This window comes from Manacus candei, unplaced genomic scaffold (genome assembly GCF_025592945.1).
Source record: "Manacus candei isolate 608988 ecotype Guabito, Panama unplaced genomic scaffold, ASM2559294v1 h1tg000214l, whole genome shotgun sequence".
In the NCBI taxonomy this organism is placed as follows: Eukaryota; Metazoa; Chordata; class Aves; order Passeriformes; family Pipridae; genus Manacus; species Manacus candei.
The window spans coordinates 1-111,776 of NW_026138262.1; the positions used below are offsets into that span (position 1 = coordinate 1).

The 111,776-nt window shown below is 55.4% G+C and overlaps 4 protein-coding genes and 4 long non-coding RNA genes across 11 annotated transcripts; 5 read left to right on the forward strand and 3 right to left on the reverse strand.

The window, feature by feature from the left end:
* Window positions 1-114: 114 nt before the first annotated feature.
* On the forward strand, window positions 115-85,964 carry ARHGAP39 (Rho GTPase activating protein 39). The gene is made up of 11 exons (XM_051774665.1): window positions 115-301; window positions 47,254-47,724; window positions 56,314-56,394; window positions 63,927-65,340; window positions 67,806-68,367; window positions 69,658-69,750; window positions 75,061-75,134; window positions 77,613-77,812; window positions 79,411-79,502; window positions 83,164-83,333; window positions 85,332-85,964. Exons 1-11 carry the CDS (start codon window positions 291-293, stop codon window positions 85,524-85,526), a joined length of 3,363 nt encoding a protein of 1,120 aa, XP_051630625.1. The 5' UTR covers window positions 115-290; the 3' UTR covers window positions 85,527-85,964.
* On the forward strand, window positions 73,400-74,151 carry LOC127464375 (uncharacterized). The gene is made up of 4 exons (XR_007901329.1): window positions 73,400-73,489; window positions 73,608-73,814; window positions 73,895-73,933; window positions 74,131-74,151. It is a non-coding gene; the product is annotated as an uncharacterized LOC127464375 (long non-coding RNA).
* Window positions 85,965-87,975: 2,011 nt separating the features above from the next.
* LOC127464376 (uncharacterized) lies at window positions 87,976-88,469 on the reverse strand. Its single transcript, XR_007901330.1, has 3 exons — window positions 88,438-88,469; window positions 88,042-88,095; window positions 87,976-88,011 (listed from the first exon to the last, which is right to left on the reverse strand). It is a non-coding gene; the product is annotated as an uncharacterized LOC127464376 (long non-coding RNA).
* Window positions 88,470-93,808: 5,339 nt separating this feature from the next.
* LOC127464382 (leucine-rich repeat-containing protein 14-like) lies at window positions 93,809-102,660 on the forward strand. Its single transcript, XM_051774669.1, has 4 exons — window positions 93,809-93,903; window positions 96,144-96,455; window positions 98,566-99,243; window positions 101,835-102,660. The coding sequence occupies exons 2-4, from the start codon at window positions 96,157-96,159 to the stop codon at window positions 102,406-102,408; spliced, it is 1,551 nt and encodes a 516-aa protein (XP_051630629.1). The 5' UTR covers window positions 93,809-93,903; window positions 96,144-96,156; the 3' UTR covers window positions 102,409-102,660.
* Window positions 97,094-97,867, forward strand: LOC127464385 (uncharacterized). Its single transcript, XR_007901335.1, has 3 exons — window positions 97,094-97,124; window positions 97,164-97,204; window positions 97,244-97,867. It is a non-coding gene; the product is annotated as an uncharacterized LOC127464385 (long non-coding RNA).
* Window positions 102,519-104,108, reverse strand: LOC127464384 (uncharacterized). Its single transcript, XR_007901334.1, has 6 exons — window positions 103,997-104,108; window positions 103,808-103,954; window positions 103,576-103,638; window positions 103,071-103,260; window positions 102,714-102,797; window positions 102,519-102,670 (listed from the first exon to the last, which is right to left on the reverse strand). It is a non-coding gene; the product is annotated as an uncharacterized LOC127464384 (long non-coding RNA).
* LOC127464383 (splicing factor 3A subunit 2-like) lies at window positions 102,680-104,380 on the forward strand. 4 transcript variants are annotated; one of them, XM_051774673.1, is made up of 4 exons: window positions 102,680-103,281; window positions 103,576-103,638; window positions 103,808-103,843; window positions 104,012-104,380. In XM_051774673.1, the coding sequence occupies exons 1-4, from the start codon at window positions 102,744-102,746 to the stop codon at window positions 104,308-104,310; spliced, it is 936 nt and encodes a 311-aa protein (XP_051630633.1). In that variant the 5' UTR covers window positions 102,680-102,743; the 3' UTR covers window positions 104,311-104,380. The 4 variants fall into 4 exon arrangements, with proteins under 4 accessions (XP_051630633.1, XP_051630632.1, XP_051630630.1 ...); XM_051774672.1 differs by having other exon boundaries at window positions 103,808-104,380; XM_051774670.1 differs by having other exon boundaries at window positions 102,680-103,332; window positions 103,460-104,380.
* A 1,002-nt stretch (window positions 104,381-105,382) lies between these two features.
* LOC127464389 (erythroblast NAD(P)(+)--arginine ADP-ribosyltransferase-like) lies at window positions 105,383-106,429 on the reverse strand. The gene is made up of 2 exons (XM_051774678.1): window positions 106,207-106,429; window positions 105,383-105,997 (listed from the first exon to the last, which is right to left on the reverse strand). Exon 2 carries the CDS (start codon window positions 105,917-105,919, stop codon window positions 105,383-105,385), a length of 537 nt encoding a protein of 178 aa, XP_051630638.1. The 5' UTR covers window positions 105,920-105,997; window positions 106,207-106,429.
* Between the last annotated feature and the right edge of the window lie 5,347 nt (window positions 106,430-111,776).

A 111,776-nucleotide genomic window follows, 5' to 3' on the forward strand; every position in this document is an offset into this window, starting at 1 on the left:
AAAAACAAAAACGCCTCTCCCCGCCCCCCTCGTTTAAATAAGGGTGTGTTTTGCCCCAAAACCGGGGGGCGTGTCCCCGCGCCCTGCCCGCCCCCCCGGGCCGTCCCCATTGGCCGCGCCGCCGTTGTCGCGGGTGACGGGGACGCGGCGGGGCCGCCGCGCTCGGAGCGCGCCCGGGAGCGGCCGCGGGGGGGGGGGGGGGTGTCCATGGGAGCCATGGGAGCCACCGGGAACACCGGGAATACCGGGAATACCGGGAGCAGCGGGCAGCGGTAGAGCCGCCGCGGATCATGGCGGAGAGGTGAGAGCCGGCACCGCGCCCGGGGGGGGGGCTCGGGGGGATTTGGGGGGGGTCCGGGGTGGGGTGGGGTGGGGGGGGGGCTGCACCCGCCGCTCGAAGGGATCCGCACCCCCCAAACCCGCTCTGGGGGTGGGGGAGCGTCTTGTCCGCCCCCCTTTTCCCCTATAGAGGTTATGGGGGTTTCCCCCCCCCCCCCGCTTTGAGGTGCCCTTGGGGGGTCTTTGCCCCCCCCCCAACCCCCCATCAGCACTTTTGGGGGGTCTCTGCGCCCGTCCGGTGGTTCCTCCTGGCGGGAGGGCGCGTTCGGGGGGCTCCACCTGGATTTTTGGGGGGGTGGCGGAGGTGGGGGGGGAGGGGGCGTCCCCACCTGAGCCGCGCCGAGGTGCGGGTTTGGGCGGCGGATCCCAAACCCACCCCCCAGCTCCTTCTCCCGGATTTTGGCGCATGGGAGGGGGGGCTGGATGCGCCCACCTGGATCCCCGGGGCTGCGGGATGGAGCTGGGAATGGGAATGGGGGGGGAACGGAGCTCAACCCCACCCTGGCGTTGGGAAAAGGGGGGGGGGGAGGGCGGCTGGATCCCATCCTGCTCCTTGGGAAGGGGCTCGGGGAGGGGCTGGAGCCCACCCTGTTCCTCATGGAGGGGCTGGAGCCCACCTTGGTACCCTTGGAGGGGTCGGATCCCACCCTGTTCCCTTTGGAAGGGCTGGAGCCCACCCTGTTTCTCATGGAGGGGCTGGATCCCACCCTGTTACCCTTGGATCCCACCCTGTTCCCTTTGGAGGGGCTGGATCCCACCCTGTTACCCTTGGAGGGGTCAGATCCCAGCCTGTTCCTCATGGAGGGGTCGGATCCCACCCTATTCCTTCTGGAGGGGCTGGATCCCACCCTGTTACCCTTGGATCCCACCCTGTTCCCTTTGGAGGGGGTTCTGGGGGTGCTGGATCCCACTCTCTTCCCTGGGGGGGGGGTTGGATCCCCGTTCCCTGCTCCTTGTGGTGGGAGGTTGTCGAGAGGCTGGAGCCCACCCTGTTCCATTTGGAGGGGTCAGATCCCACCCTGTTCCCATGGAGGGGCTGGATCCCATCCTGCTCCCTTTGGAGTGAGGTTTGGAGGGGTCAGATCCCACCCTGCTCCCCATGAAAAGGCTGGATCCCACTCTGTTCCCCTTGGAAAGGTTGGATCCCCCCCTAATCCCCATGGAAAGGTTGGATCCCCCCCTAATCCCCATGGAAAGGTTGGATCCCCCCCTAATCCCCATGGAAAGGTTGGATCCCATCTTGTTCCCCATGGAAAGGCTGGATCCCATCTTGTTCCCCATGGAAAGGTTGGATCCCCCCCTAATCCCCATGGAAAGGTTGGATCCCCCCCTAATCCCCATGGAAAGGCTGGATCCCCCCCTGATTCCCATGGAAAGGCTGGATCCCCCCCTAATCCCCATGGAAAGGTTGGATCCCCCCCTGCTCCCCTTGGAAAGGTTGGATCCCCCCCTAATCCCCATGGAAGGGCTGGATCCCCCCCTAATCCCCATGGAAAGGTTGGATCCCCCCCTAATCCCCATGGAAAGGTTGGATCCCCCCCTAATTCCCATGGAAGGGCTGGATCCCCCCCTAATCCCCATGGAAAGGCTGGATCCCCCCCTAATCCCCATGGAAAGGTTGGATCCCCTCCTAATCCCCATGGAAGGACTGGATCCCCCCCTAATCCCTATGGAAAGGTTGGATCCCCTCCTAATCCCCATGGAAAGGTTGGATCCCCCCCTAATCCCCATGGAAGGGCTGGATCCCCCCCTGCTCCCCATGGAAAGGCTGGATCCCCCCCTAATCCCCTGGGGGGGTTTGGAAGGGCTGGATCCAGCCCCGACCTTCTCCCCGCGGATCCTCCGCGCGGGGGGGGTTTGGAAGGAGGGAGGGGGGGGCGGTTTCTCCCCGGGATGGATCCCGCGGGATCCGGGAGGTGTTTTCCTGGAGGTCCGAGGTGTGGCAGGGCCGGGGGGGAGGGGGAGGGGTGGGAATGGGTGTGGATGCGGGGCTGGAGCCGGGTGGGATCGGGGGGGGGGGGTGGGGGGATGTGGGGGGGCTGCAGCGGGGGATGCGCAGCGCTGGAATTCGGGGCGGGATTGGGAAGCGTGGGGGGGGGGATCCACCGGCCTTGGAATGATGGAGGAGGGGGGGGGGGAACCCTCCCGAGTTGTGCCGGGATCGATGGATCGATGGATCGATGGATGGATTGATGGATTGATGGATTGATGGATTGATTGATTCCACACGGACGGCGGGGTTTTTTCCCTCCTCCCTGCGCCGCTTCCCCCCCCCCTTCCCTCCCTTTCCCTCCCTTCCCTCCCTTCCCTTCCGATCCCGATCCCTGCCTTCTCCTGCCGGCCGGGAAAAAGCTGCAGGGTGGGAAATGGTCCCGATTTCTTTATTTATTTATCCCGAGCCCTCCTTCTCTCCCCTCCCTCCTTCTCGAGGAACCCCTTGAGTGACCTCTGCGGAATCCGCGGGGAATGCGCGGGGAATGCGCCGGGAATGCGCCGGGAATGCGCCGGGAATGCACCGGGAATGCTCCGGCTCCTCACCTGGAACGCGCAGCTGGGCGGGATTAAGGGGGGGGGGGTGGGGAATAAATATAATCCCGGTTTTCCATCGGGAATGGGGGGATTGGGGACGTCCGGGGGGAGCTGGGGGGGACCTGCTAGCAGCAGGTGGCCGGGGAAGGGTTGGGAAAAGCGGGATGGGAGGTTGGGAAAAGTGGGATAGGAGGTTTAGAAAAGTGGGATGGGAGGTTTGGAAAAGCGAGATGGGAGGTTGGGAAAAGTGGGATGTGAGGTTGGGAAAAGTGGGATGGGAGGTTGGGAAAAGCGGGATGTGAGGCTTGGAAAAGCGAGATGTGAGGTTTGGAAAAGTGGGATGGGAGGCCGAGCTCGGCACCGTCGGATCCGTGTCCGTCCCAGGATGGAGGTCGGTTGGTCTCCTTCCTCCATGGAATGTCTTGGGTTGGTCGGTCTCCTTCTTCCCTGGAATGCCTTTGCTTGGTTGGTCTCCTTCCTCCCTGGAATGTCTTGGGTTGGTCGGTCTCCTTCTTCCCTGGAATGCCTTTGCTTGGTTGGTCTCCTTCCTCCCTGGAATGTCTTGGGTTGGTCGGTCTCCCTCCTCCATGGAATGTCTTGGGTTGGTCTCCTTTCTCCATGGAATGTCTTGGGTTGATTGGTTGGTCTCCCTCCTCCATGGAACATCCTTGGTCGGTCTCCCTCCTCCCTGGAATGTCTTGGCTTGGTTGGTCTCCTTTCTCCATGGAGTGTCTTTGGCTGGTTGGTCTCCCTCCTCCCTGGAATGCCTTTGGTTGGTCTCCTTCCTCCCTGGAATGTCTTGGCTTGGTTGGTCTCCTTCCTCCATGAAATGTCTTGGATTGGTTGGTCTCCTTCTTCCCTGGAATGTCTTGGCTTGGTTGATCTCCTTTCTCCATGGAGTGTCTTTGGCTGGTTGGTCTCCCTCTTCCCTGGAATGTCTTGGGTTGGTTGGTCTCCCTCCTCCATGGAATGTCTTGGGTTGGTTGGTCTCCTTCTTCCCTGGAATGTATTTGGATGGTTGGTCTCCTTCCTCCATGAAATGTCTTGGCTTGGTTGGTTGGTCTCCCTCCTCCATGGAATGCCTTTGCTTGGTTGGTCTCCTTCCTCCCTGGAATGTCTTGGGTTGGTCGGTCTCCCTCCTCCATGGAATGTCTTTGGTTGGTCTCCTTCCTCCCTGGAATGTCTTGGGTTGATTGGTTGGTCTCCTTCCTCCATGGAGTGTCTTGGGTTGGTCTCCTTCTTCCATGGAATATCTTTGGTTGGTTGGTCTCCCTCCTCCCTGGAATGCCTTGGGTTGGTTGGTCTCCCTCCTCCCTGGAATGCCTCTCCCGGTGGGTGCTCTCCGATGCTCCACGATCCCTAAAAACCCATTGGGATTGCGCCTTCCCGCGGGCCTGGAGAGCCGGAGTTTTGTGGGGCCGGAGGGAAATTCCTGGTTTTTGGGGGGGAGGGAGGAACGTCGGGATTCGGTCACGGACGGGGATGGACACGGGGATGGGAGACCCGGGAATGTTTGTGCGGGATGTGGTTTTAGGGCGGCTGGAAAGGACGGGTTATTCCGTGTTATTCCGTGTTATTCCGTGTTATTCCGTGTTATTCCGTGTTATTCCGTGTTATTCCGTGTTATTCCGTGTTATTCCGTGTTGTTATTCTATGTTATTCCATGTATTCCGTGTTATTCCGTGTTATTCCCTGTTTTTGGGGGGAGAAGGGAGAAGGAAGAGGGAGAGCTCCAGGTGGGATTCCAGAGGGAAGCCCAACGGGACGGATCCCACGCGGTGTCCGTGGAATATCCCGGAATCCTGGAATGGTTTGGGGTGGGAGGGGCTGGAAAGGTCCCTTCATTCCTCCCCCTTCCCTGGGATCCCGCTGTCCCGGGCGGCTCCAAGGCCCGGCCGGCCCGGCCTGGAGCTGGAGGGATCCATGAGGATCATCCCAGTCCAGCACTTCCTTCAGCTGATCCCAGCCCTGATCCCGGGAATGCCGAGCGGGAGGAATTTTAGGCCTGGAAGCCTAAATTTGGACGGATTTAACCCCGGGCTGGACTTTGGAGTCGCCGATCCCGCCGGAACCCGGGCTGGGCTTCGGATCCGAGCCAATCCCGAGGGTTTGAGTTGGGAAAGAGCATTCCAGAGCTCTTCCTCTGGGAAGGGAGGGCCTGTGGCGAGGCCCTTGTTTTTTAGGGAAGTCTTTGCCCGGATCCGGGCGCGATTCCCGCCAAAACCTCCCGTGGTCGTTGTGGTGTTTTTCCCGCTGCAAATCCCGACGTTCCGAGGGCTGGGGCTACCCTTGGGAGCAGAGAGGGGTGGGGGAATCGTGGAATCATGGAATCGCTTGGGCTGGGAAAAGACCCTCCAGGTCATCCAGCCCGACCCTGAAAGGTGGGAAGGAGACCCTGGAAGGTCGTCCCAAGTCCTGGTTTTCCAGGAATCCGTGACGACGCAGGCGGGATCGGTCAGTTCATGCTTTCATTTTGGGATGGGGTTTTTTTTGGGATTTAATTTTTCCAGAACTCCACGATAACGAGGACGGGATCGATCAGTTCGCGCTTTCCTTTTGGGATGGGGTTTTTTTTGGGATTTAATTTTTCCAGGAATCCGTGACGATGCGGGCGGGATCGGTCAGTTCGCGCTTTCATTTTGGGGTGGGGTTTTTTTCTTGGGGATTGAATTTCTTCCTGCTGCTCCTCCCTTGGGAAAAGGAGCCGCTTTTTCCCCCCAAAAAGTGGATTTCCTGGATGGCCCTGGGTGGCTGGTGCAGCTCTTGGATTTGCTGGGAATTCTGGGAGGGCTCTGGACCAGCTTTGGGATAATTAGCGAGGATGTTTTCGCGCCGCTGACGACCCTGGAAATGTGGGATGGTGGGAGGGATCCCTGGGGATCATCCCGAGGACTCGGGGGGTGGGTGGGTGGCAAGGCCGACTTTTTAATTCCCGTTTCAAAATAAATCCCTTCTCCCTCCTTCCTCCCTCCCTTATTTTTGGGAATTTGAATAACCCCGTTTGGGGTGGTTTTACCCCTCCTTTGGGAATGTTCACCCCTTCTTTGGGAATGTTCACCCCTTCCTTGGGAATGTTCACCCCTTCCTTGGGAATGTTCACCCCTCCTTTAGGAATGTTCACCCCTCCTTTGGGAATGTTCACCCCTTCCTTGGGAATTTTCTCCCTCCTGTTGGGCATTTTGGACCCTGTTGCTCCAAACCCCCTCCAGCCCGGCCTTGGGCACTTCCAGGCTTGGAATGAGACGATCCTGGAGGTCCCTTCCCACCCAAACAATTCCATGAAAATCTGATCCCCCGGACCAGCAGACCCCCCTCTGGTGGGTTCCACGTTCCGTCGTGCGGGATGATCCCGGCGTTCCCGGACGCAGCTCCAGGGGAGGAATTAATTAATCCCAAATTTTGGGCTCCTCTGGAGCTTTTGGAGGAGCTTTTTCCCAGAGAATCGGGCGGATCCCACATTCCCGTGCCTGGATTCCGAGGTGACCCCCTTAGGCCTTGATCCCAAAGCTCCAGGCCCGTCGGCTCCTGGCACCACCCGGGAATTCCGGCCCGGGAAGGGCTCGGGGGGGTCGGAATCTTGAGCTGTGGGATTGTTGGGAACTCCCCTCCGGAGAGGAATTGCTTTGGCTGGGGAACAGAATTCCCAGATCCCTGCCCCGGGAATTCCTGCTCCTTGTTCAGGTGAACACCTCCCGGGTTGGTCTGGTTCCTAAATTGATGTTTAGGCCAGGAAAGGGGAAGATCCAGGCCCAGTTTCTATGGATAATTCCTCCTGGGTTGTTCTGGTTCCTAAATCAACGTTTAGGCCGGGAAAGGGGAAGATCCAGGCCCAGTTTTCCTGGATAATTCCTCCCAGGTTGTTCTGATTCCTAAATCCATGTGTAGGCCGGGAAAGAGGAAGATCCAGGCCCAGTTTTTATGGATAATTCCTCCCAGGTTGTTCTGGTTCCTAAATCAACGTTTAGGCCGGGAAAGGGGAAGATCCAGGCCCAGTTTCTATGGATAATTCCTCCCAGGTTGTTCTGACTCCTAAATCCACGTTTAGGCCGGGAAAGAGGAAGATCCAGGCCCAGTTTTCCTGGATAATTCCTCCTGGGTTGTTCTGGTTCCTAAATCAACGTTTAGGCCGGGAAAGGGGAAGATCCAGGCCCAGTTTCTATGGATAATTCCTCCCAGGTTGTTCTGACTCCTAAATCCATGTTTAGGCTGGGAAAGGGGAAGATCCAGGCCCAGTTTCTATGGATAATTCCTCCCAGGTTGTTCTGACTCCTAAATCCACGTTTAGGCTGGGGAAGGGTAAGATCCAGGCCCAGTTTTCCTGGATAATTCCTCCTGGGTTGTTCTGGTTCCTAAATCAACGTTTAGGGCGGGAAAGGGGAAGATCCAGGCCCAGTTTTCCTGGATAATTCCTCCCAGGTTGTTCTGGTTCCTAAATCCACGTTTAGGCTGGGGAAGGGGAAGATCCAGGGCCGGTTTTCCTGGATAATTCCTCCCTCTCCCGTGAGTTTAGTTCTGGTTTAGGGCTGGCTTAGGCCGGGTTTAACTCCCCCAACCACCCCTGCGAGGCCAAATCCTGGCGGAGCCTCCTTCCCCCGGGGAAAAAAAGGAAGGATTTGGGGATCCCACCTCTGGGAATTTGGGAAACCCCCCCCAAAAAAACCCCCTTGAAATGAAAACCCCCCAAAAAAAACCCTTGAAATGAAAACCCCCCGGACCCGAAGGAGGAATTCGGGAGGGATGGGGGTCCCAGGGGTCAAACCGATGGATGAGCCGATCCCTGGGGGGGCCACAAATCCATGGAGGGACCCGGAGCAGGGGGATGGATCCCAAATTGCTTTTTTTTTAGGGATTTTAGAGTTTTTTTAGGGATTTTAGGGGTTTTTTTTAGAGATTTAGGGGTTTTTTTTAGGGATTTTAGGGGTTTTTTTTAGGGATTTAGGGGGTTTTTTAGGGATTTTAGGGGGGTTTTTTTAGGCATTCTAGGAGGTTTTTTAGGGATTTTAGGGTTTTTTTAGGGATTTTAGGGTTTTTTAGGGATTTTAGGGGGATTTTTTTGGGATTTAGGGGGTTTTTAGGGATTTTAGGGTTTTTTTAGGGATTTTAGGTTTTTTTTAGGGATTTTAGGGGGGTTTTTTTAGGCATTTTAGGAGGTTTTTTAGGGATTTTAAGGTTTTCTTTAGGGATTTTAGGGTTTTTTGGGGGATTTTAGGGTTTTTTTTGGGATTTTAGGGGTTTTTAGGGATTTTAGGCTTTTTTAAGGGATTTTAGACTCTTTTTAGGGATTTAAAGGGTTTTTTGGGGAGTTTAGGCTTTTTAATGGGTTTTTAGGCTTTTTTAATGGATTTTAGGCTTTTTTAAGGGATTTTAGGCTTTTTAATGGGTTTTAGGCTTTCTTTAGGGATTTTAGGCCTTTTTTAGGGATTTTAGGCTTTTTTAAGGGATTTTAGACCTTTTTGGGGGATTTTAGGCTTTTTAGGGATTTTAGGCTGGTTTTTTTAGGGGTTTTAGGGGTTTTTTTAGGGATTTTAGACCTTTTTGGGGAGTTCAGAGTTTTTTAAGGGATTTTAGGCTTTTCATGGGTTTTAGGCCTTTTTAGGGGTTTTTAGACTTTTTTTTTAGGGATTTTAGGCTTTTTTTTAGGGATTGTAGACCTTTTTGGGGAGTTTAGGCTTTTTTTATGGGTTTTTAGGCTTTTTAAAGGGGGTTTAGGCCTTTTTGGGGGGTTTTAGGCTTTTTTTTTAGGGATTTTAGACCTTTTTTTTGATTTTAGACTTTTTTATGGTTTTTTAGTCTTTACTTTTTAGGGATTCTAGGCTCTTTTGGTATTTTATGGTTTTTTTAGGAATTCTAGGCTTTTTTTAGGAATTCTAGGCTTTTTAAAGGAATTTTAGGCTTTTGGGGGGATTTTAGGCTTTTTTGAGGGATTCTAGGGGGTTTTTTAGGGATTTTGGGCTTTCTGGGGGGATTTTAGGCTTTTGGGGGAGTTTAGGCTTTTTTTAGGGATTTTAGGCTTTTTTTAGGGGATTTTTAGGCTGTTTCCAGCTTTCTGTGGCCTGTTTTTTTTGGGAATATTTGCCCCAGCAGCCAAATATCCCAGAGAAGTTCCCCTTGGCATCCCATGAAGGTCCCTCCGAGTGTCCCCACGACCTTCTCCTTCCCAACCCCCCTTCCCTTGGGATCTAATTCCTCGCCCTTTCCTTCCCATCCCGGCTTTTCCCTCCCTCCCTTCTGCTCCAGAGGTGATTCCCTCCCAGAGAACTCGCTCAGCTCCGACCTTTCCTCGGCTCCCTCCGGCTCTTCCCAAAAATAACCCGCATCCCGCCGGCGACCTTTGGGTTTTTTCCCCCTCTCTCCCCCTCCACTTTCCCGACTCATCCGGGCTGGTTTGGAATTCCGGGAAGAGAGGGAGGGATAAACACACTCCAGGGGCTCGGGGGGGACGCTGGAATTCTCCTGGAATTCAGAATTCCCTGTTATCCCTCCGTTTGCTCCCGGGTTTTGGTTCAGTTTTCCAGCTCCCAGCCTGGTTTTCCCAAAGCTCCCGAAGGAGCCCCTTGGTGCCGTTCCCAGGGGAGGATCCCGGCCTTTGGAATTCCCGGTCCCTCTCTCTTCCCTGGAATTCCCAGTCCCTCGCTCTTCCCTGGAATTCCCGGTCCCTCGCTCTTCCCTGGAATTCCCAGTCCTTTGCTCTTCCCTGGAATTAATTCCTGGTCCCTCACTCTTCCCTGGAATTCCCAGTCCTTTGCTCTTCCCTGGAATTCCTGGTCCCTTGCTCTTCCCTGGAATTAATTCCTGGTCCCTCACTCTTCCCTGGAATTCCCGGTCCTTTGCTCTTCCCTGGAATTCCCGGTCCTTTGCTCTTCCTTCGACCTCCAAAGTCTCTCCCGGTTTTTATTCCTTTTTCCTCCTCCCCTTCCGACGTTTCCCCACAAACCCCGGGAGTGAATCCTGGGGGATGCCCAGTTTGGGGGAGGGTTTTTTCAGGGATCTGGATAAATCCCTCTGACTTTTCAGGGATCGGCCGCCGGATATCCCACTCTCCCCCCTAACCCTGGGAAGCCATTCCCTGGGTGCTGTCCCTCCAGCCCTTGTCCGCAGTCCCTCTCCAGCTCTCCTGGAGCCCCTCCAGGCCCTGCAAGGTGCTCCAAGGTCTCCCTGGATCCTTCCCTTCTCCAGGTGGACATTCCCAGCTCTCCCAGCCCGGCTCCAGAGGTTCTCCAGCCCTGGGAGCATCTCCGTGGCCTCCTCTGGACCTGCTCCAGCAGCTCCATGTCCTTCAGGAATGTTGGGAATCCCGGATTTGGGATCTGACCCGAGCAGGGCAGGGGTGTTCCTGGAAGGGCAGAGTTGTTCTGTGGAAAGAGGAGACTCGGAACAAATGGATTTATTGATTATGTTGTTTTAAAAACCCCCCAGTTTGGGAAAATTCCTCACAACACCGGATGGGCTTCCGGGCTGAGGCAAAACTCCTGGAAAAAAAAAAGGGGGATTTTCGGTGTCAAAAAGCAGGTTCTCGTGCTGGAGGATCAACCCTGATCCCAGCTGGGACTTCCCTCCTTGGAAGCAAAGCCCGGGATGAGGCCGAGGAGGGTTTTTCTGTGTGGAAGAGGCCCCGGGAGAGCCTCGGGATAACCCAGCAGGAAAAACAGGTCCCGCTTTATCACCCCCAAACAGCAGCTGGGGAGAAACCCGAGCTTGGAGCTCAGGAGGAACAGGTTTGGCCGTTCCTGGTGCTCCTGGTGCTCCTCCAGCCGGAGCAAACTCCCCATCCCGGCCCTGTCCCGGTCCCCGTGTCCGTGCGGCTCCTCCGGCCTTCCCCGGGCAGATCCAGGTGTCCTGTGGACGTGGGACTGAAGGGATCTGGGGGAGGTTTTTATCCCAGGGGTGCCCACCCCTGCAGCCACGGGGGTGATGGGAAAACGGGGACGCTCCCGGCTCGTGTTTTTCCGCCTGGAAAACGCGGCCGGAAAACGCCCGGTGGGAATTTTTCCCCCCTCTGGGGCGGAAAAATTGGGGCTCAGCTTGGGGGAAATGTGGTCTCTTTGGGGGCTGATTCTGTGGGAATGGCCGGGTTCTGTCTGCAGGGCGGCCAGGAGGAGCAGGAAAGGGGATTATCCCCCTCTGAGGAACCTCAAATCCTGGGATCGGTTCTGGGCTGATCCACGGAGGGGCTGGAGCGTGTCCGGGGAAGGAGCTGGGAATTCCCAGCCAGGAATTCCTTCCCAATATCCCACCCAACCCTGGGAAGCCATTCCCCGTGTGCTGTCCCTCCAACCCTTTTCCAAGTCCCTCTCCAGCTCTCCCGGAGCCCCCTCAGGCCCTGGAAGGGTCTCCAAGGTCTCCCTGGAGCCACCTGAGTTTGTGTCGTTTTTATTTGGGATAAATCACCTCGTTCCTGAAGGAAAATCCCTCTGGGATTTTGTCCATTGGAAAGGGGGAGGCGCTTAAATAGAGTTATTTTTCATTGCCTAATTAATATTAATTGATATAAAGCACGTTATCATAGACTTTATTAATAATGATTACTCCTTAATTATCGGATTAAAACCCCCTCGGCCGCCGTCCCTGGCTCTTCCTGGCTCCTGCTTTTCCTTCCCGCCTCGGAATCCTCCGGGAAAACCGTGGAAAATCTGCTTTGTGCTTCTCCCAACCCCCTGGAATGGTTTTGGGTCGGGAGGGATCTGAGGGCTCATCCATTCCCACCCCCTTTCCATGGGCAGCTCCCGCTGTCCCAGCTCGCTCCAGCCCGGCCTTGGACACTCCCCGGGATCCGGGGGCAGCCACGACTTCCCTGGGAATTCCATCCTTTTTTTTTTTCTTGAGGGGATCGAGTTCCATCGGGATAAAATAAAATCGGCATTTTTGGGACCTCTTTCATCCCGTTTCTCGGCTGGTTTTGGGAACTCAAACAACGCGAACCGGAATCGTCTCCCAGGTTTCTCCATCTCCGGGGCGGTTTCGGGACCCGGAGCTCGAACGTTCCCGAGGAACCTCGGTTCTCCCGCTTCCTGGGCAGCGCTTTAATCCCGGATTTCCCTGGAATCCGACTGCCAGGCTCTGCCGGGAGGAGGAACAGGGATGATCTTTATCCTGGAGCCGCGTCCGGGCTCCTCGTCTCCCGCTTTTTTAAGGATTTGCTTTGCGGGAAACGAAAGGAAGGAGGAAATTTTTCCCTTCCTCGGGCTCTTCCCAGCCTGGACACGACTGAACCTGAGGGAATTGTGGAGCAACAGCATCCCAGAGGATTTCCAGGGAGGGTTTCCCTGCTGTGGAGTGTCCCGGGCGTGTTTTAGAAGGAATGCTCTCGCCGGGAATGTGAGGAATTGGCAGCTGGATGGCGGGATCCGGTTCCCTGCAGGGGTCAGTTAAAAACGGCTCTCCCGGGAAATTCCAGGGAAATGTGTCCATCCCACCTGTGAGGTTTGAGTTTCCATCCCTGGAAGTGTCCGGGTCGGACAGGGCTTGGAACAACCTGGGATGGTGGGAGGTGTCCCTTTCCGTGGCAGGGCTGGAGCTGGATTATCTTTAATCCGACCTGAACAATCCCGGGATTCCACGGATTTAACTGGGTTTAGCTTAGTAAGAGCTTAAATCCATGGAATTTTTAAACCTGTTTCGGCTCGAGGGGGATCCAGGGCCGTGTCATCAGGTTTTCCTCCTGATGCATCCCTGAGGAATGTTTGGAGCGGGAATGGAAAGGCCCAAACGTCCAAGGGGGCTAAAAAAAAACCCCTCCCAGAATCCCTCAGAAAACAGGGATCGGCAGGGAGAAGGTAAGGGAGGAATGAGGGCTGAATTCCTCAAGACTTGGAGAGGTCCTCAGTGGAATCGTGGGATGGTTCAGGTTGGAGACTCGGGAATTCCAGGGGAATCTGCCCATCCTTCCTGTGGGGTTTGGGTTTCCGTCCCTGGGAGTGTCCGAGGCCGGGTTGGAACAACCTGGGATAGTGGGAAGTGTCCGGCTTGGAACCGGGTTGGCTTCAATCCAACCCCTTCCGAGAGGAACGAGGAACAAATTCCTGGAGACCTAGAGAGGTCCTGAGTAAAATCATGGAATTCTTGAGGTCGGAGAGGAGCTTTGGGATGAAATCCAACCGTTCCCCCAGGGCCACCACTGAGCTGGTCCCCAAGTGCCACATCCACAGGGATGTTAAATCCCCCCTGATCCACAGGGATGTCAAATCCCCCCTTATCCAAAGGGATGTTAAATCCCACTGGGATGGACACCCTGATCCAAAGGGATGTCAAATCCCCCCAGGATGGACACCCTGATCCACAGGGATGTCAAATCCCCCCTGATCCACAGGGATGTCAAATCCCTCCGGGATAGACGCCCTGACCAGCCCTTTCCATGAGGAATGTCCCCAAATATCCAAGCGAGGGCCGCAGCTCCGAGGCCGTCCCTCGGGAGCAGAGCCCGACTCCCGCCTGGGAAAAGAAAACCCGGGAGCAGAAACACGGGAAGGGGGGGAGGGGAGAGCCAGTAAGGGGGGATTTAATCCGAAGGGACAGGAATTCAGGGAGAGGAGAAGCGGATGTGAAGGGAGCGCCGGGATCGCGTGCGGGGAGAGGGACACGGCGGCTCTTTGACGGTGATCGGGAATGACGGGGCCGGCTCGGGAAACCTCGGGAATTCCGGAGGCGTCGGCGGCTCCTCCGTCCTTGAATCGCCTCCGGGTTCGATGTCACGGCGGAGAACGGGAAAAATATCCCCGTGGAACTTAAATGAGGGGGTGGGGGGGAACAAGGAGTTTTCGTGGCTCCGGGGGATTTGGGGGCCTGGAAGTTTGGATTTTGGGCCTGGAAGTTTGGGTTTTGGGCCTGGAAGTTTGGATCTCAGGCCTGGAAGTTTGGATTTCGGGCCTGGAAGTTTGGGTTTCGGGCCTGGAAGTTTGGTTTTCGGGCCTGGAAGTTTGGGTTTCGGGCCTGGAAGTTTGAGTTTTGGTCCTGAAAGTTTGGGTTTCGGGCCTGGAAGTTTGGATTTTGGGCCTGGAAGTTTGGATTTTGGGCATGGAAGTTTGGATTTCGGGCCTGGAAGTTTGGGTTTTGGTCCTGGAAGTTTGGGTTTCAGACATGGAAGTTTGGATTTCGGGCCTGGAAGTTTGGGTTTCGGGCCTGGAAGTTTGGATCTCAGGCCTGGAAGTTTGGATCTTGGGCCTGGAATTTTGGATTTTGGGCCTGGAAGTTTGGATTTCAGGCCTGGAAGTTTGGATCTTGGGCCTGGAAGTTTGGATTTCGGGCCTGGAAGTTTATATTTCAGACCTGGAAGTTTGGATCTCAGGCCTGGAAGTTTGGATCTTGGGCCTGGAAGTTTGGATCTTGGGCCTGGAAGTTTGGATTTCAGGCCTGGAAGTTTGGATCTCAGGCCTGGAAGTTTGGGTTTTGGGCCTGGAAGTTTGGGTTTTGGGCCTGGAAGTTTGGATTTCAGGCCTGGAAGTTTGGATCTTGGGCCTGGAAGTTTGGATTTCAGGCCTGGAAGTTTGGATCTCAGGCCTGGAAGTTTGGGTTTCGGGCCTGGAAGTTTGGGTTTCGGACATGGAAGTTTGGATTTCGGGCCTGGAAGTTTGGATTTTTGGGGCCTGGAAGTTTGGATTTCAGGCCTGGAAGTTTGGGTTTTGGGCCCGCAGGTTTGGATTTCGGGCCTGGAAGTTTGGATTTTGGGCCCGGAATTTTTGCTCCTGGTTGTCGTGGGTTTGGGAAAACCCTCGAGGTCTTTGCTTGGCGGGGCAAGGATGGAGGAGCTGATGGATTCCTGCCCTGGAATTTGAGGGGATCGGGCGAGGGAGAGGCTCCTGGAGTTGTGGGAAGTGTTGTAGGAGGATAAACGTGGAATATTCCCTGTTTTCCTCAGTAAAGTGGATGGGAGAAGCTGCTGGAGCGGGAAGGGCAAAGTCAGGACAAGGTTCAAATCATGGAATCCTGGAATGGTTTGGGTGGGAAGGGACCTTAAGGATTTATTTCTATTTAATTTTATGCATTTTATTCCATTCCACTTTGTTTCTTTATTTTAATTCTTAATATTTATTTCTCTTTAATTTTAGGCATTTCTCTCTTTAATTTTATTTCTTTATTTTAATTTTATATTATTTATATATCTTTAATAATTTCATTTCTATTTAATTTTATTCCATTTAATTTCATTTCTTTATTTGAATCCTTATTATTTATCACTATTTGATTTTATGCATTCTTTCCTCTTTGATTTTATTTCTTTATTTTAATTTTACACTCTTTATTTCTCTTTAATTGTATTTCTATTTATTTCATTTCTTTTTGTTTCGTTTCATATTATTTACTTCTATTTAATTTTAATTCCATTTAATTGTATGTATTTTATTCCATCCCATTTCATTTCTTAATTCAAGTTTGATCTGATTTATTTCAAACTTTATTTCTATTTAAAGCCACCAAGGGACTTATTTTGTCCCATTTCAAGCCCAAAGACAAAAACTGGGGAGTGGGCAGATCTTTGGCCCCGGATTTAGGAATTTTCTCTCTCTCCACCTCAAATTGGAGCATTTCCCGGGAAAAAAGAGCCCCGTTCTATCCTAAATTTATCTCCCACTGAATTGGCAATAAATTATAAATATCCCACAGGAAAAATCCAGGATTTTTAAGGAATTGTGTCCCTGGCAGCTCCTGTCAGTCCCTTGGAATGTGGTGCCTGCTCGGCTGGAAGGGCCTTTCCCTGGGTGGATTCCCAGGAATGTGTCTCCAGGCAGAGCTTTTCCATGGGCTGGGAGAGCTGTGCCAGCCGGGAATTCCGACCTCGGAGCAGCTTCTGGGGGACTTTCTGCTCTTTTGGGGTTTAAAGTGTCTCGGGAAGGGGGGGAAGGTTGGGATTGATTTTCCTTTCCCTCCAAACACCGGGTTGTGTTGGAAAACAGGCTGGGGGAGCTGGGAATGTTCCCCTGGAGAAGGGAAGGATCCAGGGAGACCTTGGAGCCCCTTCCAGGGCCTGAAGGGGCTCCAGGAGAGCTGGAGAGGGACTGGGGACAAGGGCTGGAGGGACAGACACAGGGAATGGCTTCCCAGGGTTAGGGGGGAGAGTGGGAAGGGATTCCTGGGATGGAATTCCCAGAGGAGCTGTGGCTGCCCCTGGATCCCTGGGAGCGTCCCAGGCCAGGTTGGATCCCCCCGGGGTGGTGGGAGGTGTCCCTGCCCGTGGCAGGGGGTTTGGAACTGGATGGGCTTTAATCCAATCCCTTCCCAACCCAAACCATTCCAGGGTTCTGTGGTGATTCCATGATTTCAGTGGCTCCAGTTGTATAAGGACTCTCCCTCCTCTCCCTCCTTCCCTCCTCTCTCTCCTCTACCTTCTCTCCCTCCTTTCCCTCCTCTCCCTCCTTTCCCTCCTGTCCTTCCATCCCTCCTCTCCCTCCTTCTCTCCTTCCCTCCTCTCCCTCTCCCTCCCTTCCCAGACATCCCAGGCAGGGCCTGGAGCCGCCGCCGCCCCGTCTGGGCCATCCCAAAATAACCTGGGTCCAACCCCAGGCTCCGGGGGTTTGTCCCCAGGGGGATCATTTGTCCCTAAGTGGTGGCTGGGGGAGGATCTGCCGGATTTTCCGGCTGCTCCGGGGACCTGAGCCGGGCCCAGATTGCAGGGCTGGCTCATCCCGAGCCCAGATTGCAGGGCTGGCTCATCCTGAGCCCAGGGCTGGCTCATCCCAAACCCAGATTGCAGGGCTGGCTCATCCCAAACCCATATTCCAAGGCTGGCTCATCCCAAACCCATATTCCAGGGCTGGCTCATCCCGAGCCCAGATTGCAGGGCTGGCTCATCCCAAACCCATTTTCCAGGGCTGGCTCATCCTGAGCCCAGGGCTGGCTCATCCCAAACCCAGATTCCAAGGCTGGCTCATCCCAAGCCCAGATTGCAGGCCTGGCTCATCCCAAACCCAGATTGCAGGCCTGGCTCATCCCACCTTATCTCCGGGTCCTGCCGGGCGGGTTCAAGGGACCTGCTTGGCTTTGTCATTCCAAAATTCTTGTAGGGCAGCATTTCTGGATTACAGGCTTTGCCACAAAGCCTGGGCACTGAAAAGCTGGGCTTGGGCACAGAAAAACTGAGTTTAGGCACAGAAGAGCTGGATTTAGGCACAGAAAAGCTGAGTTTAGGCACAGAAAAGCTGAGCTTGGGCACAGAAAAGCTGCTGGTTTAAGGAAGGGACCTCCTTGGCTTTGTCATTCCATGACAAGCTCCCAAAGTTCTTGTAAGGTGGCATTTCTGGATTAAAGGCTTTACCACAAAGTCTGGACACAGAAGAACTGGGCTTGGGCACAGAAAAGCTGAGCTTGGGCACAGAAGAGCTGGATTTAGGCACAGAAAAGCTGAGCTTGGGTACAGAAAAGCTGCTGGTTTAAGGAAGGGACCTGCTTGGCTTTGTCATTCCGTGATGAGCTCCCAAACTTCTTTCTGGATTAAAGGCTTTGCTGTAAACTTTGGGTGCAGGAAAACTGAGTTTGGGCACAGAAAAGCTGCTGGTTTAGGGAAGGGACCTGCTTGGCTTTGTCATTCCATGACGAGCTCCCAAACTCCTTGTAAGGTGGCATTTCTGGATTACAGGCTTTGCCACAAAACCTGGGCACTGAAAAGCTGGGCTTGGGCACAGAAAAGCTGAGCTTGGGCACAGAAAAACTGAGTTTAGGCACTGAAAAGCTGCTGGTTTAAGCGAGGGACCTGCTTGGCTTTGCCATTCCATGACGAGCTCCCAAAATTCTTGAAGGTGGCATTTCTGGATTAAAGGTTTTGCCACAAAGCTTGGGCACAGAAAAGCTGGGCTTGGGCATTGAAAAGCTGGGCTTGGGCACAGAAAAGCTGGGCTTGGGCACTGAAAAGCTGGGCTCGGGCATTGAAAAGCTGGGCTTGGGCATTGAAAAGCTGAGCTTGGACACTGAAAAGCTGCTGGTTTAAGCTTCTCCTCTGGGAAATTGGGACTTAATTGAGCCGCAGGGAGCGTTTTGGGCTCAGGTTCCTGCTCCGAGGAACCCCCTCAGCCGGTCCAAAGCTCAGCTTTGAGCCCCAAAGCCCGAGGACTGTCCCTTTAAATCCCCCCTCCTGCCCGGAGCAGTCCCTGCCCCGACTGGTCCTGCCGGAATTCCCGTGCCAAGCCCGCTTCATCCCACAGCTTCTCCCCCGGAATTCCCGTGCCAAGCCCGCTTCATCCCACAGCTTCTCCCCCAGAATTCCCGTGCCAAGCCCGCTTCATCCCACAGCTTCTCCCCGGGAATTCCCGTGCCAAGCCCGCTTCATCCCACAGCTTCTCCCCCGGAATTCCCGTGCCAAGCCCGCTTCATCCCACAGCTTCTCCCCCGGAATTCCCGTGCCAAGCCCGCTTCATCCCACAGCTTCTCCCCCGGCCCAGCTCCCAGGCTGCGGCTCCGACCGCAGATCCCAAAGTTTGGAGTCGGCTCCTCCAGCCCTGTCGGCTCCAGGGGGGTTTTATCTCCCTCCACCCCCCTCCATCCCTCAAATCCTCCTCACTCGGCTCTCCCACCTGCCGGCACAGGGATTGGGGGAAAACAGGGAGTGTTGCCGGCTCTGGAAGTGGGAAAAACAGGGATTGGAAGTGGGAAAAACAGGGATTGTTACCTGCTCTGGAAGTGGGAAAAACAGGGATTGTTTCTTGCTCTGGAAGTGGGAAAAACAGGGATTGTTGTCTGGTCTGGAAGTGGGAAAAACAGGGATTGTTGCCTGCTCTGGAAGGGGGAAAAACAGGGATTGGAAGTGGGAAAAACAGGGATTGTTACTTGCTCTGGAAGTGGGAAAAACAGGGATTGTTGCCAGCTCTGGAAGTGGGAAAAACAGGGATTGTTGCCTGCTCTGGAAGTGGGAAAAACAGGGAGTGTTACTTGCTCTGGAAGTGGGAAAAACAGGGATTGTTTCTTGCTCTGGAAGTGGGAAAAACAGGGAGTGTTGGTGGCTCTGGAAGTGGGAAAAACAGGGATTGTTGGTGGCTCTGGAAGTGGGAAAAACAGGGATTGTTTCTTGCTCTGGAAGGGGGAAAAACAGGGATTGTTTCTTGCTCTGGAAGTGGGAAAAACAGGGAGTGTTTCTTGCTCTGGAAGGGGGAAAAACAGGGATTGTTTCTTGCTCTGCAAGTGGGAAAAACAGGGATTGTTGGTGTCTCTGGAAGTGGGAAAAACAGGGATTGTTGGTGTCTCTGGAAGTGGGAAAAACAGGGATTGGAAGTGGGAAAACCAGGGATTGTTGGTGGCTCTGGAAGTGGGACAGTGGGAGGTTGGGGGGTGGAACTGGATGACCCCGAAGGCCCCTTCGACCTGAACCATTCCATGATTCCCTGGAAACTTTGTCCCATCCCTGGTTTTCCCTGTTGGTCTGGGACATCTGGGAGTCCTTGTGTGTGTGTCACTCCCCCACTATCCCCCCTAACCCTGGGAAGCCATTCCCTGTGTCCTGCCCCTCCATCCCTTGTCCCCAGTCCCTCTCCAGCTCTCCTGGAGCCCCTTCAGGCCCTGGAAGGGGTTCCAAGGTCTCCCTGGATCCTTCCCTTCCCCAGGGGAACATTCCCAGCTCTCCCAGTGAACGGCTCCACCATCCAGGGCCGGGGTTTGGAACTGGGTGACCTTTGAAGCCCCTTCCAACCCCAACCATTAAAAATCCCACCAGTTACCCAATTTCCTGAAGATCCTCGTCCTCCCTGGGCTCCAGCTCCCCCAAAACCTCCTTCTGCCTTATTTTTAGCGGATTTTGGAGGTTTGGGAGTTTTTTTTTCCCCCCTTCTCCTCCTCTTCCCCCTTCCCGAGGCTCCAACCCACGACCTCCCGCCCCAGGTTCTTCTCCCGCCCCGGGGGATCCGCCCGGGATTTTCCTGCTCATCCCGGGGTTTTCCAGGCTGTCCCCGATGTTCCAGCAGCCCGGAGGGAGGTCTGGGGGAGCATCCCGAGGAGCCTTTTTGTGGGATTGGCTGGGAAATGTCCCCCTTCCCCCTTCGTTCCTGGCGTTTTCCTCGGGCTCGGTTTTCCCTCCTCGGTTTTCCCTCCCGCCCCGTTCCCCCCGCGCTCCCCGGGAGGGTTTTGTCCTCCTCCCTCGCGGCTCCGGCAGAATTCCCGGCGGGGGGAGGCTCGGAATTCCGGCAGGGAGCTGCAGGAACCCCGAAATAGCCCCTTCTGGCTGCTTTTCCACCGCGGGGATGCGGGGATTGGACCCGCAGGTGTTCCCCTGGAGCCGCTCCCTCGGTTTTTATGTGAAACCCTCCGGATTTTCCCAGTCCCCCCCTCCCCTGGGATCAGCCTGGTGGGTTTTCCTTCTCCCCCCGCTGGTTTTTTCCCTCGTTGCCTGCACGGACTGTCCCATGTCCAGCCCTGGAATCACGGAATCCGGGCTGGAAAAGGTCTCCGACGTCGTCGGGTCCCGCCGTTCCCACAGTTCTCCCAAATCCCACGTCCCAAAGTGCCGCATCCACGGGGGTCTTAAATCCCTCCCGGGGTCCTGATCCCACCCTCTGGGGCTGGACGAGCCTTTCCAGGGGGAATTTCCCCGAAATGCCCCTAAACCTCCTTCGGGACCACTCGAGGCCGTTCCCTCTCATCCCGCCCCGTATTCCCTGGAAGCAGATCCCGACCCCCCCCCCGGCTCCAGCAGCCCCACCAGCGTCTTCCCGACTGTTCTCCTCGTGCCCAGCTCTCTCCTGTTCCCTTGGATTCCCTCCAAGCCTCCAGCTCCTGCTCCAGTCACACTTTTTGTCCCTTTTTTTTTCCCTTTCCCTCCCACTCCCGCCGTTCGTTCCTCCGGAATCTTTGCAGGGAAGAGACGTGGGGTTTGTATTTTTTCACGCCCCGGGATCTGCTGGAGCCTTTGATATTTTGCCTCCGCGGATCCATTTTGCATTTCCTTTGTGCTGCCTGTTCCTCCCGGAGCCTTTCCAGGTGGGAATGAACCCTCCTGGTGGGAATGAACCCTCCTGGTGGGAACGAGCCCTCCCAGCAAATCCCGGGGGAAAACCGCCTCAATTCCCGCCCGGTTTGGGGAAGGAGGGGAAGTTTTTCGGCCCCTCTGAGCCAAGAGGGAAAATTCGGGATTGGGAAAAACGTGGGGGTGACTTTTTGAGCCCAGGAGTCCTTTGGGATCTCTGTGATCCCGGAGGGAAGCGGATCCCGGTTGTGTCGGACCGTGAGGGAACGGCGGAACCTTCCGGAGCTCCCGGATGGGTTCCTGGGAAGGGGATTTGTGGGAGGGCAGCCCGAGGGAAGTGGGGGCTTGAGGGGGCTCTGTCTGGGCTGCAAGTCATGGAATTCTGGGCTGGATTGGGTGGGAAGGGACTTTCAGATGGTTTGATCCCACGGGATCACGGGCAGGGACACCTCCCGCTATCCCGGCTTTCTCCAAGCCCTGTCCAGCCCGGCCTGGGACACTCCCAGGGATCCAGGGGCAGCCACAGCTCCTCTGGGAATTCCATCCCAGTCCCTCCCCGCCCTCCCAGCCAGGAATTCCTTCCCAATATCCCACCTGACCCTCTGGCAGTGGGAAGCCATTCCCTGTGTGCTGTCATTCCACACTCTTGCAAACAGGGTGTTTGGTCCTGGATCCAGGATCCATCCCAGAGCTGGCAGGGCCGTGGAGCAGAGCCCTGGTTCCTGGCAGTGCCTCCCTGCCCGGGATGGATCCCCAGATCCAAGGATGGATCCAGGATCCATCCTGGAGCCAGCAGGGCCGTGGAGCAAAGCCCTGGCCCCTGGCAGTGCCTCCCTGCCCAGGATGGATCCCTTGGATCTGAGGATGGATCCAGGATTCATCCCAGAGCCAGCAGAGCTGTGGAGCAGAGCCCTGGATCCTGGCAGTGCCTCCCTGCCCAGGATGGATCCCCAGATCCAAGGATGGATCCAGGATCCATCCCAGAGCCAGCAGGGCCATGGAGCAGAGCCCTGGTTCCTGGCAGTGCCTCCCTGCCCAGGATGGATCCGAGGATGGATCAAAGCAGAGCAGAGCAGAGCCCTGGTTCCTGGCAGTGCCTCCCTGCCTGGGATGGATCCCCAGATCCAAGGATGGATCCAGGATCCATCCCAGAGCCAGCAGGGCCATGGAACAGAGCCTGGCAGTGCCTCCCTGCCCAGGATGGATCCCTTGGATCTGAGGATGGATCCAGGATCTATCCCAGAGCCAGCAGGGCTTTTGAGCAAAGCCCTGGATCCTGGCAGTGCCTCCCTGCCCAGGATGGATCCGAGGATGGATCCAGGATCCATCCCAGAGCCGTGGAGCAGAGCTCTGGTTCCCAGCAGTGCCTCCCTGCCCAGGATGGATCCTCAGATCCGAGGATGGAGCCCCAGATCCAGGATCCATCCCAGAGCTGGCAGGGCTGTGGAGCAGAGCCCTGGTTCCTGGCAGTGCCTCCCTGCCCGGGATGAATCCCCAGATCCAAGGATGGATCCAGGATTCATCCCAGAGCCAGCAGAGCTGTGGAGCAGAGCCCTGGATCCTGGCAGTGCCTCCCTGCCCAGGATGGATCCCCAGATCCAAGGATGGATCCAGGATCCATCCCAGAACCAGCAGGGCCATGGAGCAGAGCCTGGCAGTGCCTCCCTGCCCAGGATGGATCCGAGGATGGATCAAAGCAGAGCCGAGCAGAGCCCTGGTTCCTGGCAGTGCCTCCCTGCCTGGGATGGATCCCCAGATCCAAGGATGGATCCAGGATCCATCCCAGAGCCAGCAGGGCCATGGAACAGAGCCTGGCAGTGCCTCCCTGCCCAGGATGGATCCCTTGGATCTGAGGATGGATCCAGGATCTATCCCAGAGCCAGCAGGGCTGTGGAGCAAAGCCCTGGATCCTGGCAGTGCCTCCCTGCCCAGGGTGGATCCAGGATGGATCCAGGATCCATCCCAGAGCCGTGGAGCAGAGCTCTGGTTCCCAGCAGTGCCTCCCTGCCCAGGATGGATCCTCAGATCCGAGGATGGAGCCCCAGATCCAGGATCCATCCCAGAGCTGGCAGGGCTGTGGAGCAGAGCCCTGGTTCCTGGCAGTGCCTCCCTGCCCGGGATGAATCCCCAGATCCAAGGATGGATCCAGGATCCATCCTGGAGCCAGCAGAGCCATGGAGCAGATCCCTGGCCCCTGGCAGTGCCTCCCTGCCCAGGATGGATCCCCAGATCCAGGATCCATCCCAGAGCCAGCAGGGCCGTGGAGCAAAGCCCTGGTTTCTGGCAGTGCCTCCCTGCCCAGGATGGATCCGAGGATGGATCAAAGCAGAGCAGAGCAGAGCCCTGGCCCCCGGCAGTGCCTCCCTGCCCAGGATGGAGCCCCAGATCCAGGATCCATCCCGGAGCCAGCAGAGCCATGGAGCAGAGCCCTGGTTCCTGGCAGTGCCTCCCTGCCCGGGATGGATCCGAGGATGGATCCAGGATCCATCCCAGAGCTGGCAGGGCCGTGGAGCAGAGCCCTGGTTCCTGGCAGTGCCTCCCTGCCCGGGATGGATCCGAGAATGGATCCAGGATGGATCCAGGATCCATCCCCGTGCCTGCGGAGGTCCCTGCCCGTCCCAGCCCCCTCCCGCGGGCAGGAGCTGCTCCCGCTGCGGCTCCGCAGCCGCTCCGAGGGGGAGGAAAAAAAGAAAAGGGAAAAGAAAGAGAAATCTCCCGATCAAATCTGCATATTTTCAGGAGCCAGCTTGCCGCCCTCGGCTGTCTCCCTGAGCGGGTGCCAGGGCAGAACCCGGCAGGAATCCCGGTCTTTTTTCCTTCCCCCTTTTTCCATCCCTCGCCCTCGTTTTTATCGGGATGTTATTTGTGGATAAATCGAGGGGTTTCGACCACCTGGACCCGCCTGGGGAGGGGGGGGGGAGTTGTCTCTTTGCTGCCTGAACTCGGGAAAAGCCTTGGAGTGCACTGGTGACCCACGGGATTTTGGGGATTTTTGGGAAGTGGGAAGGGCGTCGGGTGGGGGTCTGGGAGTGTCACTGGGGAGTCTGAGGGTTTTTGGGGTCTGGGGGGGCTTTTTTTGGGGTCTGGGGGGATCCTGAAGGGGATCTGGAGGGACTTCTTGGGGGGTCTGGGGGGTCCCTGTGGGGTCTGGGGGGTCACTGAAGCTTCTGGAGGGGCTTTTGGGGGAGTCTGGGGGGGTCCTGAAGGGGGTCTGGAGGGGATTTTGGGGCGTCTGGGGCGGTTTTGGGGTGTCTGGGGGGCTCGAAGGGGGTGCTTGGAGCATCTTTGGGGCTTCTTGGTAGGTCTGGGGGGGCTTTGTGGGGGTCCTGAAGGGGGTCTGGAGAAACCTGGGGGCTGGTTTTTGCTTGGTGGGAACGCGAATTCCCAGCATGGTTTTCCAAGGTTTCCAGGCAACCGTTTGGGCCTGGCACCATCCCAGGATCCTTCTCCTTCCCTTTGGGCCTGGCACCATCCTCAGGATCCTTCTCCTTCCCTTTGGACCTGGCACCATCCTCAGGATCCTTCTCCTTCCCTTTGGGCCTGGCACCATCCCAGGATCCTCAGGATCCCTCTCTTTCCCTCTGGGCTGGCACCAGCCGGGAAGATTCCCTGGCCTGGAGCGGTGGGAGATGGTCAGCGGGGCCTTGGGAACCCTCTGGATTCTGCTGGACGGGGTCAGTTCGTCCCTGGAGAGCTGGGGAGGGGGTCCAGGACCTTCCCAGGTCCCACGTTGGGAAGAATCCCCGTGAGGTGGGAAAGGAAGGGATCCCAAGTCGGGGAGAACGGGCTCCAACCGTGTCCAGCTCTGGCATCTCCAGGGGAAAGGGGGATGTGGAGCTGCTGGAGAGAGTCCAGAGGGGACACAGAGCTGCTCCCAGGGCTGGAGAACCTTCTGGAGCCGGGCTGGGAGAGCTGGGAATGTTCCCCTGGAGAAGGGAAGGATCCAGGGAAAACCTTGGAGCCCCTTCCAGGGCCTGAAGGGGCTCCAGGAGAGCTGGAGAGGGACTGGGGACAAGGGCTGGAGGGACAGACACAGGGAATGGCTTCCCAGGGTTAGGGGGGAGAGTGGGAAGGGATTCCTGGCTGGGAGGGTGGGGAGGGGCTGGGATGGAATTCCCAGAGCAGCTGTGGCTGCCCCTGGAACCCTGGGAGTGTCCCAGGGCAGGTTGGATCCCCCTGGGATGGTGGGAGGTGTCCCTGCCCGTGGCAGGGGGTGGGAATGGATGATCCGTAAAATTCCTTCCCACTCGAATTGTTCCACTGGAGCCAGGCTGGGAAAACTGGGAATATCCAGCCTGGAGAAGGGAAGGCTCCAGGGAGACCTTGGAGCCCCTTCCAGGGCCTGAAGGGGCTCCAGGAGAGCTGGAGAGGGGCTGGGGACAAGGGCTGGAGGGACAGCACCCAGGGAATGGCTTCCCGGGGTTAGGGGGGAGAGTGGGAAGGGATTCCTGGCTGGGAGGGTGGGGAGGGGCTGGGATGGAATTCCCAGAGGAGCTGTGGCTGCCCCTGGATCCCTGGGAGTGTCCAAGGGCAGGTTGGATCCCCCTGGGATGGTGGGAACTGTCCCTGCCTGGAATTAAGTGACCTTTGAGGTCCCTTCCCACCCAACCCATTCCATGAATCCCTCAAAAGCTGCTTTTTCCAGAGGGCTCCCGTTGAACTCGGGGTCCAGTGGCAGTGGGGGGAGGGAGGAGGAGCCGAGTGATGCCTCAGATTTTGGGGGATAACGACACCAAACTCCCTCTCCGCCGGAACGTCGCTGCTCTTCTTGGAATCACTGGAAAACTCCTCTGGGATCCCATTTCCAGGGATCATCCCTGGCCTGGCAGGTGCCCCAGCTCCCAACCTGGAGCTGGAAAAGGTCCCCCCAGTTCTCAGCTGATAATTTGAGGTGGGAAAAGGGAAAACCTTGGCCGGAAAACGAGGGCGGGTTGGGATCCATCCCGGCTCTTCCCGACCCTCCGGAATTCCAGGTGGCCCTGGAAGGAGGCCGAGCTGGCCCCTCATGTGCTGCTTAATTGATTACAGGGGGATAATTAAAGTGGGTCTTGAGCGGCTTCCCCTGATCCCAGGGGGGGCGACGTGGCAGATGTGTCCCAAAATTCCGGGCTGCTCACGGATCGGGAATTCCCCCCCCCGTGTCCGTTGGATTTCCTGGGTCAGGGAAGTCGGAGCTGGGTGGGTTGTGAGGCTTCCTGAGCCCCGGGGCGGCCAAAAACATGGAATCGTGGGAGGGACCTCGAGGGTCGTGGAATTCCAGCCCCTTCCACGGGCAGGGACAGCTCCCACCATCCCAGGGGGATCCAACCTGCCCTTGGACACTCCCAGGGATCCAGGGGCAGCCACAGCTCCTCTGGGAATTCCATCCCAGCCCCTCCCCACCCTCCCAGCCAGGAATCCCTTCCCAATATCCCCCCTAACCCTGGGAAGCCATTCCCTGTGTCCTGTCCCTCCATCCTTGTCCCCAGTCCCTCTCCAGCTCTCCTGGAGCCCCTTCAGGCCCTGGAAGGGGCTCCAAGGTCTCCCTGGATCCTTCCCTTCTCCAGGGTGAACATTCCCAGCTCTCCTGGAGCCCCTTTGGATACCCCAGTGAGGCTCCACATCCCAGGATTCCACATCCACACTCCCCTTCCCTGACCTTTCCCTCCGTTTTGAAACCATTCCCCCTTTCCCTGGGCCCTCCAGTCCCTCATTTCCAGAGGCTCCAGAGGCTCTTCCCTTTTTCCCTGTTTTTTTTCTTTCCCCCCCCCAACCCCCTTTTTCAGGAGCAAATTGCAAGCCCTCATTTTATTAACTGGAATTAAGGGAGCAGAGCCCTAATTAAGGAGATTTTACCGTAATCCCTCGGAATGAGCCGGGTCGGGACATCCCTCCCTCCTCCCTGCCCACTGGGCCTTCTCTCCCTGCTTTCTGGGGTATTTTATTTTTTGGGAATGTTTTGTCACGTGGCTTTTTTTTTTTTTTGGAATATTTTGTAACGTGGCTTTTTTTCCGAGGGGGGAACGTTTTGTCACGTGGCCTTTGAACACACTAAAAACGTGTCTCCAAACCCTTCCTTCCCCGGGGAATTCCAGGGGAAAGGGCTGAGGGAGCGTCTTGGGATCGCCATCCCTCGGCTTCCAGCTTGACACTCCTAAAATACCAATTAATGGACCCGTTTGTTTATTTGTTTGTTTGTTTGTGACTCTCTTTTTGGGGGGAGAGGAATCAAACATTCCCTGGTGTGGTGCTGGTTCAGAACCACCCCAGGGCACAAAAAGCTCTCCCAAATATTCAGTCCCTCGCCCTCTCCGGGTGTCAGGTGGTTCCCAGCGAAGAGATTGGAGTGGAGATCCCAAAAAAAACCCCAAAAACCGGGAATTTTGGGGCCGCTGGGCAACGAGAGGCTCGTTCTGGTGGAGTTGGGTGAACCCAGGGGGTCAATCCTGCAGCTCCAACCCCCTTCTCTGGGCAACTCCGGCCTAAACAAAGGCCTGGCTCCAAATGACAACTGTAATTTAGGCCCTGATGTCCCAAAATCCAGCTTTTCCGTGGTCAAACCGGGATTTCCCAGCTGAGGGAGCTGATCCCGAGGCCTTTAAACGTTCCCTGGTGTGGTGCCGGTTCAGAACCACCCCAGGGCACAAAAAGCTCTCCCAAATATTCAATCCCTCGCCCTCTCCCGGTGTCAGGTCGTTCCCAGCGAAAAGGTTGGAGTGGAGATCCCAAAAAAACCCCAAAAACTGGGAATTTTTGGGCCGCTGGGCAACGAGAGGCTCGTTCTGGTGGAGTTGGGTGAACCCAGGGGGTCAATCCTGCAGCTCCAACCCCCTTCTCTGGGCAACTCCGGCCTAAACAAAGGCCTGGCTCCAAATGACAACTATAATTTAGACCCTGATGTCCCAAAATCCAGCTTTTCCGTGGTCAAACCGGGATTTCCCGGCCAAGGGAGCCGATCCCGAGGCCTTTAAACGTTCCCTGGTGTGGTGCCGGTTCAGAGCCATCCCAGGGCACAAAAAGCTCTCCCAAATATTCAATCCCTCGCCCTCTCCCGGTGTCAGGTGGTTCCCAGCGAAGAGGTTGGAGTGGAGATCCCAAAAAAAACCCCCAAAAACCGGGAATTTTGGGGCCACGGAAACTCAAAACCCTTTTCCCGGTTGAAACCCGCGGCTCGAACGTCGGGATCTGGAGCTGGGGGAGACTCCAGGGGAAAGCTGGGAGCTGTTGGACCCCCTGGAATGTTGCCTCAGGCCCCTGGAATGGCGCTGGCACAAGGGGGGCATTCAGGGAGCGGGGTTTTTCGGGACAAAGGGCCTTTCATCCCGAGCTCCCCTCGGAATCCGGGCAGAGGAGGGAGGATCCGGGGCCGGGACGGAGGGTCGGGGGGGTTGGAGCGAAAATCCCGGGATAGGCTGGGAAAAAAGGGGGATTGAGGCTCTCCCCGAGCTCTGGGACCTCTGTGGAAGAGGGAGTTGATTCCCTCAGTCTCTTGGAAGTCCAGGATGAGGAAAAACAGGGAAATTTAATCCAAGGGAATTGATTCCCTCAGTCTCTTGGAAGTGCAGGAAGAGCAAAAACAGGGAAATCTGGGCCTAGTTTCCTTTGTCTTTGTGGGATTTGGGGGAAAAATTGGATTTTGGGGGCACTTAAAGGATGGATTCAAGTTCTCTCTGAACTGTGGGACTTTTATGGAAGAGGGAATTGATTCCCTCAGTCTCTTGGAAGTGCAGGAAGAGCAAAAGCAGGGAAATCTGGGCCGGGCTTCCTTTGTCTTTGTGGGATTTGGGGGGAAAATTGGATTTTGGGGACACTTAAAAGGTGGATTGGAGCTCTCTGTGAGCTCTGGGACTCTGTGGAAGAGGGAATTGATTCCCTCAATCTCTTGGAAGTGCAGGATGACCAAAAACAGGGAAATCTGGGCCTGGCTTCCTTTGTCCTTGTGGGATTTGGGGGAAAAACGTTGTGTGTGTTGGATTTTTGGGATACTTAAAAGGTGGATTGGAGCTCCCTCTGAGCTCTGGGACTTCTATGGAAGAGGGAGTTGATTCCCTCAATCTCTTGGATGTGCAGGAAGAGCAAAAACAGGGAAATCTGGGCCTGGCTTCCTTTGTCTTTGTGGGATTTGGGGAAAATGTTGTGAGGATCGGTTTTTTGGGACACTTAAAAGCTCTCTCTGAACTGTGGGACTCTGTGGAAGAGGGAGTTGATTCCCTCAATCTCTTGGAAGTGCAGGATGAGCAAAAGCAGGGAAATCTGGGCCTGGCTTCCTTTGGTTTTGTGGGATTTTGGGGAAAAACGTTGTGTGTGTTGGATTTTTGGGACACTGAAGGCGGGTTGGAGCTCTCTCCAAGAGACTCCTGAAATGGGCAAATCCTTAAATTGCCTTCTCAATTCCCCCCCCGAGCACCCAGAAATTCCCTGATTTTGTGGGAATTTCAATTCCCTGATTTTAAGCTCCCTTTTTAAGGGTGGCCTTTCATTCCGGTTGTTCCTTTTAAAGCTCGGCAGCTCCTGGTTTTCTCGGGAGACGAGCCGGGAAATTCCCACGGCTCATCCCGGGAATTTATAAAAAAGTCCCCAAAAATTCCCAAACTCCAGTAAAACCCGATTTTTTTCCCCTCAAACCACCAGTCCCACCCCCGGGAGGGGGAGATTCCCCGGCTGGGACGGGCGTGGAAAATCCAGGAGCGGCTCCCTGGGGTCCTCCCGGGCCCATGGATGGACTTCCAGAGCCTCGGGCTGGGCTGCAGAGCTCGTTCCCTTCCCAAAGAACCGAGGGAGGAGTTTTCCGGGCCCCAAACGAGCGGATTCCGGGAGGTTTTTCCCGGCGCGGAACTTCCCGGTGCCGGTTTTCCCAGAAATCCTTGGCAGGGGTTGTTCTTGTGTCAACAGCCCCGGGAGCTGATCCTTATCCAGGAGGGTTCGTTCCCGGCCAGAGCCGGGGTTTCCCCTCCCTTTCCAGGGATTTCTCCCGCCCAAACAATTCCAGGGCTTTGCTGCCCTGGGGATTTGGGGCCTCGGAACCCCCTGGAGCCGCCCGGGAGTGGGATGGGGATGGTGCAGTCAGGACCTGCATCCAGGACCTGCATCCAGGACCCGCATCCAGGACCCGGATCCTGAGGGCTGGAATCAGGACCTGCATCCAGGAGCTGGATCCTGAAGGCTGGAATCAGGAGCTGGATCCTGAAGGCTGGAATCAGGAGCTGGATCCTGAAGGCTGGAATCAGGAGCTGGAACCAGGACCCAGATCCTGAAGGCTGGAACCAGGACCAGAATCCAGGAGCTGGACCCTGAAGACTGGAACCAGGACCTGGATCCAGGACCCAGATCCTGAAGGCTGGAACCAGGACCTGGATCCTGAACACTGGAATCAGGACCTGAATCCTGAAGACTGGAATCAGGAGCTGAAGACTGGAACCAGGAGCTGTATCCTGAAGGCTGGAACCAGGACCTGGATCCAGGACCCAGATCCTGCAGGTTGAAATCAGGAGCTGGATCCTGAACACTGGATCCAGGACCTGGAGACTGGAACCAGGAGCTGGAGACTGGAATCAGGAGCTGGAGACTGGAACCAGAAGCTGGATCCTGAAGGCTGGAACCAGGAGCTGGATCCTGGAATCAGGAGCTGGAGACTGGAGTCAGGAGCTGGATCCTAAAGACTGGAATCAGGAGCTGGATCCTGAAGGCTGGAATCAGGAGCTGGATCCTAAAGGCTGGAATCAGGAGCTGGATCCTAAAGGCTGGAACCAGGAGCTGGATCCTAAAGGCTGGAACCAGGAGCTGGATCCAGGAGCTGGATCCTGAAGGCTGGAACCAGGAGCTGGAGACTGGAATCGGGAGCTGGATCCCGAAGGCTGGACCCTAAACCCCGAGTGGAGTTCATGTGAGGATGAAGTGTTTCCCAGCTCCCAGCCAGGGTTGCCCAACCCCTCCGGGGACATTCCAAGCCTGGATAACATCAGGGCCTGGAAGACGCCGCGACTCCGTGGTCGGAGGAGCCGCCGGAGGAGCTTTTCCTGCTTTTCCAGCGCCGTGGTTGGTCGTTGGCTGCTCCCCGAGGTCACCCCACAGCTCCCAGTTTGGCCAGGAGCCGTCCTGGCTTTGGGGATCCTCCTTTCCCGAGCCCCTTCCCGGGTTTCTGAATCCCGAGGGAAGCGTCTCAGCCGGGCGTTCCCGGGATTTTGGTGCAGTTAAACACCCCTGGGAGACAAAATCCTGGGGGGGAAAAACCTGCTCCTGAACAATCATCCAGTGGGGGTGGTTTGGGATCATCCTTGGGATCTGGAAATCCAGGGAAAAAAGCCCCGTGTGCGTCCGTGACACCGTGTGGAAAACACTCCTCTCCGTGTGTAATTGTCATCGATAATATCCGTAATTAATTAGGACCAGGAAGGTCCCCCCGACTCCCTGGAGTGATTTGGGATGGGAGGGGATCTTCTCCCAGCTCCTCCTGCTATCCCAGTTGGCTCCAAACCCCCTCCAGCCTTTCCAGGGATGGGCCATCCGGGGCTCTTTGGGTTCCCCCCAAACCCGACCCCTTCCGGCTCTTTCTCCTCCTGCTCCTTCCCAACTTCCACCCCCCCGGGGCCGGATAATGGGAAATAAAACCCTGGAGCCGCCGAATTCCAGCGGGGAACCCCCGTGGAGTTGGGGGGTCGGGGCATTTGGGGCACCGCAAACCCCGGAACCCGTGGGGGGATCGTCCCCCTCCGCCGGGAATGCGGCTTTTCCCGGGAGATTCCAAAGGGGGAGACGCTCCCCGACCCCCCCAGAGCCTGAGGGAGGGCACGGGAAAGGCGGGAATGGAACCATCCCAGCTCGGAGCCGCTTCCAGAGGGGCTCCAGGAGAGCTGGAGGGGGACTGGGGACAGGGAATGGAGGGACAGGACACAGGGAATGGCTTCCCGGGGTTATAGGGGGGATAGTGGGAAGGGATTCCTGGCTGGGAGGGGCAGGGATGGAATTCCCAGAGGAGCCCCTGGATCCCTGGGGTCAGTTCCTCCACGGAGGGGTCGGGCAGCAGTTGGTTTTCCACGGGGAAAACGGGATGGGTGTCCATGGAAAGGCGCCGCTCCCGACCGCTCCAACGGCCAGGGAAAGGGATTTTCGGGAAAGGGATTTTCAGGAAGGACTTGTCAGGGGATCTTTGAGGTCCCTTCCAACCCAAAGCACCCTGTTTGCAAGAGTGTGGAATGACAGGACACAGGGAATGGCTTCCCAGGGTCAGGTGGGATATTGGGAAGGAATTCCTGGCTGGGAGGGTGGGGAGAGGCTGGGATGGAATTCCCAGAGGAGCTGTGGCTGCCCCTGGATCCCTGGGAGTGTCCAAGGGGAAGTTGGATCCCCCTGGGATGGTGGGAGGTGTCCCTGCCCCTGGCAGGGGGTGGGAATGGACGATCCTTAAAATCCCTTTCGGTCCAAACCATTCCATGATTTCCGGGCTCGGCGATTCCAAGGGGAGCAGGACAGGGACTGACCCTGGGATCATCTCCTTGGCAAATCCACCTGGGAGTCCCCAGGGACCCCCTGATCCCATGATCCCACCTCATCCCTGCCATCCCAGGGTCTGGGATGGGCTGGAATGTCCCACCCACCCCCCCCGGAAAATCGGGAAGCTCCGGGATGGGATTGGGCCCAGGGCCCAGCAGGAATTCTGGCCCCTCAGGACACGCTTCCTTCCCGCTCCCCATCCCGTTTTTATCCCTTTCCCGGCCCTTCCCGCCTCATTTCCCCTTTAAATCCCCCCCAGCAACCAGAAGGAAACCCCCAAACCCCCCAAATATCCCAGGGGGGGGATTTTTGGAGCTCTGAGCAGGGACCTTTTCCCGGCAGAGTTCTCTCCCACCTCCCTTCCAGCTGCCAAATCCCAAAATTCCCGACCTTCCCCCCCCTTCCAGCAGCTGACTCGGGATCCGACAAAACCCAAAAGCTGCTGAATTTGCCCGGAATTGCTGATTTTTTTCCGGTTCTTTGTGGGTTGGTGTGGGTTTTTTTGTGTCCCCAAAGGCCCGTCCTTCACCCCCGGGAGGAGCTGGAGATTCCCAGCTGGGAATCCTTTGGAATCAGCACTCGGCAATTTCCTGGCCTTTCATTCCCCTTCTCCCAAAAAAAGCTCCGGATCCCTCTCCCCCCGTTTGTCCCTCTCCAGCCGGGGAGGGAATGGGGTGATTGGATTCCGGGGGGGAATCGGCTCCTCCGGGGGGGTTGGATCCCAAGGACACCAGGAATTTTCCAGGGAAAAGAGCCCAGGGGTGTTTAAGCCCTTCTGTTTTGTGGGATTAACCAGCTGTGCCTCGTTTTTTTATGGATAAAACCAGGATGGGAACGGAGGGATGAGGTGGGATCGTGGAATCGTGGAATGGTTGGGGTGGGAAGGGGGATTCAGGACCACCCATTCCCACCCCCTGCCAGGGGCAGGGACAGATCCCATCAGATCCCCATCCCAGGGGGATCCAACCTCCCCTGGGACACTCCCAGGGATCCAGGGCACTGGAAAAAAGGCGGATCTGAGGCCGCTTCTCTTTTAAAAATGTCAGGATGGGGACTCTGGAATTTTATGGGAATCAAAACACCATCTCCTCCTGCTCAGGAGCTGCGAGCTCAGAGGTCACAATTCCTGTTTTTTTCCCTTAATTCCCTATTTTTCCCTGGAAAAAAGGTGGATCTGAGGCCGCTTCTCTTTTAAAACATCAACATGGGGACTCTGGAATTTTATTGGGATCAAAACAGGGTCTGTTCCTGCTCAGGAGCTGCGAGCTCAGAGGTCACAATTCCCAGGTTTTTTTCCCTTTAATTCCCTATTTTTCCCTGGGATCTGAGGCCGCTCCTGTTTTAAAACACTGGGATGGGGACTCTGGAATTTTATTGGGATCAAAACAGGATCTCCTCCTGCTCAGGAGCTGTGAACTCAGAGGTCACAATTCCCGTTTTTTTTCCCTTTAATTCCCTATTTTTCCCTGGGATCTGAGGCCGCTCCTGTTTTAAAAACACCGGGATGGGGACTCTGGAATTTTATTGGGATCAAAACAGGATCTCCTCCTGCTTAGGAGCTGCGAGCTCAAAGGTCACAATTCCCAGGTTTTTTTCCCTTTAATTCCCTATTTTTCCCTGGGATCTGAGGCTGCTCCTGTTTTAAAAACACCGGGATGGGGACTCTGGAATTTTGTTGGGATCAAAACAGGGTCTGTTCCTGCTCAGGAGCTGTGAGCTCAGAGGTCACAATTCCTGTTTTTTTCCCTTAATTCCCTATTTTTCCCTGGAAAAAAGGTGGATCTGAGGCCGCTTCTCTTTTAAAACATCAACATGGGGACTCTGGAATTTTATTGGGATCAAAACAGGGTCTGTTCCTGCTCAGGAGCTGCGAGCTCAGAGGTCACAATTCCCAGGTTTTTTTCCCTTTAATTCCCTATTTTTCCCTGGGATCTGAGGCCGCTCCTGTTTTAAAACACTGGGATGGGGACTCTGGAATTTTATTGGGATCAAAACAGGATCTCCTCCTGCTCAGGAGCTGTGAGCTCGGAGGTCACAATTCCCAGGTTTTTTTCCCTTTAATTCCCTATTTTTCCCTGGGATCTGAGGCTGCTCCTGTTTTAAAAACATCGGGATGGGGACTTCGGAATTTTATGGGAATCAAAACACCATCTCCTCCTGCTCAGGAGCTGCGAGCTCGGAGGTCACAATTCCCAGGTTTTTTTCCCTTTAATTCCCTATTTTTCCCTGGGATCTGAGGCTGCTTCTCTTTTAAAAACATCAGGATGGGAACTCTGGAATTTTATTGGGATCAAAACAGGGTCTGTTCCTGCTCAGGAGCTGTGAGCTCAAAGGTCACAATTCCTGGTTTTTTTCCCTTTAATTCCCTATTTTTCCCTGGAAAAAAGGTGGATCTGAGGCCTCTTCTCTTTTAAAACACCGGGATGGGGACTCTGGAATTTCATGGGAATAAAAACAGGGTCTGTTCCTGCTCAGGAGCTGCGAGCTCAGAGGTCACAATTCCTGGTTTTTTCCCTTAATTCCCTATTTTTCCCTGGAAAAAAGGTGGATCTGAGGCCGCTCCTCTTTTAAAACACCGGGATGGGGACTCTGGAATTTTATGGGAATCAAAACAGGGTCTCCTCCTGCTCAGGAGCTGCGAGCTCAAAGGTCACAATTCCCAGGTTTTTTTCCCTTTAATTCCCTATTTTTCCCTGGGATCTGAGGCCGCTCCTGTTTTAAAAACACCGGGATGGGGACTCTGGAATTTTGTTGGGATCAAAACAGGGTCTGTTCCTGCTCAGGGCCTGGCAGCAGGAGCCCGGTGGGAGCGGGGAGGTCGGAAACTTCGGGAAGAGAAGGGAATAAAGGGAAAAGAAGGGGATGAAGGGAAGAGAACCCCGGGAAGCGACTCCTGGTTCTCCCGGCTCCGGCTCCGGGCTCCTTTCCCCTGGAAAACGCCGGGGGAGGCCGGCTGGGGAGGGCAGAGGCTCCGGAGGGTCTGGCTCCGCGCCAGGCCCTCGGGACCTTCCCCATCCCACTCCTTCTGCTCGGGAACGCGGCGGCGCCGACGCGATTCCGGAACCCTCCGGAGCCGGGGGGGACAACGGGGGGGATCCGTTCCAAGGGAGGGTTTGCCCTGGGAGAGGCTCCGGAGCTCCCCGGGGGGATGGAGGGCCATGGAGCGTGAGGGGCCGCCGGGATTCCCGCCGGGAATGAGGTGGGAATCGGGCGCGGAGCTCCGGAAGGCTCCGGGCGCCCGGAGCAGGTTTGACGGGAATGGGAGTGGGAATGGGAATGGGAATGGGAATGGGGGGGGATTTTCCTTCCCCCCCTTTTCCAGGGAAAAAAAATAGCTTTGGGAGGAGGTGGGAGTTTGGGGAATGATCTGTGGGATGAGAAATTCCTGGAATGGTTTGGGATCGGTGGAAATCTGGATAATAATGATCTGTGGGATGAGAAATCCCTGGAATAATTTGGGATTGTGGAGTTTTAGGGGAAGTGGAAATTTGAGGAATGATCTGTGGGATGTGATATCCCTGGAATGGTTTGGGATCAGTGAAGTTTTAGGGGGTGGAAATTTGGGGAATGATCTGTGGGATGAGAAATTCCTGGAGTGGTTTGGGATCAGTGAAGTTTTGGGGGAGGTGGAAATTCGGGTAATAAGGGAATGAATAATCCCAAAATCCCTGGAATGGTTTTGGGATCGGTGAAGTTTTAGGGGGGTGGAAATCTGGATGATGATAATCTGTGTGATGGGAAATCCCTGGAATGGTTTGGGATTGGTGGAAATCTGGATGATGATCTGTGGGATGTGAAATTTCTGGAATGGTTTGGGATCGGTGGAGTTTTAGGGGGTGGAAATTTGGGGAATGATCTGTGAGATGAGAAATCCCTGGAATGGTTTGGGATCGGTGAAGTTTTAGGAGTTGGGATCCAGGGGGGGACTGGGGGGGGTTTAATGGGAATAACGAATTTGGGATGAGTTGTGGGAAGGGAGCGAAGGAAAAACCGGGAGAGTTTCAACCCCTTGCAGGGCCTGGAGGGGCTCCGGGAGAGCTGGAGAGGGACTGGGGACAAGGATGGAGGGACAGACACAGGGAATGGCTTCCCAGGGTCAGGGGGGAGAGTGGGAAGGGATTCCTGGCTGGGAGGGTGGGGAGGGGCTGGGATGGAATTCCCAGAGGAGCTGTGGCTGCCCCTGGATCCCTGGGAGTGTCCAAGGGCAGGTTGGATCCCCCTGGGATGGTGGGAGGTGTCCCTGCCCGTGGAAGGGGGTGGGAGTGGATGTCACTGCTGCAATCCCACCCCAACTCCTGCAATCCCACCCCAACTCCTGCAATCCCACCCCAACTCCTGCAATCCCACCCCAATTCCTGCAATCCCACCCCAATTCCTGCAATCCCAAACTCCTGCAATCCCAAACTCCTGCAATCCCACCCCAATTCCTGCAATCCCACCCCAACTCCTGCAATCCCACCCCAATTCCTGCAATCCCAAATTCCTGCAATCCCAACAACTCCTGCAATCCCAACAACTCCTGCAATCCCACCCCAACTCCTGCAATCCCACCCCAATTCCTGCAATCCCAAACTCCTGCAATCCCACCCCAATTCCTGCAATCCCAACTCCTGCATTCCCACCCCAACTCCTGCAATCCCACCCCAATTCCTGCAATCCCAAACTCCTGCAATCCCAAACTCCTGCAATCCCACCCCAACTCCTGCAATCCCACCCCAATTCCTGCAATCCCACCCCAACTCCTGCAATCCCACCCCAATTCCTGCAATCCCACCCCAATTCCTGCAATCCCAAATTCCTGCAATCCCAAATTCCTGCAATCCCAACAACTCCTGCAATCCCAACAATTCCTGCAATCCCACCCCAACTCCTGCAATCCCACCCCAACTCCTGCAATCCCACCCCAACTCCTGCAATCCCACCCCAACTCCTGCAATCCCACCCCAATTCCTGCAATCCCAAACTCCTGCAATCCCACCCCAACTCCTGCAATCCCACCCCAATTCCTGCAATCCCACCCCAATTCCTGCAATCCCAAATTCCTGCAATCCCAACAACTCCTGCAATCCCAACAACTCCTGCAATCCCACCCCAATTCCTGCAATCCCACCCCAATTCCTGCAATCCCACCCCAATTCCTGCAATCCCACCCCAATTCCTGCAATCCCACCCCAATTCCTGCAATCCCAACTCCTGCAATCCCACCCCAACTCCTGCAATCCCACCCCAACTCCTGCAATCCCACCCCAATTCCTGCAATCCCACCCCAATTCCTGCAATCCCACCCCAATTCCTGCAGCTCAGCCAACGGGACTTAAGGAAGGAGGAGGGAATGGAGGAATATCCCCCTGGAAATTGGGGATACTGGAATCAGTATTTATTTGGGTTTGGGGTTGGATTTGGGGGGTTCAGGATTTATTTATTTGGGTTTGGGTTGGATTTGGGGGGTTTGGGATTGATTTATTTGGATTTGGGGGGTTCAGGATTCATTTATTTGGATTTGGGGGTTCAGGATTCATTTATTTGGGGTTGGGGGGTTCAGGATTCATTTATTTGGATTTGGGGGTTCAGGATTCATTTATTTGGGGTTGGATTTGGGGGCTTCAGGATTGATTTATTTGGGTTTGGGGGGTTCAGGATTGATTTATTTGGTTTTAGGGTTGGATTTGGGGGGTTCAGGATTCATTTATTTGGATTTAGGGTTGGATTTGGGAGGTTCAGGATTCATTTATTTGGGGTTGGGGTTGGATTTGGGGGGTTCAGGATTCATTTATTTGGGGTTGGGGTTCAGGATTCATTTATTTGGATTTAGGGTTGGATTTGGGGGGTTCAGGATTTATTTCTTTGGGTTTGGGGGGTTCAGGATTCATTTATTTGGGTTTGGGGGGTTCAGGATTGATTTATTTGGGTTTGGGGTTGGATTTGGGGGTTCAGGATTTATTTATTTGGATTTGTGGGGTTCAGGATTTATTTGGGTTTGGAGTTGGATTTGGGAGGTTCAGGATTTATTTATTTGGTTTTGGGGTTGGATTTGGGGGTTCAGGATTCATTTATTTGGGTTTGGGGGTGGATTTGGGGGGTTTGGGATTGATTTATTTGGGTTTGGGGGGTTCAGGATTGATTTATTTGGGATTGGGGGGTTCAGGATTGATTTATTTGGGTTTGGGGGTTCAGGATTTATTTATTTGGATTTGTGGGGTTCAGGATTTATTTATTTATTTATTTGTTGTTGGTTTGTATTTTTTTTACCCCCTCGAGTTTCCCACGAGGAAAATTCCCAAAGGAAGGAAAGGATTCCTCAGGAAAAGATCCCTGAAGGGGGGACTGAGGAGGGTTTTTGGCTGAGATCCTTTTGGGGGGGTTTGGGGTTTTTTTAGGAATTCTTCCTTTGGGATCGGGATCAGGGAGGAGCCTTTGGAAGGGGAAAAGGGCCAGGATTTGATTCCATTTAATTTCTTTTTTTTAATTATTTTTTTTATGATTTATCTCCCTTTAAATTTTCTTATTCCATTTAATTGCATTTCTCTGTTTTCCTTCTATTCATTCCTATTTAACTCTGCCTATTTGATTCCATTTAATTTCATTTTATATTTTATTTTTATGTCATTTATCTCCATTTAATTTTCTTATTTTATCCCATCTACTTTCATTTCTTTTTTTTTAATTTTGTGGTTTCTTTCTATCTCGCTTTATGTATTTCATTTTTTTAAATTTTCTATTTAATTTTACGTATTTTATTCCATTTACTTTCGTTTTTTATTTTATTTTCATGTGATTTATCTCCATTTAGTTTTCTTATTTTATCCCATTTAATTTCTTTATTTTAATTTTGTGGTTTCTTTCTGTCTCACTTTATGTATTTCATTTTTTTAAATTTTCTATTTAATTTTACGTATTTTATTCCATTTAATTTCATTTTTTATTTTATTTTTATATGATTTATCTCCATTTAGTTTTCTTATTTAATTTAATTTCTTTATTTTAATTTTATGATTTCTTTCTATCTTGCTTTATGTATTTCCTTTTTTTTAATTTTCTATTTAATTTTACATATTTGATTCCATTTACTTTCATATTTTATTTTTATATGATTTATCTCCCTTTAATTTTCTTATTTTATTCCATTAATTTCCTTCATTTCTTTATTTTCATTTTATTTATTTCTGTTTCATTTTCTGTATTTTATTCCATTTAATTTCATTTCTTTCATTTTGAATTATTTCTTTCTATCTCACTTTATGTCTTTTAGCCTATTTAATTTATTTTCTATTTAATTTTACATGTTTTGTTCCATTTAATTTCATTTATTTATTTGTTTTCACTTGATTGATTTGTTTAGTTTTCCGTATTTTATTCCATTTATTTTAATTAATTTATTTTAATTTTATATGATTTATCTCTCTTTGATTTTCATTTTTTATTCCAGTTAATTTCATTATTTTATTTTTTTTTAATTTCTGTTTCATTTTCCGTATTTTATTTCATTTATTTTGGTTTCTTTATTTTAATTTTCTCTGATTTATTTCTATTTAATGTCAGTATTTTATTCCATTTCCTTTCATTGCTTTATTTTAATTTGATGTGATTTTTTCTGTCTCCTTTTATGTATTTTATTCCATCTGATTTTAGGTATTTTATTGCCTTTAATTTCATTTTTTTAAATTTTATTTATTTCTGTTTAATTTTACCTATTTTATTCTGTTTCATTGATTTCTTTATTTTAATTGTTTATTATTTAATTCTATTAAATTTTCTGTGTTTTATGCCATTTCATTTCATTTCTTTAATTTTCTGTATTTTATTCCATTTTATTTTATTTATTTCCTTTTATTTTATATTATTTTTCTATTCAATTTTATGTATTTCCTTCTCTTCCATTTTATTTCTATTTAATTTTGTGTATTATCTTTCATTTCATTTCTTTATTTTAATTTGATATCATTTCCTTCTGCTTAATTTTATGTGTTTTATTCCACTGAATTTCTTTTTTATCTTAATTTTACACTATTTATTTTCTTTTAATTTTTATCTCATTTCATTAATTTTTAATTTTATTTTTATATTATTTTATTCTATTTAAATTTTGTGGTTCATTCCATTTAATTTTATTGATTTATTTGCATTTTGCATTTTTTCTATTTAGTTTTATGTGTTTTGTTCACTTTAATTTCATTTCTATTTAATTTCATGTGTTTTATTCCCTTGGATTTTCTGTATTTTATTCCATTTAATTTTCTGTCTTTTGCTCTGTTTTATTTCATTTCTTTATTTCAGTTTTCCCTGTTTTATTCCATTTAATTTTATTTCTTTATTTCCATGTTATGTTTTTTTTCTATTCAATTTTATGAATTTTCTTCTTTCATTTGATTTATTACTTTTCATTTTATATTTTTCTCTTAATTCCTGTGCATTTCCTTCACTTTAATTTCACTTCTCTCTCATTTTCTGTATTTTATTACATTTAATGTGCAGATTTTATTTCATTTAATTTCTTTATTTTAATTTACTATTATTTATTTCTAATTAATTTTCACACTTTGCTCCATTTCATTTTATTGATTTATTTTCGTTTTAGATTATTTTTCTATTTAGTTTTCTCTATTTCCTTCTCTTTAATTTTACTTCTATTTAATTTTATGCATTTTATTATATTTAATTTTATGCATTTTGTCATATTTAATTTTATGTATTTTATAATATTTAATTTTATTCCTCTTATTTCTATTTCATTTCATGTCTTTAATTCTATTTTATTTCATTTCTTTATCTCAATCTTATCAATTTTATTCCATTTATTTTCATTTTTTATTTTAATTTTACATTATTTATTTCTATTTCATTTTCATGCTTTATTCCATTTCATTTTATTGATTTATTTTCATTTTATATTAGTTTTCCTATTTACTTTCCTGTATTTCCTTCTCTTTAATTTTATTCCTCTTTATTTTATGCATTTTATTTCTATTTAATTTTATGCATTTTTTCATATTTAATTTAAAGTATTTTATTTCTATTTAATTTCATGTATTTAATTCTATTTTATTTCATTTCTTTATCTCAATCTTATCAATTTTATTCCATTTATTTTCTATTTTTAATTTTAATTTTCCATTATTTATTTCTATTTCATTTTGGTATTTTTGTCCATTTACTTTCATTGATTTATTTTTATTTATCATTTATCATTTATCATTTATCATTTATTATTTATTATTTATTATTTATTATTTATTATTTATTATTTATTATTTATTATTTATTATTTATTATCTATTATTTATTATTTATTATTTATTAATTTTCCATTATTTTTTCTCTTTAATTTTCCATATTTCCTTCCCTTTAATTTTATTCCTCCTTATTTTATGCATTTTATTCCTATTTAATTTCACCTCTTTATTTTATTTCATTTCCCCATTTCACTTTTCTCTCTTTCATCCCATTTAATTTGATTTATTTTCATTTTCCGTCCTCGTGGGTCCCTTCCCTTGGGATTGCAGCCGAGAATTCCGGGAGTTCTCCCTTTGGAATTCTACCAGGGAATTCCAGGAGTTCTCCCCGGGGTTGTTGCTAATCCTGAGCTCAGGATTTAGGGTCCAAATCTCGGGTTTTAGGGTCCAAATCTCAGGATTTAGGGTCAAACCTCAAGTTTTAGGATCCAAATCTCAGGTTTTGGGGTCCAAATCTCAGGTTTTGGGATCCAAATCTCAGGTTTTGGGATCCAAACCTCAGGATTTGGGATCCAAATCTCAGGTTTTAGGATCCAAACCTCAGGATTTAGGGTCCAAATCTCGGGTTTTGGGATCCAAATCTCAGGTTTTGGGGTCCAAATCTCAGGATTTAGGACTCAAAACTCAGGTTTTAAGGGTCAGAAACCTCAGGATCCAAACCTCGGGTTTTAGGGTCCAAATCTCAGGTTTTAGGATCCAAATCTCAGGTTTGGGGATCCAAATCTCAGGTTTGGGGATCCAAATCTCAGGATTTAGGATCCAAATCTCAGGTTTAGGGTCCAAATCTCAGGTTTTGGGATCCAAATCTCAGGGTTTAGGGTCCAAATCTCGGGTTTTAGGGTCCAAATCCCAGATTTTAGGGTCAAACCTCCAGTTTTAGGATCCAAATCTCAGATTTTAGGGTCCAAATCTCAGGTTTTGGGGTCCAAATCTCAGGATTTGGGGTCAAACCTCAAGTTTTAGGGTCCAAATCTCAGGTTTTAGGGTTCAAATCTCTGGTTTTAGGGTCAAACCTCCAGTTTTAGGATCTAAATCTTGGGTTTTGGGATCCAAACCTCAAGTTTTCTATTTCAGACCTCAGGTTTTGGGGTCCAAACCTCAGGATTTAGGAATCAAACCTCAGGTTTTAAGGGTCAGAAACCTCGGGATCCAAATCTCGGGTTTTAGGGTCCAAATCTCAGATTTTAGGGTCCAAATCTCAGGTTTTGGGGTCCAAATCTCAGGTTTGGGGATCCAAATCTCAGGTTTTGGGATCCAAATCTCAGGTTTTAGGGTCCAAATGTCAGATTTTAGGGTCAAACCTCCAGTTTTAGGATCCAAATCTCAGATTTTAGGGTCCAAATCTCAGGTTTTGGGGTCCAAATGTCAGGATTTAGGGTCCAAATCTCAGTATTTGGGGTTGAAATCTCGGGTTTTGGGATCCAAATCTCAGGATTTAGGATCCAAATCTCAGGTTTTGGGATCCAAATCTCAGATTTTAGGGTCCAAATCTCAGGTTTTGGGGTCCAAACCTCAGGATTTAGGACTCAAAACTCAGGTTTTAAGGGTCAGAAACCTCAGGATCCAAACCTCGGGTTTTAGGGTCCAAATCTCAGGTTTTAGGGTCCAAATCTCAGGTTTTAGGATCCAAATCTCAGGTTTGGGGATCCAAATCTCAGGGTTTAGGGTCCAAATCTCGGGTTTTAGGGTCCAAATCCCAGATTTTAGGGTCAAACCTCCAGTTTTAGGATCCAAATCTCAGATTTTAGGGTCCAAATCTCAGGTTTTAGGGTCCAAATCTCAGGTTTTAGGGTCCAAATCTCAGGATTTGGGGTCAAACCTCAAGTTTTAGGGTCCAAATCTCAGGTTTTAGGGTTCAAATCTCTGGTTTTAGGGTCAAACCTCCAGTTTTAGGATCTAAATCTTGGGTTTTGGGATCCAAACCTCAAGTTTTCTATTTCAGACCTCAGGTTTTGGGGTCCAAACCTCAGGATTTAGGAATCAAACCTCAGGTTTTAAGGGTCAGAAACCTCAGGATCCAAACCTCGGGTTTTAGGGTCCAAATCTCAGGATTTAGGATCCAAATCTCAGGTTTTGGGATCCAAATCTCAGGTTTTGGGGTCCAAATCTCAGGATTTAGGGTCCAAATCTCAGGTTTTAGGGTCCAAATCTCAGGTTTTGGGATCCAAATCTCGGGTTTTAGGGTCCAAATCCCAGATTTTAGGGTCAAACCTCCAGTTTTAGGATCCAAATCTCAGATTTTAGGGTCCAAATCTCAGGTTTTGGGGTCCAAATCTCAGGATTTGGGGTCAAACCTCAAGTTTTAGGGTCCAAATCTCAGGTTTTAGGGTTCAAATCTCTGGTTTTAGGGTCAAACCTCCAGTTTTAGGATCTAAATCTTGGGTTTTGGGATCCAAACCTCAAGTTTTCTATTTCAGACCTCAGGTTTTGGGGTCCAAACCTCAGGATTTAGGAATCAAACCTCAGGTTTTAAGGGTCAGAAACCTCGGGATCCAAATCTCGGGTTTTAGGGTCCAAATCTCAGATTTTAGGGTCCAAATCTCAGGATTTAGGATCCAAATCTCAGGTTTGGGGATCCAAATCTCAGGTTTTGGGATCCAAATCTCAGGTTTTAGGGTCCAAATGTCAGATTTTAGGGTCAAACCTCCAGTTTTAGGATCCAAATCTCAGATTTTAGGGTCCAAATCTCAGGTTTTGGGGTCCAAATCTCAGGATTTAGGGTCCAAATCTCAGTATTTGGGGTTGAAATCTCGGGTTTTGGGATCCAAACCTCAGGATTTAGGGTCCAAATCTCAGGATTTGGGGTTGAAATCTCAGGATTTGGGATCCAAATCTCAGGTTTTGGGATCCAAATCTCCGGATTTAGGGAAAGGAGGGCTGGCAGGAATCGCAGCTGGATCGGGCCCCGTTTGGAGCAGAAGGTTTGGGAAAAGGGGAAAAATGGGAAAAAGGGGAAGAAAGGAGCTGCTTTTCCTTTGGATCCTCTGGATCCTCCCGGCAGCCGGAGTGGGAATGACGGAATTCCCACCCGCTGGGCCTTTGGAATCTGCTCCGGGAACGGTTCCCATGCAGGGAACAGACGGGCGGGTTCCGGGCGGGAACGGCGGCTTTGGGGACCCAAAGCTTTGGGGGTTGGGGTCCAAACCTCAGTTTTTGGGATCCAAATCTCAGGTTTTGGGATCCAAATCAGTTTTTAGGACCCAAACTTCCAGTTTTAGAGTCCAAACCTCCAGTTTTAGGAGCCAAACATCAAGTTTTAGGACCCAAACTCAGTTTTTAGGACCCAAACTTCCAGTTTTAGTGTCTAAACCTCCGGTTTTGGGATCCAAACTTCGGATTTTGGGATCCAAATCTGTTTTTGCGATCCAAACCTCGAGTTTTGGGATCCAAACTTCAGGTTTTAGGGCCTAAACTTCCAGTTTTAGCATCCAAACCTCAGTTTTAGCAAATCCAAACCCCAGATTTTGAGATCCAAACCTCAGGTTTTGGGATCCAAATCAATTTTTAGGATCCAAACCTCCACTTTTAGGAGTGAAACCTCAAGTTTTAGGATCTAAATCTCAGGTTTTGGGATCCAAATCTGTTTTTAGAATCCAAATCTCGAGTTTTAGGATCCAAATCTCGAGTTTTAGGATCCAAACTTCCAGTTTTAGCATCCAAACCTCAATTTTTGGGAGCCAAACCTCAAGTTTTAGATCCAAACCTCAGGTTTTGGGATCCAAATCAGTTTTTAGGTCCCAAACTTCCAGTTTTAGAGTCCAAACCTCCGGTTTTAGGAACCAAACATCAAGTTTTAAGATCCAAACCCCGGGTTTTGGGATCCAAACCTCCAGTTTTAGGAGGCAAACCTCGGATTTTGGGACCCAAACTCAGGTTTTGGGATCCAAACTTTCAGTTTTGGGATCCAAACCTCCACTTTTAGGAGTCAAACCTCAAGTTTTAGGATCCAAACCCCGGGTTTTGGGATCCAAATCTGGTTTTAGGATCCAAATCTCGGGTTTTAGGATCCAAACTTCCAGTTTTAGGACCCAAATCTCAGGTTTTAGGATCCAAATCAGTTTTTAGGATCCAAACCTCAGGTTTTGGGATCCAAATCAGTTTTTAGGACCCAAACTTCCAGTTTTAGCATTCAAACCTCTGGGTTTAGGAGCCAAACCTCAGGTTTTGGGATCCAAACTTCAGGTTTTGGGACCCAAACCTCAGTTTTAGCTGAAGGAGCTCCTGAAGGGGCTCTTTGAAGCCTCTGGGATTTTTTAGGATCTTCTCCCCGTGCCCTCCGGGCTGGGAAGGACACGGCAATTCCAAAGGGATGCTGGGAGATGGGAGGGGGGGAAATATTTGGGGTTTTTTTCCCCAAGGATTTCCTTGGAAAAGGGGAAAAACCTCCCGGGACGAGCAGGGTGACCCTTCCCAAGGGTTTTCCTCAGGATTTTTGTGGGCCTTATCCAGGCTGGGAGAGACAGATTCCAATTCCAAAGGCATTGGGATGCTGGGAGATGGGAGGAGGAGAAATCTTTGGCTTCTTGTTCCGAAGGTTTCCCCGGAAAAGGGGGAAAACATCCCAGGATGAGCAGGGTGACCCTTCCCAAGGGTTTTCCTCCTGGGGATTTTTTGGGATCTTCTCCCTGTGCCCTCCGGGCTGGGAAGGACACGGCAATTCCAAAGGGATGCTGGGAGGTGGGAGAGGGGGAAATATTTGGGGTTTTTTTTCCCAAAGATTTCCTTGGAAAGGGGGGAAAACCCGTCTTGAATTGTGAAATCTTTGGTTTGGTTTGGAAGGAGCTGCTGAATTCCTGGGGGAGCTGAAAAGCAGGGATTGGTCTGAATGCCTTGGAAAAGTGGGATTAGTGGGAAAAAGTGTGAAAAGTGGGATAGAGCCGAGGAGATGGAAGGGGAGGCAGGAATTGTTGTTCTCCTCACCCAGTGGGTCGTGTCTGTCTTGAGTTGTGGAATCTTTGGTTGGAAGGGGCTGTTGAACTCCTGTGGGAGCTGAAAAGCAGGGATTGGTCTGAATGCCTTGGAAAAGTGGGATTAGTGAGGAAAAGTGGGATAGAGCTGAGGAGATGGAAGGGGAGTCAGGAATTGTTCCCCTCACCCCAGTTCCTCACCTCGATCTCGGATCACTGGGCTGTTGGTGTGGGAAGGGACCTCCTGGCTGACGTTCCCTCTCTCCCCCTTCCCCCCGGGGGTGTTTTCCCAGGCTGGAATGGGTGGAGATCATCGAGCCTCGCACCCGGGAGCGCGTGGAAACCCTTGGAAACCCTTGGAAAAGTGGGATTAGTGGGGAAAAGTGGGATAGAGCTGAGGAGTTGGAAGGGGAGGCAGGAATTGTTCCCCTCACCCAGTGGGTCGTGTCCGTCTTGAGTCGTGGAATCTTTGGTTGGAAGGGGCTGTTGAACTCCTGTGGGAGCTGAAAAGCAAAGATTGGTCTGAATGCCTTGGAAAAGTGGGATTAGTGGGGAAAGTGGGATAGAGCTGAGGAGATGGAAGGGGGAGTCAGGAATTGTTGTTCTGCTCACCCAGTACGTCGTGTCCGTCTTGAGTCGTGAAATCATTGGTTTGGGTTGGAGGAGCTGAATTCCTGTGGGAGCTGAAAAGCAGGGATTGGTCTGAATCCCTTGGAAAAGTGGGATTAGTGGGAAAAAGTGTGAAAAGTGAGATAGAGTGAGGAGGTGGAAGGGGGAGGAAGGAATTGTTCCCCTCACCCCGTTGGCTCACCTCGATCTCAGATCACCGGGTGGTTCTGGTGGGAAGGGACCTCCTGGCTGACGTTCCCTCTCTCCCCCTTCCCCCCGGGGGTGCTTTTCCCAGGCTGGAATGGGTGGAGATCATCGAGCCTCGCACCCGGGAGCGCATGTACGCCAACCTGCTGACGGGCGAGTGCGTGTGGGACCCGCCGGCCGGGGTGCGCATCAAGCGCACCAACGAGAACCAGTGGTGGGAGCTCTTCGACCCCAACACCTCCCGCTTCTACTACTACAATGCCACCACCCAGAGGACCGTCTGGCACCGGCCCCAGAACTGCGACATCATCCCCCTGGCCAAGCTGCAGACCCTGAAGCAGAACACGGAGTCGCCGCGGGCGTCCACCGAGAACAGCCCCGGGCGGAGCAGCAACGTCAGCAGGGAGGGGAGCACCGGGTCCTCCCTGGAGCAGGAGCTGGATGGAGGGGGAGGAGGAGGAGGAGGAGGAGGAGGAGGAGGAGGCGGCGAGAAGCTCCCGGAGCAGAGGGCGGGCAGGCAGGGCCCCCAGTACGGCCTGGGAAAGGAGGAGGTGGAGAGGTAAGGGGTGGGTGGGGATGGGTGGGTGGGGTGGGATGGGTGGGGTGGGAGGGGTGGGGTGGGGATGGGTGGGGTGGGGATGGGTGGGGCAGGATGGGGAGGGTGGGGTTTGATGGGTGGGGCAGGATGGGTGGGATAGGGATGGGGATGGGCGGGGCAGGATGGGGAGGGCGGGGTGGGATGGGGAGGGCGGGGTTTGATGGGCGGGGTGGGATGGGGATGGGCGGGGCAGGATGGGGATGGGTGGGGTGGGAATTCTGGCAGGAAAGAGCAGAGAGCAGAGCCCTCGTGCCGAGGATCCTCCCTTTCTTGGGAGAAGGGGTTTTGTGGATCAGCTCAGCTGTTCCTGGATCTCCACAGGGTTTGATCCTCCATAAATCACCCCCAGGGGGTGTGTCTGGGGGAGGGAAATCCCAGGAAAAAACATGGATTTTGAGGGAAAGGGTGGAGAGGAAAAGAGCAGAGAGCAGAGCCCTCGTGCCGAGGATCCTCCCTTTCTTGGGAGAAGGGGTTTTGTGGATCAGCTGAGCTACTCCTGGGGTTTGATCCACCATAAATCACTCCCTGGGGGTGTTTCTGGAGGAAGGAAATCCCAGGAAAAAACATGGATTTTGGGGGAAAGGATGGAGGGAAAAAGAGCAGAGAGCAGAGCCCTCGTGCAAAGGATCCTCCCTTTCTTCGGAGAAGGGGTTTTGTGGATCAGCTGAGCTACTCCTGGGGTTTGACCCTTTGTAAATCATCCCTGGGGGTGTGTCTGGAGGAAGGAAATCCCAGGAAAAAACATGGATTTTGGGGGGAAAGGATGGAGGGAAAAAGAGCAGAGAGCAGAGTCCTTGTGCTGAGGATCCTCCCTTTCTTGGGAGAAGGGGTTTTGTGGATCAGCTCAGCTACTCCTGGGGTTTGATCCTCCATAAATCATCCCTGGGGGTGTGTCTGGAGGAAGGAAATCCCAGGAAAAAACATGGATTTTGGGGGGAAAGGATGGAGAGGAAAAGGGCAGAGAGCAGAGCCCTCGTGCAAAGGATCCTCCCTTTCCTGGGAGAAGGGATTTTGTGGATCAGCTCAGCTGTTCCTGGATCTCCACAGGGTTTGATCCTCCATAAATCACTCCCTGGGGGTGTGTCTGGAGGAAGGAAATCCCAGGAAAAAACATGGATTTGGGGGGGAAAGGATGGAGAGGAGCCCTGGGGAGAAGGACTCGGGGGTGTTGGTGGATGGAAAAACGGGATACGCCCCGTCCGTGTGCGCCGGGAAGTTTGGAATTCCCCACGTCCCGGGGTCGTGGCACAGCGCGGGCAGCGGGAGAGGAGGGAATTCATCCCGCCCCTGGAATCCCGCCCCTGGAATTCCCCCGTGCCCTGGGCTCCCTAAAACAACGAGGGAAAAGAGGGAAAACCGTTCCCTGGATGTTGGATTTTCCCCCTTCTATGGATCGTCTTCTCTTCCTCCACGATTCCTTCGGCTCCGATTTTTCCCGTCCGTGCCGGGTCCGGCCCCACCTCCCCCCCCCGGAGGAGTTTTCCATCGGATCCGACCGTTGGAAGGGAATTCCTTTGGAATTGTGGAGGTGGGAAAAGCCTTCCCGGGTCACAACAGACCCCACGAGCTCCTCCAGCCCTTAAAGTTCCTCATTCCCTTGGCCGGATATTCGGGAACGGCCACGGGTGGAAAACACATTCCCGGCAGGAAAATCGGGATCCCGCTCCCGTTTCCTCCCTCCACCCTCAAAGATTTTCGGGATAAAAACAATTCCAGGCCGGGGCTGGGAGGTGAAACTGGGAGGGGAAGGAGTGTTTGTTCCCTTTTTAATTCCCTTTCCGTGGATTCTCCGCTTCCCACGGGCCGGGGTTTGCCCGACGTCGCCGTTCCCGTGACGTAATTCCAGGGAAAGCCGGGGCGGGAGTCGGGATGGGATTGAGGGGCCGGAGCTTTGCCGGGCGGGGGGATTAAGTCGGGATTAGGAGCCGGGATTCGGGGTCTATTCCGGGCTTTTCCGTCCCCGGTTCACTTTCCCCCGGAGTTAAAAATAACCGGGAATGAGGCTCTCGGAGCCGGAGGGGAACGGAACTCCGGGATTTGGGGATTCAGGGATTCAGGGATTCAGGGATTCAGGGATTTAGGGATTTAGGGATTTGTGAATTTAGGGATTCAGGGATTCAGGGATTCATGGATTTAGGGATTTAGGGATTCAGGGATTCATGGATTTAGGGATTTAGGGATTTAGGGATTCATGGATTTAGGGATTTAGGGATTCATGGATTTAGGGATTTAGGGATTTAGGGATTCAGGGATTCATGGATTTATGGATTTAGGGATTTAGGGATTCATGGATTTAAGGATTTATGGATTTAGGGATTCATGGATTTAGGGATTCAGGGATTCATGGATTTATGGAGGGGTTGTTTGTTTTCAGCGAATTTCTGGGATTTGGTTGTTTTTCCAGAGGGTTCCCCAGTCGAAGCTGCCGGGGGCGGGGTTGGGAAAATTCCGGATGGGGCAAAAAAAAATGGCCTTTCTCCATGGAAAAAAAAATCACCTTTGGAATTGGGGAGAACGACTTCGGGGGTGGGAAATCGCTCTCAGGAAGGGGAAAAATCCCTTTCAGGGATGGGAAATCGCCTTTATCCGTGGAAAATCGGCTTTGCTGCTGGAAAATCTAATTTGTTAATGGAAAAATCCCTTTTATCCATGGAAAATCACCTTTATTCATGGAAAATCGGCTTTGCTGTTGGAAAATCAAGTTTATTCATGGAAAATCCCTTTTATCCATGGAAAATCAGCTTTATTCGTGGAAAATCACCTTTATTCATGGAAAATCACCTTTATTCCTGGAAAATCGACTTTGTTGTTGGAGAATCACCTTTATTAATGGAAAAATCCCTTTTATTCATGGAAAAATCCCTTTTATTCATTGGGAAAATCCCTTTTATTCATGGAAAAATCCCTTTTATTAATGGAAAAATCACTGATTAATGGAAAATCAACTTTATGAATGGAAAAATCACTTATTAGTGGAAAATCACGTTTATTAATGGAAAAATCCCTTTTATGAATGGAAATTGGACTTTATCAATGGAAAATCCCTTTTAATAATGGAAAGTCCTATTTATTAATGGAAAAATCACCTTTATTAATGGAGAATCACCTTTATTAATGGAAAATCCTCTTTGTTACTGGAGAATCAACTTTATTAATGGAAAATCCCTTTTATTAATGGAAAAATCGCTTTTATTCATGGAAAAATCACTGATTGATGGAAAATCAACTTTTTTAATGGAAAAATCACTTATTAGTGGAAGATCAACTTTATTAATGGAAAAATCCCTTTTATGAATGGAAATTGGACTTTATTATTGGAAAATCCCTTTTAATAATGGAAAATCCTATTTATTAATGGAAAAATCACCTTTATTAATGGAGAATCACCTTTATTAATGGAAAATCCTCTTTGTTACTGGAGAATCAACTTTATTAATGGAAAATCCCTTTTATTAATGGAAAAATCGCTTTTATTCATGGAAAAATCACTGATTGATGGAAAATCAACTTTTTTAATGGAAAAATCACTTATTGATGGAAAATCAACTTTATTAATGGAAAAATCCCTTTTTTTAATGGAAATTGGACTTTATCAATGGAAAATCCCTTTTAAAAATGGGAAATCAACATTTATTAATGGAAAAATCACCTTTATTAATGGAAAATCACCTTTATTAATGGAAAATCACCTTTATTAGTGGAAAATCCTCTTTTTTATTGGAGAATCAACTTTGTTATGGAAAATCCCTTTTATTAATGGAAAAATCACTTATTAGTGGAAAATCACCTTTATTAATGGAAAATCACCTTTATTAGTGGAAAATCCTCTTTGTTATTGGAGAATCAACTTCATTAATGGAAAATCCCATTTATTAATGGAAAAGTTCGCTTTTATTCATGGAAAAATCACTTATTAATGGAAAATCAACTTTATTAATGGAAAAATCAGGGTTTTTTATGGAAAATCACTTTTATTTGTGGAAAATCATCTCAGTGGAAAATCAACTTTATTAATGGATGAACCACTTTTATTAAGAGAAAACTCATTTTTATGAGTGGAAAATCCCTTTTATTAATGGAAAAATCCCTTTTATTAAAGGAAATTGGACTTTATTATTGGAAAATCCCTTTTATTATTGGAAAGTTGCTTTTATTTGTGGACAAATCACTTTTACTGATGGAAAATCACCTTTATTAATGGAAAATCACTTTCATTTATGAAAAATCGTCTTTGTGAGTGGAAAATCGACTTTATTAATGGAAAAATCTCTTTTATTAGTGAAAAATCACTTCTTAATGGAAAATCCCATTTATCAATGGAAAAATCCCTTTTATTAATGGAAATTCGACTTTATTACTGGAAAATCCCCTGAATAACTGTGGAAAATCGCTTTTATTTGTGGAAAATTAATAATATATAATATATAGTTATTACATATTCTGTATTATTTATTATGTGTTATATATTATTATATCATTATATATTATATCATTATATAAATTTATATGTATTTAATATTAATTAAATATAATTTAATTCAATATATATTAAATATAAATATATATAATATGTATTGTATATTATATCATTATATAATATATATTTATATTTATTTTATTTAATATATAATATATTAAATATATAAAAATATATTAAATATATATAAAATATATAAATTAATATATTAAATATATATTTAATATCTATAATAAATATAAATATATATAATCTATATTTACATTTATTGATAATCATATATGAGGATATAATAATTAATAATAGTATTTGTGTTATTTTAATTATTAATTATTAATAACGTTCCTGTAAAATCACCTTTATTCCCACCAAAAAAAATCGCCTTTATCCGTGGAAAAATTCCCTTTGGTTAATGGAACATCCACTTTATTCATGGAAAAGCACCTCGAGGTGGGAGGAGGTCCCCAAGAGCAGGGGAGGCCGGGATTCCTGGGAATCTCTATCCCAAAAACAAAGGAGGCCCAGATTCCTGGGAATCTCCATCCCAAAAACAAAGGAGGCCGGGATTCCTTGGGAATCTCCATCCCAAGAGCAGGGGAAGTTGGGATTCCTGGGAATCTCTATCCTAAGAGCAGGGGAAGTTGGGATTCTTTGGGAATCTCTATCCCAAGAGCCAGGGAGGTTGGGATTCCTTGGGAATCTCCATCCCAAAAAAAAAAAGGAGGCCGGGATTCCTGGGAATCTCCATCCCAAGAGCCAGGGAGGTTGGGATTCCTTGGGAATCTCCATCCCAAAAAACAAAGGAGGCCGGGATTCCTTGGGAATCTCCATCCCAAACCCAAAGGAGGACCGAATTCCTGGGAAGCTCCATCCCAAAAACAAAGGAGGACGGGATTCCTGGGAATCTCTATCCCAAAAAACAAAGGAGGCCGGGATTCCTGGGAAGCTCCATCCCAAGAGTAGGGGAAGTTGGGATTCCTTGGGAATCTCTATCCCAAAAACAAAGGAGGCCGGGATTCCTGGGAATCTCCATCCCAAGAGCAGGGGATGCTGGGATTTTCCTTTAATATGTGATTTTTCACTAATAAAAGAGATTTTTCCGCTAATAAAGTCGATTTTCCACTGAGATGGTTTTGCACAAATAACAAAGACGATTTTCCGTAAATAAAAGTGATTTTTCCATTAATAAGGTTGATTTTCCGTTAATCAGTGATTTTTCCATGAATAAAAGCGATTTGTCCATTAATAAAAGGGATTTTCCATTAATAAAGTTGATTCTCCAACAACAAAGAGGATTTCCCGTTAATAAAGTTGATTTTCCAATAACAAACGTGATTTCCCATCAATAAAGTTGATTTTCCAGTAATAAAGTCCAATTTCCGTTAATAAAAGGGATTTTTCCGTTAAGAAACGTGATTTTCCCACTCATAAAAATGAGTTTTCTGTCAACAAAAGTTCTTTGTCCATTAATGAAGTTGATTTTCCACTGAGATGATTTTCCGCAGATAAAAGGGATTTTTCCATTAATAAAAGGGATTTTTCCATGGATAAAAGGGATTTTTCCATGAATAAAAGGGATTTTTCCATTAATAAAAGGGATTTTTCCATCAATAAAAGGGATTTTTCCATGAATAAAAGCGATTTTTTCTGTGGATAAAAGGGATTTTTCCGTGGATAAAAGGGATTTTTCCATTAATAAAAGGGATTTTTCCATGAATAAAAGGGATTTTTCCGTGGATAAAAGGGATTTTTCCATCAATAAAAGGGATTTTTCCATCAATAAAAGGGATTTTTCCGTGGATAAAAGGGATTTTTCCATTAATAAAAGGGATTTTTCCATCAATAAAAGGGATTTTTCCATCAATAAAAGGGATTTTTCCATCAATAAAAGGGATTTTTCCATGGATAAAAGGGATTTTTCTATCAATAAAAGGGATTTTTCCATGGATAAAAGGGATTTTTCCATTAATAAAAGGGATTTTTCCATTAATAAAAGGGATTTTTCCATCAATAAAAGGGATTTTTCCATTAATAAAAGGGATTTTTCCATCAATAAAAGGGATTTTTCCATCAATAAAAGGGATTTTTCCATTAATAAAAGGGATTTTTCCGTGGATAAAAGGGATTTTTCCATCAATAAAAGGGATTTTTCCATTAATAAAAGGGATTTTTCCATGAATAAAAGGGATTTTTCCATGAATAAAAGGGATTTTTCCATCAATAAAAGGGATTTTTCCATCAATAAAAGGGATTTTTCCATTCATAAAAGGGATTTTTCCGTGGATAAAAGGGATTTTTCCATTAATAAAAGGGATTTTTCCATGGATAAAAGGGATTTTTCCATCAATAAAAGGGGTTTTTCCATGGATAAAAGGGATTTTTCCATGGATAAAAGGGATTTTTCCATGGATAAAAGGGATTTTTCCATGGATAAAAGGGATTTTTCCATGGATAAAAGGGATTTTTCCATCAATAAAAGGGATTTTTCCATGGATAAAAGGGATTTTTCCATCAATAAAAGGGATTTTTCCATGGATAAAAGGGATTTTTCCATGGATAAAAGGGATTTTTCCATCAATAAAAGGGATTTTTCCACAAATAAAAGGCATTTTTCCATGGATAAAAGGGATTTTTCCATGAATAAAAGGGATTTTTCCATGAATAAAAGGGATTTTTCCGTGGATAAAAGGGATTTTTCCATCAATAAAAGGGATTTTTCCATGAATAAAAGGGATTTTTCCATCAATAAAAGGGATTTTTCCATGGATAAAAGGGATTTTTCCATCAATAAAAGGGATTTTTCCATTAATAAAAGGGATTTTTCCATTAATAAAAGGGATTTTTCCATCAATAAAAGGGATTTTTCCGTGGATAAAAGGGATTTTTCCATCAATAAAAGGGATTTTTCCACAAATAAAAGGGATTTTTCCATGGATAAAAGGGATTTTTCCATGAATAAAAGGGATTTTTCCATGGATAAAAGGGATTTTTCCACGGATAACGTCGATATTCCCGTTAAGGCCGTTCCCAATTTGCACGTGGAGGAGGGCGGGGAGGGGATTTTAAGGCCGTTCCTTCAGAACCTCCTGGGAATGAAGTTCATTTTTCCCGACGTTTCCCGGAGGATCCCGGGTCCGGGTGGATCCGTGACGGAAACACGGAGCAAGGGAGGGTTTTTGCTCCTTCGGGAGAGGCCGAGTCCAAAGCTCAGCCCAGAGATTCCATCCCGCTCCTCCAGGGGCTTTGTTTTCCCTGTTTTTCGGTGTTTCTCCAAGGTGGGATCTTCTCCCCCTCCTGGGATCGAGGGGATGTGGGATCGGGGCTTTTTGGGATTCGCCTCTTCCAGCCTCTTTGACCACCTGTGGGATGGAGCCGTGGGGCGTTTGGGATCCCTTGGGATGGTTTAAGGCCGGGAATGTGATTTGGGAAGGGTCGGACGTGAAGCTGGAGCCCCGGGCGGGGCTCGACCACCCTCTGCTGAACCATCCCAAGGAAACAATCCCCGATTCCGAGGAGGTGGGAGCGGATCCCGAGAGCGGGACTCCGGAATCCCTGCGGATCCCCCCCGGCCGATCCCGGAGGAGGCACCGGGGGGTCGTCGTCGTCCCCCTCGGTAACTCCTCCCCGGTTTTTTGTGCTCTGAAAAATGAAAGCTGGACACGATTCCGGCGTGGGGAAAACTGGAGATGCTTCCCTGAGCACGAGAACTCCGTTTCAATGTCGCCCGGGGCCGGACGCGTTAACGAGGGGGGACGGCCCGTGTTAATTGGGGAGTTCCACGAGTTTGTAGCGGCGATTTCCAAAGAGTTAATTTTTCTTCTGGTGGGATTCCACGGGGGACGGAAGGATCGCAGGGGTTTAGGACGTGGTTTTAACGATCACCTCAAAAAGTCCTTTCTTAAAATTCTTCCTGGAGCCGGGTTCGTACCTCCGGGTTTCACATCAACAGGTCTCCGGACAGGGGGTCCAAACTTCTGGAATCACTGCCAGCCCTTGTTTTCCGAGGTTTGTGGTTGGAATTTACGGAGCCTCCTTTGGCTGAGAGCTGGTTTTTGTCCCCCCCCTCGTTGCAGTTCGTCGCCTTCCGGAGTGTTCGAGAAGGAATATGACATTTACCGGGATTACAGCGCCGAGGGGCAGCTCCTGCACTACAGGTATCCCAGAATTCCCCCTCCGCGATGGGCGTCGAATTCCCGCTTTTCCGGGCCTCCTTCCCGCCCCTTCCCTTCCCTGGGTTGCCTTTTGCAGCTTCGCTTCCACCCTCAGACCGACCTCCAGGAGAGTTTGGGTGGATCCTGGGAGCATTCCGGCCTTTCCGGGGGGTTGGTCCTTGTTTGAGGGGCTCCTTCCCGTGGGGAGAAACCGGAGCGGGGCGGGACAACCATGGGATCGTTCCACTTGGGATTGTTCCATCTCCGCGGGGTCCCGGGGGTGGGAAAACCTCCCGGGAAATGACCCTTCTCCCGGGAGAACGAGCCGCCTCTCCCGAGCCGCGGGTCCGACTCGTTTTTCGGGACGGAGAGGAGGTTTTTCCCTCTGAACCCAAAGCCTCCGACTTCCATGGATTTCATGGGATCGGGGAATCTTGGGATGTTTGGGGTCGGAGGGCGCCGTGAAGATTCACGTTCCCTTCCCCTGGAACGTTTTTCCTGCTGCTCCAGGCGGAAAAAAATCCCCCCCCCTTTGTCCCGTGATTCACCGACTCCGAGTGACCCTCCGTGGGCATTGAATTCCCGCTTTTCCGGGCCTCCTTCCCACCCTTCCCTTCCCTGGGCTGCCTTTTGTAGCTTCACTTCCACCCTCAAACCAACCTCCAGGAGAGTTTGGGTGGATCTCGGGAGTGGGGACGTTCCGGCCTTTCCGGAGGGTTGGTCCTTGTTTGAGGGGCTCCTTCCCGTGGGGAGAAACCGGAGCGGGGCGGGACAACCTTGGGATCGTTCCCCTTGGGATTGTTCCATCTCCGTGGGGTCTTGGGGTGGGAAAACCTCCCGGGAAATGACCCTTCTCCCGGGAGAACGAGCCGCCTCTCCCGAGCTGCGGGTCCGACTCGTTTTTCGGGACGGAGAGGAGGTTTTTCCCTCTGAACCCAAAGCCTCCGACTTCCATGGATTTCATGGGATCGGGGAATCGGGGAGTGGCGGGATGGTTGGGGTCGGAGGGCGCCGTGAAGATTCACATTCCCTTCCCCTGGAACGTTTTTCCTGCTGCTCCAGGCGGAAAAAAGTTCCCCCCTTCTTTGTCCCGTGAGTGACCCTCCGGGAGCGTCGGGATGAGGGAAGGAAAAATTGGGGAAAGGGAGCCTTGTGGGAGAGGGAACCGAGAGGGGGGCGGGACCTGGGGCTTTTCCTGGGAGGGTTGGCGTTCTCCGGGGGCGTCGGATGCGCTCGGAGAGACCTTTCCGTGGACAAATTTCCAAGTGGGGAGACCCTGGGATCCGTCTGCTTCCAAACTTCCAAGTGGGATGTGCCCTGGGATCCGTCTGCTTCCAAACTTCCAAGTGGGAAAGGCTGGGATCCCTCTGCTTCCAAACTTCCAAGTGGGAAACCCTGGGATCCCTCTGCTTCCAAACTTCCAAGTGGGATGAGCCCTGGGATCCCTCTGCTTCCAAACTTCCAAGTGGGATGAGCCCTGGGATCCGTCTGCTTCCAAACTTCCAAGTGGGATGAGCCCTGGGATCCCTCTGCTTCCAAACTTCCAAGTGGGAAACCCTGGGATCCATCTGCTTCCAAACTTCCAAGTGGGAAAGGCTCCGGGGTGGCCTTGGCAGTGCCGGGGGGGCGGGGGTGGACTGGTTGGGCTCAGAGGGATTTTCCCACATGGATGATTCCATCATTCCATGATTTCTCACCTCCCACCGTCCCAGCTCGCTCCAGCCTGGCCTTGGACGCTCCCAGGGATGGGGCGGCCACGGCTTCTCTGGGAATTCCACCCCGGCCCCTCCCCCCCGCCCTCCGGCAGCGGGAAGCCATTCCCTGTGTCCTGTCAGGGACGGATGATCCGGGCTGGAGATCCTGGAATGCGGAGGGGGCTGAGCTCCGGGGGCTGTGAAATTCCATCTGGGATAAACAGGAGCTGGAAAATCACCGTTTTTGGAGGCCCCCCGGGGGCGGATCCCCTGTGGATTCCCTGTGGATTCGCTGCTATTCCGGGAAATGTCCCTGCCGGTCCCTTTGTCCTTCCCGGCGGATCCCTCCCGGCGGCTCCCTGGGCTCCCTTCCCAGAATTCCCTCCTCCCGCTGGGAAACAAAGCTCCCCTCTGGCTCCGGTGACATTTGGAGCTTGGAAAAGAGGCTCTTTTTTGGGGGAGAAGCTCGGAGAGGCTCCCGGGAATCCGGCTCCTTGCCCTTCCCTCCTCGGCTTCCCGGATGGATGGCGCGGCCCTCGTGCTCCCTCCTGGTGTGTTCCCGAGGAGGTCGGTGTTCCCGGCGGGAAGGTCCTTGTCCGAGCCCAGGACTCCTCAGGAACCCTTTTCCAAGCTCTTTTTGGTGTTTCCTCACCCTCCACGTCCCATAAAATCCTTTCGCCGTGGATTCGTGGCCTCCAGAACTTCCGGAGCTTTCCGCCAACCCTGGTTGGAAACCGGGCGGATCCGTCATCTCAGCTCAGGGTCCTGCTTCTCCCAAAAAACCCGGCTGGAATGGGGTGGGGAGGGGTGGGAAGTCTCGTTGCCTCCCTCTCATCCCGATTCAGCCGCGGGAACGGGAACGGGAGAGGAATTTCCCGTCGGAATTCGGTGTCGAGGGCCTGGAGCTGGAGGCCCCGCCCGGAGACGAGGGGTTGGACGATCCCCGAGGGTTCCACCTTCTCCTTTGGGGATAAAAAAAAATTAGGGAAATTTAAAAAAAACAACAATAACACCCAAAGTTGGCTTTGGAGAGGTTTAATCCCTCGGGAATATTCTAGTGGGAGAACGGGATCGGGCACGGAGGAGCTTCGTGGGATCCAAAGCTTTGATGGCACCGGGGACGGGCTGAGGGTTTGGAGCGTTCCCGCGGCTCCGGAATTCCCCCAGCAAGGCCAAAAATGGTGTTCCTGTGCCGGGACACCCCATGGACGGTGTTGGATCCATCAGATGGTCCTTGGGATCCCAAAAGTTGGTGTTGGATCCATCGGATGGTCCTTGGGATCCCACCGTTGGTGTTGGATCCATTGGATGATCCTTGGGATCCCACCGTTGGTGTTGGATCCATCGGATGGTCTTTGGGATCCCAAAAGTTGGTGTTCAGCAGGAGGCAGGAACAGCGGGAATGTCGTCCTTCTCCATGGTTCCTCCTTGGTTTCTCCAAGGTTCCTCCATGGTTATTCCATGGTTTCTCCACAGTTCCTCCATGGTTTCTCCATGGTTCCTCCATGATTCCTCCATGGTTTCTCCATGGTTCCTCCATGATTCCTCCATGGTTATTCCATGGTTCCTCCATGGTTCCTCCTTGGTTCCTCCATGATTCCTCCATGGTTTCTCCTCCATGGTTCCTCCATGATTCCTCCATGGCTCCTCCATGATTCCTCCATGATTCCTCCATGGCTCCTCCATGGTTCCTCCATGGTTCCTCCACAGTTCCTCCATGGTTTCTCCTCCATGGTTCCTCCATGTTTTCTCCATGATTCCTCCATGATTCCTCCATGGTTCCTCCATGGTTCCTCCGCAGTTCCTCCATGGTTTCTCCTCCATGGTTCCTCCATGATTCCTCCATGGTTATTCCATGGTTTCTCCATGGTTCCTCCATGGTTATTCCATTGTTTCTCCACAGTTCCTCCATGGTTCCTCCATGGTTCCTCCATGGTTTCTCTGTGATTCCTCCATGGTTATTCCATGGTCTCTCCATGGTCTCTCCATGGTTCCTCCTTGGTTCCTCCTTGGTTTCTCCATGATTCCTCCATGGTTATTCCGTGGTTCCTCCATGATTCCTCCATGGTTCCTTCTTGGTTCCTCCATGGTTTCTCCATGGTTTCCCCATGGTTTCCCCATGGTTCCTCCACAGTTCCTCCATGGTTTCTCCATGGTTTCTCCTTGGTTTCTCCATGGTTCCTCCATGCTTATTCCATGATTCCTCCATGGTTTCTCCTCCATGATTCCTCCATGGTTTCCTCCTTGGTTCCTCCATGGTTTCCCCATGGTTTCTCCACAGTTCCTCCACAGTTCCTCCTTGGTTCCTCCATGATTCCTCCATGGTTTCTCCTCTGTGGTTTCTGCTCCATGGTTCCTCCCTGGTTTCCTCCTTGGTTCCTCCTTGGTTCCTCCTTGGTTCCTCCATGGTTCCTCCTTGGTTTCTCCGTGACTCCTCCATGGTTCCTCCATGGTTTCTCCACAGTTCCTCCATGGTTCCTCCATGGTCTCTTCATGGTTCCTCCCTGGTTTCCTCCTTGGTTCCTCTGTGGTTTCTCCATGGTCTCTCCACAGTTCCTCCATGGTCTCTCCATGGTTCCTCTCTGGTTTCCTCCTCGTTTCCTCCGTGGTTCCTCCCTGGTTTCCCCATGGATGGGTGATCCCGGCCAGAGCAGAGCCCTGGATGGGGATGGGAAGAGCTCGGCGGGGTTTGGAGTTCTTCTCCCGCCGCATCCGGAGCCAAATCCCCCCGTTATCCCAGCGGGAGCGAGCCCGGGATGTCCCGGGATACGGGCGGCAAGGCCAACCCAGCTCCTCCCGATCCCACCAAATCCCGGTTCCTCCGGCTTTTCCCGTGGGAAAGACGCCTCAGCCCATCCCAAGGAGTGAGGGAGATCTGTGGATCCAGGCCGGGAAATCACGGCTCGGCTCCGTCCGGCCCCATCCCGACCATTCCCAGCCTGGACTTATCCCCAAAAACCACTTGAGGGCTTGGAAAACTTGATCCAAACATCCAAATGTTCGGACGTTCCTCCCCCGGGGGATCCCTTTCATTTCCCGGGTTTCACCTCATTCCCGGTGGTTTTTTACTGGGAATCGGCTTCGACCGGATCCCAAGGTCGAATTCCAAGGAGGACGTGGGATTCCCAGGCGTGGAAAGAACGGGAAGAGGGGTTGGAAGCGCGGAATAAGGGTCGGAGAGACCACGGAAGGGTCGTGAGGGCCCCGAATCCCGGAAAATCCGCGAGAAACGAGCAGGAATTTAAAATTCCAGGCACGGCCCGAGCCCCCGGGAGGTTCCTGTGCTCCCAATTCCGGGAATTTCAGGGAGACGAAGAGCGACCTCAGGGATTTGGGATTTTATCCCGTTTTTCCCGTTGCTTAATTTTTCTGTAAATCAGGATAAACCCCGAGCTCTGTACCGGGGTTTGGATTCCAGAGGCCGCGTTTCCGTCCCGAGGAGAGTTTTCCAAGCTGGAAAATTCCGGCCGGATCATGGGCAGCTCCGGGCGGGCTCTTCTGCTCCCTCCTTTTTTTTTCCCTGCGTTTTTTTTTCCCGGGATTGATTCCTCCCCTGCCGGAGCCGCTCCCGGGCGCCGTTCCAGGGACAGGGAGTTTTTCCAAGGCCGGAATTCCCAGCGGGATGCGCCGGCTGTGCCGGCGGTGCCCAGCTGGGAGGGGAGGGGAGGGGAGGGGGGGGAGGACGGGCTTCATCCCTCCTTCCCCATCCCGGTTTAACCCTGGAAAAGGCGCCGGGATGTGGAGGGAGACGCTCCCGATTCCCGCGGCCGGGAGGGGAAGGTGAGGGGGAAAAACCCGGTGGGAATTGGGGTGGGAAGGAGGCTCCGGGGGTTCCAGATATCCTTTGCTTTTCCGGCGGCGGCAGGTCCCGATGCATCCAAAATGAGGGTTGGGTGAATCATCCCAATTCCAGCTTTTGGTGGTTTGGTTTTTTTTTCCCCCGAAAACCCCCGCTTTGATCCCGGTTTTAAACGGGAAGATCTTGGAATCTCTGGGGTTTGGGGGGGGATTTTGGGAATGTTCTTGGGGTTTTAAACCTGCTTTGGGAACGGGTCATTCCCCGGAAAACCTGAGAAATGCCGTGAAAAGAACTGGGCTTAAACCTGGGATTCATTCCCTTGGCCCGGCCCCTCCACTCGGGAATATCAACATTCCCGATTTTCCTCGGCTCGACTGTTTTTAAGGTATTTCGAGGCTGTTTAATTATGGTAATTATATGTAAATGAGGGGAGGGGTTACCTGCCTTGGGTGCTGGGTCTCTCCAGGAAAAAACAGCTGGAAGCAAAGGAATTCCCGGAGCCGGGAACGTTCCCGGAATTTCTCCATCCTTGACATTCCAAAGGTCGGGAGAAGCTCAGGGAGGGGGTGTCGGAGCAGGGAAGGGGGTTTAAGGAGCACATGGAAAAAAAATCCAGCCCCTAAATCCACGGGAACAACAATTTTCCAATTTGGAAAGAAATGGATTTTTTTCCCTGCCCGGAGGGATTTGGGAAGTGGTTTTTCATGGAAATTCACGGAGAGAAGCTGGGAAAAAAAAAAAACAAACCTTCCCTTCTCCACGAGGGAAGCAAATCCTGTTCAATCCTCCAGCATTCCCACCATCCCAGGGTGCTCCAACCTCCCCTTGGACACTCCCAGGGATCCAGGGGCAGCCACAGCTCCTCTGGGAATTCCATCCCAACCCCTCCCAGCCAGGAATCCCTTCCCACTATCCCACCTAACCCCGGGAAGCCATTCCCTGTGTCTGTCCCTCCAGCCCTTGTCCCCAGTCCCTCTCCAGCTCTCCTGGAGCCCCTTCAGGCCCTGGAAGGGGCTCCAAGCTCTCCCTGGATCCTTCCACTTCTCCAGGGGAACATTCCCAGCTCCCTGGGATGTGAAGGGGGGGATAAACCCCAGGAAGGGGCTGGATGGAGGGGAGTGAGGAAGGGGCGAGCAAGAAGTGGGAGAGATGGAGTTGGGCACAAGGTGGGAAATCCCGGATGGGAACCGTGGTGGGATCAGTTCCCGCGTGTCCAGATCTCCCTGGAATTGTCCCAAATTTCTGTCCCGTCTCCATGGTCGCTCCGTTGGCTCCGAGAGCTCCGAGACACGAGCGGGGAGGGGACACTCGGGGCTGGCACCTCCAGAGGTGTCCAAGGGGGTGTCATTGCTCTGTGGGGCTTGGCTTTCCAGCCTGGGCATCCTGTGGGAATTCCCGGGGTCTGGAGGAGCCGGGAAGTGCCCTGGGATGGTTTTGGGATGGGGGCAGCGCCCTCGTGTCTCCGTCACCGGCATCCTCTTCACTCTTGGGGTGTTTGGGAACGTCCACCCTTTGGGTTCTTCCATGGTCTGGGAGGTTCAAGAGTGGGAATCCCGGGAATTCTGACCCCACTGTGATGTTCTCCACCCCCAAGGAATGCTTGACTTTCCAGCCTGGGCATCCTACGGGAATTCCCGGGGTCTGTGGGATGGTGCCACCAATTTTGGGATGGTGTCTCCCTCATTGAGACCCCTGATGGGAGAGGCTCGGGTTGCTCGGGAACATCCACCCTTTGGGTTCTTCCGTGGTCTGGGAGGTTCAAGAGTGGGAATCCCGGGAATTCTGACCCCGCTGTGGTGTTTTCTACCCCCAAGGAATGCTTGGCTTTCCAACCTGGGCGTCCTGTGGGAATTCCTGGGGTCTGTGGGATGGTGCCACCAATTTTGGGATGGTGTCTCCCTCATTGAGACCCGTGATGGGAGAGGCTCGGGCTGCTCGGGAACATCCACCCTTTGGGTTCTTCCGTGGTGTGGGAAGGTTCAGGAGCGGGAAATCCCGGGAATTCTGACCCCGTTGTGGCGTTCCCCCCCCCCCCCCCGCAGGACGTCGTCCCTGCGATGGAACGCCGGCACCAAGGAGCGGATGCTGATCAAGGTGACGGACCGGGAGCCGAGCTTCCTCCTGCACCAGGGCAACGGCTTTGCCCCCGACTCCCAGGGGGGGCCGCGCTCCCGCCGCCCCTCCGGCGGCCAGCAGTCCCCCGGCCTGCAGACCTTCTCCTCCTCGGACGCCGAGGGCTCCGTGTTCTTCCCGGAGAGGAAGGCGTCGCCCTTCCTGAAGAGGGCCGAGCTGTCGGGGAGCTGCTCCCCGCTGCTGGGCCGGGGGGACCCCTTCTGCTCCCCGCTGCAGGCGCAGCAGCACCGCAAGCACTCGGCCGAGTCGCAGCCGTCGTCGCCGCGCTATGCCTACGAGCCGCCGCTCTACGAGGAGCCCCCCATGGAGTACCAGGCCCCCATCTACGACGAGCCCCCCGTGGACATGCAGTACGAGGCCGGCGGCGGCGGCGGCGGCTACAAGGCGGGCTCGCCCCAGAAGTCGCCGGTGCGGAAGCCGCACCCCTTCCTGCAGTCGCCCAAGCAGGGCCCCAACTCGCCCTACCAGCAGCTGGTGCTCACCAAGCAGAAGTGCCCCCCCGACCGCTTCATGAGCCTGGAGTACAGCCCCGCCGGCAAGGAGTACGTGCGCCAGCTCGTCTACGTGGAGCAGTCGGGCTCCAGCCCCAAGATGAAGACGGGCCTGAGGCACAAGTACTCCCCCAACCCCATCGGGGGCTCCTACTCGCTGCAGCACAGCCCCTGCCTGGTGCGGGACCAGCGCCTGGACGTCAAATCCGGCGACTACAGCAGCATGGAGGGGCCCGACTTCTGCCCCGGCCCGGCGGCCCCGGGCGAGGACTCCATGTCGTGGTCCAGCCAGCAGGACACCCTGTCCTCCACCGGCTACTCGCCCTCCACCAGGAAGAGGAAAAGCCGGAAGCCCTCGGTGGCCCACGAGCCCAACGCCTCGGCCGCCGACGGCCCCGGGGAGAGGGAGGTGCTGGGGGAGCAGCTGCCGGGGGACGAGCGAGCGGCCCCGGGGCCCAACCGCTCGCCCATGAACCGGACGGAGAGCAAGGCGGCCGAGGCGGAGGCGGGACGGGGCTTCCCGGAGCCCTTCCTGGCGCAGGCCCGCCTGGCGTGGGAGGCGCAGCAGGCCCACTACCACATGAAGCAGAGGAGCAGCTGGGATTCCCAAAAGGACGGGTCCGGCTACGAGAGCGACGGCGCCCTGCCCCTGCCCATGCCGGGCCCGGTGGTGAGGGCCTTCAGCGAGGACGAGGCGCTGGCGCAGCAGGAGAACAAGCACTGGAAGAGGAACACCTTCGAGAAGCTGGGCTTCCCCCAGATCCTGCTGGAGAAGAGCGTCTCCGTCCAGACCAACCTGGCCTCTCCCGAGCCCTACCTGCACCCGTCCCAGGTAACGCCCGCCGGGAACGCCCTCGGGGCCGGGGGACGCGCCGCGTGTCCCTCAGAGGAGGAGATCCTTGGCTGGGTGGTCCCTCCAAGCTGGTGTTTACTAACCTGGTCCCTCAAAGAATTTGCCAAGGTGGCCCCTCAAAGTTGGTCTTTATTAACCTGGTCCCTCAAAGAAGTTGCCAAGGTGGCCCCTCAAAGTTGGTCTTTATTAACCTGGTCCCTCAAAGAAGTTGCCAAGGTGGCCCCTCAAAGCTGGTCCTTGCCAAGGTGGTCCCTCAAAGCTGGTCCTTGCCAAGGTGGTCCCACAAGGAAGTCGGTCCTTAGCAAGGTGGTCCCTCAAAGTTGGGGCTTGGCAAGGTGGTCCCTCAAAGCTGGTCTTTACTAACCTGGTCCCTCAGAGAAGTTGGTCCTTGGCAAGGTGGTCCCTCAAAGCTGGTTGTTACCAACCTGGTGCTTGGCCCTCGAAGTTGGGGCTTGACAATATTGTCCCATGAGGAAGTTGGTCCTTGGCAAGGTGGTCCCACGAGGAAGTTGGTCCTTGGCGAGGTGGCACCTCAAAACCTTGGGATGAAAGAGCCCCAAACACACCAGCATTCCAGGAGGTTCTCAGCTGGCCGTTCCCAGACGTTCCACTCCATCCCCTTCATCCCAGGTGATGAAACCACCTGAAGCCACCAGGACCACGGATTGTCCATCCCAGTTGTCCTTGTTTGCTTCCTCTGTGCTGGCCACAGCTCTTTTGGTGTCCCACCCCCTCCTGGGGTGATGGCCACCGGCTGTACTGGTCCCAGTAGGAGGAGGACACTGGTCTGCAGGGCTCCTTCCTGGCTGGGTGCTCTGCAGAGCTCACGGGTAAATCCCGGGCCCTTCGTGTCCGTCGGCACACGGGATGTAAGGAAGGAACATCCGTGTTCCTCACGGCTTGGAGGAACCTCCAGCCCCTCCTGTGGCTGCTGGACAACCCCCTTGGAAGGTGATTTTGGGCAGAGGGGGTTTCCTGGGGGACTGGTTACAGGTGGGTGTGTCTGAAGGACGGGTGGAACCCAAAGCCACGTTCCTTCCACCGCGTTGCTCCTTCTCTCCGTGACTCCACCGGCCGAGGTGCTGGGAGCGAGGAGAGTCCAGTGCAGCGGCTTTGGGGGGCTTCGCTTACCCCACCTTCCTGCTGCCCATCGGTGCCACGGCGCGCCTTGGCCGCCGGCACCGGGCAGCTCCACTTGGCCGTGGTGGGATTGAGGAGCAGCTCCTGGGAGAGGACGTGGCTTTGGGGGTGAGTGGGAGGCGACCTCTGAATGTTGCAACGGCTGCTTGCTTGGGGGGTGGGTTGGGGGGTTGGTGAGTTGGTGGGTTGGCTGCTTGCTTGCTTGGTTGGTTGGTTGACTGGTTGGTTGGTGGGTGGGTTGGTTTGTTGGTTGGTTGATGGGTTGGCTGGTTGGTTGGTGGGTTGATGGGTTGGTGGGTTGATCAGTTGGTTGGTTGATTGGTTGGTTGGTTGATTGATCAGTTGACTGGTTGCTCAGTTGGTTGCTCAGTTGGTTGGTTGATCAGTTGATTGGTTGGTGGGTTATCACTTTGTTGGTTGCTCAGTTGTTGATTGGTTGGCTGCTCAGTTGGTTGATTGGTTGGTTGATTGGTTGGTTGCTCAGTTGGTTGGTCACTCAGTTAGTTGGTTGGTTGGTTGGTTGCTCAGTTGGTTGATTGGTTGGTTGGTTGCTCAGTTGGTTGCTCAGTTGGTTGATTGGTTGGTTGCTCAGTTGTTTGGTTGCTCAGTTGGTTGGTTGCTCAGTTGGTTGCTCAGTTGGTTAGTTGATTGGTTGGCTGCTCAGTCAGTTGGTCACTTGGTTGGTTGGTTGGTTGGTCAGTTGGTTGATTGGTTGGTTGATTGGTTGGTTGCTCAGTTGGTTGGTTGCTCAGTTGGTTGATTGGTTGGTTGATTGGTTGGTTGCTCAGTTGGTTGGTCGCTCAGTTGGTTGATTGGTTGGTTGGTTGGTTGGTTGGTTGCTCAGTTGGCCGCTCGGTTGGTTGGTTGGTCGCTCAGTTGGTTGATTGGTTGGTTGGTTGGTTGGTCGCTCAGTTGGCCGCTCGGTTGGTTGGTTGGTTGCTCAGTTGGTTGCTCAGTTGATTGGTTGGTTGCTCAGTTGGCCGCTCGGTTGGTTGGTTGGTTGCTCAGTTGGTTGCTCAGTTGATTGGTTGGTCGCTCAGTTGGCCGCTCGGTTGGTTGGTTGGTTGCTCAGTTGGTTGATTGGTTGGTTGGTTGGTTGGTCGCTCAGTTGGCCGCTCGGTTGGTTGGTTGGTTGCTCAGTTGGTTGATTGGTTGGTTGGTTGGTTGGTCGCTCAGTTGGCCGCTCGGTTGGTTGGTTGGTCGCTCAGTTGGCCGCTCGGTTGCCCAGTCTCTCAGTGGCTCGGTCCCTTTGCCGTCTCCGCCCTTCCCCGGGTAACGCCCCCTCGCGCGGTGTCGTCCCGCAGTCCGAGGACCTCGGCGCCTGCGCCCAGTTCGAGAGCAGCCGCCAGACCAGGAACATGATGCCGAGCGCCAGCTGCGTCTTCCCCACCTTCAACCTGCGCAAACCCTCCTCGGAGACGGACATTGAGAACTGGGCCTCCAAGCACTTCAACAAGCACACCCAAGGGCTCTTCCGCCGCAAGGTCTCCATCGCCAACATGTTGGCCTGGAGCAGCGAATCCATCAAGAAACCCATGATCATGACCAACGACCGCAACGTCAAGAAGGAGGCGTGCGAGATCTTCAAGCTCATCCAGATGTACATGGGCGACCGGCGGGCCAAGACGGACCAGCTCAACGTGGCCCTGGAGATCGCCACCAAGGGCTGGAGCGTGCAGGGGCTGCGAGACGAGCTCTACATCCAGCTGTGCCGGCAGACCACCGAGAACTTCCGTTACGAGAGCCTGGCCCGGGGCTGGGAGCTCATGGCCATCTGTTTGGCCTTTTTCCCCCCCACTCCCAAATTCCACTCCTACCTAGAAGGATACATTTACCGGCACATGGACCCGGTGAATGACACCAAAGGTAAGTGAGAAAACCACGGCCCGGCGGCGCCCGTGACCGCCCCGTCCTTGGAGGCGTCCGAGGCCATGTTGGACGGGGTTTAGGAGCGAGTTGGCCTAGTGGAAGGTGTCCCTGCCCGTGGCAGGGGGTGCAACAAGATGAGCTTTAAGGTCCCTCCCAACCCAACCCAACCCAACCCATCCCACGGTTCCGCGATGCCCCGGCCCGGTTCTTTGTTCCGCTTTGGTTCCTTTCCCATCCGTCGAGTTTCTCCTTGGAAAGGCGGGCGAGGAGCCCGTCCAAGACCCGCCCCCAGTGGGGGCTTTTCCCGCCCTCCTCCTGCCGGGAAATCCGACGTGGGCTCCGACAGGGAACGCGCTCGGGCGCCGTTGCCGCGGGACGGACGTCGCCTCCACCGGGGGTGTCCGTGAGCGAGTTCCTGAAGCTTCTCCCACCCCCCGAGGAGGTGTCCCACCCTTTCCAGGTGTCCGACTCATTTCCCACCGGATTCAACACCCGGAGCTCCCCCGGAAGAAGCTCCACCCCCCCCCGACCCCTCCTGTCCAATCAGTGTCGCCCCCCGGGTTCGGTCCCGAGTTTTTGTCGTTTTGAGTTTCGTTGTTTTATTTTCAGGTGTTTTCGTTGGTTTTGTGTCGAGTCATTGATTGGTTTCATCGTTACGTTGATTTTAATTTGCATCTTCATTTGCATAGGATTTGGTTGTATTTGCATTCCATTGTCGTTCCCCTTCGGTTTTTGTTTTCGTTTTAGTTTTGTTTTATTCTTTTAATTTTCAGTTTTCTTCGATTTTTTTACTTTTAAATCTTTTCCTTATTATTTATTTATTTATTTATTTATTTATTTATTTATTTATTTTTTATTTTTAATTCAAACTCGTTTTCCTTTTGGCATTTTTGTTTTTCTTTATTTTGCCCTTAATTTTTACTTTTAATTTCAATTCCCTTTTATTTCCAGATCCCTCACTGTAATTTCATTTAATTTTTATTTCGATTTCCTTTATTTTTTTTTTATTTCCCGCTTTAATTTTAATTTCTTTTTATAGTTTTAATTTGATTTAATTTAATTTTTTTACTTCGTTTCATTTTCGGTTTTTATTTTTGGTTTTTATTTTTGGTTTTTATTTTCGTTTTTTAATTTAGTTTTTTATTTTTATTTTTTATTTTTATTTCCGTTCCCTTTATTTTTCTTCCATGATTTCCCTCCCCCTCCCCCCACTGTTCCCTCCCACCGAGTTCCTTTTCCAGCCTCACATTCCATGTTCCCGGCCCCCCTCCGTGTGTTTCTCCCCAGTGACGCGGCACATCCGTCACCTCCTGGAAAGGACCAATCAGAAGAAACCCAAATTGCGAAAGAAACCCAAGCCCCAAATCGAGGAGCACCATGGTAGGGACCCCCCAAAATCTGGGAGCACCCCAAAGCTGGGACCCCCCCTGGATCAATCCTGGGAAACCCCGGAACGACCCTTCACCCCCCCCCAGATCAATCGGGATCCCTTGGATCCAGCTGGGATCACCCAAAAATCTGGGATAGCCCAAAGCCTGCGATCCCTCCAGTTTGGGGATCCCCTGGATCGATGTGGGATCCTCCAGAGCAATGTGGGATCCTCTGGATCAGTGTGGGATCCTCCAGATCAATGTGGGATCCCAAGGATCAATGTGGGATTCCCTGGATCAGTGTGGGATCCTCCAGATCAATGTGGGATCCCAAGGATCAATGTGGGATTCCCTGGCTCAATGTGGGATCCTCTGGCTCGATGTGGGATCCCAAGGATCAATGTGGGATCCCCTGGATCAATACTAACCCCCCCAGATTAGTATGGAACACCCCAGATTAATCTGGGATCCCCTGGCTCGATCTGGGACCCTCTGGCTCAATGTGGGACCCCCTGGATCAATGTGGGGTCCCCTGGATCAATGTGGGATCGATCCTCTAGATCAATGTGGGATCCCCTGGATCAATACTGGCCCCTCGGATTAATACGGAACCCCCCAGATTAGTCTGGGATCCCCTGGCTCGATCCAGGACCCCTGGTTCAATGTGGGATCCTCTGGCTCAATGTGGGATCCCCTGGATCAATGTGGAATCCTCCAGACCAATGTGGGATCCCCTGGATCAATACTAAACCCCCCAGATTAATACAGAACCCCCCAGATTAATCTGGAATCCCCTGGCTCAATCTGGGGCTCCCTGGTTCAATGTGGGATCCCCTGGATCAATGTGGGATCCTCTGGTTCAATGTGGGATCCCCTGGATCAATACTAACCCCCTCGGGTTAATACAGAACCCCCCAGATTAATCTGGGATCCCCTGGTTCGATCCAGGTCCCCCTGGATCAGTGTGGGATCCTCTGGATCAATGTGGGATCCCGTGGATCAATCTGGGATCCTCCGGGTCAATGTGGGATCCCCTGGATCAATACTAACCCCCCCCCGGATTAGTACGGAACCCCCCAGATTAATCTGGGATCCCCTGGCTCGATCCGGGCCCCCCCGACTCAATGTGGGATCCTCTGGCTCAATGTGGGATCCTCTGGATCAATGTGGGATCCCCTGGATCAATCTGGGACCCCCCGGATCAATACAGGACTCTTCAGAATAACATGAGATCCCCCAAATCCAGGACCCCCTGGATCAATAGGGGACCTACTGGGATCAGTAGGGGACTCCGGGATCAAGAGGGGACCATGGGATCAGTGTCGGATCTGCTGGGATCAATAGGGGACCCCTGGATCAATAGGGGACTCCGGGATCAGTGTGGGACCTGCCGGGATCAATAGGGGACCCCGGCATCAATAGGGGACCCCGGGATCAGTGTGGGACCTGCCGGGATCAATAGGGGACCCCCAGATTGATACCAGACTCCCGAGATCAATAGGGGACCTGCCGGGATCAATAGGGGACCCCAGAATCAATAGGGGACCCCGGGATCGATACCAGACTCCCGGGATCAATAGGGGACCCCCAGATCAATAGAGGAGCCCTGGATCAATGTGGGACCTACCAGGATCAATAGGGGACCCCTGGGATCAATAGGGGACCTCAGGATCAGTGTGAGATCTACTGGGATCAGTAGGGGACCCCTGGGATCAATAGGGGACCTCGGGATCAATAGGGGACCCCTGGGATCAATAGGGGACCCCTGGGATCAATAGGGGACCTCGGGATCAGTGTGAGACCTGCCGGGATCAATAGGGGACCTTGGGATCGATAGGGGACCCCGGGATCAATGTGGAACCTGCCGGGATCAATAGGGGACCTGCCGGGATCAATAGGGGACCCCGGGATCAATACCAGACTGCTGGGATCAATAGGGGACCCCCAGATTGATACCAGACTCCCGAGATCAATAGGGGACCTGCTGGGATCAATAGGGGACCCTGGGATCAGTGTGGGACCTGCCGGGATCAATAGGGGACCCCTGGATCAATAGGGGACCCCCGGATCAATGTGGGACCTGCCAGGATCAAGAGGGGACCCCTGGATCAATAGGGGAGCCCCGGATTGACACCAGACTACTGGGATCAATAGGGGACCCCCGGATCAATGTGGGACCTGCTGGGATCAATAGGGGACCCCGGGATTGACACCAGACTGCTGGGATCAATAGGGGACCCCGAGATCAATAGGGGACCCCCAGATCAATGTGGGACCTGCCGGGATCAATAGGGGACCCCGGGATCAATAAGGGACCCCCGGGATCAATAGGGGACCTCAGGATCGATAGGGGACCTCGGGATCGATAGGGGACCCCTGGGATCAATAGGGGACCCCCAGATCAATGTGGGACCTGCCAGGATCAATAGGGGTGGGATTCCTGTCAATGTCATTGATCCCAAAGGGGGTGATGGGAGCAGAGAGGGAACCCAAGTTGAGGAACCTCAACGGGATTGGTGGGATCGCCCAAGGAAGGGATTTGGGAGCATCCAAGGGAATCCCAGTTGAGGAACCTCAACGGGATTGGTGGGATCGCCCAAGGAAGGGATTTGGGAGCATCCAAGGGAATCCCAGTTGAGGAACCTCAACGGGATTGGTGGGATTGCCCAAGGAAGGGTTTTGGGAGCATCCAAGGGAATCCCAGTTGAGGAACCTCAATGGGATTGGTGGGATCACTCATGGAAGGGCTTTGGGAGCATCCAAGGGAATCCCAGTTGAGGAACCTCAACGGGATTGGTGGGATTGCCCAAGGAAGGGATTTGGGAGCATCCAAGGGAATCCAAGTTGAGGAACCTCAACGGGATTGGTGGGATCGCCCAAGGAAGGGATTTGGGAGCATCCAAGGGAATCCCAGTTGAGGAACCTCAACGGGATTGGTGGGATCGCCCAAGGAAGGGCTTTGGGAGCATCCAAGGGAATCCAAGTTAAGGAACCTCAATGGGATCACCCAGGGAAGGGCTTTGGGAGCCTCCAAGAGTTCCGGGTGACCGTGGAGACGATGGGATCAAACCCGCCCTCGGCACCTTCGGCGGTGACCCCCCGTGGATGGGGGGTGTTGGGTGTTGATCCATCATCTCCTGGGCCTCTCCCAGAGATCCATCCTGGCCCTGCTGGAGGGTGTCCCTGCCCACAGGGACGGGCCCTGTGCTCCTTCCCGACCCAAACCCTTCCATGATCCCGCGGGTTTATGGGGTCCCACAAGGCCTTCCCGTCAGACCCTCCCACCCCGTCCCAAACATCCCCCCAAGCCCGAAAACCACCCGGGAAACTCGGGGGTCCCGGGGACGAAGGGCCGAGGAGACGATCCCGAGGGCCCAGGTTTGGGTTTGACCCCAAAAAATGACCCTTGAGGGGTTGGACGTCCAGCGGGACTTCTCTGGAAGGTTCCACCAGGTCCCCAAGGCTGTGGGAAAGGTCCAGAAGGTTCTGTGAGGTCCCCAAGGCTGTGGGAATGGTCCAGAAGGTTCCGTCAGGTCCCCAGGGCTGTGGGAATGGTCCAGAAGGTTCCGTGAGGTTCCCAGGGTTGTGGGAAAGGTCCAGAAGGTTCCACCAGGTCCCAGGACTATGGAATGGTCCAGAAGGTTCCACCAGGTCCCAGGGCTGTGGAACGGTCCAGAAGGTTCCGTGAGGTCCTGAGATCTGTGGGAATGGTCCAGAAGGTTCCGTGAGGTCCCCAGGACTATGGAATGGTCCGGAAGGTTCCGTGAGGTCCCCAGGGTTGTGGGAAAGGTCCAGAAGGTTCCACCAGGTCCCAGGGCTATGGAATGGTCCAGAAGGTTCTGTGAGGTCCCCAGGGCTGTGGGAAAGGTCCAGAAGGTTCCGTGAGGTCCCCAGGGCTGCGGGAATGGTCCAGAAGGTTCCACCAGGTCCCAGGGCTGTGGGAAAGGTCCAGAAGGTTCTATGAGGTCCCCAGGGCTATGGAATGGTCCAGAAGGTTCCACCAGGTCCCCAGGGCTGTGGGAATGGTCCAGAAGGTTCCGTCAGGTCCTGAGATCTGTGGGAAAGGTCCAGAAGGTTCCACCAGGTCTCCAGGACTGTGGGAAAGGTCCAGAAGGTTCCATGAGGTCCCCAGGGTTGTGGGAATGGTCCAGAAGGTTCCATGAGGTCCCCAGGGCTATGGAATGGTCCAGAAGGTTCCATGAGGTCCCCAGGGCTGTGGGAAAGGTCCGGAAGGTTCCACCAGGTCCCAGGACTATGGAATGGTCCAGAAGGTTCCACCAGATCCCCAGGACTATGGAAAGGTCCAGAAGGTTCTGTGAGGTCCCCAGGGCTGTGGGAATGGTCCAGAAGGTTCCATGAGGTCCCCAGCGCTGTGGGAATGGTCCAGAAGGTGCCAACAGGTCCCCAGGGCTGTGGGAAAGGTCCAGAAGGTTCCACCAGGTCCCCAGGGCTGTGGGAAAGGTCCAGAAGGTTCCACCAGGTCCCCAGGGCTGTAGGAATGGTCCAGAAGGTTCCATCAGGTCTCCAGGGCTGTGGGAAAGGTCCAGAAGGTTCCACCAGGTCCCCAGGACTATGGAATGGTCCAGAAGGTTCCATCAGGTCTCCAGGGCTGTGGAACGGTCCAGAAGGTTCTGTGAGGTCCCCAGGGCAGTGGGAATGGTCCAGAAGGTTCCATCAGGTCCCAGGTCTATGGAAAGGTCCAGAAGGTTCTGTGAGGTCCCCAGGACTATGGAAAGGTCCAGAAGGTTCCACCAGGTCCCCAGGACTATGGAAAGGTCCAGAAGGTTCTGTGAGGTCCCCAGGACTATGGAATGGTCCAGAAGGTTCCACCAGGTCCCCAGGGCTGTGGAACGGTCCAGAAGGTTCCACCAGGTCCCAGGACTATGGAAAGGTCCAGAAGGTTCCACCAGGTCCCCAGGTCTCCTTCTGGGAAGGGGTTGAGGTCTCATCTCCTCGTTGAAGGCCGTCAGGAGGAGGGGATGGATGAGGAGGGGGATGAGGGTGGGATCGGTGGGATCGGCAGGAGAGGGATGGTGTTGGGGGGGGGAGGTGACAACGGAAGTGGTGACCCCCCTCAAAACCCGGGACACCCCTGGCTGAGGCCCCCACGGAGCCGAGGGGGCTCCGGAACTCCACGTTGGGCGGTTGCTCCGAGGCTCTCGGGAGGGGTGGGACCACCAGAAGGGTCCAGGGGGGGACCTCGTCCTCCTCAGACCCCCCGGGAATGGGGATGGGGATGGAGGGGTGGAAAGGAGGGGACAGGAGCCCCTCCAGGGCCCGGAGGGGACATCCCACCCCCCCCCCCGATGTTCTCTTGCAGGGGTGGCCATCAGCACTTACGCCAAGTACTGCTACAACAAGCTCCAGAAGGCGGCTCTGACCGGGGCCAAGAAGGTACCAACCCATGGGATGGGCCTGGAAAACCCTTGGAGAGGGTGGACAACCCCCTTCCAGGGGGGGTCAACCCCCGCCGGGACCACTGGGCTGGGGAGGGGCTGGTGGGGGAGGAGGGGGGGGGGAAGTGGAAAAGGGGTGGGGAGTTCGGGAAGGGGTCACGGGGAGGATCGTCCGGAGCGGTTGGAGACCTTCTGGAGAACTCTGGGGACCTTCTGGAGGCACGGAGTTGTTCTGGGGACCTCCTGGAGAACTCTGGGGATCTTCTGGAGGCACGGAGTTGTTCTGGGGACCTTCTGGAGAACTCTGGGGATCTTCTGGAGGCACGGAGTTGTTCTGGGGACCTTCTGGAGAACTCTGGGGATCTTCTGGAGGCACGGAGTTGTTCTGGGGAACCTTCTGGAGGCTTTCTGGGCACCTTCTGACGACCAGCTGGGGATCTCCCGGGAACATTCTGGAAACCTTCTAGTGACCCTCCGGAGATTTTCTGGGAACCTCCCGGGAAACTCCTGAAGACCTTCTGGGGAACTTTCTGGAGATTTTCTGGAGACCTTCTGGAAGCTTTCTAGGGACCTTACGGGAACCCTCTGGAGACCTTCTGGGGACCTTCTGAAGACTTTCTCAGGACCTTCTGGAGACCTTCCGGGAACCTTCTGGAAACTTTCTGGAAGACCTTCTGAAGATCTTCCAGGGACCTTCTGGGAACTTCCTAAGGAACTTCTGGAGACCTTCTGGGAACTTTCTGAAGATCTTCTGAGAATTATCTGGGGGTTTTTTGGGGACCTCTCCCACCCCACCACCCCCACATCCACTGGGTTCCTCTGTCCCACGTCCCCCCGCCCCCGGGGCCGCTCTGTCCATCCTCCATCCTCCATCCCCCCCATTCCACACCTTGCCGTGACCACTCCCACCCTGCTGCGTGCCGGGGACGACCTCAGTGTCCTCCCGTGACCGGAAGGAGATCCCACAGATCCGGAATAATTCAGGATCACCGGGTCCGGCGCCGATCCAACCACAGCGCCGGTGCTGAGCTTTCCAGAAGAATCCCAGAGCCGTGGCTCCTCCAACTGGGCAATCCACCGGTGTAGATCCTCCATCGTGGCCGTGGACCCACCAAGATCCATCAGGATCATCCCCAGGGCTGGATCTGCTTCCAAATCAAGGTGGTGGAACCCACCAGTGCTGAGCTTTCCAGAAGAATCCCAAAGCCGTGGCTCCTCCTCCTGGGCAATCCAACAGTGTAGATCCTCCAGTGTGGAGGTCCCACCAAGGTCCATCAGGACCATCCCCAGGGCTGGATCTGCTCCCAGATCGAGATGGTGGATGGGTGGTGGATGGTGGAACCCACCAGTGCTGAGCTTTCCAGAAGAATCCCAAAGCCGTGGCTTCTCCTCCTGGGCAATCCACCGGTGTAGATCCTCCATCGTGGCCATGGACCCACCAAGGTCCATCGGGACCATTCCCAGGGCTGGATCTGCTTCCAAATCAAGATGGTGGAACCCACCAGTGCTGAGCTTTCCAGAAGAATCCCAAAGCCGTGGTTCCTCCTCCTGGGCAATCCACTGGTGTAGATCCTCCAGTGTGGAGGTCCCACCAAGGTCCATCGGGACCATCCCCAGGGCTGGATCTGCTTCCAGATCGAGATGGTGGATGGGTGGTGGATGGTGGAACCCACCGGTGCTGAGCTTTCCAGAAGAATCCCAGAGCCGTGGCTCCTCCTCCTGGGCAATCCACCGGTGTAGATCCTCCAGTGTGGCCGTGGACCCACCAAGGTCCACCGGGACCATCCCCAGGGCTGGATCTGCTTCCCGATCGAGATGGTGGAACCCACCAATGCTGAGCTTTCCAGAAGAATCCCAGAGCTGTGGCTCCTCCTCCTGGGCAATCCACTGATGTAGATCCTCCATCATGGCCATGGACCCACCAAGGTCCATCGGGACCATTCCCAGGGCTGGATCTGCTTCCAAATCAAGGTGGTGGATGGATGGTGGATGGTGGAACCCACCACTGCTGAGCTTTCCAGAAGAATCCCAGAGCCGTGGCTCCTCCTCCTGGGCAATCCACCGGTGTAGATCCTCCATCATGGCCATGGACCCACCAAGGTCCATCGGGATCATCCCCAGGGCTGGATCTGCTTCCAAATCAAGGTGGTGGAACCCACCAGTGCTGAGCTTTCCAGAAGAATCCCAAAGCCGTGGTTCCTCCTCCTGGGCAATCCACTGGTGTAAATCCTCCAGCGTGCCAACGGACCCACCAAGGTCCATCGGGACCATCCCCAGGGCTGGATCTGCTCCCAGATCAAGGCGGTGGGTGGGTGGTGGAACCCCCCGGGCTCTGAGCTGGAGACCTCAACCGGCTCCACCAGATCCATCCGTGGGTGGATCCCTCGTGGAGCTCCTCTGGGGGGGTGGTTGGGATCGAGGAGGACCCGCCGGAGCTCCCGGCGGCGCCGGTGACCCCCCCCTGTGTCCCCGGCAGGGCCTGAAGAAGCCGAACATCGAGGAGATCCGCCACGCCAAGAACGCCGTGTTCAACCCCTCCATGTTCGGCAGCTCCCTGCAGGACATCGTGGCCATGCAGAAGGAGCGTTACCCCGACCGGCAGCTGCCCTGGGTGCAGACCCGCCTCTCCGAGGAGGTCCTGGCGCTCAACGGGGACCAGACCGAGGGCATCTTCAGGTAAAGCCGCCCCACGGCCGCGGGGGGTCCTCCGAGCGGTGCTGACCCCGAGCTTCTCAGGGGGGAAGCCACAAATCACCTCGTTTTGGGGTGCTTTCCTCCTTCCCTGTGTCCTTCTCCAGTGGGTGACCCCGAGGTGGTGGCAACCTGGAGCTTCTTGGGGTGGAAGCCACAAGTGACCTCGTTTTGGGGTGCTTTCCTCCTTCCGTGGGTCCTTCTCCAGTGGGTGACCCCGAGGTGGTGGCAACCTGGAGCTTCTCCTGGTGGAAGCCACAAGTGACCTTGTCATGGGGTAGCCATCCCCTTCCCCGTGTCCTTGGGGTGTCCTCCTGTGGGTGGCTCCGGTGGCAACCCAGAGCTTCTCGTGGGGGAAGCCACAAATCACCTCGTTTTGGGGTGTTTTCCTCCTTCCGTGTGTCCTTCTCCAGTGGGTGACCCCGAGGTGGCAACAACCTGGAGCTTCTCCTGGTGGAAGCCACAAGTGACCTCATTTTGGGGTGTTTTCCTCCTTCCATGTACTTTTCTCCTCCAGTGGGTGATCTCGAGGTGGTGGCAACCTGGAGCTTCTTGGGGTGGAAGCCACAAATCACCTCGTTTTGGGGTGTTTTCCTCCTTCCCTGTGTCCTTCTCCAGTGAGTGACCCCAAGGTGGCAACAACCTGGAGCTTCTCTTGGTGGAAGCCACGAATCACCCCGTTATAGGACAACCCCCCCGTTCCACGTGTCCTTCTCCCCCACTGGGTGATCTCGAGGTGGTGACAACCAGGAGCTTCTCATGGAGGAAGCCACAAACCACCTCATTTTGGGGTGTCTTCCTCCTTCCCTGTGTCCTCCCCCATTGGGTGACCCCAAGGTGGTGGCAACCTGGAGCTTCTTGGGATGGAAGCCACAAGTGACCTCATTTTGGGGTGGCTTCCCGCTTGCATTTGTCCCCAGGGATGACCTTCTCCTCCACTGGGTGACTCCAGTGGCAACCTGGAGCTTCTCGTTGTGGAAGCCACAAACCACCTCATTTTGGGGTGTCTTCCTCCTTCCCTGTGTCCTTCTCCTCCACTGGGTGACCCCGAGGTGGTGGCAACCTGGAGCTTCTCCTGGTGGAAGCCACAAATCACCTTGTTGTGGGGCAGCCACCCCCTTCCCCGTGTCCTTGGGGTGTCCTTCTCCTCCAGTGGGTGACCCCGAGGTGGTGGCAACCCCGAGCTCCTCGTGGTGGAAGCCACGTCCCCCCAACTTCTCCTCGTCCCCCCCAACTTCTCCTTGTCCCCCCAACTTCTCCTTGTCCCCCCAACTTCTCCTCGTTCCCCCCAACTTCTCCTCATCCCCCCAACTTCTCCTCATCCCCCCAACTTCTCCTCATCCCCCCAGCTTCTCCTCATCCCCCCAGCTTCTCCTCGCCCCCCCAACTTCTCCTCGTCCCCCCAACTTCTCTGAGGCCACGGCGGCTTCTCCACCAGCCTCACCTCAAGGGCTTTAATGACCTCCCCCAGCTCCCAAAACGGCTCCACGACGTCCCCTCGGGGCCGTCCCCGAGCACCCAAAGGTGCTGAGCGGGTGTGTCCCCCCTGTCCCGGACGGGCACCCACCACTGTCCCCCCGCAGGGTCCCCGGGGACATCGACGAGGTCAACGCCCTCAAGCTGCAGGTGGACCAGTGGAAGATCCCCACGGGCTTGGAGGACCCCCACGTTCCTGGTAAGACCCCCATGTTCCTGGTAGGACCCCCACATTCCCAGTAGGACCCCCACGTTCCCATTAGGACCCTCACATTCCCAGTAGGACCCCCACGTTCCCGGTAAGACCCCCACATTCCCAGTAGGACCCCCACATTCCCAGTAGGACCCCCACGTTCCCAGTAGGACCCCCACATTCCCAGTAGGACCCCCACCTTCCCAGTAGGACCCCCACGTTCCCGGTAAGACACTCATGTTCCTGGTAGGACCCCCACATTCCCAGTAGGACCCCCACATTCCCAGTAGGACCCCCACGTTCCTGGTAGGACCCCCATTTTCCCAGTAGGACCCCCACATTCCCGGTAGGACCCCCACATTCCCAGTAAGACCCCCACATTCCCAGTAGGACCCTCACGTTCCCAGTAGGACCCCCACATTCCCGGTAGGACCCTCATGTTCCCAGTAGGACCCCCACATTCCCAGTAGGACCCCCACGTTCCCAGTAGGACCCCCACATTCCCAGTAGGACCCCCACCTTCCCAGTAGGACCCCCACGTTCCCGGTAAGACACTCATGTTCCTGGTAGGACCCCCACATTCCCAGTAGGACCCCCACATTCCCAGTAGGACCCCCACGTTCCTGGTAGGACCCCCATTTTCCCAGTAGGACCCCCACATTCCCGGTAGGACCCCCACATTCCCAGTAAGACCCCCACATTCCCAGTAGGACCCTCACGTTCCCAGTAGGACCCCCACATTCCCGGTAGGACCCTCATGTTCCCAGTAGGACCCCCACATTCCCAGTAGGTCCCCCACGTTCCCAGTAGGACCCCCACATTCCCAGTAGGTCCCCCACGTTCCCGGTAGGACCCCCACATTCCCAGTAGGACCCCCATGTTCCCGGTAGGACCCCCACATTCCCAGTAGGACCCCCACGTTCCCAGTAGGACCCCCACATTCCCAGTAGGACCCCCACGTTCCCGGTAGGACCCCCACATTCCCAGTAGGACCTCATGTTCCCGGTAAGACCCCCACATTCCCAGTAGGACCCTCACGTTCCCAGTAGGACCCTCACGTTCCCAGTAGGACCCCCACATTCCCGGTAGGACCCCCATTTTCCCAGTAGGACCCCCACGTTCCCGGTAGGACCCCCACATTCCCAGTAGGACCCCCACATTCCCAGTAGGACCCCCACGTTCCCAGTAGGACCCCCACATTCCCAGTAGGACCCCCACCTTCCCAGTAGGACCCCCACGTTCCCGGTAAGACACTCATGTTCCTGGTAGGACCCCCACATTCCCAGTAGGACCCCCACATTCCCAGTAGGACCCCCACATTCCAGTAGGACCCTCACATTCCCGGTAGGACCCCCCCATTCCCGGTAGGACCCCCACGTTCCCAGTAGACCCCCACGTTCCTGGTAGGACCCCCACATTCCCAGTAGGACCCCCACGTTCCCAGTAGACCCCCACGTTCCCGGTAGGACCCCCACATTCCCAGTAGGACCCTCATGTTCCTGGTAGGACCCCCACATTCCCAGTAGGACCCCCACGTTCCCGGTAAGACCCTCATGTTCCCGGTAGGACCCCCACATTCCCAGTAGGATCCCCACGTTCCCGGTAGGACCCCCATTTTCCCAGTAGGACCCTCACATTCCTGGTAGGACCCCCACATTCCCAGTAGGACCCCCACATTCCCGATAGGACCCCCACATTCCCAGTAGGACCCCCACATTCCCGATAGGCCCCCCACATTCCTGGTAGGACCCCAACGTTCCCGGTAGGACCCCCATGTTCCTGGTAAGACCCCCACATTCCCAGCAGGACCCCCACATTCCCAGTAGGATCCCCATGTTCCCGGTAGGACCCCCACATTCCCAGTAGGACCCCCACGTTCCTGGTAGGACCCCCACGTTCCCGGTAAGACCCCCACATTCCCGGTAGGACCCTCATGTTCCCAGTAGGCCCCCCTTGTTCCCGGTAGGACCCCGGGGGGATGGCAGGGGCTCGGGATCCCCCCCCGGGGTGTCCCACGTCCCACATCTGCTCCTTCCCGACCTCCCTGGGGAAACCACGGGGCCCTTGTTGACCCTCCCGCTTGCAGGAGGTGGAGGAGCCCCCGATCCCCTGATATCCCTGATCCCCAATCCCCTGATCCCCTGATCCCCCTGATCCCCTGATCCCCCAATCCCCTGATCCCTCTGATCCTCCTGTCCCCTGATCTTCCTGTCCCCTGATCCCTCTGATCCTCCTGTCCCCTGATCCCCTGATCCCCCAATCCCCTGATCCCCCAATCCCCTGATCCCTCTGATCCCCTGATCCCTCTGATCCCCTGATCCCTCTGATCCTCCTGATCCCCCGATCCTCCTGATCCCCCAATCCCCTGATCCCTCTGATCCTCCTATCCCCTGATCTTCCTGTCCCCTGATCCATCTGATCCCCTGATCCCTCTGATCCTCCCGTCCCCTGATCCCCTGATCCCCGTGATCCACCTGATCCTCTGATACTCCTGATCCCCTGATCCTCCTGTCCCCTGATCCCCTGATCCCTCTGATCCATCCCCTGATCCCCTGATCTCCCTGATCCCCAATCCCCCGATCCCCTGAACCCCTGATCCCCTGATCCATCCCCCAATCCCCTGATCCTCCTGACCCCTGATCCCCCTGATCTACCTGATCCTCCTGTCCCCTGATCCCCCTCATCCCCCAATCCCCTGATCCCCAATCCCCTGATCCCCTGATCTCCAATTCCCTGATCCCCTGATCCATCCCCTGATCCCCCTGATCCATCCCCTGATCCCCCTGATCCCCATATCCCCTGATCCCCAATCCCCTGATCTCCAATTCCCTGATCCCCTCATCCCCTCATCCCCTGATCCACCCCCTGATCCCCCACGAGTGTTCCAGGGCTGGAGGGGGGTTGTGTGGAAGGGGATCCTCCAGGACTGGATCCATTCCCAAACCAAGACAGGGGTTTGGGATCTGTTCCCAAACCAGCTCCCCCACATCCACCCGTGGCTCCCCCACATCCCCCCGTGGCTCCCCCACATCCCCCCGTGGCTCCCCCACATCCCCCCGTGGCTCCCCCACATCCCCCCGTGGCTCCCCCACACCCACCCGTGGCTCCCCCACATCCCCCCGTGGCTCCCCCACACCCACCCGTGGCTCCCCCACATCCCCCCATGGCTCCCCCACATCCCCCCGTGGCTCCCCCACATCCCCCCGTGGCTCCCCCACATCCCCCCGTGGCTCCCCCACACCCACCCGTGGCTCCCCCACATCCCCCCGTGGCTCCCCCACATCCATCCGTGGCTCCCCCACATCCCCCCGTGGCTCCCCCACATCCCCCCGTGGCTCCCCCACATCCCCCCATGGCTCCCCCACATCCCCCCGTGGCTCCCCCACATCCCCCCGTGGCTCCCCCACATCCATCCGTGGCTCCCCCACATCCCCCCGTGGCTCCCCCACATCCCCCCATGGCTCCCCCACATCCCCCCGTGGCTCCCCCACATCCCCCCGTGGCTCCCCCACACCCACCCGTGGCTCCCCCACATCCATCCGTGGCTCCCCCACATCCCCCCGTGGCTCCCCCACGACCACCGGCGATCTGTTGGTGCCCAGGGGTCCCTCCCAGCAGGGCTGGAGCTCCTCCACGTGCCCCACGGCCCTGCCCGTGTCCGTTCCAGCCTCGCTGCTCAAGCTGTGGTACCGGGAGCTGGAGGAGCCGCTGATCCCCCACGACTTCTACGAGCAGTGCATCACCCACTACGAGAACCCCGAGGCGGCCGTCGCCGTCGTGCACTCGCTGCCCAGGATCAACAAGATGGTGCTGTGCTACCTCATCCGCTTCCTACAGGTACCCCCGGGCTGCCCCGGCACCCCCCGGGCAGCTCCCGGCCCCGTGGCTTCTCCTGGGGTGGGTTTGGGTCCACCTCCTTCCTCCCACACCACGTTTGGGGTCCTGGTTGGACCTTCTGGTTCCTTCTGGGGGGGTTCTGGGTCCACCTCCTTCCTCCTGCACCACGTTTGGGGTCCTGGTTGTTCCCCTTGGGGTGGTTTTGGGTCCACCTCCTTCCTCTCACACCATGTTGGACCTCCTGGTTCCTTCTCCTGGGGGGGTTCTGGGTCCACCTCCTTCCTCCCACACCACGTTTGGGGTCCTGGTTGGACCTCCTGGTTCCATCTGCTGAGGTGGTTTTGGGTCCACCTCCTTCCTCCCACACCACGTTGGACCTCCTGGTTCCATCTGCTGACGTGGTTTTGGGTCCACCTCCTTCCTCCCACACCACATTTGTGGTCCTGGTTGTTCCCCTTGGGGTGGTTTTGGGTCCACCTCCTTCCTCCCACACCACATTCATGGCCCTGGTTGGACCTCCTCGTTCCTTCTGAGGTGGTTTTAGGTCCACCTCCTTCCTCCCACGCCACGTTGGACCTCCTGGTTGTTCCCACTGAGGTGGTTTTGGGTCCATCTCCTTCCTCCCACGCCACGTTGGACCTCCTGGTTGCTCCCCTTGGGGTGGTTTTGGGTTCTCCAAGTTCCCCCCAGGGTGACCCCCCCGTCTCACCCAAGAACCGGGAGGTCCATGGGGTCCTTCCTTCCCTCTCCCACCGACCCCATCACCTCCATCACCTCCCCCCACCCCAGCTGTTCCCACCCCGGGTGACCTCTGGGCCCAGCTCCTTCTCCTGAGGCGGTTTTGGGTTCTCCAAGTTCACCACATGATGACCCCAAGAACTGGGAGGTCCACATGGGGTCCTTCCTTCCACCTCCCACCAGCCCCAGCACCTCCTCCCACCCCAGGTTTCTGTGCCCCTGCTTGACCCTCCTGGTTCCTTCCCTTGAGGTTCCTCAAGGTCATCCCATGCTCTTCTCAGCCCTGCTTGACCCTCCTGGTTCCTTCCCGGCCCTGCTTGACCCTCGTGGTCCCTCCTCTTGAGGTTCCTCAAGGTCACCTCGTGCTGCCCCTGCCCCTGCTTGACCCTCCTGGTCCCTCCTCTTGAGGTTCCCCAAGGTCATCCCATGCTCTTCTCAGCCCTGCTTGACCCTCCTGGTTCCTCCTCTTGAGGTTCCCCAAGGTCACCCCATGCTGACCCCGACCCTGCTTGACCCTCCTGGTTCCTCCTCTTGAGGTGGTTTTGGGGTTCTCCAAATTCACCCCATGCTGACCCTGCCCCTGCTTGACCAATCCTGGTTCCTTCCCTTGAGGTTCCTCAAGGTCACCTCATACTGACCCTGGCCCTGCTTGACCCTCCTGGTCCCTCCTCTTGAGGTTCCCCAAGGTCACCCCGTGCTGACCCTGACCCTGCTTGACCCTCCTGGTCCCTGCTCTTGAGGTTCCCCAAGGTCATCCTGTGCTGACCCTGGCCCTACTTGACCCTCCTGGTCCCTCTTCTCAAGGTTCCCCAGGGTCACCTCATGCTGACCCTGCCCCTGCTTGACCCTCCTGGTTCCTTCCCTTGAGCTCCCCCAAGGTCATCCTGTGCTGACCCCAGCCCTGCTTGACCCTCCTGGTTCCTTCCCTTGAGCTCCCCCAAGGTCATCCTATGCTGACCCTGACCCTGGTTGACCTTCCTGGTCCCTCCTCTCGAGGTTCCCCAAGGTCACCCCATACTGACCCCAGCCCTGCTTGACCCTCCTGGTTCCTTCCCTTGAGCTTCCCCAAGGTCATCCTGTGCTGACCCTGACCCTGCTTGACCCTCCTGGTTCCTTCCCTGCCCTGCTTGACCCTCCTGGTTCCCCCACTTGATCTCCCCCAAGGTCACCCTGTGCTGACCCTGCCCCTGCTTGACCCCCCTGGCCCCTCCCCTCGACCCTCCCCAGACTGACCCCCTGCCCCGCCCCTGTGCCCCTCAGGTGTTCGTGCAGCCGGCCAACGTGGCGGTCACCAAGATGGACGTCAATAACCTGGCCATGGTGATGGCCCCCAACTGCCTGCGCTGCCAGTCGGACGACCCGCGGATCATCTTCGAGAACACCCGCAAGGAGATGTCCTTCCTCCGGGTGCTCATCCAGCACCTCGACACCAGCTTCATGGAGGGCGTCCTATAGCAGTGCCCCCGCCGCCCTCCCGGCCCCCCCGGAGCCCCCGGAGCCCCTCCGGACCCTTCGGAATCCGGGCGTCCAGGGCCCGGCTCCGCGGCCCCGATCCCGGCCCCGATCCCGGTCCCACTCCGTTCCCACCTGGCTCTTCAGCGGGACGTGGGGTGGGACGGCCCCGTCCCGACCTCCCCCGGCGCCGTCACTGCCCGACTCCTCCTCACTTGGCCGCTTTTTGGGGAGGGGGGGAAGGAGGATGGGGATAAAAACACTCCCCCGGAGGTGTGTGAGGAGCATCGTGGGGTTCCCGGGGGGCGGTGGGGGAGTCTGGGGGGTCCTTCCGTGTCTCTGGAGGGTTGGGAATGTGAGAGGTGCCTCTGGGGTGAGACATGAACGTGGAGAACCCAAAACCAGCCCCAGGGAAGGAACGGGGAGGGTCGAGCAGGGCGTGGGCACCTGGGGGGTTTGGGGGTGGGTGAAGGGTGGGAGGTGGGTGGAGGGACCCCCCGGACCTCCAAACCCACCTGGGGGAGGTGGCCCAGCGGGGACACCGGAGCGACGGGAGAGTCTCAATCCTGGGGGAGAGATCTGGGGGGGATCTGGGAGTCCCCCCCGGGGGCGGCTCCGCGTGTCCGGTTGTCCATCCCGGGGGGCTGGAGGAGATGGGTGGGCAGGGCGCTGCCCACACGCGTCACGGTGCCCACCCCATCTCCACAGGGGTGATTGGCACTGCCAGGACCTGTCCCACCACCCCCTGGTTCCTGTCCCACCACCCCCTGGTTCCTGTCCCACCACCCCAGGACCCACCGTCTGCTCGGGGCCTTGACAGACCCACCTTGGGGTCCATCACCTCCTCCCGGTCCTGCAGGGCCCCCCTTGGTGGGCATCAGCCCCTCCTGGTCCTCCCGGACCCATCCTGGCACCAGGCACCTCCTCCTGCTCCTACAGGGCCTGCCTTGGGGTCCATCATCTCCTCCTGATCCTCCTGGACCAATCTCAGTGCCCACCATCTCCTCCTGGACCCATCTTGGTGCCCATCACCAACTCCTGATCCTCCTGGACCCATCTCAGTGCCCACCATCTCCTCCCAGTACTCCTGGACCCATCTTGGTGCCCTTCATCTCCTCCTGATCCTCCTGAATCCACCTTGGTGTCCATCCTCAACTCCTGATCCTCCTGGACCCAGCTCGGTGCCCATCATCTCCTGCTGGACCCATCTCAGTGCCCATCATCTCCTCCTGATCCTCCTGGACCCATCTTGGTGCCCCCCATATCCTCTTGGTCCCATCTCAGTGCCCATCACCAACTCCTGATCCTCCTGGACCCATCTCGGTGCCCATCATCTCCTCCTGAACCCATCTCGGTGCCCATCATCTCCTCCTGGACCCATCTTGGGGTCCATCATCTCCTCCTGGATCTCCTGAGCCCACCTTGGTGCCCACCATCAACTCCTGATCCTCCTGGACCCATCTCGGTGCCCCCCATCTCCATCTGGACCCCCCTTGGTGCCCCCCATCTCCACCTGGACCCACCTTGGTGCCCCCCAACCCCACCTGGACCCCCCTTGGTGCCCCCCAATCTCCACCTGGACCCACTTTGGTGCCCCCCATCTCCACCTGGACCCACCTTGGTGCCCCCCATCTCCACCTGGACCCACCTTGGTGCCCCCCAACATCCACCTGGACCCCCCTTGGTGCCCCCCAACCCCACCTGGACCCCCCTTGGTGCCCCCCAACCCCACCTGGACACACCTTGGTGCCCCCAACCCCACCTGGACCCCCCTTGGTGCCCCCCATCTCCACCTGGACCCACCTTGGTGCCCCCCATCTCCACCAGACCCACCTTGGTGCCCCCCAACCCCACCTGGACCCCCCTTGGTGCCCCCCAATCTCCACCTGGACCCCCCTTGGTGCCCCCCATCTCCACCTGGACCCACCTTGGTGCCCCCCATCTCCACCTGGACCCACCTTGGTGCCCCCCAACCCCACCTGGACCCCCCTTGGTGCCCCCCAACCCCACCTGGACCCCCCTTGGTGCCCCCCATCTCCACCTTGACCCCCCTTGGTGCCCCCCATCTCCACCTGGACCCCCCTTGGTGCCCCCCATCTCCACCTGGACCCACCTTGGCCCTCGTGACCTCCCCCCTCTTCTCCCGGCCCTGCCCAGCCCCTCCCGGCTCCGTCACCTCCTCCTGTTCCTGCTGGACCCTCCCCCGGTGCCCCCCCCCGGGCTCCACCCAGCCCCACCCAACCCACCTGGGCACCCACTGACCACCTCCTGGGCACCCACTGACCACCCCCTGCTCCTGCCCAACTCACCTTGGCACCCACTGACCACCTCCTGGGCACCCACTGACCACCTCCTGGGCACCCACTGACCACCTCCTGGTCCTGCCCAGCCCCACCCTGGTGCCCATCGACTCCTCCAGGACCCCCCTTGGTGCCCCCCAACCCCACCTGGACCCACTTTGGTGCCCCCCATCTCCACCAGATCCCACCTTGGTGCCCCCAACCCCACCTGGACCCACTTTGGTGCCCCCCAACATCCACCTGGACCCACTTTGGTGCCCCCCAACATCCACCTGGACCCACCTTGGTGCCCCCAACCCCACCTGGACCCACTTTGGTGCCCCCAACCTCCACCTGGACCCACTTTGGTGCCCCCCAACCCCACCTGGACCCCCCTTGGTGCCCCCCAACCCCACCTGGACCCCCCTTGGTGCCCCCCAACATCCACCTGGACCCCCCTTGGTGCCCCCCAACCCCACCTGGACCCCCCTTGGTGCCCCCCATCTCCACCTGGACCCCCCTTGGTGCCCCCCATCTCCACCTGGACCCCCCTTGGTGCCCCCCAACCCCACCTGGACCCCCCTTGGTGCCCCCCATCTCCTGCTGGACCCACCTTGGTGCCCCCCAACCTCAACCTGGACCCATCTTGTTGCCCCCCAACCCCACCCTGGAGCCCCAAAGGTGCCCCCCGAGATCCCCCCCAGGTGCCTTTGGGTCCACCCTGGGCAGTGGGGGGGGCACCCACAGGTTTAGGGGGGCACCCACAGGTCAGGGGGGCACCCACAGGTTTGGGGGGGCACCCACAGGTTGGAGGGGTCACCCACAGGTCAGGGGGGCACCCACTGGTTTTGGGGGGCACCCACAGGTCAGGGGGGGCACCCACAGGTCAGGGGTTACCCACAGTTTGGGGGGGCACCCACAGGTTTAGGGGGGCACCCACAGGTTTTGGGGGGCACCTCCAAGTCAGGGGGGCACCCACAGGTTTTGGGGGGCACCCACAGGTTTGGGGGGGCACCCACTGGTTTAGGGGGGCACCCACTGGTTTTGGGGGGCACCCACAGGTCAGGGGGGGCACCCACAGATTAGGGGTTACCCACAGTTTGGGGGGGCACCCACAGGTTTAGGGGGGCACCCACAGGTTTTGGGGGGCACCTCCAAGTCAGGGGGGCACCCACAGGTTTTGGGGGGCACCCACAGGTTTGGGGGGGCACCCACTGGTTTAGGGGGGCACCCACAGGTTTGGGGGGTCACCCACAGGTCAGGGGGTCACCCACAGGTTTGGGGGGGCACCCACAGGTCAGGAGGGGCACCCACAGGTTTGGGGGGGCACCCACAGGTCAGGGGGTCACCCACAGGTTTGGGGGGGCACCCACAGATTGGGGGGGCACCCACAGGTTGGGGGGGCACCACAGGTTTGGGGGGTCACCCTCAGGTCAGGGGGGGCCCCCACTGGGTGGGGGGTCCCGTCAGAGTCTGTGGCCCTGTAAAGAGAATTATTAATTAAAAACACCCCCCCAGTTTAATTAACACCCCCCCAATTTAATGAACACCCCCCCAATTTAATGAACACCCCCCCAATTTAATTGAACCCCCCCAATTTAATGAACCCCCCCAATTTAATGAACACTCCCCATTTCCTCCGGGGGAAGGGGGGCCCGTGGGTGGGAGGGCCCCCCAAAACTGGGGGGGGGTCCCCAAGGTTTGGGGGTCCCCAAAGTGGGGGATCCCATTAAGGGGAGCTCCAAAGTGGGAGGGGGGTCCCCAAGTTTGGAGGTCACCAAGTTTGGGGGTCCCCAATTTTGGGTGTCCCCAAATGTGGAGGTTCCCAGAGTGAGGGTGTCCCCAAATTTAGGGGTCCCCAAGTTTGGGGGTCTCCAAGTTTGGGGGTCCCCACTGGGAGGATGTCCCCAGATTTAGGGGTCCTCAGTTTTGGGGGTCCCCAAATTTGGGGGTCCCCAAATTTGGAGGTTCCCAGAGTGAGGGGGTCCCCAATTTGGGGGTCCCCAAGTTTGGGGGTCCCCACTGGGGGGGTCACCCGAGGTGTGGGGAGGGTCCCCAAGGTGAGAAAGAGGAGGGGGGACCCCAAAAGTCGGAGTGTCCCCAAAGTGGGGGAGGTTCCCAATTTTGAGGATCCCCAATTTTGGGGTCCCAAATTTCGGGGGTCCCCAAAGTGGGGAAGGTCCCTAATTTTGGGGGTCTCCAATTTTGGGAGTCCTCAATTTCGGGGGTCCCCAAAGTGGGGAAGGTCCCTAATTTTGGGGGTCTCCAATTTCGGGGGTCCCCAATTTCAGGGGTCCCCAAAGTGGGGGAGGTTCTCAATTTTAGGGTCCCCAATTTTGGGGGTCCCAAAACGGGGGAGGTCTCCAATTTTGGGGGTCCCCAATTTCAGGGGTCCCCAATTTCAGGGGTCCCCAATTTCGGGGGTCCCCAATTTCGGGTGTTCCCAAAGTGGGGGAGGTCCCCAATTTTGGGGTCCCCAATTTTGGGGGTCCCCAAAGTCAGGGAGGTCCCCAATTTTGAGGGTCCCCAATTTTGGGGGTCCCTAAAGTGGGGGAGATTCCCAATTTTGGGGTCCCCAATTTTGGGGTTACCCAATTTCAGGGGTCCCAAAAGTGGGGGAGGTCCCCAATTTTGGGGGTCCCCAATTTCAGGGTCCCCAATTTTGGGGGTCCCCAATTTCAGGGGTCCCCAAAGTGGGGGAGGTCCCCAATTTTGGGGTCCCCAATTTTGGGGGGTCCCCGTGTATGTGCGTGGGGGGGGGTGTCCCCAAAATCCCTTGGGGGGGTCCCCAAAATTTGGGGGGTGGGGGGGGCCGACCCAGCGCTGCTTCACTGCCAGGGATGGGGGAGGGGCTCCCCCCCCCTTTATTTCCTTCCTCTTCCTCTGGATTAATTAATTTTTAACGCCTCCCTTCCTAATTGAGGATTTTAATTAAGGGGTTTAATTAATTGGTTTGTAACTCGGTTTTCCTCCCCTCCCCCCCCCCCCCTCCCCCCGGGTTTCTTTTTAAGGTTTTTAATTTATTATTGTTATTATTGTAATTATTATAATTATTATTGTTATTATAAAAAAAAGGGGGGAGGGGAAATAAAAATATAAAAATATAAAAATATAAAAATATAAAAATTAAAAAAAATCCGAATTAAAGGGACGACCCCCCCCTCCCCTCCCCCCCCTTTCCCCTCCCCCTCCCCCCCTCCCGATTCCCGGGATCCCCCTCGGGATTTTCCCGGGAATTTTCCCCTCCCCCATCCCGGGGGTCGGAGATTTTTGGGGTCTCTGGATTATTAATTATTATTATTATTAATTATTATTTTTGGGGGGGGGTCGCGGCCGAACCGCCCCTCCCCCCCCGCGTGTGAATAAAGGTCCGTCCGGAAAACGCGGCTGCTGCGGGTCCGTCCCCTATGGGGGATTTGGGGGGGATAGGGGGGTATAGGGGGGGGGTATGGGGGGTTATGGGGGGACAAGGGGTGCAGGGGGGTCCCCCCAAAATGTAGGGGCTGCGGGGAGACCCCCAGGACACCCCCCGGGCTGTGGAAGGGGGTCTATAGGGAAGGGGGGGTGTTATAGGGTCGGGGGGCTATAGGGGGTGAAGGGGGGTGTAGGGGGGGACAACGGGTGTAGGGGGGTTTAGAGGGGTGCCCCCAAAATGCGGGGAGACCCCCAGGACACCCCTCGGGTCTAGAAGGGGGTCTGTGGGAAAGGAGGGGGTTTATAGGGTCAGGGGGCTATAGGGGGTGCGGGGGGGTATAGAGGGGTATGGGGGGGATAAGGGGTATAGGGGGGGTATAGGGGGGACAGGGCGTGCAGGGGGGCCCAAAATGTAGGGGCTGTGGGGAGACCCCCAGGACACCCCTCGGGCTGTGGAAGGGGGTCAGTGGGGAAGGAGGGGGTTTATAGGGCGGGGGGCTATAGGGGGGGCTACAGGGGGTGTGGGGGGTATAGGAGTGGTATGGGGGGGATAAGGGGTGCAGGGGGGTCCCCTCAAAATGTAGGGGCTGTGGGGAGACCCCCAGGACACCCCTCGGGCTGTGGAAGGGGCTCTGTGGGAAGGAGGGGTCTATAGGGTCGGGGGGGTATAGGAGGGGTTTGGGGGTCCAGATGGGGGGTCTATAGAGGTTTATGGGGTCAGGGGTGTCTATAGGGGCACGCGGGGCTGGGAGTGCCTATAGGGGTGCGGGGGGTGTCTATAGGGGTGTTATAGGGGGTGTTATAGGGTCAGGGGTGTCTGTAGGGGTGTGTATAGGGTCAGGGGTGTCTGTAGGGGGTGTTATAGGGTCAGGGGTGTCTGTAGGGGTGTTATAGGGTCAGGGTGTCTGTGGGGTGTTATAGGGTCAGGGGTGTCTGTAGGGGTGTTATAGGGTCAGGGGTGTCTGTAGGGGTGTTATAGGGTCAGGGGTGTTATAGGGGTGCTATAGGGTCAGGGGTGTCTGTAGGGGGTGTTATAGGGTCAGGGGTGTCTGTAGGGGGTGTTATAGGGTCAGGGGTGTCTGTAGGGGGTGTTATAGGGTCAGGGGTGTCTGTAGGGGTGTTATAGGGTCAGGGGTGTTATAGGGGTGTTATAGGGTCAGGGGTGTCTGTAGGGGGTGTTATAGGGTCAGGGGTGTTATAGGGGTGTTATAGGGTCAGGGGTGTCTATAGGGGTGTTATAGGGTCAGGGGTGTTATAGGGGTGTTATAGGGTCAGGGGTGTCTATAGGGGTGTTATAGGGTCAGGGGTGTCTGTAGGGGTGTTATAGGGTCAGGGGTGTCTGTAGGGGTGTTATAGGGTCAGGGGTGTCTGTAGGGGGTGTTATAGGGTCAGGGGTGTCTGTAGGGGGTGTTATAGGGTCAGGGGTGTCTGTAGGGGGTGTTATAGGGTCAGGGGTGTCTGTAGGGGTGTTATAGGGTCAGGGGTGTCTGTAGGGGTGTTATAGGGTCAGGGGTGTTATAGGGGTGTTATAGGGTCAGGGGTGTCTGTAGGGGGTGTTATAGGGTCAGGGGTGTTATAGGGGTGTTATAGGGTCAGGGGTGTCTATAGGGGTGTTATAGGGTCAGGGGTGTTATAGGGGTGTTATAGGGTCAGGGGTGTCTATAGGGGTGTTATAGGGTCAGGGGTGTCTGTAGGGGTGTTATAGGGTCAGGGGTGTCTGTAGGGGTGTTATAGGGTCAGGGGTGTCTGTAGGGGGTGTTATAGGGTCAGGGGTGTTATAGGGGTGTTATAGGGTCAGGGGTGTCTGTAGGGGTGTTATAGGGTCAGGGGTGTCTATAGGTGGTTATAGGGTCCGGGGTTGTCTATAGGGGTGTCAGGGGTGTCCCCAGGGGTGTTCCAGTCCATCCCAGTGTGTCCCCAGGGGTGTCGCAGTGTGTCCCAGTCCATCCCAGTCTATCCCAGTCCATCCCAGTCTATCCCAGTCCATCCCAGTGTGTCCCCAGGGGTGTCCCAGTCCATCCCAGTCTATCCCAGTCCATCCCAGTGTGTCCCCAGGGGTGTCCCAGTCCGTCCCAGTCCATCCCAGTCTATCCCAGTCTATCCCAGTCCATCCCAGTGTATCCCCAGGGGTGTCCCAGTCTATCCCAGTCTATCCCAGTCCATCCCAGTGTCCCCCCCCACTCTGCCCACGCGGCCCCTTTTCTCTCTCTCTCTCTCTCTCTCTCCCCCCGCCCCGCCCCCCGCGGCCCCTCCACTTCCTGTTCCGGTCCCACCCGGATGTGCTTCCCCGCCGCCCCCCCCTCAGTTCCCCACACCCAATTCCAGCCCCCCCCCCCCAGGCTCCGCCTCCCGCTCTGTCGCGACAGGGCCCGCTCTGGCTGTCGCCTGTCGCGATAGGGGCGGGGCCAGAGGAGGGGGCGGAGCCACCGCCGTGGGGGCGGGCGGGGACTCTGGTGCTGGCCACGCCCTCCCCGGGCCGAGCCTCGCGCCGTGATTGGCGGGAGGCGGGTTCGGGCGCTGGCCACGCCCCCCCCGGGCCGAGCCTCGCGTCGTGATTGGCGGGAGGCGGGCTCGGGCGCTGGCCACGCCCACCCAGGGGTAGCCTCGCGCCGTGATTGGCGGGAGGCCGCGCGCAGTCCGGAAGTGAAGGCGCCGTACGGGCTGGGGGCGAGCGGGGGCTGCGGACGGTGAGTGGGGGGCGCCATGTTGGGGGGGAGGGCGCCCGCCCCGAGCGGGGGGTTTGGGGGGCTCCGGTGGGTCCCGACGGGGCTCGGAAGGGCCGGGGGCGGCCCTTGGGGCGCGGCGGGGGGGGTTACGGGGGTCGCGGGTGGGTCGGGAGGGGCCACGAGGGTCAGGGGGGTGATCTCGGGGTGGAGGCGCTGAGTGGGGGGCGCCATGTTGGGGGGGGGCGGCCGCTCCGAGGGGGGGTTTGGGGGGCTCCGGTGGGCCCTGAGGGGGGTCGGAAGGGTCGGGGGCGACCTTTGGGGTGCGGGGGAAGGTCTGCGGGGTGCTGGGCGGTCTGAGGGTTGGGGGGCGTCCCTCGGGTGGAGCGGGGGCTGCGGGCGCTGAGGGGGGGGCGCCATGTTGGGGGGGGCGAGGGGTTTGGGGTGGTTGGGGGGGCTCGGGGGGTCTCTGGGGGGGTCCTTGGGGTGCGGGGCGGGGTTTGGGGGGGTTTTGGGGTCTCTGGGGGGGGTCCTTGGGGTGCGGGGCAGGGTTTGGGGGGGTTCGGGGGGGTTTGGAGGGGCTGGGAGGGTCCGGGCGGTGGTCCCGGGGGGGGGTGGCGGCCACTTCGGGGGGTCCCGAGGGGGGGAGTTGGAGGGGTTAGGGGGGTCTTTGGGGTGGGGGGTTTAGGGGGGGCTTGGGGGGATCCCTGGGCTGGTTTGGGGGGGGGTCCCTGGGGTGAGGAGGCTGGTCTTGGGGTCCCTGAGTTGGTTTGGGGGTGTCGTGGGAGGTCCTTGGGCTGCTTTTGGGGTCCTTGGGGCTGGTTTTGGGGGTGTCTGAGGGGGGTCCCTGGGCTGGTTTTGGGTCCCTGGACTGGGTTGGGGGTGTCTGAGGGGGGTCCCTGTGCTGGGGAGGCTGGTTTTGGGGTCCCTGGGCTGGTTTTGGGTCCCTGGGCTGGTTTGGGGCTGTCTGAGGGGGGTCCCTGTGCTGGTTTTGGGGTCCCTGGGCTGTTTTAGGGGTGTCAGAGGGGGATCCCTGGGCTGGTTTTGGGTCCCTGGGCTGGTTTGTGGAGTCAGACCCCCCTTTCCCAGGGGCTGCCTTGGAGGTCCCACCCCAGAGACCCCTTCGCCTCCCCCTCCTCCCCTTTGTGTCGGGATATCCCTGGATTTGGGGCTTCCCTGGGATTCCCATCCCCCCCATCTCACCTGTGTCCCCCCCAGTCCCACAGCCCTCCCAAATCCATGGATTCCCTGGGATTCCCTGGAATTATCTGCCCCCCATCTCACCTGTGTCCCCCCCAGTCCCACAGGCCCCCAAATCCATGGATTCCCTGGGGTTCCCATCTCCCCCATCTCACCTGTGTCCCCCCCAAATCCATGGATTCCCTGGGATTCCCATCCCCAATCTCACCTGTGTCCATCCTGCAGCCCCCCCGGATCCATGGATTCCCTGGGATTTCCTGGTGTTCCTTGGGATTCCCTGGGATTCCCTGCCCCCCCAATCTCACCTGTTTTCCCCCCCAATCCCACAGCCCCCCCGGATCCATGGATTCCCTGGGATTCCCTGGGATTCCCATCCCCAATCTCACCTGTGTCCATCCCACAACCCCCCCGGATCCATGGATTCCCTGGGATCCCCTGGAATTCTCTGCCCCCCCAATCTCACCTGTTTTCCCCCCAATCCCGCAGCCCCCCTGGATCCATGGATTCCCTCGGATTCCCTGGGATTCTCTGCCCCCCCAATCTCACCTGTTTTCCCCCCCAATCTCACCTGTTTTCCCCCCCAATCCCACAGCCCCCCCGGATCCATGGATTCCCTGGGATCCCCTGGGATTCTCTGGGATTCTCTGCCCCCGCAGTCTCACCTGTGTTCCCCCAGTCCCACAGCCCTCCCAAATCCATGGATTCCCTGGGATTCCCTGGGATTCCCATCCCCAGTCTCACCTGTGCCCCCCATATCCCACAGCCCCCCTAAATCCATGGATTCCCTGGGATTCCCTGGGATTCCCTGCCCCCCCAATCTCACCTGTTTTCCCCCCAATCCCACAGCCCCCCCGGATCCATGGATTCCCTGGGATCCCCTGGGATTCTCTGGGATTCCCTGCCCCCCCAGTCTCACCTGTGTTCCCCCAGTCCCACAGCCCTCCCAAATCCATGGATTCCCTGGGATCCCCTGGGATTCTCTGCCCCCCCAGTCTCACCTGTTTCCCCCCCAATCTCACCTGTTTTCCCCCCCAATCTCACCTGTTTCCCCCCCAATCCCGCAGCCCCCCCGGATCCATGGATTCCCTGCTCTTCCTCTCCGCCCGCCGGATCGTGGCCCTGCACCCCCTGCCCGCGGTGCCCCCCCACCTGTATCCCGCCCTTTTCCAAGCGGCCTTCCTGGATGGGAGGCTCCAGGTGCTGCAGGACCTGGTGGCCGAGTGGCCCTTCCCGGTGCTCAACTTCCAGCGGATCGTGGGCGTGGGGAGCCGGGAGCTGCTCCGGGATCACTCCTCCAAGCTCTGCATCCAGTCCGTCATCGGCGCCGTCGTCGAGCAGATCCGCCTGGACCTGGAGGAGCCGGGGCGACATTCCAGGTGGGTCAGGAATTCCGGGGTGGGACAGCACCCAATTCCAGGTGGGTCGGGAATTCCAGGGTGGGACAGCACCCAATTCCAGGTGGGTCGGGAATTCTGGGATGCAGCACCCGATTCCAGGTGGGTCGGGAATTCTGGGATAGAACAACCCGATTCCAGGTGGGTTGGGAATTCTGGGATGCAGCAACCCAATTCCAGGTGGGTCGGGAATTCCAGGGTGGGACAGCACCCAATTCCAGGTGGGTCGGGAATTCTGGGGTACAAGAACCCAATTCCAGGTGGGTCGGGAATTCTGGGATAGAACAACCCAATTCCAGGTGGGTCGGGAATTCTGGGATACAACAACCCGATTCCAGGCGGGTCGGGAATTCTGGGGTGGGACAATCCAATTCCAGGTGGGTCGGGAATTCTGGGATACAGCACCCGATTCCAGGTGGGTCGGGAATTCTGGGATACAGCAACCCAGTTCTAGGTGGGTCGGGAATTCCGGGGTGGGACAGCACCCAATTCCAGGTGGGTCGGGAATTCTGGGATAGAACAACCCAATTCCAGGTGGGTCGGGAATTCTGGGATAGAACAACCCAATTCCAGGTGGGTCGGGAATTCTGGGATGCAGCAACCCAATTCCAGGTGGGTTGGGAATTCTGGGATACAGCAACCCAATTCCAGGTGGGTCGGGAATTCTGGGATAGAACAACCCAGTTCTAGGTGGGTCGGGAATTCTGGGATGGGACAGCACCCAATTCCAGGTGGGTCGGGAATTCTGGGATACAGCAACCCAGTTCCAGGCGGGTCGGGAATTCTGGGATACAGCAACCCAGTTCCAGGTGGGTCGGGAATTCTGGGATGCAACAACCCAATTCCAGGTTGGTTGGGAATTCTGGGATGGGACAGCACCCAATTCCAGGTGGGTCGGGAATTCCGGGATACAACAACCCGATTCCTTTCCCACTGGGGCGTTTTCCTGCTTATTTTTCCCAGTTTTCCCACTTTTCCTGGCCCAGCTTGGTGATTGGGAATTCCGGGATAGAACAACCCAATTCCTTCCTCCTTGGGTGTTTTCCTGCTTATTTATTCCTGGGTTTCCCACTTTTTCCAGCCCAACCAGTGCGATTTCAGGCGTTTGGGAATTCTGGGATACAGCAGCCCAATCCTTTCCTTCTTGGGCGTTTTTCCCTGCTCATTCATTCCTGATTTTCCCACTTTTCCCGGCCCAGCTTGGTGATTGGGAATTCCAGGATACAACAACCCCAATTCCTTCCTCCTTGGGCATTTTCCTGCTTATTTATTCCTGGGTTTCCCACTTTTCCTGGCCCAGCCAGTGCGATTCCAGGTGGGTTGGGAATTCCGGGATACAACAACCCAATCCTTTCCCGCTCGGGTGTTTCCCTGCTTGTTCATTCCCGTTTTTCCCACTTTTCCCGGCCCAGCTTGGCTATTGGGAATTGCAGGATACAACCATCTAATCCTTTCCCACTGGGGTATTTTCCTGCTTATTTATTCCTGCTTTTCCCACTTTTCCCAACCTGGCCGCGATTCCAGGTGGGTCGGGAATTCCGGGATACAACAACCCAACTTCTTCCTCCTTGGGCATTTTCCCTGCTCATTTATTCCTGCTTTTCCCACTTTTCCCAGCCCAGCCAGTGCGATTTCAGGTGTTTGGGAATTCTGAGATACAACAACTCAATCCTTCCTCCTTGGGCGTTTTCCTGCTTCTTTATTCCCGGGTTTCCCACTTTTCCTGGCCCAGCTTGGCGATTGGGAATTCCGGGATAGAACAACACCCAATTCCTTCCTCCTTGGGCATTTTCCTGCTTATTTATTCCTGGGTTTCCCACTTTTCCCGGCCCAGCTTGGCGATTGGGAATTCCGGGATACAACAACCCAATTCCAGGCGGGTTGGGAATTCCGGGATACAACAGCCCCAATCCTTTCCTCCTTGGGCGTTTTCCTGCTTCCTTATTCCCAGTTTTCCCACTTTTCCCGGCCCGGCTTGGCGATTGGGAATACAATTGGCGATTCCGGGATACAACCACCCAACTCCTTCCTCCTTGGGCGTTTTTCCTTGCTCCTTCATTCCCTCTTTTCCCTCTTTTCCCCCCTTTTCCAGCCGGTGCCGCCTGCGCGTGCTGGACGTGACGGGCCTGCCGGACGACGCCACGACGGGCCGCGGCCCCGACGGGATGAGCGTGTGGTCGGGCACCGTGGCCCTGGCCAAGGCCTGCGTGGAGGTCTCCAAGCACCACCGGGAGTCCCGGGAGTTCCAGAGGCGCGGGGCCAAGCGCCACAAGGGCCGCTCCGGCGCCGCCACCGCCGCCGCCGCCACCACCGCCACCGCCGCCGCCCCTTCCCCGCGCTCGGCCGGCGTCGACGTCCACGCCGACTTCTTCGTCAACCGCACGTCCTACGGGATCCTGCGGGACGCGCTGCAGACCGGGAACGCCGGCCCGCTGCGCCTGCGCTGCCGCGAGTTCCAGGCCGAGAAGCTGTCGGTGGACGGCATCGTCAGCCTGCTCAAGTCCCTGGACCCCGCCGGCGTGCGCAGGGTGGACCTGCGCTTCCGCAACCTGGGCCTCACCGGGCTCTCCGTGGTGCTGCTCCACCTCTCCCAGTTCCCCGACCTGCGCAGCCTCAAGCTCCAGTACAGCAACGTGGACGTGCGCAGGTCGACGCCGGAGCTGGTGCTGGGCATCCGCTGCCTGGCCAGGGAGCTGGGCAAGCTGCCCAGCCTCAAGGAGCTCAACCTGGGCTCCTCCCGGCTCTCCGGGAACCTCCGGCAGGTCCTGTGGTGAGTGCCCGGCTGTGGGATCCCGGCGCGGGGCGGGAGGGACGGCAGGGGTGGCATTGGGTGGCAGAGGGTGGGTTGGGTGACAAAGGTTGGATTTGGTGGAGGGGCAGAGGGTGGGTTTGGTGGCAAAGGTTGGGTTTGGTGGCCAAGAGGAGTGGCAGAGGTTGGGTTTGGTGAAGTGGCAGAGGTTGGATTTGTTGACCAAGAGGACTGGCAGAGGTTGGGTTTGGTGGAAAAGGTTGGGTTTGGTGGCCAAGAGGTTGGGTTTGGTGGCCAAGAGGAGTGGCAGAGGTTGGGTTTGGTGGCCAAGAGGTTGGGTTTGGTGGCCAAGAGGAGTGGCAGAGGTTGGGTTTGGTGGCCAAGAGGTTGGGTTTGGTGGCCTTGGAGGAGTGGCAAAGATTGGGTTTGGTGGCCAAGAGATTGGGTTTGGTGGCCAAGAGGAGTGGCAGAGGTTGGGTTTGGTGGCCAAGAGGTTGGGTTTGGTGGCCAAGAGGAGTGGCAGAGGTTGGGTTTGGTGGCCAAGAGGTTGGGTTTGGTGGCCTTGGAGGAGTGGCAAAGATTGGGTTTGGTGGCCAAGAGATTGGGTTTGGTGGCCAAGAGGAGTGGCAGAGGTTGGGTTTGGTGGCCAAGAGGTTGGATTTGGTGACCTTGGAGGAGAGGCAGAGGTTGGGTTTGGTGGCAAAGGTTGGGTTTGGTGGCCGAGAGGAGTTGCAGAGGTTGGGTTTGGTGGCCAAGAGATTGGGTTTGATACCCAAGAGGCTGGATTTGGTGGCCAAGAGGAGTGGCAGAGGTTGGGTTTGGTGGCCAAGAGGTTGGGTTTGGTGGCCTTGGAGGAGTGGCAAAGATTGGGTTTGGTGGCCAAGAGATTGGGTTTGGTACCCAAGAGGCTGGATTTGGTGGCCAAGAGGAGTGGCAGAGGTTGGGTTTGGCAGAGGTTGGGTTTGGTGGCCTTGGAGGTCTTTTCCGAGCTCCAGGGGTTTCATTTTCCCGATATTCCGTGGCTCTGTGTTCCCGTGATCCCAGAATTCCCTGATTTCCTGATTCCGTTACCTCATCGTTCCAGGAGCCCGGGACTCAGTGACCCCCATAATTCCATGACCCCCTAATCCCATAATTCCATGAATCCACGATCCCACAATTCCATGATCCCCTAATCCCATCATCCCATGAATCCATGACCCCACATCTCCCCAATTCCATGAATCCATGATCCAACATCTCCCTAACTCCAGGATGCCATGAGCTCATGATTCCACAATTCCATGACCCCGTAACTCCATGACCCCACGATTCCATGACCCCATAAATCCATGATCCCCAAACTCCCAAGATCCCAGAATTCCATGACCCCATAACTCCATGATCCCATGATGGATTCCACAATCTCAAGGCTCCATGATCCCATAACTCCATGACCCCATAACTCCATGACCCCATAACTCCATGATCCCATAACTCCAAGATCCCAGAATTCCATGACCCCATAACTCCATGATCCCATAACTCCAAGATCCCAGAATTCCATGACCCCATGATTCCATGACCCTATAACTCCATGACCCCAGAATTCCATGACCCCATGATTCCATGACCCTATAACTCCATGACCCCATAACTCCATGACCCCAGAATTCCATGATCCCATAACTCCAAGATCCCAGAATTCCATGACCCCACAATTCCATGACGGATTTCACAATCTCAAGGCTCTATGACCCCATACGATTCCATGACCCCGTAACTCCACGATCCCCTAACTCCCAAGATCCCATAATCCCATGATTCCATGACCCTATAACTCCACGATCCCATAATCCCACAATCCCCCAAATTTGCCCTCGGGTCTCTTTTCCCGCCGTTCCTCCAGGAATTCGGGAACCATCCCAAGGTCCCACGGGGTGGATCCCACAGCGGGGTCACGTCTCCTTTTCCCCCTCTCTCTCCCCCCCCAGCGAACTGCAGGCCCCGCTGGAAAGCTCCCGTGATCCCAGAATTCCCTGATTTCCCGATTCGCTTATCTCAGGAGCCCGGGACTCAGTGACCCCCCAATCCCATCATTCCATGAATCCAAGATCCCATAATTCCATGACCCCCTAATCCCATCATTCCATGAATCCACGATCCCACATCTCCCCAACTCCAGGATGCCACGATCTCATGATTCCACAATCCCACAGTTCCATGATCCCTCCATTCCATGACCCCGTAACTCCACAGTCCCATGACGGATTCCACAATCCCAAGGCTCCATGACCCCATAACTCCAAGATCCCAGAATTCCATGCCTCCACGATTCCATGACTCCATAACTCCGTCACCCCATAACTCCATCACCCCATAATTCCATGACCCCATAACTCCATGATCCCCAAACTCCCAGGATCCCATAATCCCATGACCCCATAACTCCATGATCCCCTAACTCCCGTAAGCCCCAGGATGGGGTGGAAAAACCTCGGGACGGGGTGGAATTCGGGAACCATCCCGACATCCCAAAGTCCCACGGGGGGTGGGGGGTGTTTGATCCCTCAGATCCCACAGCGGGGTCACGTCTCCTTTTCCCCCTCTCTCTCTCTCTCTCCCCCCCCCAGCGAACTGCAGGCCCCTCTGGAGAGCCTGGAGCTGGCCTTCTGCTCCCTCCTTCCCGCCGACTTCGCCTTCCTGTCCCAGAGCTTCCACGCGCCCGCCCTGAAGCGCCTGGACCTGAGCGGCCACGACTTCTCGCAGGCCCTGCTGGAGCCCCTCCGGCAGCTCCTGGAGGAGACGTCGGCCTCGCTGCTGCACCTGGACCTCATGGAATGCCGCCTCACGGACTCCCACCTGGACTCGCTGCTGGCCTCGCTGCGCCGCTGCTCCCGCCTGCGCTTCCTCGGACTCTTCGGCAACGCCCTGAGCACGGCGGGGCTGCGGGAGCTGCTCTGGAAGACCGTGGCCTTCCCGGAGCTGCGCCTCGTGGTCTACCCGGTGCCCGTGGATTGCTACAAGCCGGGGCTCCACCAGCGCCGCTCCGGCTCCCGCTGGATCCTGGAGGAGCGCCTGGACCGGGAACGTTTGGGAGCGGCCAGCGCCGAGCTGGCCCGGATGCTGGAGAGCTCCGGCAGGTCCGACGTCGTCTGGACCTACAACCCCTACGGACACGGGGCCCTGGATTACTTCTCCTTGTAGCCTCCCCCCCCCCCGCCCGGCCCGGGAAGAGCCCTCCCTTCCCTTCCCGGGGCCTCGGGATATCCCCTCCCTGCTCCCCCCCGGAATTCCGGGGCGCTGCCGGCGGCTTTTCCCGCCTCCCATTAGGGCGTTCCCGCCTCCAGTTAGGGTGTTCCCACCTCCAGTTAGGGCGTTCCTGCCTCATCCCGGGCTTTTCCTGCTGAGTTTGGGCGGCTTCCGCCTCATCCTGGTGTTTTCCCACCTCATCCTCATGGTTTCCCACCTTATCCTGGTGGGTTTCCCGCCTCATCCTGGTGGTTTCCCACCTGATCCCAGTGGTTTCCCACCTCATCCCGATGATTTCCCACCTCATCCCAGTGTTTTCCCTCCTCATCCCAGTGGTTTCCCACCTTATCCTGGTGGTTTCCCACCTCATCCCGATGATTTCCCTTCTCATCCCAGTGGTTTCCCACCTCATCCTGGTGGTTTTCCACCTCATCCCAGTGTTTTCCCACCTTATCCCAGTGGTTTCCCACCTTATTCTGATGATTTTCCACCTTATCCTGGTGGTTTCCCACCTCCTCCCGGTGGTTTCCCACCTCATCCCAATGATTTCCCACCTCATCCCGGTGGTTTCCCTCCTCATCCCAGTGTTTTCCCGCCTCCTCCCGGTGGTTTCCCACCCCGTGTGGGTGGCTTTGAGCCTCATTCCAGTATTTTTCCCCCCCTCTCCTTGGTGCTATTCCCACCCCTTCCCGGTGTTTTCCCGTCTCATCCCGGTGTCTTTCCACCCCATCGGGCGTTTTCCACCTGATTTGGGATCATTTTCCTCCTCATCCCATTGTTATTCCGCCTCATTCCTCTGCTTTTCCCCTCATCCCACTGATTTTCCCCCTCATCCCATTGATTTTCCCCCTCATCCCATTGATTTTCCCCCTCATCCCAGTGTCCTCCCACCCCATCCCGGTGTTTTCCCATCTCATCCCGGTGTGTTTCCACCTAATTTGGGATTGTTTTCCACCTCATCCCAGTGTCTTCCCGCCCCATCCTGCTGATTTTCCCCCTCATCCCGGTGTCCTCCCGCCCCATCCCGGTGTTTTCCCATCTCATCCCAGTGTTTTTCCGCCTCCTTGGGTGTTTTCCACCCAATCTGGGAGAGTTTTCCGCCTCATCCCATTGTTATTCCACCCCATCCCATTGATTTTCCCCCTCATCCCAGTGTCCTCCCACCCCATCCCGGTGTTTTCCCATCTCATCCCGGTGTGTTTCCACCTAATTTGGGATTGTTTTCCACCTCATCCCATTGATTTTCCCCCTCATCCCAGTGTCTTCCCGCCCCATCCCGCTGATTTTCCCCCTCATCCCGGTGTCCTCCTGCCCCATCCCGGTGTTTTCCCACCCCATCCTGGTGTTTTCCCACCTCGCCCTGGTCCTTCCCAACCCCATCCCGTTGCCCTTCCACCCCATCCCGATGTTTTTCCACCCCATCCTGGGGCTTTTCCACCCCATCCTATTGTCCTTCCACCTCATCCCGATGTTTTTCCACCCCATCCCGTTGCCCTTCCACCTCATCCCCGTGCTTTTCCACCCCATCCTTATGTTTTTCCACCCCATCCCGATGTTTTTCCACCCCATCCCGCTGCCCTTCCACCCCATCCCGATGTTTTTCCACCTCATCCTGGGGCTTTTCCAGCCCATCCCGGTGCTTTTCCAGCCCATCCTGCCCTCCCCTCCCCTCATCCCGACGTTTTCCTGCCCGTTCCCGCCTCACCCGAGTCTTTTCCTGCCCCATCCCAACCTTTCCCAAGGAACTCGAGTCGCCCCTCCCCGCCCGAGAATTCCGGGATGGATCCGGTGGCCCCGGAAAAAAAACCCCCCCGGAACTGCTCCCGATGGACACGGGGCCGGGCGGGAATTAATTAACGGGCTGTTAATTAACGAGCGAGCGACCGATGATTGATGGACAGCACGGGATGGGATGGGATGGGATGGGATGGGATGGGATGGGATGGGATGGGATAGGAAGGGAAGGGACGGGATGGGATGGGATGGGATGGGATGGGGATATTCGGGATCGTTCCCGATGGAATCGCAACGGTCGGAAAAAGAAAATAAAGGAATTGCGGAAAACGTGGCGGGAAAAGGAAAAAAGGGGGGGAAAAATAAGGTGGGAAAGGGACGGGAGGGAAAACGTTCGGGAAGGAGGGAAAAGCCCCTGGAATGGGGGAGGGGGAGGGAGAGACAGACCCCCAGACTCCCTATGGAGCCCCCGATCCCCTATGGAACCCCCAGACCCCCCTATGGAACCCACAGCCCCTATAGACACCCCTACAGCCCCTATAGACACCCCTATGGAACCCACAGCCCCTATAGACACCCTATGGAACCCACAGCCCCTATAGACACCCCCACAACCCCTATAGACACCCCTATGGAACCCACAGCCCCTATAGACACCCCTATGGAACCCACAGCCCCTATAGACACCCCCACAACCCCTATAGACACCCTATGGAACCCACAGCCACTATGGACACCCCTATGGAACCCACAGCCCCTATAGACCCCCTATGGAACCCAGAGCCCCTATAGACACCCCCACAGCCCCTATAGACACCCTATAGAACCCACAGCCCCTATAGACACCCCTATGGAACCCACAGCCCCTATAGACACCCCTATGGAACCCACAGTCCCTATAGACACCCCTATGGAACCCACAGCCCCTATAGACCCCCCTATGGAACCCACAGCCCCTATAGACACCCTATGGAACCCACAGCCCCTATAGACACCCCTATGGAACCCACAGCCCCTATAGACACCCCCACAGCCCCTATAGACACCCTATGGAACCCACAGCCCCTATAGACACCCCCACAGCCCCTATAGACACCCTATGGAACCCACAGCCCCTATAGACACCCCCACAGCCCCTATAGACACCCTATGGAACCCACAGCCCCTATAGACACCCCTATGGAACCCACAGCCCCTATAGACCCCCTGTGTGTCTATAGGAGGAGGCCAAGAGGCCCAAGCGGACGACGTCGCCGGGCTGGGCAGTGAACCGGACCCCTCGGACCCCCCGGAACACGTGGAGGCAGCGGGGGTGGGTCTGGGCATCCCGCAGGTCCTCCAGGGCCTCGGTCAGCAGGAAATGCAGCACCTTGAAGGGAAATCTGTCCAGATATTCCTGGCGGGAGTGCCCGGCCAGGGGCACAGCCCTGTTGAACTCCCTGTACAAATCTGTCTCCAACGTGTATGCCAGGAGGGCAATGGCCTCTTCCTTCCAACGCAGAGACCCCAGGGATGGGTGGCTGTGCCATTTGACGGTGGCATCATCCCAGGCCTTGGAGTAATTGCTGTTGGGGCCAAGCTCGGAGCGGTTGAGCGCCAGCAGCTCCTCCACCATTTCGTCGCTGCAGTCCTGGTACTGGTCATCGAAGGCGTTGGGGGCCACGTCCAGTGCCATCTCCTTGATGCCAGTGGCCGAGGTCACGGCCAGCAGCACCAGCAGCAGGAGCTCCATGGTGGGCAGACACTCCGCAGGGACCCCCAGACACTGTGAGGACGCAGGCGGGGCCGCGGCCGCTTCCTCTGGGAGGGACTGGGGAGGTGGGGAGGGGGAGCGGGGTCAGCCCGGGCAGAGGGGGACACCCCCGGCCGCACCCCCGGCCAGGAGCCCCCCGGCCACAGCCCAGCACTGCCCCGACCCCCACCCTGGTCCCACGGGCCGTCGCCCCCCGTGCCCAGCACCCCGGCCCCGGCCCCCGCAGCCCCACGGCGTCACCCCGGGACCCCGGCCCCAAGTGTTACCTGTGCCCTGCGCTGGCTGTGGGGTCTGGGTGCTGCTCCCGGCCCCCACTGAGCTCCTGCAGAGGGGACACGGGGCTGCTCCGGCTTTTTATAGCCGGGATGGTTGGGCCTGGCTCCAGACCCTCCTTCCTGCTCCCAGGTAATTTTACTGTCCCCCCACAGGCCCTGGAGCAGCCGCTGCCCCCTCTGAGTCCAGGGATGGGCAGGAACCCCCCAGCGAATCCCCTCTTGCTCCTGTCTGTGTCTGGTAGGTTGGGCTAACTCGGCAGAAGAAAAAGTAAAAACGAAAGTTGCACAAGCAAAACAAACCCCCTGATTTTATTTTCTACTTCCCATCCACAGGCAATGTCCGGCAGGGCAGAGCAGAGGGGCAGAATCCTCCCCTCCCCTGCTGCCCACGCTGGGGGATCAGCCCAGTACACGGGGGGGTCTGGGATGGGGCATGTCCGGCCTCCTGCCCAGCAGCACCCCCAGGTCCTTCTCCCAGGGCTGCTCCATCTGTTCACCCCCAGCCTGGATGGATCCCGGGCGTTGCCCCGACCCTTGTGCAGCACCAGCACTTGGCCTCGTTAAACCTCAGGAGATCCCCGGGGCCACTTCTCGGGCTTGTCCGGGTGCCTCTGGGTGGCCCCGTCCTTCAGGTGTGTCACCTGCACCCTCAGCTCGGTGGCACCTGCAGAGCTGCTGGGAGTGCCCTCGACCCCTTTGCCTGTGTCATCAGTGAGGACATTAAATCACACTGGTCCCAGTACGGACCCCTGAGGGGCACCACTGGCCACTGATGTCCATCGGGACTCGGAGCCCTCTGGGTGGGATCATCCAACCAATTCCTGAGCCACCCAACAGTCCCTGTCCCTGTGGATCCATCACTGTAGTTTGGAGGGAAGGCTGTTGTGGGCACCGTGGCAAAGGTTTTACACAAGTGCTGATCGATGGCACCCGGGGCCCTTCCCCGCCCCCTGATGGGAGTCACCCCAGCCAAGAAGGGCCTGAATTGGGACCCCTGACCCCCTGCCCCTGCCCCCCCCAGGCCACAGTGGCCAAAGGGACCCCCCACATCTCGGGGGGCTCCTCCTGGCAATGCTGCCCCTGGCAGTGGCCACCGGCACCCCCTGAGCCACGAGGACCCTGCTGTCACCTCTGCCACCGTGCCCGGCCAGGAAGAGGGCTCAGGAACGGAGCCACCGGTGTCCCCAGGACGGGCCGGGGGGCACGGGGACCCCCCGCTGCAGGGGGACACTGGACAAGCCCAGGGGAGCCCCCCTGAGCCATGGCTGGGGGGTTGGGGTGCAGCTGAGTGGGGGCACGGGGGGGATTGGCTTCTCTTGGGGGCGTTTTCCTCCCTTCCAATGTGTCCCGTTCTGGCTCCTTAAACCCAGCCCAGCTGAACTGGAAAGATCTCTCTGGTCCCTCGGTGCCAGCCTGGCCTCGACACCCCCTGTGAGGGAACAAACCTCCCCCCAGGAGGGGACAAACCTCCCTCCAGGAGGGAACAAACCTCCCCCCGGGGGCTCCTGCCCAGGCTGGGGCTGCCCCATCTTCGGGGGGTCTCCTCCCACCAGAAGGTCCAGGGACAGGGAGACTCTTTGGGAAGGCTGGGCAGCTGCAGCCCGGGGGCTCCTCCTGGGAGGTTTGGATGTTCCTGTGTTTATATCTTCATATATGTCCATGTGTTTGTATGCTCCTGTGTTTGTATGTTCCTGTGTTTGTATGTTCATGTGTTTGTATGTCCATGTGTTCATATGTTCATGTGTTTGTATGCCCATGTGTTTGTATGTCCATGTGTTTGTATGTCCCTGTGTTCATATGTTCATGTGTTATATGTTCATGTGTTTATATGTTCCTGTGTTTCCATATTCATGTGTTTCTATGTTTCTGTGTTTAGATATTCCTGTGTTTATATGTTCATGTGTTATATGTTCATGTGTTATATGATGTCTATGTGTTTCTATGTTCCTGTGTTTCTATGTCCCTGTGTTTATATCTTCATGTATGTCCACATGTTTATATGTTCCTGTGTTTGTATGTTCATGTGTTTCTATGTCCATGTGTTTGTATGTCCATGTGTTTCTATGCTCATGTGTTTTATAAGTTCCTGTGTTTATATGTTCATGTGTTCATATATTCATGTGTTATATGCTCCTGTGTTTATATGTTCATGTGTTCATATATTCATGTGTTATATGCTCCTGTGTTTATATGTTCATGTGTTATATGTTCATGTGCTATATGTTCATGTGTTATATGATGTTCATGTGTTTCTATGTCCCTGTGTTTCTATGTTCCTGTGTTATATATCCCTGTGTTTATGTCTCTGTGTTTCTATGTTCATGTGTTTATATGTTCCTCTGTTCACATGTCCCTGTGTTCATATGTCCCTGTGTTTATATGTTCATGTGTTATATGTCCATGTGTTTCTATGTCCATGTGTTTATATATTCCTCTGTTCACATGTCCCTGTGTTTGTATGTCCATGTGTTTCTATGTTCCTGTGTTCATATGTTCATGTGTTCATATGTTCCTCTGTTCACATGTCCCTGTGTTTGTATGTTCCTGTGTTCACATGTCCCTGTGTTATATGTTCATATGTTTGTATGCTCACACCCCGTGGGTCTGTTGAAGGTGCAGTTCCCTCCCTTCCAGGGGGTCACAACTCGTTGTGTCCCCCCCTGGAATCACCAAATCCGTTCCTTCCCCCCCAGGGCCGCCCTCCCCAGTGGGACGTGGCTGGGGGGAGTTCCCAGCCTGGCACAGCCCGGCACAGCAACTGAGGGGTTAAAGGGGTTAAAGGGGTTAAAGGTCCCCAGTTGTCGCTGGGGGGGAGTTCCCAGCCTGGCACATCCCAGTAGGGGCCTCCCTATTCCTGGAGCTCTCTCCCTATTCCCGGAGCTCTCTCCCTATTCCTGGGGCTCCCTCCCTGTTCCTGGGGCTCTCTCCCTGTTCCCGGGGCTCTCTCCCTGTTCCCGGGGCTCTCTCCCTGTTCCCGGGGCTCTCTCCCTATTCCCGGGGCTCTCTCCCGGTTCCCGGGGCTCCCTCCCTATTCCCGGGACTCCCTCCCTGTTCCTGGGGTTCTGTCCCGGTTCCCGGGACTCTCTCCCTGTTCCCGGGGCTCTCTCCCTGTTCCCGGGGCTCTCTCCCTATTCCCGGGGCTCTCTCCTTGTTCCCGGGGCTCCCTCCCTGTTCCCGAAGCTCCCTCCCTATTCCCGGGGCTCCCTCCCTATTCCCGGGGCTCCCTCCCTATTCCCGGAGCTCTCTCCCTGTTCCCGGGACTCTCTCCCTATTCCCGGGGCTCCCTCCCTATTCCCGGAGCTCTCTCCCTGTTCCCGGGGCTCCCTCCCTATTCCCGGGGCTCCCTCCCTATTCCCGGGGCTCCCTCCCCGCGGGTTTTTCCCCCCCGGTCGCTCCCGGATTTTTTCCGCGCGGTTCCAGCGCTCGCTCCCGGCAAAGCCCCGGGCCCGGGCGGGCTCCGAGAGCACGGGGGGACTCCCCCCAAACCAACCCCCTCCGAGCCCCGGCGGGAACTGCCCCAGCGTGAGGGGAGCGTGAGGGGAGCGCGGGGGGCGAGGGGGGACCCGGGGAGGTGATAATTCCAATTCCGAACATGAGGGAGACGAGGGGGGACTCGGGGAGGCGATAATTCCCATTCCGAGCCCGAGGGAGGCGAGGGGGGACTCGGGGAGGTGATAATTCCAATTCCGAACATGAGGGAGGCGAGGGGGGACCCGGGGAGGCGATAATTCCAATTCCGAGCCCGAGGGAGGCGAGGGGGGACCCGGGGAGGTGATAATTCCAATTCCGAGCCTGAGGGAGGCGAGGGGGGACCCGGGGAGGTGGTAATTCCAATTCTGAGCCCGAGGGAGGCGAGGGGGGACCCGGGGAGGTGATAATTCCAATTCTGAGCCCGAGGGAGGCGAGGGGGGACCCGGGGAGGTGGTAATTCCAATTCCGAGCCCGAGGGAGGCGAGGCCGCGGGGGAGATCCCGGATAAACTCGGGGGAGATCCCGGATAAACCCGCTCAGGAGTCCCAAATAATTCCGGACCTGTCCCACCCCCCGCCTGGATGGCACCAAATTCCAGCCCCGGACAGCAGCGGCCTCGGGCTCCAGGGAGAGGATGCGGGAGGGACAAACCGGGGGCCAGGACGCGAGGAAGAGGATGGACGACCCTCCTCGATGCCGGGGGGGGGGGAACTGCAGGGGAAAACAGCCACAAAGGGGGGTTTTCCCAGGAAAGTTGCTGTTCCAGCCCCCAGAGGACACCTCTCCCGGCAGAACGGGAGCGCTGCCCCCGCTCCCGACTCCAAGGAGGGAAGTTCCAGCCCCTTTTCCCCAGGATGCTGGGGGGGAACCCCGTGGTCAGAGAGGTGACCCGGGACAGGGGGGGTGTCCCCACCCGCGGGGGGACGGAACGAGGGGGTCCTGGAGGTCCCTCCAAGCCCAGACCGCCCTGGGATCCCAGGAAAACGGACAATAAAGTGACAACAGAGGGTAAACTGATGCTAAATCAGAGAATAAAGTGATAAAGCAGAGGACAAAGGGGAGCCAAGAGATCCCAAACCATGGGGGGATCCCAAACCAGGGGGGGTGTCCCAAACCAGGGGGGGATCCCAAACCATGGGGGGGTCCCAAACCATGGGGGGATCCCAAACCAGGGGGGGGATCCCAAACCATGGGGGGATCCCAAACCATGGGGGGTGGTCCCAAACCATGGGGGGGGTCCCAAACCATGGGGGGGATCCCAAACCATGGGGGGGTCCCAAACCATGGGGGGGATCCCAAACCATGGGGGGATCCCAAACCAGGGGGGGGGGTCCCAAACCAGGGGGGGTCCCAACCCCAGCTGCCCCTGGGTGACAGCGACCCCCTCCCGGGGATAACGGGGACACCCCCGAGGGAATCCCCGGGAACTGGGGGTGGATCCCAGAAATCCCTCACTGGCAGGACACTCCAATGTGGAATTCCGAGTTCCCGGGGCTCTGGGAGGGGGGGGGAGTTGGGGGAACCCCCTGAGGGTGGCTGGGGGGACACAAACCCAACCCCAAAAACCAGGAGAGCCTCCAGTGGGAACAGTGGGATGCCCACGGCACCGGGGGCTCTGTCTGGCCCTGTCCCACTCCTGGGGGTCTCGAGTGGTTTGGGGGGGTCAGTGGCCCCTGCCCCACTCCTGGGGGGCTTGAGGGGTTTGGGGGGGGGGGTCAGTGGCCCCTGCCCCACTCCTGGGGGTCTCGAGTGGTTTGGGGGGGTCAGTGGCCCCTGCCCCACTCCTGGGGGGCTGCAGGAGTTTGGGGGGGCTCAGGGGCCCCTGCCCCACTCCTGGGGGGCTCGAGGGCTTTGGGGGGGGTCAGTGGCCCCTGCCCCACTCCTGGGGGGCTTGAGGGGTTTGGGGGGGGGGGTCAGTGGCCCCTGCCCCACTCCTGGGGGTCTCGAGTGGTTTGGGGGGGTCAGTGGCCCCTGCCCCACTCCTGGGGGGCTGCAGGAGTTTGGGGGGGCTCAGGGGCCCCTGCCCCACTCCTGGGGGGCTCGAGGGCTTTGGGGGGGGTCAGTGGCCCCTGCCCCACTCCTGGGGGGCT

What these genes read in the sequence shown, in the direction of transcription:
- LOC127464383 (XM_051774670.1), top strand. Translation starts at nt 102,744, where the DNA reads ATGATTTCCCACCTCATCCCAGTGTTTTCCCTCCTCATCCCAGTGGTT. An exon ending in TGATTTTCCCCCTCATCCCA is followed by an intron (nt 103,333 to 103,459) that starts GTGTCCTCCCAC and finishes CCCCTCATCCCG; the next exon opens with GTGTCCTCCCGCCCCATCCC.
- LOC127464389 (XM_051774678.1), bottom strand. Translation starts at nt 105,919, where the DNA reads ATGGAGCTCCTGCTGCTGGTGCTGCTGGCCGTGACCTCGGCCACTGGC.
- ARHGAP39 (XM_051774665.1), top strand. An exon ending in GGGCAGCTCCTGCACTACAG is followed by an intron (nt 56,395 to 63,926) that starts GTATCCCAGAAT and finishes CCCCCCCCGCAG; the next exon opens with GACGTCGTCCCTGCGATGGA. An exon ending in ACCTCATCCGCTTCCTACAG is followed by an intron (nt 83,334 to 85,331) that starts GTACCCCCGGGC and finishes TGTGCCCCTCAG; the next exon opens with GTGTTCGTGCAGCCGGCCAA.
- LOC127464382 (XM_051774669.1), top strand. Translation starts at nt 96,157, where the DNA reads ATGGATTCCCTGCTCTTCCTCTCCGCCCGCCGGATCGTGGCCCTGCAC. An exon ending in GAGCCGGGGCGACATTCCAG is followed by an intron (nt 96,456 to 98,565) that starts GTGGGTCAGGAA and finishes CCCCTTTTCCAG; the next exon opens with CCGGTGCCGCCTGCGCGTGC. An exon ending in AACCTCCGGCAGGTCCTGTG is followed by an intron (nt 99,244 to 101,834) that starts GTGAGTGCCCGG and finishes TCCCCCCCCCAG; the next exon opens with CGAACTGCAGGCCCCTCTGG.